At 43.9% G+C, this 142785-nt stretch overlaps 3 protein-coding genes and 1 long non-coding RNA gene across 12 annotated transcripts; 1 reads left to right on the top strand and 3 right to left on the bottom strand.

Annotated features, from left to right (window-relative positions):
- Positions 1 to 8098: 8098 nt before the first annotated feature.
- On the bottom strand, positions 8099 to 43301 carry PRDM15 (PR/SET domain 15). Of its 8 annotated transcripts, none has more exons than XM_059840091.1 (25): positions 43189 to 43301; positions 39326 to 39372; positions 36054 to 36147; positions 33719 to 33872; positions 32704 to 32956; positions 31458 to 31583; positions 29009 to 29107; positions 28008 to 28235; positions 27237 to 27372; positions 26019 to 26197; positions 25222 to 25316; positions 24369 to 24456; positions 23508 to 23675; positions 22305 to 22399; positions 20825 to 20956; positions 20264 to 20398; positions 17754 to 17917; positions 17227 to 17306; positions 16536 to 16655; positions 15718 to 15849; positions 15132 to 15215; positions 14768 to 14943; positions 13514 to 13594; positions 12967 to 13179; positions 8099 to 12107 (listed from the first exon to the last, which is right to left on the bottom strand). In XM_059840091.1, exons 2-25 carry the CDS (start codon positions 39360 to 39362, stop codon positions 11628 to 11630), a joined length of 3549 nt encoding a protein of 1182 aa, XP_059696074.1. In that variant the 5' UTR covers positions 39363 to 39372; positions 43189 to 43301; the 3' UTR covers positions 8099 to 11627. The 8 variants fall into 8 exon arrangements, with proteins under 8 accessions (XP_059696074.1, XP_059696076.1, XP_059696072.1 ...); XM_059840093.1 differs by having other exon boundaries at positions 26019 to 26143; XM_059840089.1 differs by having other exon boundaries at positions 26019 to 26200; positions 43189 to 43300.
- Positions 43302 to 46623: 3322 nt separating this feature from the next.
- C2CD2 (C2 calcium dependent domain containing 2) lies at positions 46624 to 86082 on the bottom strand. 2 transcript variants are annotated; one of them, XM_059840088.1, is made up of 14 exons: positions 85688 to 86082; positions 83648 to 83746; positions 74948 to 75067; positions 74548 to 74649; positions 71387 to 71509; positions 71000 to 71090; positions 67122 to 67230; positions 65044 to 65105; positions 63274 to 63413; positions 61220 to 61391; positions 60344 to 60457; positions 58015 to 58142; positions 56564 to 56876; positions 46624 to 51993 (listed from the first exon to the last, which is right to left on the bottom strand). In XM_059840088.1, exons 1-14 carry the CDS (start codon positions 85967 to 85969, stop codon positions 51767 to 51769), a joined length of 2082 nt encoding a protein of 693 aa, XP_059696071.1. In that variant the 5' UTR covers positions 85970 to 86082; the 3' UTR covers positions 46624 to 51766. The 2 variants fall into 2 exon arrangements, with proteins under 2 accessions (XP_059696071.1, XP_059696070.1); XM_059840087.1 differs by having other exon boundaries at positions 71000 to 71120; positions 85688 to 86081.
- A 6480-nt stretch (positions 86083 to 92562) lies between these two features.
- LOC132324094 (uncharacterized) lies at positions 92563 to 94137 on the top strand. The gene is made up of 2 exons (XR_009485516.1): positions 92563 to 92732; positions 93773 to 94137. It is a non-coding gene; the product is annotated as an uncharacterized LOC132324094 (long non-coding RNA).
- Positions 94138 to 96046: 1909 nt separating this feature from the next.
- ZBTB21 (zinc finger and BTB domain containing 21) lies at positions 96047 to 115642 on the bottom strand. The gene is made up of 2 exons (XM_059840086.1): positions 115469 to 115642; positions 96047 to 104225 (listed from the first exon to the last, which is right to left on the bottom strand). Exon 2 carries the CDS (start codon positions 104210 to 104212, stop codon positions 101036 to 101038), a length of 3177 nt encoding a protein of 1058 aa, XP_059696069.1. The 5' UTR covers positions 104213 to 104225; positions 115469 to 115642; the 3' UTR covers positions 96047 to 101035.
- Positions 115643 to 142785: the final 27143 nt, after the last annotated feature.

The following is a 142785-nucleotide window of genomic DNA, read 5'->3' as shown; positions in this document are numbered from 1 at the left end:
CAAACCAGCTATATTAAAAAGTCTGGTATATTATTGCTATCCTATCCACAGACTCTGCCTGTAATTTTCTGCAGAATGGGATTTTTTTTGTTTTGTTTTTGAGTACATTTAATACTATTTAAAAACTGTAGGATACAATAACCATCATGATAACACCAGTGTATTAAGGAAAACACCCTAGAAACAATAAAATTTTCCCTTTTTCTGGAAAGATTCCTACAAATCCTAATTTAAACTTAAAATTCTTATCCCTGAAAGGGAAGAAAGCTCTGCCATTAAAAACAATTTTTTAAAATCTGCACCTGCTAAGGCCCTGATCTTAGGAAAAAAAAAAACCTCAGCAGAAGTTCTCATGACATCACCTCTTCACTGTCTTTCCATATTAGTAATAGTTGTCAATACAAAGAAAAATCCAGAATAACCAGGAATGAAGGGAAAAAAAAAAAAACCAAAAATAACCCAACAGATACAAGGTCTTGTTGAAGTGCTTCATGCAGGAGGGGCTTAGCAAAGCTCAGGTGCAGGTAAACCGAAGTCAGAATTACCTCCTAGTCTTGGAATATTGTCCCCCAGGATCTGTGTGGAAGGTGAGGTAGGAATGATCTGCTGTTCCCAGCTGCAGGTGCTCCTTCCCCAGTGTGGTTGCAAAATTCCTCCATGCATCTCCCTACAAAGCTGCACTCTTCCCATTCACACATGGCAGCATCAATCCAGCATCCTCAAATTTGCTTCCTGGGGCCATTGCCTAAAAGTTTCAGTTATATCACATTTCTGTGAGTTTCTCTTGCAAAAATCATAGTCAAGATTGAAGTCTCCTCAATGACATTAACTTTTTCTTGGTTTGTTTTTTTTAAATCACTGGATACCTTATTTTAAGTATCTAAAGCCATATGTTGCAAACTTACACCTTGCCAGAAGCCACAGTTGTAACATTTTCATTACAACCACATGGTAAAAGTCCTGGGATCACCATCCCAAACATCTGCTCAGGGTGCACAACCACATCTGCTTCACCTTTCTTATAATTTAACTCCATGGCAGGGCTGTAGAACCTCTTTCCAGACAGAAAGCCAAAGCCACCATCACCAGGAGTGCAATTCCAGTCACTGACCCCAGAGTGGGATCCCACTGAACAGGGCTGGTTCCATTTTCCTGCTCTTCTCAGGGTGCAGCTGCTAAATTGATGAGAAAATTGATGGAAAGAAAAAAAAAAAAAGAAAAAAGGGATTTGCAGCAGAAAGAGCTGGTTCTTGGGAGGGAATGATATGAAGAGAAATGAGTTTTCTGCTCAACTGGATGCATGCTAGTGAAAGGAGGCCACAGGAATGTAAGCCAATGAGAAATAGTTCCACTGGTTTTTTGGTACTCTGAACAGATACAACAGCAGCCAACTTCATTAAAAAATTCTTCTGGCCCATTCTCCCTGGTTTTCCACCTCCCTCCTCTTCCCTGTGTTACCAAAGATCTGCCAGATCAGCTGCTCTGGGAGCCACTCCCTGCCTCGCTCTCTGCCAGCACTCTGGATGAGATTTTAGGTTCCAGGGAGCAGATCAGCTGAGGGATCTCAGGCAGACTTCGGCAGGAGGATGGCAACAGCAGCTGGGAGGAGCTGCTGCACTTTCTCATACAGATCTGGAAGACAAACTCTGCCCAGTAGCCCCAAGCATTGGTGTAAAAGCCTGACTGTGTCTTCCCTGATGCTCGCGCTGATCCCACCGATTAAAAACCGTGGGTGCTGACATCATTCCAGGCTGAAAATAGCCAGTGGGAAAGTGGGAAAACGTGCAGGAATCCCTGTGCCAGCTCCATGGTGTCAGACAGGCACCATCCACACGACTGGCTTTGTACTCTTTGTACTCCCAGCTGCTAAAATTACCCCTCTGGAAGTGTTCCCCTACCAGAAGGGGAAATACTGGAGAGCTTCCCAGAGAAATGATGGTCTGGTATTCCAACTGGGACTCTCCTCACCTTGTGACAGTTCAATCCAAACTTCTACAACCAACCTTTTCCCTGAAACAGGAACTCCTGGCATCCCTCAAGACAGAGGGAAAGGCAGGAAGAGCAGTGTTTATGCAGGACATTAAATAATCCGTGGTCAAGGAGCTTTATTAAAGTTATTTCAGCCACGGATTTAATACCACTGGAACAAAATATCTCAAGTTATAATTATTCTAATTGACCAACGCCAGTATCCACAATATCCCAAGGACCAGAGGCAAAAACCACCAGAGGGAAAACTGTGGCAGAGACTTTGAAATCCTCCTGTCCATAATGGCACAGCCTCCCCTTGTCTGTACATCCCACCTCAACCTCTCACATCCCAACCTCTCACATCCCCTTCTCATTTTTTATATTTTATTTGAACTTCCCACACTGCCCTTTCTTTGTCTCTACATCCCACCTGAGTGTCCACATCCCCTTTCCTTGTCTCCCATCCCACCTGAACCTACCACATCCCCTTCCTGGTCTCTACATCTCACCTGAACATCCACATCCCCTTTCCTGGTTTGTGTATTTTATTTGAACCTCCCACATTGCCCTTTCCTTGTCTCCCACATCCCACCTGAACACCCACAACTCTCCCCCCTTCCCTCTGCACCCCACCCACCCTCTAATCCTTCTGTTTGTACTTCTGTTAATTTAGGCTCACCCCCACTTTTTTCAATATCCTTCACCCCAAACAGAGGCACTTTCAAAGGCAATGGAGAGCTGGAAGGATCCTGGAAGGATCTGCAGCCAAGCACAGACCACACACATTGGTTTGCTGCTTCCAGACTGATAAGTGTCCTGTGCAACCAGAAATTGTGATTTCTTTCAAGCATTAATTGATAACAGCAAGTTCTTGCTCTACTTGAATTACTCCTTAAACCACTCTTCATTTTGATAAAATGCTTACAACTTAATTTCCAGACACCTTTCCAAGTAGGCAGACTCAGAAACAGTGGCTGTAGTGTGAGAAGACAAAGTAAATGAAGAAGGAAATGTGTGTTTTGTATAATTAGAATGACAGCTATCCCCTTTACTACCTGCAGATGCTCTCAGGGGTGAGTGCATGACTTCAGAACAACAGTAAAGCAGTAAACAGAGCACACTTTTCCTGGCTCTTTCTGCTGGGAACACCTCATATCTCTGTTCAACCCACTTCTTACTTAAATAACCACACGAGTATATCATGCCTGGAGGAAAACTTAGTGCATGTTGGGATTTGCATGTATTTCATGGGAAAAAAAGTAGTGAAAAAGGGAGGAGAGTGAATGAGAAATAGGTGCATTTGCCTTCAGGACAGAGTTTCCAATTTTTCTCTTTGGTTATGCAATATAAGATTTTTTTTTCTTTTTTTTTCCTTTTCTTTTTTTGGTCTTTAAAAATGGTGCTTTGTCACTGATTCCAGTCTCTTCAGCAAAACTCTGTTTGCATCAGCATGGACTTCACAGGAGGGCAATAAAGCAGCTACTTTTCACTTTTAAAGACACACACAGCCTCAAAAGGAACCCACTCCTGCCCCAACACCCCCAGCCTATGCACCCATATTTGCAGTTCAGCAATCCTGAATTTTACTCCCTAAGGAGGGCACAAGTGCCATCTCTGTGCTGGTCAAACAAAGGTATTTATTCCTTTGAAAGCTCTGATGAGGGTCAGGGTATTGATGTGGAGAGAAGGGAAAAGGAGTGTGAGCATGCAGTTTCTTTAATTTTTTTTATCTACCAGCCAGTGTCACAGACTGAGAGCATTCTTTTGTACCTCCCTTGGCAGAGCAAGGATCTGGGGTCAGTACTTCCCCACCCTTTCCTGTAATGAGCTGATTTGATTTTTCAGGGGGGATTTTTTAATTGTTATGCCCCCCTTTCCTCCAGTGTCACCCCCTTGAGAACTCTCCTGTGCCTGACTTGCATGCAGGCAGCACAGAGGTTTATTCTGTGCATGAGAAAGGACAATCAGCCTTGAGAAAACTCTGCTCACAGCCTCACTTCCACAGTTCCCAAAAGCCATGAAACGTGGGCCTTCTTCATCCTCTTATCACTGGGCATCTCCCTGCTTGCTTTCTGCATGTTGCTGCACATAACAACACACAGAGTGTGTGAGTCTAAAACTTTGGGTTTAATTTATGGCAAATTCACACACTGAGCATCAACAGATCTCCCTGTACAGGTAACAGAACACAGATCCTCTGCAATAATCACTGATTAGTGAGCAGCCCTGGTAACAGAACACAGATTCTGTGCATTAATCACTGACTAGTGAGCAGCCCTGGTAACAGAACACAGATCCTGTGCAATAATCACTGATTAGTGAGCAGCCCTGGTAACAGAACACAGATCCTGTGCAATAATCACTGATTAGTGAGCAGCCCTGGTAACAGAACACAGATTCTGTGCAATAATCACTAATTAGTGAGCAGCCCTGGTAACAGAACACAGATTCTGTGCAATAATCACTGATTAGTGAGCAGCCCTGGTAACAGAACACAGATTCTGTGCAATAATCACTAATTAGTGAGCAGCCCTGGTAACAGAACACAGATCCTGTGCAATAATCACTGATTAGTGAACAGCCCTGGTAACAGAACACAGATCCTGTGCAATAATCACTGATTAGTGAGCAGCCCTGGTAACAGAACACAGATCCTGTGCAATAATCACTGATTAGTGAGCAGCCCTGGAAACAGAACACAGATCCTGTGCAATAATCACTGATTAGTGAGCAGCCCTGGTAACAGAACACAGATCCTGTGCAATAATCACTGATTAGTGAACAGCCCTGCAGCCAGCCACAGCCTGCCATCAGTTCAGCACTGCAGGCTCAGCTTGTCTTCTCTCACATATTTTTTAGCTGTACTTCCAATGTGCCTTGTTGCCCCTCAGGCCCCTCTTCCCCCCCAGTTTTGAATCCCTTTCTTGATGCTGGGAATGTTGGGGCTGTTCAGCCTGGGGAGGAGAAGGTTGTATGGAGACCTCAGAGCAGCTTCCAGTGCCAGAAGGGACTGCAGGGAAACCAGAGGGACAATTCATCAGGAACTGGAGTGACAGGAGAAAGGGGAATGGGTACAAACGGAAAGAGAGTTTAGTTCAGCTATTAGGAAGGAATTCTTCCCCATGAGGGTGGGGAGAAGCTGTGGCTGCCCCTGGATCCCTGGAAGTGTCCAAGGCCAGGTTGGATGAAGCTTTCAACAACCTGGGATAGTGGAAGGTGTCCCTGTCCATGGCAGGGGGTGGGACTGGATGATTTTGAAGGACCCTTTCAGCCAAAACCATTCCATGATAACCAGGAACAGGACAAAAGGCCTCAGGCTGTGCCAGGGGAGGCTCAGGTTGGACATCAGGAAGAATTCCTGCCCAGAAAGGGTGGTCAGAATTGGAAGTGCCCAGGGAGGTTTGGGGTGCCCATCCCTGGAGGTGTCCAAGGAAGGCCTGGAGGTGGCACTCAGAGCTCTGGGCTGGGGACAAGGAGGGGATTGGGCCCAGCTTGAGCTTGATGATCTCAGAGGTCTTTCCCAGCCTAAAAGGATTCTGATTTTACATTCACTGAACATGAAAGACACGAGTCCTGGAGACTGAGAGGTTCCCCTGAGCTCTGTGCTGGGAGAGGCACTGAAATGAGCACGTGGCTTGAGAGGAAGGCAGGCAGAGCTGGCTGCTCTCATTAACAACACCCTGCACTGAGGGGAAGGCAGGCAGAGCTGGCTGCTGGCTGCTCTCATTAACAACACCCTGCACGTCAATCCCCACGCCACAGCTCTGCCAAACGAGCCAGAGCTTGTGCTGCCTCCTTCCCTCAGCCTCCATCACCCAGCACAGCACACCTAAGGCTCAGGTGGGCAGCAGAAGGGTGGGAATCTGCAGAAAATGAGCATCACTTGTTTCTCCTAATTTTAACTCCTCATTCTGCCATTACTACTTTTTTTTTTCTTTTTTCCTTTTTTTTTTTGCCTTAAAAACCTTCTCGAATTGAAACCTGCAAGTAAACAGAAAAACGCAGGAAAGCTCTCAAGTGACAGCAAAGATATTAGGACTTAAAAATTCAACTTTACATGAAATAAACCTCCAAACCCAGTAGTTTTTCTTGCTTTTCATATCAGCTGCTCTACTGATGTTGCACCCAATAATCAGCTTTTCAAAAGTGTCACAACGAAGCAGACACTGCACCTGGCCAACACAGGATAAACCTTGCCAACTTCCTGGATAAAGCAGGAATACAAGGGCTTTACACCCCAAGTGTTGCTGGAATTCTTATTCTGGGGGTGACACTGAAATCTCCAGGACACTTGCTGCTCAGATATTGGGGATTTAGCAAGCTTGGACTCTTTGGATGAGTGACCCAATGTTTCAGCCATTGTCAGCTGCCCAGGAGAGCTGGAAAGGGACTTTTTCTGAGGGTATGTGGTGACAGGACATGGGGGAATGGCTCTAAACTGAAATATAGTAGGGTTAGGTTTGGTATTAAGAATAAATTCTTCTTTTTGAGGCTGGTGAGGACCTGGCACAGGGTGCCCAGAGCAGCTGTGGCTGCCCCTGGATCCCTGGCAGTGCCCAAGACCAGGTTGGACAATGGGGCTCTGAGCCACCTGGGACAGTGGAAGGTGTCCCTGCCCATGCAGGGGTGGGACTGGATGATTTTTAAGGCCCTTTCCAAACAGAGCCATTCTGTGATTTAAGATTCTACTGCAGAATCCTGTCTGAACTGAGATGGCAGCAGTACAGATGCAATACAAAACAGCCCTGCAGCACCCAGGAGGGAAAATAAATCCAGAAAAAGCTTTCTCAAGGTATCCTAGGGCAAGAAACATCCTTTCCAACCATGGCTCCACTGATTTTTTAGCAGCTTCCTGCCATGAAGAGTGCAAAATCAACACTCAGGACTATCAAGTCAAGCTGACGAGAAACATGATAGAAATTTTTTTTTCCTTTACCCTGCTGCCACCATGACACATTGGGTTTGCTGTAGGGCAAAAGCCCCTATTTGGAAAGAATCCTTGGTAATCTCAGAGATTCAAGTCATTTGGCTGCATGTTTGTCTCCAGAAGTGCTTTTCAAGGAGAGCTTTGCTGTGCAAAGTGAGGATGAGCAGATCCTCCTCCAATATTCATCTCCTTTTACAAATGAGGACAATAATGAGAGGGCCAAGAATACCATGGTTAAAGAGTTACAAAAAGTTTCCAAGTGTAAACATTGGGTTTACAGATAAATTAACAATAAATGTCAGGCTAAAAGGAATCAGGAGTGACATTATTATGACTGTAAACAGCAGCAAGGAAATCTCATCACTGGCCAAGATTTCACAAAGGTATCTACCCCATGTATCTGCATGGGGTACCTAGAGTTTGGATATGACTGTCACTTGGATGTGTGGTATTTATTCCATTCCTGGTTTTCCAGATGAGAAATTGAGACATCTTTGTGTATGCAGAACAAATCACTGACAACCTGGCAGGGAATTCAGTTCTTGAAATAAATCCAGCTGTTACCTGGATGTTAATTTCAGGCAATCTCTGGAACAATAAAAGAGTACAGAAATGTGGCTGGTTAGCTTGGCAGGAGACTGGCTGGTGGTTTCTGCAAAAATACTCACTTTTCATAGTTTAAAAAAAATTTGTTTTCTAAAGCATAGTAACACTTGATACAGTCAATTCTCCTGAGAGAACTCAGCACAGAGATGAAAGATTCAATCTCTTTTGCTTTCTCTTATTACCAATAACAAGCTACAGAATAAATATTTTAGAATGCTACCCCGTGTTTCTCTAATTTGGGATGTACAAAGTTCCAGAGGATGAGAGTTAACCTTATTGCTTTTGGAGTAAATCTAAGAGATTTGAAGGAAAAAAAAAGTTTGATATCTTGATTAAGGAACAGTAAAGAATAACACTGGCAGAGAAAGGGTTCTGTACCTCGATGCTCCTTTACTTCAGAGCCCAGTGTGCCACAGACAGCATTCAATTAAATAATAGTCTTAGCAATAAACAATGACAATACACAGAACACCACACAACATCACTCCTTTGGCTCAAAGTAATTCCAGTTTGTGACTGAACAGCTGTTATGCAAAACAAGAAAGCCTTCACATCCTACAGCTGAAAAGGCAGGGAACAGATTGGCAGAGGAAATTTAGATTGCACATCCCTCGTGGAGTGGTTTTATTTCTTGTGCAGTTTGAAACAGCATCAGTACAACTTTGGTATTCACCTGGAAAAGGCTTAGTTGGGAGAGCAGTCACTGCTTGTCCAAGGGAAGCTCTGTCTGAAAAGGCAGCAATTTCCAACATCTCCAAACAAAACCATTTGAAACAAAAAGCAAACAGAATAATTTATTCTGGATTTTTTTTTCCCCATGGTGCAGCACACCCAAGATACAGTTGTTTTCTCATAGAGATGTTAATAACAGGAATAATAATAAAATCATGCTGGGAGATGATGAGGCACCACAGCAAGGGCTGTGGAGAAACTCACAATCCTGTCTCAAAGGAGTGCCCTGGGAAGATCATATTCAGAGAGCTTTCTACTGCCTGGCCTAACCAAAGCCTTTCCAGTGGTTATATTTTCCTCTCCTGAACATTATTTAAGGTAATTTTTACAGGAAAAACAATCAGCCACTGGAACAACCTTCCCAGACTTGTGTCACTGGAGGTTTAAAAGATGCAATTAGACAGGTTAATGATGATTTTATGATTCTATCACCTCACCTATGCTCCCTTTCCCCAGAAAAAGGCTGGACCAGATCAATCATCTTTTGAGGTGCCTTCCAGCCTGGGCTGTTCCATGATTTTGGGGATTCTGAGAGATTGAAGAGGGTCATTTCTACGTGAAAACCAGCATGCAAGCACTTCCTGTGGGATCATTCCTTCTAAAATCACCTGGAATCAACCACTGCCAGAAAGGCAAGATCCTATTGCCTGGATGAGGTGACTGAGGCCAGGTAGCATGGGAGGGATGCCAAACCCCATAAGAGTACAGAAAACCAGGGGATTATATTAGGATAGAGATTTTGGGAAGCCAGAGAGGTCCCTAAAGGTTGATTTCCTCTGAGTGCAACTCTTATCAAGCAGGAAATTATGTGTTAAAATGATGCAGGTTAATTCAATGCAGCACAAATGCCACTGTCAGTAGTATCAACATAGAGAAGATGGACTCTGCTAAGGTAAAAAACCTCTTCCTCCCCAATTAAAAGCCTAATCACCATTTACATGTATCTCAACAAAGCTCTGACTGTGTAAAAATTCTGTGTTTACCACAACAACTTGACCTCTCCATTTCACAGAATCTCAGAATTTGCTTTCCTTCCCTTTTTTCCCCTTTTTCACCTGACAAAAGATAATGTGCCTTTACCAATTAGGCAAACACAGGGGAGGAGAGAAGTTTCAGGTAGATAATATATTTAATAAATAAAACCTGGGTTCTTCTTGCCCATTGGTTTGGTGTGAAACAGAAGCATTTGTGGGCAGGACATCTGAGGAGAAACTGAACTATCTCATGCCAGTGGTGAAATAATCCAGGAACTGTACTCAGGATATTGGGAGGCTAAAAAACTACAGGATCTCACAGTATTTGTGTGTAAAGTGCCTAAAGAAGACAGAAGTGAGCAGGGAATTAAAAATTCTCTTTCCCACACTGCTAAAAGGTACCTTTCTTTCTGATATGCATCCTTGTCCCATCAAATACTGGTCCCTGCCATGCAGGTATTTTATAAACCTGCTGACATTTAATCAGAAGTAGTTCTGCTCCTCTGACACACAAATTCTCTCACCAGAAACCCCTTTGCTATCCCTGTCCTGCAGCTTTACACAAACCCTGGTATTCCAAGCCTCTGGACACAGCCATGGCACCAAGAAAAGCACTGGAGGTTAATTTTAATATCCAGACATTTATACTTTGGGAGAATTTGTTGTAGAGATTGTAAGGCAACCTTTAAGGGTCAAGTAGTCCATGTTAACAGAGACTTTCAAAGCTGAAGTCATTCCTACTCATATTTCTGCTGAAACATAGAATTTTTCATAAATACAATAAGCACAGACAGGATTTTTACAACCACCAATCCATCCTAACTGTCAGACACAGCAGCTGCTTTATCCTCAGGGGAAAAAAACCCTTCAGCACAGTTCTGTGGCTCTGTCTGCTGCCCCAAAGGACCTTGTTCTTCAGCCACAGCAGGGTTTGCCCTTCAGGATTTCAAGCAACAACATTTTATTTATATATATATATGCATATGCATATTATATATATATATATATTTAGTTTATTCCTTTTTGCTACCAGCTCCTTTTCCCTGTGGGAATTACACTATCTTCTTGACATGCAAAAGTCCAGACTGCACATCCATGGCTGGAGAATGAAATGAAGGGGTTCTGGCAGCACAGATGTGTTTGACCCAGCCCAGGATTTGCATCCCAGCAGTCATGCAAACCTTGCCCTTTATACACTGGGGCACACTGACTCCATGTGGCAGGACACAGAAAATGCTTCAGACATTCCTTTTTCTTTTTCTTGCACTTCACATAACCTTGTGTGTGGCTGTGAACTTTGGAAATGAAATTTGGGAACAGAAGGAACAGAATCCATACTTTTTTTTTTTTTTGGTGAGAAGCAGCAACATGGGGATGAAAGAATTCATGAATTGTGTTGGTAACAGTGTTTTTCACACAAATACTCACCAGGAACACACAGTAAAATACAAAGGCTATATATATATATATATGTGTGTGTATATATATATAAAAAGAATGCTTTCTCAAATGTTTATTACAGGATGAAATAAGTCTAATTGAAAAAAAATTCACATCCTGAACTTCATCAAAGGGGACTGATTGCTCTTCAGGCCTATTAGCTAAAAGCAAGATTGAAAGAGGAAGTTTTAAAAATTACATAAAACTGTATCACATTCTTCTTTCAGTTTGTAATTGGTTTGATTGAAACTTGACTAGAAGACCATAAAAGTTTGCTTCAGCATTAGACCAGCTCTCTGGCTCAAGTAGCACTATCACTGTCTGATGGGTACAGGGGTTTTCCCATGACTAAAATGGAAATAATTGGTAATATTTTCTTCCACACCACACTCATGCCCACCCCAAAACCCCAAATTCCACCTACTTTACCGATGATGTTAGATACAAGACCTAAAGAAGATAAGAAACAAAGACAATTCCTGTTTTGCCCCTTTGTGTTTTCACTTTCAGTCTCTACCAGCTGACCACAAGGACATTCCACCCACTCTGAACAAGGTCTTCAGGTGCCATTTCCAGACTTGGAAAGAAGTGACATGGTATGGTTGAAAGGGTTTTTGTACATCACAAGTGCTGCAAAATTTAGGATTTCCCTGCTTTGGTTAAGGTGTGTGATGATGCACCTGTCAAATCTCAATTTTAGTGCACAACTAAAAGGGGGTGCTAAATTTGTGGTGAGATTTTTTCCCCCCCTTTTCTGTTATTTTTTAAAACAGTGCAAGGTCTAGAGACAGCGTGAGAACCTCAGACTGGGGTGTTGCAGGGTGATCTGCCAATTTCAGCTGAAATTTCATCGCATAAACATTTTCCCATCTCTGTTTGGTATCCAGCAAACAATCCTAGTAGAAATTTTCCAAAGGTCTGTGTGTTTTTTCTGTGTCTCTGAGTACTGTCCACGCCAGCACTTCCCCAAGTATAAATTAGTAGCTGTACATCTGCTGCTGCTGCTGCTCTGTCTGAACGGGCTGCTGGCCCGGCTGCTGCGGCGTGGCCGGCGCCGGGGGCTGCAGCACATCAGTCTGAGGCACTGACCTCCAGCTCAGGGGGTGCTGTTCTGTCATCTGGTTCCCCAGGGGAGCAATGGAGTTCACCAGGGTGGTCAGGTTTATGAAATGGGCCACGGACTGGGGGTTGGGAGCCTCGGGCTGTGGTGGGAGCTGGATGTCGCTCTGGCGGTTGTGCAGCACGGCCGAGCCGCTGACGGTGTCGAAGGTGACCGTCAGGATGGAGCTGTCCAGCTGCAGCTGCCGCTCCGGGGGACACAGGTGGCCCACGGCCACGGGCTGCAGGTTGGTGAACTGGCTGCCAGCTGCTGTGGTGATGGGGGTGACAGTGATGTTGGTGAGTCCCACCGAGCTGGAGGGGGCTGTGACGTTCGGGTCGCTGAGGGTCACCACCACCTGAGGAGAAACACAAAGGTCACTGAGGGTCACCACCACCTGAGGAGAAACACAAAGGTCACTGAGGGTCACCACCACCTGAGGAGAAACACAAAGGTGACCTCAGCTGTCACTCTAGCGCCGAGGTCGGGGCAGGAACAGGCGAGAGGCAGGATGGTAGAAAAGGCAAGGAAGGCTTTATTCAAAAGAACAGCGCGGTTTTTATAGAGTGGTACGATAGATTCTATTCTATTGGCTAACTAACAGAAACATCTTTCTCACTCACTGTCCTTGAGAGGAACAGAAAAATAAAGTAGAGAAACAGCACCTGCAAATTGTTTATAGTCAACAGGTTTTCACATCTTTCTAGCTCTTTAAAACTTCTCACAAGCTGCTGTGAGAAACGTTTGCCGTTTCTCTCTCTCTGTCCCATGGCATCCACACTCAGCCTTGGAGATTCTGAGTGACCACCAAATACCAGGGAAGTGCTGGTGGGCTCACATGGTGCCAGCAAGAGAAGCCACACACAGATGGGAAAGTAGGAAACTTGGAATGTACCGATTTACAAGTCTAGAAGTAAGATAGTGATGGGAGAGAGGGATATGGAACATTCAGAACAAACAGACAAGTTAACTTTCATTATTTTAATCCCAGCTTCAGCCAGCTAGTGATATCTTGCAAGCAAATTGATGATAACACCAGAGGAAATAAAACAAACATGAGGAGCTTATTGGTCCAACTTCTTGGGTTTTTAAACCCATCTTTGTATTACCACAATTTATCCAATCAAATGTTCCAATCACTCTTTTGTGACATTTTAACCAAAAGAAGGGTTACCCCTCTAAGCAATGCCACCCATCACCCTCCTCCTGCAGCTCACCTGTTGGATGCTCTGTACAGCTGAATTAGTTTCATCTCCAACATTCCCTGTGAATTCACCTTCCTTCTCTGTGTATTCACTGAAGGCAGGGTCCTCAGGCACTTGAGCTTCCTCCTCCTCACCTGACTTTTGTTTTCTTTTCTGGCCACTTTTAGGAGCTTTTATGTGCTGCTTCCCTTCCGGTAAATCACCCTGTTCCAAGGCTAATTCCGGCTGGAGCAACACATTTCCAAACAAAACATCAAGTCCTTTTGATTAGTGAGGTTCCAAGTAAGAGACAATCACCTGAAGCTGGTTTACTGTCAGTTCTCAAGCAAAGAAACAAACTTTAGCAAAATCCTGACTCCAGGGATTGAGACCTCACCCTGTAATTACATTCTGCCTGTTATACAACCAAGCAGATCAGCAGCTTGTGGCTGCTTGGACATGTTCCACTGGGGCTGACTCTCTAAAAAAGCACATTCCTCACCCATCAGCCCACGCCCAGCTGTGTTCTGTACCCAAAAAGTGCTGTCCCACCTCACCCTGCAGCAGGCCTGGAACTCACCTGAACAATCCCAATTGAAGAGGCATCAATGGTGGTTGTCTCTGGCAGCGGCTCTAAATCATCAATCCTCACTGAAAGAATCTGAACACAAAGAGGTGTCAGCTGCAGAACTGCAGCCCTGCAAACCACAGTCAAACAGCACAGCATTTCCCTTATAAACCCCATCACCTAGCAAAAGTGATGGAATCTTGGAATCTAACACTTTACACACAATACTTAATACAGTAATCTCACACTTTACACATAGTACTTAATACACCTTTACATAGTACTTAACTGTGCTTTTTTAAAATAACCTTTTGGCATATCACCTTTTCCCTCTTTCTCCAATCCAGCAAAATTTAAACACAGTAAAAGAACATGTCCATTTTCATATTCTAGACAGAACATAACCCTCTGGGATGTGCTGAATTCTACAGAAAACAACATGTTTGGAAAAAATAAGTCTTATGTTAGCATTTCAATTTATAAACTTATCAACTGTGTCCTATTTCATTATTTTCAGATGAATCTACACATCTCAGCTCATCAAAGAATGGAGACAAATTGCCCTCCGGATTCCAGATATGTAGCTGCATTTTAAATCCCCAAATCAATAAACAGAGCATTTTGTTTACTTCCTTCACAGTCATCAGGATAAAACAGCAAGGCAATGCTAATGAAAAATTGGTAGTTAAAAAATTTTTTAAAAAGCCTCAAAGGGAACAGACAAGCCTTAATCAAACCTAAACAGGAAATGCTAAGGAGAAACACAATATTTAGAACACAGAAAAACCCTGCCGGGGTCAGACAAAACATCCCTCTAATCCACATTCTCTCCAGTCAGCATTCATCTTTAATACTGAGAATAATTTTGCATCATCAGCAGATGCTGCCATCACCTCTCTATTCACCAATTCTTTCAGATCACTTCTGAATACAGAGAACACAATGGGAAAAAAAGAATCCATTATACTCACTAATGGATGGAGACAAAACATGAAAAAACATATATTTAAGCCAGAGTAGAAAAAGAAAAGAGATTTAAATAATCAGAAGAACTTCATGTTTAGGGACTGAGAATCAGATAGTGAAATGGCTGATTCAGTTAAGTCCATGTTTCACAGATACTACTTAAAACTGGGCCCAAAAGTACAGGGAAAAAAAAAAAGAGAGGGAAAGAAAGTCATTCCTTTCAAGTCACTGAAGGCCATAAACATTCTTTAAAAAACAAAAGTTAAAAAATTCCACAGTCCACCACTCAAACTCACTCACCTCTGGGTGTTTACGCCTCATGTGTCGACTCATGGACGCCCTGGTAGAAACCTTTGTGCCACACAGCTGACAGCTCTGGGCTTCCACCTTGTCATGGGTGAGTTGGATGTGCTTCTGCAGCATGTAATCAGTCACATACTTCTTATCACACACTGAACACGTCCACTGTTTTCCTACTGGTGGCAGAGGGAAGGAAGGAAACCCAGTGGATGAGCATCAGATTGCCAACGCCTCAATGAGAGCAATAATTTATGTTTGGTAACAGGATGTGCAACTTTAGTTCCAAGACTGGTAACTCTAAATCAAAATTAGGGAGCAAAATGAAGGTATTTTTTTGCTGGATACTGCTTTTTAGAGGGTTTACCTGTATGAATCAACTTGTGAGTCTCCATTGTGTTTCTCTCGCTGAACGTCTTGCCACAGAGCTCACACATAAAATCTTTGATTCCTGCATGAAAAGCACATTTGGCACCTGTGAAAGCAGCCTAAAGGTATCTGGGACATTTCTTAGTTTTGTATTAGTAACATTAAAAAAATAAAAATCCCAGACAAAAAAAAAAAGGCAGAAGCCCAGCTTCACCAGCTACTTTTTGCTAAGCCATTCCACTATATCCATATATAGCAGAAAATAAATCCCAGAAAAAACTGATGTGGGAAGTAAAATTTTGTTTTGGGAAATCACAACCTGAACACTAACTTAAACCCCCACCACTGTAGAGAGCTACCCTAGACCAAGAGCCTTAAAAAAAACCAAAACTTGATACCAACTAATCTGCATGAATTTGTAGAACAAGCAGTCCTGGCTGAGGACAGGACAAAACCTCACTTTTCAAAGAGCAGAACATATTTTATTCGTTTTTGTCATACTGTCTGACTGCTCTAGGTAAGAGTCCTCCTGGGAAAGATTTAACTGATTCAGTGCAACTTCTGTCCATCTTTGGAGCCCTCACCTGTGTGTCTCTTATAATGCTTCAGCATGTTGACTTTCTGTGCAAATTTCCGGTGACATTCCTTGCACTCGTATTCCTTAATCCCTTTGTGCAGCTTCATGTGGTGACGAAGGGCATGTTTTGTCTTCATTCCTGTGAGGCAGAAGGCACAGGACACTTAGGCCATCACTCCCACCTTCAGGGAGAAATCAGGCTCATGTTGTTAACCAACAGCTCTATTTTACATTTGCTGCAAGTCCACAGTTCCATATTTTAATTGTTTATGTAGCAATTCACTTCATCATTATTATTTTAATTCCAGGAAAAAAGCTCTGGAAAACATCTGAGTAATCATTGATGGAAAAAGAGTAGGGACAAGCAAAGAAAAAACATCCTTAGAGGTGTCAAACTTACTACTGTCTTCCACTAAAACCAGCTCAGACTTGTTCAAGTTATAACACAAGAAATTTAAAAAGTCAAAGTGACTTTGACTCTTAAGGCTCTTCCAGAGAGTAATTACTCTATTTTTTAAGCCTGTAAACAGCCCAGAATGAAAAAAATCCACTTGCATTCCCTTTTGTGCTGCAAATCAGGCATTCCTCAACCCGACAGAAACAAGTGCTACTAAAATCAGTGTTGTGTTACAGCCCATGAAACCAAACTGTACAAAATTAGGGCAGCTGACGTAACAACTATGCTCCTGATTAATACATTTTCTACCTCTCAAAAATGCAGGATTTAGAGCACTGCCACTATTCTCAGCATGACAGTTGTTTTAATTCAGATATTCACCTGCTACTCAGTATCACAGTGAATGGAAAACAAGGCATCAGACATACCTTTGCCACACTCTGCACACAAGTATTCTCGGATATTATCATGGACTCGCATATGTTCTTTTAACATGTCTTTTCTAGCAAATGATTTGCCACATTGCTCACAAGCATGACTTTTTACACCTTGAAAATAAATTTAAAAGACAACATAAACAAAAAAAAAATGTTAATGAGTAATGTGCATCTCCTAAAAATTGATTAAAGTAGTGAATTAGAGGGCAACAGCCCACCTATGCTGACAAGGATATCTTTCATGGATATTGTAGCCCAAATTAGAAGACTTTGAAGAGAGAGAAAAGCTGTTTTTTTGTGTGAGACAAAGAAGATAAAGCCTGAGGTAGGAGAAGACTAAATAGCATGAAATAGTAATGAGCTGTTAAAAATGATTTTGCAATAGCAGGTTTCAGCCTGTGTAATGGCGAGAAGGTGGCATGGATAAGAATTTGGGAAAGAACAGAATACAGAATTAGGTGAATCCTGCAAACATATTAATTAGGAATTTGGATTGTGTGCCCAGATCAAATACCTTCATTAATATTACCTGCTTTGGAAAACAATAAATATTATATTTGTCCTGTTGTAATGTAGAGTGAAAATCCTCTAGCAAAAAAAAAAAAAAAAAGAAGAAAAGGCAGGCACTGACAACAGAAATTTCTCTTTGGCATAGATAATTATAAAGAAACAACATTTTTACCTGTATGTATAAGCTTATGTCTTTCCAGATTTCCTATACTGTTAAAAATCCTGCCACAGATTTCACATGGATGGATGTATCTGAAACCAAAGAGACCAAAACCTGTGATTCTTCTCTCAAGGCAGAGGTGATTCTCAGGCATCTCTGTCACTAAGTGTATTTCATTTGCTAATACTAATTACTCCAAAAATTCCTTGAAGCACAAGTTTTTCTAAATGAGCCTTAAAAAAGCCCCAAGTTGACTGCAAGCTTGGAGCAGTCTGGCATTGCTATACACTCGATTTTTTTTCAAAACCATTTATTAAAATCACTGATTTACACTTTGCAAAGCCCAAACCGGGGGGCTGCTGACTCATCAATCCGTGTGAAGCTAATCACCAGCGACACACATTTCAAGCTCATCATAAACATTTTAACCCCCCCATTTCACAGTTATTTTAGCACAGCCAAATCCCCTAAGAGCACCCCAGGAGGCAGAACCACCAGAACTCCAAGCAGGCAGCTCTTCTCAGTGGAACAAGCCTTACTTTTGCACGTTGGGGTCGGGCAGGTTCTCCCTGTGGATGACCATGTGCGCGTGGTACGTGGCCTTCAAGGCGAAGCGCCGGTTGCAGATGCTGCAGCCATAACCCTTCTCCTTGTGCACGTCCATGATGTGCTTCAGGTACTCCTTCCCTCTGCCAAAGGTCAGCTGGGGAATGAACCAATAGTGAATGGAAGGGGGAAAAAAGTCCTCGGGCATGGCAATGAGCAGGTAACATTGAGCAGACATAAATATCCTGTGTACCACTAAAATCCAGTGTGCCACTAGATGAAAAACCTGTGACAGCTGGGTTTAGGCCTCAAACTCTTTGGATATTACAAGCACACTGCTACAGGACATCAATTCACTCTTTTCTCTAGATGGAGATGGTGTCTCCACTTCTGCACAAGAAGAGGACCTTGAGTTGTTCGTGCACTGAGGAACAGCCAGGTTTAACCTCCACCAGCTCACCTTGAGTACTGCGAGCAGTTTTAGCCACCACAGTATAGGGATGATATTAAACTACTGGAGAAGGTCCAGAGAGCTACAGAGATGGTGAAGGGTCTGCAGGGGAAGCCTTGTGAGAGCCACTGAGGGCACTTGGTCTGTTCAGCCTGGAGGAGAGGAGACTGAGGGGAGACCTCACTGCAGTTAAAACTTCCTTGTGAGGGACAGAGCAGGGGCAGGCACTGATCTCTGCTCTGTGGTGACACTGACAGGACTTAGGGAAATGGCTTGAAGTTGTCTCAGGGCAGGTTTAGGTTGGGTATTAGGAATTCCTCCCCCAGAGGATGGCTGGGCACTGAGCAGGCTCCCCAGGTTCTGGTCACTGCAGTAAGACAGAGCTCAAAGAGCGTTTAGACAATGCTCTCAGGCACATGGTGGGATTCCAGGGGCTGCACAGAGCCAGGAGCTGGACTCAAGTGAGCCCTGAGGGTCCCTTCCAGCTCAGATTATTCTGTGATTCTGTAAGAGTGAGGATATCACAGATGGAGAAAATGCCTGCTGGGCTCTAGGGCCAAGGTGAGCTCCTGCCTGCACCAGCAGCTTTGGCAGCAGCTCCTAGAGGGCTGGAATTTCCAAGCACTGCAGGGCAGTGACTCTGGCTCAGCTCCTGGAGGTGCTGCAGCTACGACAGACAGTGCTGCACTACCGAGCTCCAGATGTGCACATCCAGATGTGCTCCAGCATGCCAGGGTGAAGTGCCATAATGACATGGTTTTTGCTCCAATTCTGGAACTAGTCAGGGCATTTCTAACAGCACTGCACAGCTTGGTGAAGATGTACTTTGACACCAAGGAAACCAGATTTTTTAAGAGCTCAGAAGAGAGATTTCTCTAGGAGTTACCTGTATTTGTTTTCCCTTTGGCTGTTCAGTGTCCCCATCTCCTCACATCAACTCCCATTTCCCACAGTGTGCCCTTACACAACTGTTTACTTCACAAACACCTGCAAAAGCACTGAAAAAAAACCCAACTTCCAAAAAGATCTTTCTGATTTGAATGGCCCAACTGCCCTCACTTGAAAGCACACAATTTTATATAGTTTATATACCCATGAAGTGTCAGGCAAGAAAATCAGCATAGTGAAAGCAAGAACATGATGAACTGCTGTGACACCTCAACTTCACATGTTTACTGACACAAAATTAAAATCAGTTTGCACTGAAAACCATCTCCCAGATAAGAAAACTGAAATATTATTATCTCCAGGTCTTTAAATGAGGATAAATTAAGAACTTTCACCACATTAAGTGTGGGCTGTGAAATAAGCTCTGATTTCCAGGGTCAATTCAGTGGCTGAACAACCAAAAATCCCCTGTCCCTGTGTCAGTTTAGCTGTTCTCACTGAGTGGTTTTGCACCCCACCTGCCCCAGCACAGTGTGCTCACCCAGGGAGGGCACAGAGTCCTTAAGGACCCATTATTTCTTTAGAAAATGGCAAAAGCCATTTCTAAACCAGGGAGAGGTTTTAAAAAATCCTCCTCTCTCAGCTGACAACTAAGTGAATTACATTCCAGCAGCACTTCCAACACCATCCTGTTTGCAATGGAGCAGGGCAAGAATAAGCAGTCACACTGAACACAAGCAGCAGTCTTACTCCTCCAAACTTGATATCCATTAAAGAACCTTCTGACCTCATAATAATTAATCAATCTGTGGACTCTATCAATCAGAAATGCTGTAAGCATTACAAATGCTGTTGCACATAATTAAAAGGTAGGTAGAGATGTGAATGCTCCTTTATTGATCCTTCCTCTAGTTCTTCCTCACAGGAAAAAGTGAATGTATCTATCTTTCCTTTTTTTAGTGTTTATCATCCCCCTTACTGGACACCACCTCAATTCTTATGGAATAGCCTCATTTCATAGATCTTCTGCAGAAGACAGCAGACCTGAGAACTGCCCTTCTCTTTGAGAGCCCTTAATGTTATTTAAAATTCTGAATTATTCATAAATTCCTCCACTCCCTCCCCCATCCCAAAACAAGTTAATTTGAAAGTATTTAAAGCTACCTGGCACCTTTTGCAGCTATACTTGTGAGGCTCTAAATCTGCACTTTCATCAGAGTTGTCATCGTTTTCCTCTGATGAGATTCCAATTTTACCAATGAACTCTTCCCTCTGGTGGTCATCCATTAGGGCTATGTCCTGTGTAAAGGGAAAGAATATTTTGTTTTAATACATTAAACTTCTTCAAAAAGTAAGGCCTAGTCACCTTTTGCTTCCATGTAGACTGCTTTGAATTAACTGCTGCAATATTATTTATTTAAAATATCCTCCAGCTTCATTCAATCCAGAGTTTCTCTGTCCAGGACCACGTAAGGAATAACTTATTCAAACAACTAATATTAATTTTTGTAGCAGTGAGATGAATTGGATTTTATTTCAATAAATTTTTCTGCATATAAAAGGACTTTTAATATAAAGACACTCAGCTGGTACAGTATTACATCAATAAAAGCATCTTTATGAGCACCACTGAGTGATACAATTCCCTTTTAATTTCATTTAACTCCTTACAATTCAGTATTGACCAAACAATTTGCCTTCTGTAATTGATTATTAACACAATACCTTAAAATGGACATGAATATGATCTCTCAGCACATCCACCCTGAAGAATTTACGTCCACAGATCTCACAGGTGTATTTCTTGTCTCCATGTGTTAGAAGGTGCTTGTTCATGTTGCTCCTACATGAAAATACCTAAAAGGAAAAAAGAAGGAAGAAAGGACTTTTGGATCATGTCTAGCAGGGCTACAGTTCTTTGAAACCTATCCAGTGGAGAGCACAGAACACATTTACTGGTTTTTTATTCCTTCTGGCCACAAACATGCAGGAGCTCCTGTTAGCAGTCTGCCTCAGAACTGCTGGCATGGCAAAATCCAGGGGCAGAGTTCCAAGGAACTGACTGAAACTAGCCATTTGTCATTTGAAACTAGCCCCCAATGGCGGGGCAGGGGGGTTTAGAGGGAGGGATGCCCCAAATTCCCAGGAAAAATGGCGAGTTTGGGGTGGTTTTTCCTCAATTCCTGTGAACACCAGGGGGTTTTCCCCTCAAATTACCAGGAAAAGCAGGTGGTTTGGGGTTTTTTTCCCCCCCTTGTTTCCTGGAAAAAACAAGGTTCTCCAATTCCCAGGAAAAAAAGGAGTGGACTTCCAAAAAAAGCTGCAGCAGAATTACACAGAGTAGAATTTGAAATATTTAGGCAGTGTCTTCTGAATCACAAATGTTCCATCTATCCCTAAAAAGATATAGCCACAAAATCTACCTTGCCTGGTATAAACATATCCAAAGCATCAAAATCAGAGGTCTACACATCAGCTGAAGAGTTTTTGAGTGCCTTCTGCACCATGAATCATTAAACATTTAGAAAATCACATGTTAAACCCACACTCCTTGTGACAACAGTGACTTATGATCATGAGTGTTGAACATTCAACTGCAACCATGCCATGACTACACCATGAATTTACTTTTATTTCCAATGGAAGAGGATTCCCAATGCACACAATCAACTCCAGCTGTTTATAACCAGCCAAAAAACTTAATTTTAAATAACACAAGCCATGAGATTGCACTGACACACACAGAGGCCATGTGACACTCTACATTGTGCTGAGTGTCCTGAGGAAAGTTCAGGCCAGAAATGCACTTCTGCTCTCATCTCTGTGCTGTCAGCTCCCACCATCCATGGCCACAGTGGGCTTGGATAAACAATGGAGCTACAGGTGTTTAAAGAGGAATATCCTGACTGGACTCCACACCCTCGATGGGCAGCTGTTCCAGAGCTCTGCCACCCTCAGTGTGAGGAATTTCTTCCCCATGCTGAGGTGGAACTTGTTGTATTTTATTTTATGGCCTCTCCTCCTCGTGCCATTGCTGAGCGCCACCAAAGAGAGTCTGGCACCATCCTCTGACACCCTTGGAGATGTATGGATGTATGTAAAAGTATGGATGGATCTCCTCAGTTTTCTCCTCTCTGGACTGAACTGCAGCAGCCCTGGAGCCACAATGCAGAGGCTCTCATGGCACACTGGCACAAGCTCCTACCTTCCCACACACGGGGCAGCCCGAGGGCTCCTTCTTGTAGCGAACCATGCTCTCCGTGCTGTGCTCAAAGTCTTCTCTCTTCACACGCCTCACCCCTTCACACAGCAGTCCCCATCAAAAAAACAAAACAAGAAATAAACCATGGCTTTCCACTGCAGCCTGCAGGCCTCCTCAGGAGGAGACTGGGAAGAAGAGTGAAACACTGGGAAGGGCCTCAATGCAGGGTGAATTGCTAACAAAAGGGTGATTTCTAAATTAAAATGTGTTTTAGGAATATAGAAGCAGTCTGCCAAAGTGATGTGTTATGGCTTATTGGTTATTAAAGCAACTGTAAAGTGACTGAAAACACTTTTGTCAAAAACATTTTTGTCAACACCAGGAAACAGGCAGATCTAGTAGGCTTTGGCACTTCAATCTGGTATCTGGCTCAGAAATTCACCCTCACTAAGCAAGAGAGGCGAGGAAATCTCTAAGGAGAGATGCAACACTCCAGCATCAGCTATAATGCTCAGAGAGGATTTCAGCCCTCTTTCTCTGCTACTTTCAGGAGGGCAGAGGGCTCCTGCTCTTCTGTTACAGCTGAAAATGAGACACTGCCAGTGTCTTACAGCCCCTTGTCCTCTGGTTCATGACACAAAATAAACAATCTGGCAGCTTTTTTTTAAAAAATCACTTTTGGCTTTATCATCTAAGGCACTGACCACATTCTAATACATGTTGAGCAGAGTACCAACTTTTTCCAGCCTTTGAGTACCTGCAATATCCTTAGATGCTTGAGATTTTGAACAGCAAACTCTCATAACCTCATTTTTGTATATTCTCAAGTATTTCAAAGAAAACATGCTGACACTGTATTTATCACCAAGTTAACTCTCTGCCTTCATATTTTCAAGTTACCACACAAAATTTAAAAAAGGAAGAATAGGATGCAAAGAAAGAAAAATACATAATATCAGCCAGTCTAAACTGCTGCATAATAAGCCATGCAGCTTCCACATGACTGCTAATTGCTCTGGAACCACTACTGTGTGATTTTTCATAAATGTCACATTTTGCTGAAACTTGAAACTCTAGATCAGGTAACTGATTAGAAAAAGACAGCCACCATTCAAGAAGATCTAATGCACACTATCATTTCCTTAACCTGCCCACCTCCACTGCTGTTTCAGGAGAAATAATTAGGTTGATCTGCAGTAAATTTACCTTCCAAGTGCCGTCTCTGATGGTCCAGCATGACATCCTTCCTGTAGAACATCTTATTGCAGATCTCACATGCAAACTTCTTATCCCCATGCTTTTTCTTGTGTTTTGAAAGGTTGCTGTTTGTAGAGAAGAATCTGAAACACATCTCACACTGGAATGTCTTGTCATCTGTAAGCAAGAGAAACCATGCAGCTCTTTAGAGCTGAAAACAGGTTTTGTGTGTTTGTGAGACAGGTGGCTTCTCTGCTGGATCTGGGTTTTAAACATGGGATCCATCACTAGGCTCTAAGGGCAATTACCTGTGTGATTCTGGACTGAACATTATTGTGGGGCCATAAAAGTAACCAGGATGGCATTTTCTGAGCATAAGATCACAGCAGAAATAATATGAGTAACCACAAGGGATGGCTATGGGAGAAAAGCACAGGTTGGAGTGATGCTAAGAAAAAACCATTTAGAGACTAGTGCAAGTATAAAGCTGGAGAAAGCTGAAGAAAATTGCAATCCCAAAAAACTACAAAAACCACTAATACTGGTCCTCTTTCCAGTTCCTCTGTTTCAGAGGAATAAGGTGGAATTTAGTTTTAGGGGAAAAAAGTTCAACAGAGATTATCTGTGAACAAAGGAAACACCAGTGAGGATATTACACAGGTGAGCAGGAGATACTAAAAAACCCCAATTCCTAAGTGGATGTGTTGCTCTACAGATTATTGGCTACACTTTTCTTATCAAAAAAACAGGTTGCTTCTTGTGATGATGACAAAAACCTAAATCCCTACTCCTTTTCTGTAGTTCCTCTGCTGAGATGGATTTGGGGACATCTTCCCAGAATGGAGCAGAGGAAGAGTTATCCATTCTCACCTGTCCTGCAGTTGTGGAATTCCAATGCACTCTCTATCCGAAAGGCCTTTTCACACGTGGTGCACTTGTATCTGTACTCACTGTCCACCTGAGAATCACAAACAGGAAAAGCCAAGTCACATCTGACAGAGAAATTCTAAACCTCAAATACTTCTTTTGTTTTCTGTTCTTTCCAATTTTTAATCCTTCAAGAGGGCATTTATCTACACAGCAGTGCAAAATTCTGATGCTGTATTATCCTGCCATGTTCCTACACCTGAGCTATAAAAAAACCCCAAAAACTATGCTCCTGTGTGGATGTGGAATATCTGGTCCAACACAGACACAGATTGTTTGAGAAGCAAGATGTGATCTGACTCATCTTCCAGAAGAGGTGGCAGCAATCTGAGAGTTAAGGACCCTGGTGCCAAGCAACAATGGAAATTGTCAGTAATAGGGTGCAACGACAGGTGTGTTTAATATTTCTATGGCAGCAGCATCAAAAGGCAGAGTTCACACATTAAATGAATGATAAGTGGGGAGAAATTAATCAGGATGAGCAAACAAGAATGGAACAACCCTATTTAGCAGTATAACTCAAATCAGATCTCACCTCTGTATCATGCAGGTCCAGTTAACTCCAGCTTATCTTGCTGGAATTGATGCCTGAAAGCAATTTTCTATAGGAAAAGGGTTTGCACATGCTCAAAAGCACTTTTCAAATCTGTCAATTATTCTAAGATGAGATGTTAACACTCCCTCTCAGTCCTTTCTCACTCACATGGGATACCTGCTCACATGAGCAGGGCATGCTCACACCTGGAATCTCACTGTGCCTTTCCACACAAACCCTGCAGGAGCCCCTTCCACTCACTTCATTCCTGCTGTGCTTGTATGAAACGTGCTGCTTCAAGCTCTCCTTCCTGCTGAACAGCTTTGCACATTCCTCACATTTAAACAGTTTGTCACCTGAGGGGATCAATCAAGATGAAAGGGAAGTAGTCAGTGATTGATAATAACCAACTCCAGGCAAGGCAGGGGAAACCAAAGCACATGCCACTGCAAATACACAGGCCAGTGATGAAAAATTTAGTATTTCAGGAGATCTAACTTGTGGATTTTAACCATTTCCAACAATTTTGATTTAGTTCCCCCACCCTTTTTCAGTGATGATTTTTCATAGAACCCTTAGAATAGGACACAGACTCCTGGAACTGCAAATCACAGGTGGAAAAACACCTGACATTTACACAGCTATGTTACCCACGTGCCTGTGAAGGTGAGGGTGATATTTATGTATCAATTTAAAGGCAATAAAAGCTTTGGAAAAAACATCACATCCTTGCCTTGATTGAAAAGATGTACCTAATTCAAATTTTAAATACTTTCAACTTCAATTCTGCACTATCTATTGCAATAGATAACTAAATAGATAGATAGATAGATATCTTCTGTATCTTAGAATAGATATCTTCTCATGCTTTGTTCTGAAAAATTAAGAGTTTCCTAGAGAGACTCAAAAGAAAGAAAAAAGCAAAACCAGCTCTTATAAATACATATCCCAAACCCTAAAATGAGCCCTGCTGTTTAACTGAAAGGTGGAACCAAGACATAAAATCAATGACAATCAAGACAGAAAATCAATCCCAGGCAAAGGAAAAGCCAACCCACCATGAGAACGGATGTGCCTGCTGAGGTTGCTGCTGTTCTGGAAGATCTTACTGCAGATGCTGCACTGATAGACCCTCTTGTGCTCCCCCAGCTGCTTTATCAGCTTCCGCCGAATCCCGTGTCTACTGGAGAGAATGAAACTTCTTTTGAGGGACATGGTGTTTTGGTGATGAGCAAACCTACTGGATTAGAGAGAAAGGCAGGGACTGAAAGCTAGCCCACAGGTTGCAACAGAGTTCCATCAGCTAGTAAAAACTAGAGGAGTGTTAAACTCAGCTCCTGGCAGGAGGGAAGGGGCCTGGATGGAGCTTCCCCAGCCCTTAGGTGCTCCCCTGGCCCCCCCCTGGAAGCTGCAGATGTCACTCATTCCAAATTTTCTTCACCAGAACCAACGAGGCAAAAAGCAACAGCAGAGATTCTCTTTGCAGGCCCCTCAGAGGAACAGAAAGGATCTGTTCTGCTCTGAAAATATCAGCACTAGCTCAGCTTAGGAAGCTTGGCAGCCCCCATGTCAAAGCTGTATTTGGGCAGAGGGCAGCAGGGTGCCAAGCAGCACTGTGCCATTTCCCAGCACAACCACCTGCTGAAATGACTTTTGATGGCTCTGTGTCTGCTAAGGACTTTAAATATACCATTACTAGCTAATTCATAAAAATTGAGTGCTCTATTATACAAAAAAAAAATAAATTAAAAAGGCTGATTTTACCAAGACAAACAGACATCAAATAATCTGAATTAATCACATGATACTTAAGAGTCTCTCTGAAGTTCTGTTATACTGAAGTTTTCCCCTCCTACTGCTCCAAATCTGGAGTATCACAGCAAAATCAACATGGTCATTCACGAGCTAAGATGACAAGCAAGACTGAATAATAATAAAAACTATTAACATATTCTGAAAGAAAAAATCTCTTTGCCTGTCTTATCACTAACATTCAATGGGAATAAATTTCACCTTGCAGCTGCAGGAGGCTTTTGGAAGCGCAGAATAAAAGCAGTAACATGATGAAAAAAAAATTTTCACTTATGTTACATTCCAAAATCCTACCAGTGTACAAGTGGCACTCAAAATCACCTCTTGAAGCAGCAGCAGCAGCATCACACAATTTTATGCAGATAAAAAAGAGCATCTGTGTGCCCAGAAGTTGAGCAGAACTGCTGCATGCTACATCATCTTAGATACAAGTAAGAGGAAATTGTGCATCCCAGAACACTTACTTTGTCACTGAGCTGATGCTGTTTGTGCTGCTGGGCATTGTTCCTAAAACCAGATCCATAATCCTCTCCTCTGGAGCTGGAGGCAGGGCCACCTCCTCTGGAGGGACCTTGGTGACAGCGTCAGCCACACGTTCCACTGCACACACACCAAAGAAATAAATACAGCAGTAATGTGGACAGCTGGAAGCAAAACCTCAAATGCAGGATTTGTAATAAGAGGTGGCACTGGACAAATCAATTGTCCACAAGGAAAGAATTCAAAGAATCACAGAACAATGTGGGTTGGAAGGGACTGTTAAAAATCTAATCCAAACCCCTTCCACGGGCAGGGACATCTCAGCTTTTTCTGACTTCTTACCTTTCCAAGCTTTTACTGAAGGGTCAGTTGACCAACCATGATGAAATTTCCTATTAGAACATCCCTTCAAGGAAGATAAAGCCCTTTCTAAACCAAACTTGAGGTAAACAGAGAAGGATTTGTCCTCTTGAGAGGAAGAATGCTTCCTCTCCTGTTCCTTCTTGCAGTTCTCATACCCTGTGTTTCTCTGGGGCTCTCTACAAACCACCACAGAAGAAGGCAGGTGACTGGCTGTAGGTGCTGCCTTCAAGGCCCTCAGAAATAACTAACAAACCTTGTAAATTGGCAGCTTTAGTGCTCTAAATAAAAACCTCCATCTTATCTCTGCTGCTTTTTAGGCCTTTCTGGCAAAGGCATCATCACAGATGCTAAGCAATATATCTGCTTATACATTTTCTAGATTTCTGTTTTACCTGCAGAATCTTTCTCTTCATCAATGACAAGAGGTGTTTCTACTTTTGCTGTTTTGGCTTTTCTTCCCCTCCTGGCCTTTCTCCTCGAGTCTGTGCTGGCACTGGCTGCATCACTTGCCACTGGTTGATCTGCTGGCACAGCCTCTGCTGCTTTCTCTGCTTTCTCAGCATCATTTTGGCTGCTTGGAGAGGCACCTTTGGCTTGTTCCAGGTGACTCAGCAAGTGCTCTAGGTGGATAGGGAAGAAGAGGAGAGGAAGGAGGAAATTATCCTTAAAATACTGAAATGGAACTAGCTGAAGCCCATCTATCAGGTCCATTTCACTTTGCAGTGACTTCAAATGATTTCAAAAGTAGTCACAGTATCTTCACAAATCAAAGCCCACAGCTCATTCAACAGTCACAAGAACTGAATTTTTAAGGAGATTTGTTGATATCACAGTAAAAAGTTTGTGTTTCTAATAATGGGTACATTTTTCCAAATGTCCAAGTTATTTACTGATCAAAGTCCCCTTTACAAAAAAGATTCATCAAATGGCCAAAGCTTCTAAATAATTTTAGGCTCTTCTGAAAAACTGCATAAAATAGCTGCAAATGAAATGCAGAAAAAAATATGTACTTCATTACCCTTACTAAATCTGTGCCATAAATAGCAGATGGACAACATCTCAAAGTATAACCTGGCATCACTGACCTTCACACTGCTCATGCAGCTCCCTATCCTTGATTTTCCTGACAGTCACGTCATCTCCTAGATCACAGTTTTATTTCTTCTAGATTCAACATTACAGCTGTTTGTCCAGAGACTGAACACTGCCATGGTCAAAACATCCAAAATATCCTTGTTCTACCTTCCCTACTACTGCTTTCCTTAAAGGAACACAAAATTTAAAACTTTTTATCTTACTGCACCATGGATAGTGCATGGCTTCACAGCCATGGGAGAGCAGAACTCTGCTGATGATTCTCAGTGCTCTCCCATGAATTTCTAGCACTTCCTACCTGTCAGCAGCTGGGGCTCTTGGAAAGCAGATGAACACACTTTACACGTCCACTGGTTGGGCTTTGCTTCTGCTGTTCCACTGCCTTCTGGAGTGTTCACTAAATCACAACAAGAAATACTGAAATACTCTGCAAATGGGGAGGTGGTAAACCCCTGTAGCTTTGTTTACCCTGCAGTAACTCCCTGAGTATCACAAGGTATAATTTAAGCAGTAAGAGGCCCCTGGGGGCAGCTGGGACCATTTCAGGATTCTCCAAACATGAAGAGTTGAACTATTGGAAGGTATAAATGATGCCAGGAGAGAGTATCAGTGTCCTTGTAAAATCCTGAGGGCTCCTTTATCACTTTCTAAAGAACTGTGTTCATAAAAGGCATGGCATAGAGCAATTTTTAGCACCTCTAAAACCAGTGTTACCAGTCTTCTTATGGATTAGCTGAGGGCAGAAGCAGGAGAAACCTCTGTGAAGGGCATTGCAGAGTAAGAACATTAGGATTAATGGAAGTAAGGGTGAGGACAATGAAAACCTGGGTTTCAGCAGTTTCATTAATTAGATGTGCTATGAAATCACCATACTAATACTTTAATTAACACATCAACTCAAGAAAGGTGAAGAAATTAGGGCACAAATGAAACTGGAACAAAAAAAAAATAAAACAGGAAGAGTAACTCTGTTCACAGTCCTTTGTATTTCAGTCCTTAGATGATATATTTAAATTTGTCAAGAGGATCTGATCAATCTGGACTGATTCAGAGATTTTTTTGGCACACAAAAAGCTGACTAAGACTCCTCCTGCAGAGGAGGAGGATGACACTGAAGTCAGGGTAAGTGAATGGCAGCACAGGGAATTCAAATTGTGCCTCAGTTTCTGCCACAGATTTCCTAGATGGTCATTACATGCCAGCTCATCTCTCTCTGCCTGAGGACCCCATCTGTAAAGGGACAGTAAAGCTCTTCCTTCTTTTCAGTGTTTGCTCTTGAACCAAAACAAAGGATTCTCTGAGGCAGAGGCTGTTGCCTGCTACAAGATACATTCAACACTCTGCACTACAGAGGTGTGATCTCATCCATGCTGCAATAAATAAATTAATAAAAAATCACTTGGCAATACAGCAACAAAAATTCTCTCTTCACAGGCTATATAAAGAACTTCTTGAGGGCTCTGTCCAGGAGGACAAAAGCAGCAAACCAAGATTCTGTGTAAGTTAATTGTGCTTGACTCTGCACTTCCCTTGCTCCTTAGCTGCTCCTTGTACTGGTTTGTCAGGAAGAGTCAGATCCTTCTTAAGTTCCCACTTCCTCAGGCTTTCAGGGCAGCTGCAGGGCAACCTGGCTGACTTGGAACCACAGATCTGACAGCTGGCAACTGCTTGAGGGATATGACTTGAGGCAAACAAAATCAAAAGAAGAAAATTTTACTTTGGAAGCACCAAATCAGTGGGAACACCTCACGGTTCCCAAAATATAAAAGGCAGCTTTTTGCTTCTGCTGAAGTTGGACTTTCCAGCAGTAGGGTGAAGGATGTAGGAGAGGCTGTTCCAATTCTTCATTTTACCTCTGGAAAAATCAATAATGCCAAACTGGAAGACAACTCCTCAGTCAACCTCACAGTTTAGCTGTGACAGAACCCAAGCTGACAAATGGATCCTCTGATCAGTTGCTCTGTACATGTCTGCAAGAACTCCCCTCCTTTCCTCCCAGCTACTTTTAATGAGCAAAGTTTAGGAAAACAACCCCTCAAAGAGCAGACCTAGAATGGTTTTCTTTTGATCTTGTGTACTCTGAGTGTAATTTTTGAAATTTGTGTTAAGTGGGTTCTTAATTACACTGTTCCACTTTGCAGAGACTGGGTGGGGGGAGCACTGCTTGGTAATGAATCCTTGGGACAGAGCTCCTATGACACAACCAGATATTTCCTCAGCCACATGTTCTTTGCCAAGAGGATATGTATTGCTTATAAGTTTATTGAAATTTTAGTTTCTGTAATTTAGAACAGTTTGAACTCTAATAGTGGCATATACTGTGGTATTGTTGTAATTTGGGGATGAGCAATGTTCTTGTCATTTCCAAATATTTGAAATGTTTTCTTCTAGAGCTTGGCCTGATCATTTGAATTACTACACTTTGCACAGGCAGAATGAAGATCTTCTTGGGGATTATCCCCATCCCAACACTAACCATCTCCAAAGTTAGGAGCATCTGTGGTTTTCATGAAAATAATCTGCCTAAAACTTTATTGGCCCCTCTGCCACTTTTTAACCTGTGTATGTATTTGAAGCACTGTGCTCATGAAAATGAAAAGAAAAAATCAGACTTTCAAATCCTCTCTAAATTAGTATTTGCCAGAAGTTATATGTCCATAATACACGTGTAGGAGTGTTACACCTAACAGCTCTGCACACCTGTATCTGTCCTCTATCTTCCTTAAGAGCACTATAATTTTGCATACCTGCTGGATCAGCTGCTAGCATGCTGGATTTCTTGGTTTTTTTATGGGGTAAGACAGCAGATGAAGGTTTTGAAGAGATGTTATTATTCCCCTCTTTATCAGACTCCGTTGCTACCAAGGATGTATCTGTGAAGAGGAAAAAGAGTTCATCTTCTTTACTGCCCAGACCCTTTGACTCTTGCTCTGTGCTGAGGGTAGTAACCACAGTCAGAAAGTTTTATTCTGTAACAGGCCTGCAAACAACATTCTCACAGAAAATTTTAACCAGGGCATTCTTATAGCTGAATCTCACCCACTGTGCCTTAAATAGTCTGGAGTGAACCGTGAAGTGCTGAACAGAGAGTGCAGGGCATATTTTAACAGTATTTTAAAATACCCATAATTCCCAAAAAATACATGAACAGGTTAAATTAAAGAGGGAAAATATAAAACCTCTCAGTTAATACCAGCTGGAAACATCTCAGAGCCCAGAAACATGTCATCTGCATTGATTTAGCTGTAGCCCTTGAGACTCTGCTTAGGATCAAGGGCAGCCATAAAGCTGGTGGCAATGGCTTCTTCCCAAATTTGTCACCCCAAATTATACCCAGCAGAGCAGTAATAACATCCAGGGAGTACTCCCAGCTTAAGAGCAGGAAGAAAACACCCTTGCAATGTCAAAGGATCTTGCCTTTCAGCTGTAGAAATGGAAAAATAGGAGAAAACACTGGAACTTGTGGCAGTTCTAATTCTGATACTGAAATACTTGCTGCCTTTCTTTCTAATGCACAGCCACGTGGATCTTACTCTAGTGGGTCCCATGTGAGGCTGCTTAAGAGAAATCTAGTTTTTAGAACTCTGTAACAGTTCTGTGCAAAACCAAACCATTTTCACTGCAACTGAAGAATGGCTTCTTTATCAAATACAGATTTCTCTGATAATTGAGCACCTTTGCTGTTCTATCCAGAAATTATTTGATACAAATGATTTGATACACCAAATCTTTAGTTAAGGACTATTTATCCAGTCTGTCCACTCTGAAGAGGCCGAACCATTAACTAGGCCACCTGTTTTAAAAAAAACCCTGGCTGTATCATGGTGAAGAATCTACACTTTCCTCTTGCAGGGCACCCACGTGTGCAGGCCGGCCTGACTCTGCAGGATAAGAACCTACTGGATAAACAGCACTGTCAACTCCAACAGCCAGGGACTATCAGTCCCTGCCAGCACTGGGCCCTTAGGAAGGAAGAAAGGCCCCCACACATACCATTGGCAACACTAGTGACCTGCTTCAGCACTGGCTTTTCCATTTTTTTGGCGTAAAAAGCTGCATACCACACTCGCAGCTCAGTTCCTGGGGGGATGTCCTGGCAGGTGGTGAAGTAAATGTCATTGTCATGCTGGAAGGCTGTGAGGTTTTGGTGCTCATACTCGGTGGCTGGGCGCACCATCATCATCCAGTTGCAATCATCTTCATTTGTGGTGTCAAAATACACCAGGGGCCCTTCCTTCTGGAACACCTGCCAAGCAAAATGTGCACAGAATAAAAACCCTGAGAAGTGATATAAAGTTAAGGGAAAAAAAAATTTTCTGCTTTTGCAGTGGTTTCTTTTCAATGGGTATCAGGGACGAAGGAAGCCTCAAGTCCTGCATCGGGCATCTTTTATTTATTATTCATCTTTTATTTTTTTTATTTATTATTCATCTTTTATTTATTCACACCTTGTCTGTCTCAGACACAGACAACCAGGAGCAAGATTGGAACAAAGTGAACAAAATCATCCCAAAAATTCTTGCTATAGCCACCAGTTTTCCAAAAAATTACTGCAGACATGAGTGGAAGGGTATCCAAATAGCCATCAGCCCAAGGCACTCTTCTAAATCTTTACTTCTGAGTTAGGTATTAGTGGAAACTAAGACTGAATTCCATTCTTAATGCAGCATTTCTCCTACCAAAACTTGTCAAGAGAGGAATAAAACAAATGCAAGACAGAAAAAACCCCACTTATTCTGCATGTTCCCTAAACCTAATGCATATGTGGCTCATTAGGCAAATTCAATCAAATTGAAGAGACTCATTAAAAGAACTGATCTTCTAATTTGGTTCTTCTGTTCCTTGCCCAGAGAATGTTTGTTTAGCTCATCTCTTACAGGGCACACCTAAAAGATGTTCCAAATAATCTCCCTTCATATCTTTGTTTTCATTGTGTTAGCCAGCATTAATTCCTCACAGGTAAAACTGAATCCTTGCTATTTACTGCTTTACAAATTCTGGGTCTTACCTTCAGGGGAAAAACTGATTCTTTCTCCAGCTTGAGAACTCTCTTGCATTCAAAGGGGCCAAACTGGGTACGTTTCACCAGCTGAGTCAGAGCAAACACTCCCTCAGTTCCATCCTCCAGCTGTCTTATCTCCAAATTAGAAGGCAGAGATGATCTAAAAATTTAAGAGAGAATTGAGAAAAAAAAAATTAAAAAAATCACAGAACTGATTAGGTTGGAAAAAACTTCCAAGATCAGCAAGTTCAACCTTTGGCTGAACACCACCTCGCCCAGTACCAGTGATGCACTGCAGGAACCCGTGGAAGAAAGACGTCAGCATTAAACACAAGTGTTTCAGCCTCTCTCTTTTCCCAAACAAGTTTCTGAGAAGAACTACATGTAGCAAATACTGTTACTATGTATAATACAGAGGGAACACCTTCCCAAAAATTCAGGTGACTGGCCCCACTGTATTGGTTTCAAAGACCAAATGCAATTCTGTTTCTTTATGTCTGTGCTAACAGATGAAAAGCTAAAAAGAATCAGACAGGCTACCCTGAGGTTGACACTGGCAGAGCTGCTTTACTGCCTAAATAAAGAGAAATACAAAAACACTGCAATCATAGTGATAAGCAAATGAATTGGAAAATACACTTTTAGTTTGAAACATACAAGAAGCAGTGTTGGAGACAGAGAAGTTCAGCAGATGTTTCTCAACCCTTCTTTTCTAACCAGAAAGCATCCATTTTATCTTTTCAGTAAGACAGAGGGAACAACAAACGTGGTTAAGCAAGCAGACTGTTTTTAAAAGATTCATATCCAGTTTGTGGTTAAACTTGCCCTCAAACTCAGACAACTCATTTTCAGTTACAGTTCCCCAGTTGTAAAGGCTACAATTAAATTTCTTCTTTCCTTTTCTTATCTTACATGATTTCAGCTGAAAACTCTTCAGGAAAATAAATACACTTATCTGTAAAAAAGTCAACTTAAAATTCTGCTTTCAAGTCTATGGTCCAGCAGCCCACACTTCCACTAGGGAAAACTTTGCATTTGCATGTCAAAAGGAGATTAAAAACCAGTGCGTGCACCATATTGCAAACATTCCCAGTTGGAACATCTGGACATGAAAGTGCAAGTTAAAAAATAGAAAAAAACGTAGGAAATAGTAGTTTGTCATGTGTGTAATACAGGCTAGAGACTTACTGAACTGCCCATTTTTTGTATATAGTAAAAGCACCTTCCTCACCAGCTTCTATTATTCCTAGGGGTATTTTTAAATTACCCTCAAGCACCTGGAGTGTCAGGGCTGTTAACCACTAACAGCTGCTGCAGGGGATCATCCAGGGCAGGTTTTCAGGCACAGGAAGGCAGTGCCTGGCAGGAAATTCCTCTTCTGGGAAGGCCAAGAAAAGCAGGGGCAGGCCCTGCACAGGTGCAGCCACTGTACTCGGTGGGACACCAAGAGCATCCTGCCCTGGCCAAGGGGTCGTGGCACCCAGGTGGCAGATCCAGCACATCAGTATTTGTTACAAAATGATGCTGGGAATCCACAGCACGGCCTACACAGCCAGGATGTGCCAGACTTGCTGCCCACGTGCCTGTTTGCTGCCTGTGACTTCCCAAGAAGAAATATGGAAGCCCTGCAAACATTATATAACACATAAAGCCATCTGAACACTTCCCTTTTTGGATCTGTACTACATTTCACAATAGTTGGTTCTTTTCCTTAGCCTTACATTCTGCATCTTAATAGGAATTTTGCTGACAGTGCCTGATTGTCTTTCTTTGTAAAAATCACTACTCAGTGCTGTTTTCTCCCAACTAGATTGAGTCTATTTGTTTCTTTTGGCAAACATGAGTGTTTCTGCTGCGCTGTCACAGATTTGCTGACAGAACTATTACCCCTAATCATTTGCAAAGACCCATAATAATGAGAACAACTTGTTTTGCTTCTAAGTGGAGGAATGAGAGAGTTCATACACATGAATGAGAAATCCTCACACACTTCTCTGAAATGAATCTGGTATATCTAAGGGGGATAAAACGGGCAGGTACTCAACTATGACAGAAGTCATCACCCCATCTGGCACCACCCTGATTTCTTGCCAGGAACCTCAGCAAAGAAACAGAGTCCTGATGAGCAGCAAATTATTTTTTTGGCTTCTATTCAGTGCAGCACTTAAGTGTGTGCATCAATTTTTCTATTTAATCAAGGCCATGTGCTTTGCATAGATTTCTGTCATCCTCTGGGACTTCAGTTTCCAGCTGTCAGTGTGACATCCACTGAACAGCAAATATGCTTTAAAGGACTAATATGAGCATTGAGTTAGTCAAGATTAACACAAACATTTCTTACCTTGCCCTGCTCAATACAAAGGAGTCTTTGACTGTCACCACTGGGCCCAGCTCAGGACACTCTGAATCATGGTACTGCCCACAGTCCTCACACCCTGCAAGGAACCAGACAGAAAAGGTTGGTGGAAAACACTTTTGTAAGACAGTTCCCTCCCTCTTTCAAAAGAAACCTAGCACCAGGTAAAATACATACATAGAGAGGCAGATGCTTATTTATATTGCTTAAAAGAACAAAAATAATTGAACACTGAGTGGATAGCTGGCACCTGTGTAAGTGAGATAAAACACACTGTGATCAGTACCATCAGAAGACATTAGTTTAAATTCTCCCACAAAGGAAAAGAAATGCCTTACACCCACAGTAAATATTCTGCTTAAAGATGGCATTATTCTTCAGATAAAGTGCTGCCACACATAGCAGCTAAAGAAAACCACATCACTGTCTTCCCCAGGAGCTGGGCTGTTCTGAACAGCTTGGGTAGTGTGGTGCTTCCAGTGACAGGAGGCACAAACCCAGAACCAGCAGCAGAAGTGGCACAGGGCTCAGCAGGGCACCAGCATGGCCAGCTCTGCCTGGCCACACACACTTCTCACCCACAGGGCAGGACAGAGACCTCCAAGGTACCTGCTGGTGCCCTTCCAGACAACTGCTGCACAACACACTCTGGCCATCTAATTCACTGTCAGCTCAGCTAAATTAACTTGCAGTTTAAGTGGCTGTAAATTACCCAGGACTGAGTGGTTCCTAAGAAACAATTTTCAGACGAGGATAATTTGAGGCTTTCTAAAATAAGCTAACTTAACAGGATTCCAAATGCTTATACACTGCTTCACTGTGAAAAAAATAGCTGTCAAACTGCCCTGCCTGGTCAGCTGCTGACACAGCTTCAGGAGAGATCATCACACAGGGGTTATATTGCTGTGGTGCCTTTTGCATCTCAGCTCCAAGCTTACAAGGGCAAGTCAGGAAAACCCCAGAAAATGTGTAATGTAAGGATCATTACACGTTTTTTTTGGGAAGACATGACAAAAGCCAAGTCATTCCAAGGTACATCCCCTCTGGCAAAGCTACTCTGTGCTCCCAACTGGAAGCTTCTACCCATCCCAGTGAACAAAAAGACTTCTAAAACAAGGGATTTCAGACTGCTTCATATTTCTTCTGGCAACTAAACCAGCTCAGTAGTGAAAAAATACATATATTTGACAAACAGCATTTCTGGCTGTTGCAGCCCCCGAGCCTGGTCACTGCCTCCTGTTAGTGCTGCCTTCTGGTGAGCCAAGGAATGAAACAACCAGCTCTTCACATGATTTTTCAGCAGAAGGAATTTCCCAGCCTGGCTTGCTGTACAGCACCACAGAGTTATTGTACCAGAGGAAAGGATCCATGGGCAAGTACTACTCCCAGAGCAGCAGCACCAAAGCTCAGCCTACAGCTGTCCTGCTCACTGTTCCACCCTTCCCCTGCTCCAGGTGTGCCTGTAGCCCAGGCTACTGAAATTATTACTAAAAAATATTACTGAAATAATATAACTGAAATAATCTGGGCTAAAAGCAGATTTCCCAAACCAGAGAGGGCAGAGAAATGACAGAGGAATATGTAAACCTCACTGTTGAAAAGAAATGGACTGTCATCCATAAAGGACTGTCATAACCAAGGGGACAGGAAGGAATAGCCTGAGTAACAGCTTCTCCAACAGGCTTTGCTGTCCAAAGAAAAAAGCACTTTGGCATTTTCCTCATCTCCTGACTGCATCAGGGCAGTCCTCACTTCTGCAAGGATAAGCCTCTGGAAGGTGCAGACAGCACTGGCCACAACTACAGGCAGGAATAAGCCACACATTCCTCTCACTCCTCTGCAGAGGAATGACCAAAGCCAGGGGAATATGACAATGACATTGTGTGGCACAGCTCAATATTCAAGGGATGCCCTACAGCAGCCAAAGCTGTTACACCCACCATATGTGACATTTTCCAAAGATTACAGCCACAGCAGAAACACAAAAACAAGCATGGGAATATCAAAAAAAACACTCCAGGGAGACTATATTCACACACTTAATAAAAAGAGAAATTCCCAAATTCTCTAGTCTATGAAATACATATTCAAGGATGTTTATCACTGGAAGTGCACAGTGCCATTTATAGCAACTCACTCTTTCAGAACATAAACAGTCCCCATATTCCATGGGAAAAGCTAATTGCAGAGAGCACAAGAAAAAGCCCAGTGACCACAGCCCCCACTGGAAGGGAGAAAATCATGTTGTGTGACACCTTCTAATTAGGAGTGGCATCACATCCCCATTCTTTTTGCTGTCCACCACAATTTTTTTTATGAAGGGGAAGATAAGGTAACCACTATTGGTATCTGCATCCTAGTAAAAATGCAAACAGTCAACACTAATTTTGAAGGAAGCTGGTGGAGGGAGAAAATTCAACTTTCTGATAGTTGCCATAAAGGCAGCTGTGGAACCATCAGAGGTAAAATATGTGAATCCTAAAACCAAGGATATGCTCCATTCTGCTCCACCCTGAGTAGATCCACAACATCTGGGCCCTCTGGGCCCTACATCCCTTAACTCTTTTCCACCATGACACCAAGTCCTGCATGCCCAGGCTGCTGACAAAGGAGAGGATTAATGTGGGACCCGAGCCTGCCAGCCCAGCTGCAGCAAGCATGGGACACTGCCCAGCCTGGGCACAGCCCTGCTGCAGCCTTTCCTCACCCACCAGCACCCCAGGAGCCCAGAATCCAGCCACAGAGCCCAGCCTGGCACTCAGGGGTACACAGAGGGCACAGCAAGAAGCACAGGCAGTGAATGCCATGAGTAAAACCTGCCAGGGCAGCTGGTGCATCTCAAACTGGGTTTGTTCTGAAGGAATTATGAGTCTGCCTGCCCTTGCTGTGGAGGTGCAGATCCCCAAGTCAGGCCAGAGGTCAGAGACATCCCCAGACACCCCTGGCTGCTAGAGCTGGTTGTATAAACAAAGGGCTTACACGAGTGTTAGACCTTCAATCTCACTCACTTCAGCCATGAAAAAGCTGTGCTGCTAACTCACATGCAGAGATTTCATTGTGTGTTTGCCAACAGCAGCAGAATGTCTATGCTTAAATTACACAACCTCCTCTCTATTCACCCATTAGCTGTTTGAGCCTCCTTTACAAAGAGCAATTTTTCTAAATAAAATCCTAAGTCTGGCTCAGTCTTTAATTTCAAGCATTCTGAGTAGACAAGTCACACACAGTGAGAATTAGATCCTTTTCCTAATACTTACAAATAAACATAATCTCCTCACTGCCATCTTCAGCCATTATTTTAAACCTGCCAAAATACAAAAGACAAAGTTAGTTCTGAATTGACTTTTACTTTCTGTATCATATAAACATTCCTTTGTGAAGTAATGATGTTGACTGACCCAGAGCCCACACAAACACACTAATGTCCCTGCTGCAGTATCAATGGAAAATTAGAGAAATTCAAGTTTTTAAAAAGCCCCAGAGACTGCTGTATCATTACATGTGTTGCAGACATCACTACCAAGGAAACCTCAATGTCTGTGGGGTCTCGGGCATTTCTCTTTGAGGAAATGCTGTCTTCTGCTGTTCCCCATCTCTGACAAACTTCCAGCCACTCCTGCATTCCCTGCTAAAAAGCTCCTGTGGAGCCTCAGAACACGCAGGGCCAGAGGATAATCCAGGTCAGCAACAACCGCTGCAGGAACAAGGCCCAGTGCAACATTTTATTGAACATTGCAACATTTTATTTAGTTTTAAAAAAATTATCACTGAAAGGCAGATTACTTATTTAATAAAAACAGTAATCTTAAAAACTGCAGATACAGTCACAGATCTCTTCCAGAGGCAAAGGTATATTGTGGTACTGAGCACCAGAAAACCCAGGGAAATAAAATCCTGTCTCTGTCATTGGCCTTCTATGAAATGGTAACTAACCAATTTGATTTTACAGTTAAATAAGGTTAATCTATATTCACTTCATTACTGTCAGTCTGTATTAAAAACTTGCATGAACACTATTGCCCCATAACAATTAAATTATGCTTGGGAAAAAGTCTGATTATGTATGGCTAAGACCACAACATGAGCACCTAGAAGAGAGTTTTTCCCTTTTCTACCCAAAAAAACGCTCTCCTCCTCAAATAAGCAATATTGCCAATGCACAGTGTTGTGACAGAGAGGCAAAGCAACACAAAGATCACGACCCAAGTCTGAGAGGGGTGAGGCTGCAAAACAGCAAGTGTATTGGCCAAGAGGAAGACAGGAGGGAGTAAGAGCCTGAATCTCTGAGAGGGAGAGGAAACATGACACACCAAACTCGCAGAGCCCTGTTTGAAAATAGATAAAGCATTTGCTACTCCAGCAACAAAAGCCAAGCCAGAAATGTGGGAGCACAGGCACTTTTAGGATCAGGACTCTTCAAGCACTGCCCTCCCCAACTCCAGCTGTCAGCAGCAGGATCCCTCCCTAACACTCACTGCTCCAAGGGGCAAACACTCCCCATCCGTGGCACAAGCTGGGCCTTTCTGGGCTGCAGCTTTTGGCGACCAAGCTCAAATAACAGAACACACATTTATACAAAAGCCCAATGCAGAGCAGGAAGAGCAACTCAGGAAATTTCCCCAAAAGCTCTTATCCTGAAAGCAAGGTGAACAATGGAACAGGTACTTAGGGGAGTCTAAGCACAACGCTGCAAAAACAAGCGGTGTAGGCTGATGTCAAAAATTCTTTGCTTTGCTTTTTAATCAACACTTTTTTTTCTGATGCTTTGCACTATTTCAAGAAGGGTATGCCCAGCTGTTTTTAGATAGTTTGTGTCCTGACAAAACTTTAATCCTAAATATGGCTGAATTAAGAAATAATGGCCTTGATCAATGGTTCAGAAGCACAGTGCAGCCACATCACCAAAGGCATTCACCCTCTGGGATGTCACTGTGTTGCATCCTTGGCAAACAGACTGGGGACAAGTGACATTACAGGAGCCTTCAGATGAGAATAGCAACAAAGGGGTGGAGAAATCATCAGTGTTGTTCAAGGTGATGGGGAGGAAGCGTGAAGGGCCCTCACAGGTGCCTCAGGCAGCCTCGGCGATCTGCATTAGCACAGCTCCCTCTCTGCAGCAAGGACTTCTGGTGTTCTGCACTCACAACACTCCTGATCCATCCTCACCCCTCGCTCCCAAACAAACACTGCTGCCTGCTTCACAATTCTGATTTACACCCTTCTCACCCATGTGCTTTACAACTCCTCCTCCCTGATCTCAGCTGTATTTCCCAGGGGTTTTTGAAACAAACGACACGATGCCACCCGCTCCAGCTGGTAAACAGAGTCACGATGTGCCACTCACATGGTGGCACTGAACACAGGCTGCAGGATTGTTTTTGCCCTCATCTGCTGTTGCTAAGGGCCACAGGGTCTTTTTTTTTTTTTTTCTTTTCAAACATTTGTAACAGAAAAATACTCCAGGAAGTCACTCATCCCACTGCTCCTAATTCTGTTCTTGTCTTGCAGGAATAATCAAAGCTTCTGGGAGTTCCAGGTATTTTTTACATAAAACAGAGAGTAATCATGAGCAGTCAATAATCAGGAGAAAAGCCACAAAGACAAAACTAGACCACGTACAAAGCCTAATTCTGATGGCAGTAAAAGAGCAGAAAATCACATTTTTTTGCTTTTATAATGAGATGAGTGATTATATGCCTGAGAGTAGAGCCACACAGCTATGCACAAAAATTCCAGCTGCAACACAAGCCTTTGAACTTAAGGGAACTTGAGGGAACCCAAATGAAGACACTGAAGAGCTGCAGCATCACAGGTACCTGCTTGCAGCCCAATATGTGCAAAGACACTGTCAGGGAACCATCTGAGTAAAAATTTAAGAATGGATGTAAAATCACACTTTCTCCTTATAAACTGCTGAAGAAAGAAATCAGGCTCAAGTGCTAAGTTGATCTTGCTAATGGATTTCTTTTTAAAAAGTAGGTCAGAAAAATTAATGGAATGCCTGAAAAATCTGTGTTTGAACTTAATGATCAACAAGGTAGAATTAAAATTCTCCTTTCTTCGGTCTGAGAATGGGCTTCTACGAGAGTGAATAACTTGAGAGCACAAGCAGATGGGTGCTGCACATATATATGTGGAAGGATGCACTTAAAAACGCAGTTTTCCTCATGATGTAGTAGAGCTTGTTCATGCTACTGCTCCAAGGAATTACAGAACATCTGGTAAACTACAGTGAGGCCTTGTATTACTTAAAAAAATTAGGGCCATTCTATCAATTATTGTTGAGGAGGGAGACGATTTCTAGGCCAGTCAGGGGGGCATGGAGTAACACAGCAGCCGGCAGAGTCTATGCCACCTGCCCTTCCCAGCACTTCCCGCGATCGTGGGAATAAACTACACGCAAAGTTTAATAGCCCTGAGCAGAAAACGAGCGTACTGCAGAAAATTTCACGAGTGCGAAGCCCCGCAGACCGCGGCTCTGCTCCTTTTGTCTCCTCGGGCTCCCACCGCACCCTCTCCCAGAGCACACGCCGGGGCAGGGCAGCATCCCCGCACCTCCCTCCTCCTCCTCCTCCCAGCCTCTTCCCTCTGGATCACGCCCTCGCACCTGGGAGCTCCCACCCTCCTCCATCCCCAACCCCCTGCGGCCAAGCCGAGGCGTTCCCCGCTGCCGGCCCCGCATCCCCGTGCCCGCGACGGCTCCGTGCCCTGCCCGGCCGAGCCCGCGGGGATCGCCCGGCGCTCGCTCCGCGCCCGCCCCTCAGGGACCGCGCCGCCGCCGCCCGGAGCCCGTCGGGGCCCGGGATCCGGGAGCGGCTCCGCCGGGTTTTGCCTCGGACCCGCCTCGCCCCCTTCGCTACCGCCCTCCCGGCCGCTGTAACAAAGAACAGGCGGCCTGGAGGAGGCGGCGGCGGCGGAGGAGGAGGAGGCGGTGGCGGGGCCGCAGCCACCGCCGCCGCCCCGGGAGCGCTCGGAGCGGCCGCCGCGCCCGCCCCGGCCCCGCCGCGCGTCCCGGGGAGCGGCGGGAGGAGCGGCGGCGGGGCGGGCGCGGGGGGTCCCGGGCACGGGTGGCGGGGAGGGCGCGGGGTGCGGCGGGAGGAGAGCGGGGAGCCGGCGTTACCTGCCCCGGGAATGGCCAGACCCGGATCGGATCCGCGCTCCGGGTTCCGATCCGCTCCGGAAACCACGCGCCAGCGGAAGCCGGCGCGGGCGGGCGCGGAGCAGGGCGGGAAGTGTAGTGCCGCGGGGCCGGCCCCGGCCCTGACCCCGGCCGCGTCCCCGGCCATGGCCCTGCCTCAGCGCCCGGGGTGCCGCCACCCGCGTCCCCTCCCGGGCGGGTCCCACCCCTGAGCCCCCGCAGGCCTTGGCGGCGGCTCCCCGGGCCGGGCTGGAGGTGGGGGGGCCGCGCTGAAGGTAGCGGAGCACCCGGGTGGCTCTCGCCGGGTTTCCCGTCTCCTCACGGGCAGTGCCGCGAGCGGGCTGGCAGAAGCAGAATCACAGGATCGGTTAGGTTGGAAAAGACCTCCAGGACCATCCAGTCCAAGCTATGACCCAACACCACCCTGTCCATCGGACCACGGCGCCGAGTGCCACATCCAGTGTTTCCTTAAACACATCCAGGCGTGGGGACTGCACCACATCCCTGAGCTGCCCCTTCCAGTGTTTTATCACATCAGTGAAGAAATTCTTCCTGATGTCCGACCTGACCCTGCCCTGGCGCAGCTTAGGCCATTTCCCTGTCCCTTGTTCCCTGGGAACAGAGCCCAGTGCCCCTCCTGCCAGGGAGCTGTAGGGAGCACTAACATCACCCCCGAGCCTCCTTTTCTGCAGCTTCTGCTCCAGACCCTTCCCCTTCTCCGTTGCCTTTCCCTGGACAAAAGCCACATCAGGTTCTCAGCAGGCTCAAGTCCTGGCCATGCACACGAGGGCCTTTGCCTCCTTTCCAAGCCTCACGAGGTTCAGCGTGCCAGGATGACATGACATAGTCTCGAGTTGCACGGGGGGAGGTTCAGGTTGGGAATTAGGAATTTATTCACATAAAGCATAATTAGACATTGGCGGGGGCTGCCCAGGGAGGTTTGGACTGCCCATGCCTGGAGTTGTCCAAGGAAGGGCTGGAGGTGGCACTCAGTGCTCTGGGCTGGGGACAAGGTGGGGATTGGTCAAAGGTTGTATTTGATCACCTTGGGGGTCTTTTCCAACCTGAATGGTTCTATGATTCCTAAATCTCCCATTCTGGATCTGTCAGCACCCAGCCCTGCTGTGTCTGCCAGCACAAATCATTTAGGGGGGGTTTAAACCTTCAGGTTATTCCACCACTCCAGGCAGCAGCCAGGGCAAGAAGCACACAGGCTTTTTGTATTCAAACAAGATGCCCCAATGTTTTGCTCTGCTGAGAAGTGTTGCTTGCAGTAGAGTCCCCTCAAAGCCTTATGCACTGCTCCCTCCCACCATGGTGTGAGTGCTCAGCCTTCACTGTAAGAACACCACTGGAGATCAAAAGGTGGCGTGTTTTCTCCTGGGAATGTGCTCTTCTCACATCTGGATACATTTTTAACAGCTGGAAATGGCAATTGTTACCCATCCCACAAACCCAAGTAACAGTTTCAAAAGAGATGTGTAAAGAGTGTTCTGAGAATGGGTCAGGCTGGAAGGGACCACAGTGGGTCACCAGGTCATATCTCCCTGCTCCAGCAGGGCCAGCCCACAGCACACAGCACACGGCACAGGATTGTGTCCAGATATTCTGAAATATCTCCAGCAAGGGAGACTCCACAGCCTCTCTGGACAGTCTGTTCAGGGCTTGGTCACTGCACAGGGAACTTCTGCCTCATGTACAGGCGTAGCTTCTGTGCAGTTTCTGCTCGTTCCTCTCATCCTGTGGCAGAGCCTGGATCCATCCCCTGGCCATCCCCCCTTTAGCTATTTATACACATGAAAGAGGTCCCTCTCAGGTGTCCCTTCTTTAGACTGAACAGCCCCAGCTCCCTCAGCCTTTCCTCATGGCAGAGATGCTCCAGTCCCTTATTTTGTCACCCTCTGCTGGTCCCTCTCCAGGAGCTCCTGGCCCTGCTGTGCTGAGGAGCCAGAGCTGGACACAGCAGCCAGAGGTGCCTCCAGGGCTGGGCATAGGGGCAGGATCAGCCCTGACCTGCTGGGAATGCTCTTCCTGATGTACCCAGAACCCCATGGCCATACTGACTGTCTTGTCACGTGCTTGGGGAAACTGAAACAATGCAGCATTTGAGTTTTCAAAATATTGTACTTGGCAAAACAGTGCTCATTTCAGGATGGGGAACCATTTCTTCTTTGAAAATGACTCACCAGAAGTTTTAAATTACTACAGGAGTAGTAAGGGGAGTGTTTTTAAGGATCTAACTGCATGTACAAATTATTTGCTTTTTCAAGGACTGAAGCTGACTGGTAGTTTTTGTATAGTCTCCTTTTACTTATTTCCCCTGTGTATTCAGTGCATACTCACATGGACTTCTGCCTGGTTTTCTCCAGCATCCAGCACACCAGAGGGGTTTATCCTACTTGCAGTGCATTCACTTTGTCACAATAAGTATAAATTAATTCAGTATAGTTTTCTGAACATTTACAATGCATGCGAGTCTGGATCCTGCAGCTCCAAAATTATTTTTTTCAGCATCAACCTCAGACTGTGAAATTGCATCTTATGCCAGGCTCACCTGAGTAGAGAGGTGAAAAACTGAAGATCCTTTATATTGATTGTTTAAGAATGATGAACTGGAGGGAAGAGTATGGTGCCACACTTGGAGCTACATCCATTCCTGCTGCCCTGAGAGGTCTTGTCACTTTTGCTAATGTACAGGAATGGCATCACACAAGGTAAAAAAACTCACCACAGATAAGAGCAGGGAGGAAAAGGATGAAGGTAATTTGTTAGTAGGAGATTATCAGGAAATTTGAGCTAAGCACTTCAATAATATGAAATAAACATGCAAGCAATAACTCCCAGTAAGGGAATGTAACATTTCCTTGTAAAAGAGGGTACAGCCCTCAGCTTTGGAAGGGAAATAGAAACATTATTGTGGCTATTTTCACATGAATGTCTTTTATTTGTTTTGTTGGGTTTTTTGTTGTGGTAGTTTTAATGTTGGGGTTGGTTTTTTTCCCCTCAGTCTGGCAGGGCTTTGTGGCAGCAGTGATTTATAACATAACCTTTTCAGTAAAGTCATCACAAGGGAACCTAATTCCCAGGTTGTGCTCATTCTAGGACTGGTGTCTACCCCATAGGTTCCAAACTCTCCCCCTTTGCCCCCTAATTTAGGATATTACAACATAACTGAGAGAAAAAAACCACTGAGTAACCAGACTGAGCTCCACAATTCCTTCTGCCATTAGATTCCCTACCCAATCTGTGTTTCAGGTGATTTCTCAAGCACCAAGGGGCTGCCTGATAAGCTGGGGTTATCAGGAAAGAACTCTGCTCCTGAACAAACAAATGGTCTGTGTTAGGCAACAGGTCAAACTAGTGAAGGAGGGTAGAAAAGCATCTGTTACACCTGGGTATGTAGGACAGCACACCACACAGAGACAATTGGCTTTTATTGTATGTACAGCAGGAGTTACTTCTTTAAAAAAATCCTCTTAGGTTTTTGTAGTGATATAATAAATCTGTACATCATAGATTTTATAATTGCACCAACTTGAGTTTATGTATGCACAGAAAGAAAAACACACCACAGAAGAAGTGACTATGACAGCTGATGCTAGAAAAAAAACGTTTTACCCCACTTGGAATAACACAGAGCATAATACATCATTGGGAAATACAGAGTTATAGTACTGGAAAGACCTCAGATCATCCTTCCCAGCTATTTTCACACCATGCCAGCACCTTGCATAGTAGCAGTTTGGATATCCTGAGTGAAGTGGTATTATTCACCCTTAACTTAAAGTAATCACCCTTGTTATATAATTAATCTGGAGTTGTTTGTCACCAAGGCTGAGGCTTAGCAATGTGCAGAAGCATATGCTGACTTTAAACACATGAATAAATCCACTTAGGTCCTGTTGAGGTCAGAGCATGAGGTCAGCTGTTCCCACTCACAACAGGAATGTCTTACCCTGGAGCTATGGCACAGTTAATTGTAGAAGCACTTCTCTCAAACCTCAGCTCTCCAAATCAAAGCCTGCAATAAACTCAACTGAAAAATCCAGGCAGCTTTCACCTTGCTCTGTGCAACACCCAGAGCTCCCAGACCTAAAATAGGTGTTGAAACAAGAGTAAGATTCTTATTTTGCTTCCCCATCCACATTTGGTAGCATTTTATGCTTTCAACTTTGTTTTTTCCTATGACATTTTGCACATCAACAACAGCAGAACTCTGCAAGAAATACACAGCAGAAAGTTTTCACTTGCAAAAACACCTAGAACCAGCAAGGACATGCAGCACTGGGAAATGCTGTAAAATTCCACTGATCCTCAAAACTGGTGGAATTGCCAGCCAGTTTCATCAAAAAAGCAGCACTATAAATCCAGTCCTCTCAAGAGCAAGACAGCACAAGGTCTGGCCTGGAGCCCCAACATGTCTCCCAAAGAAAGAGCAGTGAAAAAGAAAATCTGTCAGAAATCTTAAGAATAAAACCCAGTATTTATGCCTGCACAGTGTATGACCTGTCCATTAAGCTGAAGAAGTTTGGCAAAGGTATTTTGTTTTCAAAATGGAATTTTTCCACCCTGGCATTCCTTCTGCCTAGAATTCCCAAGTTTCATATATTGTTAGGAGTGAAATGACTCTAATTTCTTCCTGGGTCAAATGGGATATAAAAATACCAATGACCTAGGGATAAAGTCTTCCATTCCTCTTCAAAGTGACTTTGAAAGGGATCTCAATCACTTTAACAAAGTTACTTAGCTAATATTCCCATTGGAGATATCAGGTAGTTTTATTGCTTTCATCTACAAAGAGTAATTTAATTCTTGTACTCTTTACTTAGTCAAAATTCACACTAAAGCTAAGACAAGTCTTGGTGAGGACAGGGCTTGTCTCCATCCTGGCAAATTTAAACACCATAAAGCAAAACAAACACAAATAAAGAAGTTACAGGTATAGGCAGAAAAATTCCTTAGAAAGGAGAAGCAAGCCTTAATCTCTTAGTCCTCAGGAAAGAAATACCCATGCTTTCTTGGCTGTACAGAACATCCAGAAACACAAGTGTGAGAAAAGGGACAAAAGGAATGAATATTTCATAGGTTGTTTCCAATCTACAGTTCTGACATAATTAAATTGCAAGGCAGTAAACAACAAGTGTTCAATGTAATAATATCATGTCAAGATTTTATCTACTGTTCAAGTGGGTAGTTATTAAAATTCTTTGTAATTTTAATAACTAGACATTTGAACAATAGATCAAATTATAAAACACAGAAGGTTTTTGTTTTGTAAAACAAAAACTGCACAGGACACATCACAGTGCTATTTGTGCCAGTTGACAAATCCAGCCTTTCTGACCAAAACTGCAGTGTGGATCCTGCAGGTTGTGAGGATCCAGCTCAAACTGACCCAAGTACAGAAAAAATGTATATCCTCAGATCTCCTGATCTTAAATAACAACCTAAGGAGGGGATGGGATTCATTATTGTGGGTCCTTGGGGTTGTCACAACTCAATTATCCCCTAGTGTTTAGTGCCTTAGTTTGTTTTTACAGCAGGACATAAATTATTTGCAGAGGAGTAAGAAGAGGTGAGGAACACACCCACCAGATACAGAGATCCAACATCAAACCAAACAATGTTTATTTTCCTGAGGAGTGAAGGTAAATAAAAAACCAGACTGCCTTTTTACACCAAATGCCTTCCTCTCCTTATCTGGAGAATTCATTTTCTCTTAACACGTGTGAGCCCAAACCATCACACAGTTTGCAGTAAAGAATGTCCTTCATTCCCACCACTGAGACAAGCATTCAAGTGATCATCAAAACCTTAAGATGAACCACTTTTTTCAGGTGTATCCATTCTCTGGGGTAAATTACAAGCAAATCCTAGTGCTGTATCCTGCAAGTTACTCACTGTTATTTCACTCTGTTCTACAGTACATGCTAAAGCTTCTGTAAATTAAAATCCCAGCTCAGTAATTTAAGAAGACTTCAAGTAATGTTATGTGCTGCTTCTACATTCCCAATTCCACAGCTCTTTGTTTTTAGGGTATGGATGTGCTACCCATGAAGCTCAGTTTCATTCGAATTTCTTGAAGTTAGGGAACAGTTGTAGTTTTATCTTTCAGCAACAAAGACTGAGCATTTAACAATGGCAGGGACTTGACCCACTGCCTTCCCCATAACACAGAGAGTTCCTGGTAAAATCAAGAGAAAAAGTGCCTGTTGAGGGAACATGACATCAGGGGTTTTAATGCTCACACCATGAAACACTGTAGAACAAATGAAGAAATAAAATTTCTACTTTGTATTAAATTAGAAATAAACAAAACTGTTCAGGCACATTCAGGCTGGAAAAACCTGTATTACTGAACTGGGATTTCCAAGCACAATACAGCTCCAGAAGATCCATTTGTACCCAATTTTCAAAAAACAGAACATTAAAATGCCTTCAAGTGTTTTCATAACAAGCAGCATGCTTAAATATACAACTATTTGATAGTCTCGTCTACTGTACTACCACAGTGATCTTAGGAGGTTACACATAAACAGTATTTTTAAGCAGTTAAAATATTTTGACCATTCACTTCTAATATTTTCTTGGTAAAAAATAAACCAAACCCCCTCTGCTTTGATATTGATTTACCTTGAGTCCATCAGAAATTTGAAATGTGTTTCTATTCTTCAGTAACTTTGTATTTTTGATGAATGCTTTAAGCTGAAAGCTCAAATATCTGCCAAAGTGTTGGACAGCTTAAAGGGAGGAAAGGGGCCAGGGGAAAAATCACTGTTGGCAAAGCAGGCACAAGGTCTATCAACCATTCAGGTCAGTAATTTAGTTGGAATGATTGGATGTTTTTCTTGGCTAAAGAGAACAGGCTTGGTCCTTTGTCCTCAGCAGGAATGTAGATGATGGAAAAATACAGGTAAAGCATGAAAGATGGTACCTGTGAAATACTGACATTTTACTCTTCTTCATAGCCAAAATGAGAACTATGCCTTTGCACCCATCAGTTTTTTCATTTTAGATTAAAGGAGCCAGCTGCAATATTTAGCAAGGAAAAAAGGTTAAAAAAACTCATCTGACCAACCACTCAGCACATGACAACACTGGTAGATCTAGAAACTGAACTAAGGGAATTCATATTTTTTCAAAAGCTTCCTTCACAACTGTATATTTGAAGACCTCAGTAAGTGTTTGGCAAGTAAGACAAGCTTTCCAATGAAAAGCACTCTAGGGTTAACTATGCTCTACTCACCATTTACTGCTCCTAGCTTTGCATTTGATATGATGGTTTATGTACTTGTTTAACAAGCACTTGGGAGAAGGAATTAGAGCCCCATAGATGAGTTTTTGCATCAGCAGTACAGCTTCACACAGGGAAGAAAAGCTACATGTAAGATTTTACAAATACTTTGTTTGTGTGTAGCTTCAAGTAGATTTAAACAAAACCACCCAAGTTCTGTGTTTTAACTTTTTTTAATCAGAACATTAACAATATGCTAGTATTGATATTTGCATAATTGATTGATGTATGGCTAATGTCAAAGGCATCTCTCCACCTCCACAGGCTGAGCAGTGATTATAGCAGGCTACAGTTATTACAGTAGGGTGTCTGAGTCAGCATTTTCCTTCTGCTTCTGAACACTCACCCTTCCAAATTACAGCACAAACTGCATCTGGGCCTCTTTTTTTCCCCCCCTTTCAGACTAGAAAAATCAGGTGCTACTGTTGCAGTGAGGGAGCACAGTGGTGTCTTCTCTCTCTGTAGAGGTTCAGTCACATAAACTGGTGACTGTGAGGTTTCAGTTCAGAGCTCCCCGTTGATGTAAATCAGGTGATCATCTTTGGGTCCTCCCTACAGGATCAGTCAGGCTGGAAGTCACAGTGGGTCACTGATGCCACCTCCCTGCTCCCTGGTTGTGTCCAAACAGTTCTGAATATCCTCAGGGAGGAGACCCCAGAGCCCCTCTGGCCTCTGCTCAGGGCTGCCCAGGGCAGAAGTTGTGCCTCCTGGGCAGGGGAATTGCTGGGCTCAGCCCCTGCCCGTGGCTCTGGGGCCATGGCTGGGCCTGCAGCAGAGCCTGGGCCTGCTCTGACCTCTGCACACAGGGTCAGACACAGGGACAGACAGGGACAGATAGGGGGACACAAAGCCAGGCAGGGAGCTCCTGGCCCTGCTGTGCTGAGGAGCCAGAGCTGGACACAGCAGCCAGAGGTGCCCCCAGGGCTGGGCACAGGGGCATTACCTGCTGGAGATGCTCTTCCCAGTGCACCCCAGGACATCAGGTGCCTTCTTGGTCCCCACCTGCACCATTCCTCATCCTCCCTCCTCTTCCAGAAGAAACCACACACTCCTCCAAAAGCTGGACACATTCAACACTGCTTGTATTTGGAGGAGCGACTTCATCATCAGGGAGAAAAAGCATTTTGGAAAAATAAACCAAAAAGACCACTGCTAATAGTGAACATCCTTTTATGCAAGTCATCAGCCATATTTGTATTCTCTAGTACTGCTCTGTAAACAAGTGCTCAAGTGGTGAGCAGGAATCCCATCGGAGAGGGTTTGGGTTCATAGGTACGGCTCTCCTGAGGCCCCGTTCAGTTTGCTCTTGCTCTTGTTCCTGGAAAGGAGCTTCTTGCTCAGGATTCTGGAGAGTGTCCCCCCCTTCCTGCGGCTCTCCTCTGACAGGGGCTGCTGCAGGAACACCAGGTCGTTGTGGGACTGGCTCATCCCCGGGTCCTTCTGGTGGTGCTGCCGGCGGAAAAACAGCTTCGCGCTTTTCTTCAAAATCCCACCTGTGCAGGGAAAAAGGTGCAGGACACTTTAGACAGAACAGGCTGCTGTCCTCCTGAAACTCAGCTTCAAGCACAGCATGAGTGAGAAAAGCTGATCCTCTGATTTAAGGCTCCTTCCTTACACTTAGTTCCTAATGCTCCTCCGGAGGCCACGCTAGTGCTCATACACACATGCACAGCGACTGGTGTGGGCTGTACCCTGGGCTCTCATGTGGCACAGAGGCACATCCAATCTTTCCAACCAGCAGAGTAGAAAGGATTTTATAAAAAGAATGAAAGAGAGGAAATAAAGCTACTCTTTGTTGTTTCAGAGATCAAAGGAGGTGAAGATCAGTCTGCGAGGCACCACGTGAAGCAAATTTTAATTTGAGGTGCAGGACAACAGTACCTGGCAGTAAACATATGTGCAGTGGTTCTGTACAAGCCAGGCAGCAGGTGTTCTATACAAATTCAGCACCTCCACCCAGAGTAACACTCACAAAGCATTTGCTATTCTAAAACCCTGTTAGGAATAGCAACGCACTTCAAGCAGATTAAAAATAATATTACATCTGTTTCCAACAGGTTCAGAAGTCTGCCCAAATCCCTCCTGTGGTAAATTAAGTTGCTTTATTTTGTCGTGTTCCTTCCCTTGACCCCCTGTCAAACCCAGCATGCAGCCAAGGCAATTGCAGCTGTCATCTCACCAGGGACTCGTGCTGCCAACAGCAGCTATCACTACTCCTCTCTTTGCAAGCTTGGGCTGTTTTTGCAGCCATTCTGCCAAATTCCACCCTCCCTCTCCATGTGTGCCTGGCGTGCAGCTGGCAGGGACACTGCTCCAGGCTACCAGCAACACTCAGCCTGGCTGGGACATCAGCTCTGTGTTAAAATAGCATCAGTTTTGTATGGAATTGGGAGGGCTGCTGTCCCAGGTGGCAAAAGCCCATTTGAACAGAGGAGGACCCAGGTGACAGGTGCCAGCACAGGAGTTTCTGGCAGTCAGACTTGGAAGTGGGGACAGTCACCTCCCTGGCAGAGCTTTCACACCCCCTCCCTGCACCACTCTCAGGTTTCCTGATACTTTCTCAGCTCATGTTGTGGCATGATCCTGATTCTGCTTTTCCTCCCACTGCAAATGAACACAAAAAGCACCATACAGTGCAGTTCTTTCACAGGACACTGCCACAGCTGGAATTAAATGTTTGTCCCCCGAGGACCTGCCAAGGCCTCTGTGTCACTTTGCACACAGTGACAGCTGCAGAACAGGTACTTCACGGCAGCCAGATGCTGCTTTGTGCACACCAAAGCAGTCATAAACGTGTACTTGGGTTTATGACTGTGTGCTTTAAGGGCTCAGCACTCAGCACCTGGAGGATACTCAAACGTTTTTTTTCTGGCAGCTGCTGAGACTCTCCTCACAGAGCACAATGGGATGGGAAGCAGAAATCAGCTGAAAGCAGCCAGAACTCATGGATTTGAATCTTGACTGCTCTACCACCAGGCTCTGATTGATCTTTCTGGCAAGGCAGTACCACTTCAAGCTGTCAGCAGCAGCACAAAAGCAGCAGTGTTCCACCCCAGGTCTGTGACAGCTGCTGATGTGCAGAGGCTGGGGGATGCAGAGGCCTCACTGCTGTGCAGCTCCTGTTTGAGCAGGCAGCTGTTCTGCCCAGCAGCCCTGGCAGCAGCACTAGGACACAAGGGTTTATCCCTGAGCAGATTTTTAGTCCCATCCATTCTGGCATTCAGACTGATTTTCTACACCAGGAAATAGCACCCGACTAAGAATGGTCCAAAAATTGTGCCGGCGGCCTGGGACAATCCCTGCAGCTGAAAAACCATGGGCAGCACTTCCCTGAGAGCAGCACAGGCTCAGCACAAGCAGCAGCCCTGACACAAGAGCTCCCTGGAGTTCAGCCTCTGCTGCCTAGAAGCTTGCCACATGCCCAGCAGTGTGCAGTCAGTTTGGGGCATGCTGCCTGGCAGTGCCTCTGGCTGCTGTGCAGACATGCAGCCCCGGGAGGAGGCAGGGCAGGGCAGGGCAGGGCAGGGCAGGGCAGGGCAGGGCAGCAGCCTGGCAGTGCCCATGCTGGTTCATGTGCTGTTCATGTGCTGTTTGCATGCTTATTCCTCCAGTTCAACAGGATCCATGTGCCAGCCCTGCCCCCAGCCCCAGGAGATGAGCAGAGAGCACTGTATGAACTCACTGCACTGATGTAGGGTGTTCTGAAAAAGCTTGTAGGGGGTGGGATCACTTCTGAATCTCATTTGTGCTAATGGAGGAAGATTTCCTTCCACATCTACAAGGATACCAACAGAGATGGCTTTCCATTCCTTCCCAACTTCCAAAAGAGTTTTCATACAGGTGGTTTTGTAAAAAGCTGCTGATTTTGTAAATACCTGCTGAGATTGTGGTAGCTCTGTAAATTAAGCCAGAAAAGTTTAATCTAAAAATCTATAAGCAGCAGGTTTTGAAATAAGTTTTGTTTGTATGTATACCCAGTTATGGGGTCACACATGGTTTGCATGAGCAGATTTTGATTGATGTGGAACATCCTTCCAAGGTTTCCTTGCTGCCCTCTCTGTGTGACCCTCCTGGACAGCACAACCACCAAAAGGATGATTTGTCACAGCAGACTGGTCTGCTAAGGCACCTGAGCACAGGAAGGTAATTTTGGAAGGAGAAAAGGAATGGATAGGGGAAGAAGAAAATGGGTGTCAAACTAATTTTTGCTTCAGTTTTTACAATGAGGGTCTCATTGTAAAGCTACATTTTCTTAGGGATAAAAAAAAGAGACAAAACCAACTTACTGTGTAGGTAATTAATTCTGGCTGGCATAGCAGTCATCTTAAGTTTATAAAAGGGAATGGTTAAGAAAGAGGAAGTCAGAAAGGTAAAAAAACAAACAAACAAAAATATGCAAGAGTAAAAAAAAGGGCTAGCTTTAAGACATTAACACACACAAAAGGCTTTTCAAAGCAGAAGGGGTTTTGTTTGGGTTTTTTTGCCGTGTTTGGGTTTTTTTGTTGTTTCATTTGCGGTTTTATTTGTGGTGGGGTTTTTTGTTGTTTGTTTTTTTTAAGGGAAAGCATTTGACAAACAGAAGCCTTGAACTATTCACAGCTCACTGGAGGCAGGGGGGTTGAAATGTTTTCCCATCTTACTCCATAAAAGCTACTCAGCTGTGACAAAGCAGAGATTCAAGACTTCCACAAAGACATCTGTGTATAATGAAAGGGATTTGAGCCAGTTTTATTCAAGTATTTTTTCAAGATGATACAACTCTCTCAGAGATATTCTGCAGTTTTTAGCAGACTTATACTGAATTGTGTGAAAAGGATCTCTAGAAGCCTCATCTCTTTGCACAGGGAAACCCAACACTAGACAACAACTCACATACAAATTTCCACTTGCTTGCTTTAGAATAACATGTTGAAGAAGAGTCCAGAGGTTTTGCAGTTTCTCACACAGCTTCCTAAACTTTTCCAGGCTCCAAAATGAGCCAAATCCCTTGACAACTAACCCACTCCCCTCACCCCAAACACACCCAAGGCTTTCCAGTGCCTGGGCACGTGTGTGACAGGGATTGTTGCTGTTCCCTCCTGATCTCTCATGTGGAGCAGTCCAGCTGTGGGGAGGCCAGAGAGCTCCATGCTCCAAGGGAGGGTCCTGACAAAGAGCTCCAGTGTCTGCCCTTGGGTGAGGAGGGTGAAAATCCAGTAAAACAGGGAGGTTTTGTAGTGAGCCATTTCCCAGGATCTCTGGGCGAGGAAAGGATAGAAAATAATACAGCAGAGAGGGAAGGGTATGAGTGAAAAGCACAGTATTTTTTGCAACTTTAAGGTGCAACCTGTGTGCCTGTTTGGGGCACAGTCCACTGCACTGACCCTTTTGTAAGATTTCCTAATAGCCCCTGTGTTTACCACAAACCAGTGCTCAGAGGTTACTGGATTTACCAAGTAAACACAAAGAACCCTAAGACATTTTCAAACTGCAGCTATTCAGATTTGTAACTACCTAAGCAAAATGATCCGATACCTTATTTACTTCTTAAATTAACTTTAATTCCATTTTTTTTAGCAAGTGATGCATTAATGATATGAGTGAAAAGGGGGAATCTGTTCAGCAGGCAGTTTCTGCTTCAGCTGTGGTGCCTCCCTGAACACACACTTTAGTGAGGGCAGGGCAGCCTTGTGCTCAGAGAGGTGAAGGGGAAGAGGAATAGATTGGAAAGTGAGAGTGGATCCCTGCCATCTTCACCTTGGTAATGGGGCTGGCAATATAGGGCAAGTCCTGGGTCATAAGGACACAGTTTTTCTTGAGGAATTGATAATGTGACTAGTGATCTCTCCCAAATAACTGAGTTGGGTGTAATGAGCTGCCAGCTTCTAAGGGTGAGCTGTTTCCTCATGGAGGGGAGGGTAAGAAAGCCTGAGCTGGCTCAGAGAGCTGCAAGTAAAACAGCTTCAACCAGCACCACAATCACAAAGAGTCTGAAGGACAAAAATAATCAATAGGAAAGGATGAACTACTGCAGCCAATTACACAGAGAAAGCAGTCACTGAAGTGGAAGTGAGGATCATGTACCTTTAGATTTTTTCATGCTCCCAGTTTCTGAAACACTTAATGAGCTCCCAGATATTTCTTCAGAGGTCTGGTCTAAGAGTGTGCTGGTGTCCCACTGCTGGCTGCCATTCTCCAGACCCCAGGTCTTGTGGGTGCTTTGCCGTGGGTCGGTGCCAGGGACTCTTTCTGAAGCATCCAATGACTGCTTTTTGTCAGAGGTGATTTTTGCAACATTTTCCTCCACAGTGGGTGAATCTGCTTCCCTGCAAGAGCTGTCCATGGCTGCAGCATAGTCCTTCATCAGTGAAGCTTCACTGTCCTGAGATAAAGAGGTCTGCCCAGTGGAAATAAGAGACAACACTGACACGAGTCATCCTGCTGGAGAAAAACAAACCTCCCTGCAAGAGTTATTTTAACTCTTTACACTTGTACTTGTATTGCTCAGGACCATCAGCAAGCCACCTGAAGCTTCCTTAGCTCTACTAAAGGAGAGGAGCATTTAGCAAAGTTTAAATCATATTGCAAAGGTGAAATGAGTGAAAAAATCAATTAAGTAAATGCCCTCCACCTATCCCTGGCCTCACCACAAATAACAGGTCTCCCCCATATGTGCTGCTGTAATGAAGTGTCAGCATTTCTTTTGGTCCTTCTAAGAAAATTAACATCTTTTGGTCCTTCTAAGAAAATTAACATTTAATCTTGTCTCATTGTCTGCCCTCCCTCTGGAACAGAGATCAGAGAACCAGAGGTTTTTCAGAGGGTTTTAACAGCTTTGAAAAAAAGTGTAAAAATCTTCCACACTTTTTAAGCGCATCTTCCCTACATGAGTGAAACACAGAATAAAAAAATACAAAATTTGAGGCTGAGTATCTAAATTATTGTACTTTAAAAAAAGCCTCAAAACTATGCAGCTTAATATAACATGTGGCTCCAGATTGGTGCTGGATTGTTGAAAATCTCTGTGGTATAGTATTAATGTTTCAAAATTAAAAGTGCTATTTCTTTTATACATAAACAAACAAATAAATAAATAAATAAATATATATGTGTGTGTGTGTGTGTGTGTGTGTTTCCTTACATTCATAGGCTAGACTTGGCATTTAGAGTGAAAACATCCCTGGTGGTATGTCTGTTTCAGCTCTTACCTTTAATATGAAATTAGCTTTGTCTTCTAACAAAAAATTCTTGTTTTATATACATATTTTATATGTATCCTCTCTTCTCACCTAAATTGAGTTCCCCAAATCCCTAACTCCACCCCTATCCAAGGACACAGCATTTTAGTCAGGCTGTCCAATCTAACAATCAGCACCCAACACCCTGATTTGGCTGAACTTGAAACAGTCACAGAAACAACCTGGCACAGAAAACTGGATCCTGCAGGGACACAGAAGCCCTGTTAGCACTGCAGTTAGTGCAGAAAAGGCTTTCCAGAGCTAAGCATGAACTCTAAGTGCTGTTTTCTGCTCTACCTTGGACACCCCTGATATGATAATGGTGCTTTTCTTCCGAGGGGACTTCAGCTTCTGCTTGGCAGACTGGCTCAGCTGCCGAATGGCTGCCTCTGCCACGGGGTCGGTGCCGTTCAGTACCAGCAGCTCTGCAAAGAAAGGAGCATTTCAGAGGGGAAGGAAACAGGAAAAAACAGAGCAGAGACAGGCAGAGTTTGTCCTTGATTTAAAATTCACAGAAATGGCATAAACACCATAAACTTGCCAATTCACCACCCAGCGAGTAGGTGCTGTTCTTTCCCTCCTGTCACCCACTTTTGGAGAAAAGGTACCAAAATAGCACTTACAAACCCCTTCCAGGAGAACAAAGGAGCTTCTGGGACAAAGCCCCTCATTATTTCAATGCATTGCTGCCCTGTGGTGACAGTAGGGAGGACATCATGAATTATCCCAGTCATGAAGAACCAGAGTTCTAACATGGTACAAGGCTGGCACATGATGCTACTTCCTCAGGTAGCTTTTTTGTTATTCTGTTCCTTTTCCAGATCTCCCTGATCAGCATTTCCAGTTTTGCTATGGCACTGTGATAGGGTGGGGAAGGCAAAGTAGCTGCCTCCAAATCCTGTTAAGTGCACTCCCTTTTCCCCTCCAACCACTGCACAGGAATAGAAAATCTTCTGTATAAAATGCTCTTTACTGACAAACACCAGTTTATTTTTAGGCATGGCCCCTTCTGACATCTAGGACATGAATACACATTAATCAAATTCATCAAGCTCAGGAACAAACAAGCCTAAGGAAGTCAACAAGATAAAAATCCCCATGTTTAACTGCCTGAGGTGGACTTTTCTGGCAAGAGTTTTAACAACAACAAAAAGAATAGCAGAAGGAATAGCACCAGTGTTAACTAAATTGAGCAGTGCCTTTTGTTACTGTGACAGTAATGTAAGAAAAGATGAGGCCTAGGATTAAAAATATGTGTGCATGTCTGCACACTCATCTCAAACCTTGACTTTTCCATCTCCCCAGCCCCTGCATTAATTCTTATTATTGCCATCACTCAGAACTATGGCATAGACACAGCATCTTTTCCAGCATACTTGCTGCTATTTTGCCATGATGTTTGTAATAACTTTTACCTAAGTTACTGCCATACCAAAAGCTCCTTTGTATTTCTTTCTTTTGGCTTTTGTTTGAATGAGTAATTCTTCCTGCAATACTGTATAAACACCTCACAGAAATCCCCCTGCACTCCCAATAAAAACATTGTCCATAACAATATGGAAAAAGCTGTCTCCAGGTGAATTTTCCAGTTAGTGTTTTGTGTCTTTAAAATCACAAACACTTCAGAGAGTCAACTCAGAAGTCTTGCACTATCTTAACAATTCCCAAATTGATGTAGTATACCACACTGCTTCATTGTGTCAGAGTATTTCTTACCCTAGAGATGGGAAAAGATCCAAGTGCTGTTGCAGCTATTCATGGTTACTGCTTCTTGCCCTTCCCCACATTTGTTGGCCAACACATTTCTGTCTCTCAGAAAGCTCCTGACTGTGCCAGGAGCAGCCCAGATCATCTCCAGGTTGTCCATTCCCCACTCAGACCTGTACAAAGCCAGCTGAACTCCACGGCAGGTGCCACTGGCAGCTACCCTGGCTCACACCTGTCACTACTCCTGTCCACAGAGCCACTGAAAGGTTCAGTGGTGACCACACACAGGACTGAAAAATGTGCTCAAGATTCAGAGCTACATCTTGAAAAGGTAAATTCTCCAGAGAGGAAATCAGGTTTATATAGAATTCAAAGTGAATTTATAATTATTGTCAATGTCACCTGACACTCTGAAGGAATTTCAGCTGTATCCAGGTGACTTAGGAAGGTGGACAAATGGGCACAGCAAGCCCAAAAAAGCCCAGTGGCAGGGCTAGGAAGAGAATTGAGTCTAACATTAGTCCAGCCTCTGCCTTCTCTTCAGACACAGGGGACTCAGAGATGCATGTCACAGCATTTTAATTTAGTGCAGCATCCTCTGTGCCTTTATAAAAGGAGGCATCTTTCATTCCAAAGTAAGAGAAAAGCCTTACCTTTGGCTCTTCTGCAGCCTCCTCCCCTCTCCAAACCACAGCTCATTGCTAATTATTCAAAACTAGTAATTTAAATTGCCAATTAAAACCAGACTTTTACTGCAAGGCTGCCATAGCCCAAACCATAGTGGTTTGTAACAAAAACACCCCAGTGCTGCTGACAGGCAGCAGCCACATGGGCTGGCTGTCATTTTAACAGGATCACTTTAATGCCACGTGCAGAACAGAGAAATGCTCTCCTTAGCAGCCCCAAACATTTTTATTACCTGTATCTGAAGATGACAAAGTTTTGCTGACTGGAGCACCATGAGAATGGAGGGCTTCAACAATGAAATCCTTTTCAGTCACCTTTACTTTAACTGGAGTTTTCACAGGAGAATCTGAGGACCAAGTGTTTTGGTTATTTGAACTGGTCAGTAAATTTTTTATTGCATTAATAAGAATTTATTATACCAATTATGCCTGTTCAAATTGTGTTTGAGAAAATTATTTAACAGAAATTCTCAACACATGTTTTGTGTTAAACATGACCCTAAAAGGCCAGTGAAGTGTGAGAATTTTTTTAAACATTGTTAAATGTTTAAAACATGAAACAATGTTTTTAAATATTCTACTGTAACACATTAGACAGCACCCACTTAAATAAAAGATTTGCTTTAACAACTTAAAAGAACACAGATCTTTGTGATGCTTCACACCAAGACTGTTCACACATGTTTTACTTTTATAATTTTCCCAAGAAAAATGGGAAAATCTGCTCCTGGAGGACATGCTGAAAAGTATTTTGTCACCAGGTAACACCAAGCTTCATCAGAGATGATAATACAGATCAGGGTTAGAAGGCACAGGATGGTTTGTTATCAGCAAACCTCTGATATATTTGTCACATGAAAAACCATCCACCAAAATCCAGCCTTTCTACATTATCACACCATGGTAAAGATTTACAGAATTAAAAGAAACATTAACTGCTCCTCTTTTACATTTTTGTGAAAATTTAAATCCTGATTCTGGAGAATACAAACAACAACCCCACTCCAACACATCAGAGACCTCTGGAAATGGCACTTCCCTGCCATCCCAGCCCCCAGTGCTTCTCCTGGTGCCCATGGAGGAACACAGGTAGATCTGGAGGTGCTGACCTGTGCTCAGGGGGGAGGATCTCCCTTCCAGACGAGGTTTGGTTCTCACAGCAGTGACAGTGGTGACCACAGTCCCACAGGGCATCACAGTGCGGTCCTTCTCGATCTTGGTGGCCAGCACTGGAGAGGAGACCTGCCTTGCCTTCAGCTCACTGGGTTCTATAAAAGAGAACTAAGGAGACAAAAAAACACCACCTCAGAAGCAAGAAGGACTCTATTTCTGGTACTCCTTTTAGGTTTTGCTGAGCCAAACTCAAGAGTTAATTCTTTCATTAAGACACTGTTGGAATCTGAAATGCAGGGAACTCTCAGAACTTTGGGCCTGGAAGCCAAAGCTTAGAATTAAACACAGGATTTGATCTGAGACCTTGGAAAAGGCTTCCAAACTTAGGTGCTAGAAGTGAGAATGGGATTTACAGTTTAAAACAGAGACACGTTAAGTTGAGGAAAGTTTAGAGTTTAAGATATAGAAAAAATAAAAGTAGCTACAAAGGTAAAGAAGGAGTTTAGAATGCAGCACTGCATGTTTGTGTGTCATAACATGATAAGAAAGCTTACACTGCAGCATGGGCCCATAAGATGAAATATTTAAAGATTGGGTCAAAAACATAAATATCCTTGTTGGCAGTGTTTTATTGGTCAATAAATCCTTAAAAGGATATATTTTATTTTGTAACTTTTAATTTATTTTATTTTGTAACTAGGGGTCTTCTGATCTTCTGAACCATGCAGTAAAGATGTGAGCCAAACTCACCCTTCCTGTCTATGTAGAAAATAAGAAAAATAAAACTCATCATCTAAAACAACTCAGAGGTCCCATCTCTAAATCATTCAAACTTCCTTCCAAAATCCCATAAGACACAAACACCCTGCAATCAGAACAGGCCACTCTGACTCAGCCACAAGCCCAAGCATGAGATCACAGAATCACAGAATGATGAGGTTGGAAGAGACCTCTAAGGGCATCGAGTCCAACCTATGCCCCAACACCTCACCTAGACTGTAGCACCAAGTGCCATGTCCAGTCTTTTTTAACACATCCAGAGATGGTGATTCTGCCACCTCCCTGGGAAGAGCATTTCAGTACTTTATTATTCCTTCGGTGAAAATTGTTTTCCTGATATCCAACCTGTACCTTCCCTGACACAGCTGGAGGCTGTGTCCTCTGGTTCTGTCAGTGCTGCCCGGTGGGAGAGACCGACCCCACCTGTCTGCAACTTTCCTCAGGAAGGTGTAGAGAGCAAAAGGTCACCTCTGAGCCTCCTCTTCTCCAGGCTAAACAGCCCCAGCTCCTTCAAACGCTCCTCACAGGGTTTGTGTTCCAAGCCCCTCACCAGCCTTGTTGCCCTCCTCTGGATGCACCCAAGCATCTCAACATCCTTCCCAAACTGAGGGGCCAGACCTGGACACAGCACTCAGGATGGGGTCCCACCAGTGCCAGGTACAGGGGAAGGATGACCTCCCTGCTCCTGCTGGGCACACAATTCCTAATGCAGGCCAGGATGCCATTGGCCTTCCTGGCCACCAAGGCACACTGCTGGCTCACATTCATCTGGCTGTCAGCCAGCACCCCCAGGTCCCTTTGTGCCTGGGCACTGTCCAGCCCCACTGTCCCCAGTTTGTAACGTTGTAGGGGATTTTTGTGGCCAAAATGTAGAACTCAGCACTCAGACTTACTAAACTTCATGCTGTTGGACTCTGCCCATCCATCCAACTGATCTAAATCTCTCTGCAGAGCCCTCCTTCCTTCCAATAGAGCAACACAAGCTCCCAGCTTAGTGTCATCTGCAACTTCACTAATGAATGACTCCAGGCCCTCATCCATGTCATCTACAAAAATATTGAACAGAACTGGTCCCAGTACAGACCCCTGAGGGACACCACAGGTGACTGGCTGCCAGCTGGATCCACCACCATTCACCATCACCCTCTGGGCCTGGCCATCCAGCCAGTTCCTAACCCAGCAAAGAGTGCTCCTGTCCAAGCCATGGGTGAGCACTCCCAAGCAGCTCCTGAAGGAACAGATGCCCCCCAAGCCCCCAGCCCAGCAGTACCTCTGCAGTGAGGGAGCCCAGCCCGGGCCCTGGCTCTGAGCTCCTCTCTCCGGCTCCGCTGCTCAGGGCAAAGCTGTGCTGGCCACAGGGCTGCTTCCTGAACAGGTCCAGAGGGACAGTCACCTGCCCAGATAAAGGACCTGCAAGAACAGAATCAGCAAGGTCAGCCCAGAGCTAAGCTGCCAGGATGTGTAAGGGAGAGAATACAGGAAGGGAGGAGAAAAATTCAGGCAAAAAATTGCAGTAACTGGTCATACACCACAGGGCAGAGAAGTGGCATTTTACAGCTTTTTTGCCATTTTATGACTATTCCTCAGCCTGGCCTAATACTGTGCAACAGGAATGGAATGGAAGAATGGAACCATGAACTATTACTTATTTACTGTTCTTTCTGGCCATTATTTTTCCCTTTATATGCAGAATGTCGAGGGAAAAAAGAAAACAACTATTAAGTTCTTGGACAATCCCCATAACCAGTTTCTGCATCTTTCATTTCAGAGGACAATCTGGATTCCTGGTTAACTGGTGCATCACAACAATAGTGTTTAATTTGAACTTTAGTAAAACTTCAGCAATTCTCTTGTTCCTCCCCTGACTTTATCAGCTCCACTAGATCAGAACAAATTATTAGCAAAGGTACAGCATGATTTAAGAGGTTCAATCCTAGTTTTCTGTGCAAAGCAGAATGTTTTAAAACAGTAAATTCCTACACTTCACTGGCCTCTTGGGGTCAAGTAACCACAGAACATGTGCTGAGAATTTGTATTAAACAATTTTCTCAAACACAATTTAAACAGGCATTACAGGTGTAATAAACTCTTGCTATACCTGTATTATACAAGTAGGGATCTACACTATATTCACATAACTCAGCTCTCTGCTCATTAATATGATTCTACTTTGAGTCTTCTACTGAAGTTTTTTGGAGAAGAACAGCTCAGCAGGTATGGAGGGGCAGAGAGGGAGGAAGAGAATTGTCAGTGGAATCCACTGGGACCTTTTTCTTCAGGCAGCCAGGCTGAAAGTTAGGATGCAGAACATTCCTGGTGCTGTTTGAAAGGCTAAAGATGTTTAGGTACAGTCAAGACTACATTTTGTCCAAGAAAAACATAAGTTTGCTGACTCCACATACATATTCTTTTAAGAATAAAAAATAGAAATTTTTTAAAGCATCAGAAATTTTTTAAAGCTTTTGCCTTTACAACCCCTCCAATAATCACATATCATAAGCAAGGTATTGCACAACTTTGTATATCTAGATTATTCTAAATAATTCTGAAACAACAGAATCAAGTTGTAAAAATGTTTGACCCCCCCCCCCCCGTGTTTTATATTTAATCCAACATAATCAGAATTGGAGTATTTACACCTGATTGTGATTTTCATACCTGAATTGTTAGGCACTCTCTGAGACTTGAAAAGGAAGGATTTACAATTAACCCCTATTATTCCCCTTCAGCCACAGAAAGAACTCAAAGCTTTACTTGAAACCAAAAAGATTCACAGTGGATCTGTTAGATGCTTAGAAGATGGAAAAATACAGGACATCAGCACCTAGAAAACTCAGTATGTTGACAATCTAGAAAAAAACTCAAAGATTCTCTGTTAACCTTAACCCAGGCACCTGGTCAGTGTATTCTCCTTCCACCCATGATTTCTGATGGATCTCACAGTTTCTGTGGCCAACCAGAAATAAAAGGGGACTTCTGCCAACACTCAGCAAAGCTCACATGCTGATCATGCAAAGTAACTCAGTCTTAAAATACTTACTGTCCAACTTTCCATCTTCTACTATTTGCAGTTGCAATGCTTTTGATTTGGCACTTAGTTCACTGTGAAGGAAACAAAACCACATTAGGTCTTTGCAGCCCAAGCAGATTTTTCTTCCCATGTAGGTTTTCCCCTTTCCCCAACTTTTCTCAGCCCTCTCCAAGCCAAACACTGCACCTTGAAGGTGGTTAAGAGTGACTGAAGGGATCACAGTAAATAAACATGGCCTGGGTATCTCCCTCATTTTGCACGGGTTAAGTTTGTTGAATTTCAGAGGATTTTCTTCTACCCAGGAGCTGAAGATGGTTCCTAGTCTGACTGCTACACCACAACACTAAAAAGCTTTGTTTCTCCTGTCAGGATCAAATTTCTAAGTCAAGATGCTGGAACAGGCTCAATCAACAACCCTGTCAAAGCAGGAAAGTGTCCTGCAAAAACAGGACAGATGCAAGAAAACAAAAGTAGTTACAGCTTTAAATGAGAAGAGTCAGTATTACTTTTCCAAAACAAGACTCAAGGATGCTGCAAGCCAACAAGAGGAGTTTCTGTGTGACAAAACCCAGGTGAACTATTCTCAGGATTACACATGTGGTACTCCCTAAGATGGAGTAGACCACAGATACAAAACCCTTCCTCTGACTGACACAGTGAAGCAAACAGGATGCCTGCTGAAGAACCCTGCAGTAAAACTTTATTTTACACCCTTCTCAGAAGGCATTCTGCCAAAACCCCTCAGGGCATGCAAACATGTGACATTTTGCTATGTCCCTGTTTCAGGATGGTGTGATCCTGGCTGCAGACACTCCATCTCCGTTAGATGCTGTGGCACATCATCTATGCAGCAGATTTTAAGTTTTTCCCTGCCACTCCCACCTTTCCTGCACTGCAAAACTTGGAAAGGAGCACCTTGATGGTACTACTGCTGCTTTGCCAAGAAGCTAAATCACAGTCTGACATGGTGGTCAGTACTGTGGTGTTCAGAGTAGAGGATATTTTTGGCTCTGAAGAAAGAAAAGGGCAGAGGTATGTGTGTGGGAACTTGAAAGAAGTTCAAAAACCCCTGCCAAAATCCTAATCATTTATCTGTAAAAGCCCCCAAGCTTACCTCATGCACTTCTGAAAAACAGTGTGGAAACCCCAGCATTACTTCTGGTGTCAAGGCCAAATTCCTGTCAAGTTAATCACATCCTGCCTGCCCTCTCTCAGCCCTTTCAGTTGGAAAAGGGTATTATTCTTACAAACTTCCTGTCCCAAACTGCTGGGAACTTGTCTGCTCTGCAAGTCTGAGCACGGGTGCTGTTCCACCAACAGATGGCTGAAGTGAATCACAGAGCCACGGGGCTGAAGCACTTTGTGATACTTCAGAAAACAAAGTTCATCACTGAGTCCCTCCTTTCCTAAACTCCTGCATCTCAGAAGCCATTTCTGCTTTGCTGTTAGAAAGTGAAAATACAAATAGTTTTAGAACTGCTCACTTCTGACCTTATTTACAGCAGCTGTGTGAATCACAGAATACTGTGAAGACTGCCTGAAAGTCTCTTTTTTTTGTTCTACAGGAGAAAGAAAATCTAGTTAAGTTTTACACTCCCCTTTTAGTCATGGCCACCATTCTTTTAGATGCCCAATTGTTTTTACCCATTTGTTTTTCCCACTCAGAGGATGGAATGGAGAGACACTAGATTCCCTCAAATGCAGTTTTCACAGTAAAGTCACTTCAAAACCTTGCTAGCAAAATCTTGCTAGACCTTGTTAGCTTTTAGGCAGCTAAACCTTGCTACCTAAAAGAAGTGCTAACACTTCTTTTCTGGCACTGTAGGAAAGCATGAGGTGATTTATTATGCCTGTGACTGCAGCCATTTACTAGAATCATTTCTCTACCATGGAACACCTAGAGACCTGTACCTGATATCCATGCAGAGGGTAATTAGATATCTTGATGTCCCCACCAGCTCCAGATTTCTCTGAGGCCACAAAGTCCAAGATGGACCTATTTCAAAATGCCATTCTTCTCTCACACAGTTCCAGGAAAAAAAAAGGTGTTTTAGTGTAAAAGTATTCTCAGTAGGTACGTTACTTACAAGATAAACTCTTCCTTCCAAAAGGGATGTGCAGCATTTTTGGCTACAGAGCTGGAAAACTTCTGCATAGGGTCATTCAACTGAACTATACACACAAGGTTGGTGCTGCCTGTAAGGGCAAGAAAAATCAGTAGCCAGTTATTAATGCTCAGTCACCAAGAGATCACTTACTGCAAAGAAACCCCCTTTCCCTGCACACTGCACTTCTGAACAGACTTTTGCAGACATTTTCTCACCCTCCCACTGGATAAATGCCTTCCCTTGGCTTGTACACCAAGGATATTCATGGCAAAGGTCACTATTGCATCACTGTTGTCTTATGAACTACCCTACACACTGTGAAACATGACAGCCCAATTTAAATCCTGCCATGAAGCAACAAAATGCAGGCATAAAACGATCCAAAAAGATGGGGAGACAAAGAGTGAGCAGGTGATGTTGTGGGTGTGAGGCGGGGGGGGGGGGGGGGCGGGAGTAAAGTTGTTTACAAGTTGCTTTAAAAAAAATAGAACTTTTCTAAGTTCCCTCTGGCCACAGTCACGGTGGTTTATCTGGAAATGAAAATAAGCTTTTTCTGCCGGCAAGTGACTGATGACAGCAGCGCTAATTCACAGTGGTTTGTGCACCGTGGCTTTTAACAAGTTTTAAAGCACTGCTGCAGACTTATCTCTGCCTTGATCTCGGAATTTGATAGTGTTGCAAATTGGCATATTAAGAGTAGTTCTACTGCCGCTCCAAGGGGAAATAGTTTCCCTGATGTGTTCCTCTTAAAACAGTTTCTTTAATATGGCTCTGACAGCATCAGAAATAATTTAAACCCAGACTTCCAACACATCGAGGAAAGCAACAAAAAGCTCAGCACTGACTGTGCAAAAGCAAACAAAGGATGCTGTCCCCAGCTCTCCAGAAGAATCTGGGTTTGTATTTGCTATGAGCAGCTCTCAGTTGTTCTCTGGGGATGCTCTGGGGCCGTGGATCAGCCCTGTCTCAGGCACAGAGGCAGCCTGGGCCTGCCAAGATGATTAGAGGAGACAAAGCACTGAGCACACACAGCTTATTTGGGATCCAAGCTGACCCTAGAGTAAGCAGCTGAGCTGCTTTCACAGGGGCTGAGCCTGAGCTCATGGACCTGGGCTGGATCCCCCAGCCCAGTGTCTCTGAGCCTGGTCCTGCTGCCACGTTCCCAGCCCAGAGCAGGGACCCTGGAACTACACCTAAGCCACAAACCAACTGTACCCAACAGGGTATTGCAGCTTTTCTGCCCTGGACACCCTGCTGTAAACAATTAACTGCTTTTTCCTCACCAGCAGAAATCACTTTTGCCCTAAATGATTCCCTGTAGAGCACCTAGTACAAAATCTAGGTGCAAAACCAAAATCTTTGTTTACATACACAAACTAAGGAGATAAAAACAGGCACAGCCCATAAGCAGAGACCAGTTCTGCTACTGGGTATTCACCAGCTGAACTAAGATATCTACAGAAGAGCCAGAGCTCCTATAAACCCTGTCAGCATCCATCAATCATCCATGGTTTCATCAGCATGGACAAGCTGCCCCTCCCCAGTCCCCTGTGTACCTGTGCCTGAAATACTGCACACTCCAATGGAGCCTGGGTTCCAACAGACAATTCATTATTGTTAGGGAATATTAATTAAAAGTCAGCAAGTTATGTCCAGAAGCCAGCACCTTTCCAGCTGTGGAGGATTCCTACTGGATTTCCACTGTACCAGTTAAACCCCATTATGAAGCTTCATTTCTCATCCTCAGTTCCAAATATTTACACTCCAGGAGCTGCTGGGGAACCAGCAAAATTCCCTCTAGCTCCTGTTAGAATGGCAAATGGGGATTTTGCCTCCCACCAGCTGTGTTCCCAGAGCAGAGCACATGAATTGTCTCTTTTTCCTCTTGTTTTTGGGGAAGGTGCAGTGATTTTCAGAAGGTGAATCTTCCGTTCTATGCACTGTTTGCACACAAAGATATCTCATCTCATGACTTTTAAAGAGAGGCAAAATGACCCAATCTTTTGGAAAGTTTACTCTGCACTACAAAATTGTAGAGTAATAATAAATCATAGAATGGTTTGTGTTGGAAGGGACCTTAAAGATCATTTCATGCCAAAGCCCCTGCTGTGGGCTGGGACACTTTCCACTTGACTGGGCTGCAGTTGCCAGCACATTTTATTGATAAAGGACATTTCACAGCCAAGAGTTCCAGAAGTGCTTTAAAAATAATTTAATTTTTTTTTAAAAAAAGCTCTGCAGAGATTTTTAGGGGGATCACTTCCAACCAGGATGAGCAAAGCAGCATTACACAAGACTCTAGGGCAGAAACCTATTACCTCTAACTGAAAAAAAGGAGAAGAGCAAGTAGGATGTATTTACCTAAAACACTGCCTTGCCCAATTTAGCAGCCACAAGCTTCCATTAAAAATACTGTTATGGAATTGTTTAGTGGCCATAAACAACAGAGCCTCCAATCTGTATTTCTGCTGACAGAATCTGAGCTGTGCCTCAATCTGCACTTGGAGAAGTCTGAGCCTTGCAAGACAGGCCTGGTGCTGCTTTCCAAACCCAACACTAACTCCACTAGGCAGTGACCTCTTTTTTGGCTTCATTCTCCACTTGCAAGAGGCACCTTCTTCCTTTACCTGCAGAGGCACTTCATCAGGGGAAAACGTCCCTGACAACAAAAAAATACCTTTCAGGAGTTTCTAATACAGGAGGAGAGTTTGAGATATATCTGCAAATCACTCTAAAGTAAAGAAAAATAAGGTAACATTGAATCAAGCCAATGTCATTGCCAACAGCTAATGGAGAATTGGATTTGAGCCCCTCATCTTGGGTACAGCCAAAGTGAGAACTTTAAGAAATTAAAACTAAAAGCCAGAAAATAATCAGCCAGCTTTATACATGTGGTCATTTCAATCTGTTTTCAGCAGTGATGGATTTCTGTACAAGAAGAACAAGACGTTTAAATACTCCAATAAACTAAAATATACATTAAGTCAGCACTGGCACAGGTTGCCCAGAGAAGCTGTGGCTGCCCCATCCCTGGGAATGCCCAAGGCCAGGCTGTATGGGGCTTTGAGCAAGATGGGATAGTGGAAGGTGTCCCTACCCCTGGCAGGGGTGGAATGAGATGAGCTTTAAGATCCCTTCCAGCCCAAACCATTCTGTGATCCTATGAGGTTTACTTCTCAAAATACAGCAATTTCTTGAAACTTCTTTTGAGAGCAGGCTGTAACCCAGAACTTCCACATTACCTCAGCTGAAAGGACTGTGAGAAACAACTGCTCACTCTGAAAATTTAAAAAGGTTTATTAAACCTAAACAAAAATACAACAAAGGACTGCATAAGGAAAAAGCTGCAGTGCTGGGAACTGTCCCTCATGCACACCACATGTCCTGCTCATCTTCAAGCTGGAAGCTCAGTCTTTTATACCCCTGGGGGTTGCATCAGCCAGCCCTGGCCCCTCCCAAAGTCTGTCAGTCACCTCTGCTTTGCCATTTATCAGAGCAAACTGCTTTATTGTCACTGGATTGGAGGTCAGGTGTTGCCATGCCTCACCCCCTAAGCACCAAAGTTTTCCATTCCCACCTGCCCCAGGTAAGGGACACATGTACAGCCTTCTTCTACCTGTCCTAGACAGCCCAGGCTGTCTGATGGCAGCAATACAGGGGGGAAGGGAACTGTGGGGAGAACAGAGGGCATCTAAACTACAATAACATAACTGTACATCACTAAAGCTTTTCTTAATATTCACACAATAGTTATCTTTTAATTGTGAGAGCCAATCATCTCATTATCCACCTGTAACAGTAAGAAAACCCAACCCAGGCCAGCCTGAAGTGGAGCAGCAGCCCCTGGGCTGTGGTACCTGCAGCACGGAGATCGCTCGGCTCCACCGCGATGTTCCTCACCAGCAGCTTGAGCTCGTGAGCCCTCGGAGGCTTGGGAGGACTGGTGCCCTGAGGGAGAAGGCTCGTGGTCTGTACATTCTGCAAAAGGCAACCAGGACAAGGGCACTGTGCACATGCCAGCACCAAACCCTGGTGCCATGCTGGCACAGGGAAGCAGAGGTGAGCTGGGCTGGAACACCAAGGAGCCACACTGGAGGTGGGACCACAAAGCCTCCAGTGCCACAGGCTGTGCTGTTCTAAACATGTGTTCCAGTTCTTGTCACTGTACTCATTTGTGAGTCATGAATATGTAATAAAAGCATGAAAGACACTTCTCAAAAGATTTTGGAAGGAATGAGCCTTACCTGAACCTCCTTTGTATCTGCAGGCCTCACACTCAACTCTACAGATGGAGAAGCTGAGCTGAAGAGGTTCTTCAAGACATCTGTGAGTGTTTCAGATATTGCACATGTCCCTGCTGCCTGTCCCTATGAGGAAACAAACAACCAGGCTTCTCAAAACTCAGAAGTTGCTGAGACAAAAATTAATTTGGTATATAGCTGTACCACCAAAGCCACCTGACATTCGCTCTGTCAGAGAGAGACACATGGTTTCTGTTGCCAACAACAGAATTTACCAACAGATCATGCAAAGAATTACTTAAATTTCGCCATTGTGCATGCAAGGAAATCTAGAATTAAACACTGAAAAACTCATGCTGCTCTGAGAGTTAGGAAGGCACAGCTGTTAGCCACAAAACTAGAAGTTTCTTTAACAGTTTTTATCTTATGATGGTGTTTTAAAGATTCTGCACTGCTCTGTACTCCCCTGAGAGAGCAGATCAGGTCATCGGATAAGCAGATCTGCACCGTTCCACTGATTTAATGGGAGTTATGCCAGCTTGCAGCAGCTGAGAAGAAACTAATCCTGTGCTGCACTGAAAAAAAAAATATAATAGCAACTCCTGGAGGTCTTCAACCTTGCTGAAAAGTGCAGTGTATGGACAGAGTCGTGCTGCTCTGGGGCACTGAGTTGTAGTTTGTCCATAAAAAAATCTCACGGCCATCTGTGCTTAGCACCACAACCTCTGAGGGGTCAGAACACACCACAGATTTTGAGCACACACATGGACCTTCACATGATTAATTCTAAGGTGTATGAAGAGACTGAACTGCCCCTGCCCTCCCTGTGCTCCTGGAGAATGCCTGCTTTTCACAGCAGCTCCTCAGGAATTTTCATCTGCTCAGGTACCTACAGGGCACAGATTTTAAAATTAAGCTGTCCCAGAAAGGATAGTCTGAAACCCAACAGCTCTGAACTCTCACTGAGGTCTCTTTTCTAAAGGAAAGACTGAAGTAGGAGACAAAGATCTGACCTAAAACCAGAGGACCCATCCATCATTTTTTATCTGATACCACACTGAGAGACTTCACTGATGTGCATTTTGCACGACATGTCAAAGAGATTGGGAGCAACAGCCCTTTCCCAGCTACCCAGGTGTTACAGAAACATTCAGGGGGTTTCACAAAAAATCCCAGGAATGCTGTGAACAGAAGTCCTGTTGTACTGCCTTCTTACCTAACTGGCCTTTGATAACACGTTCAAAACATATAACAGCATTGGCCAGTCCCACAAAAATCTGCTGCATTTACACCATGTGCCTCAAATAACCATCAAGGAAACAGATAATACTCATTCACTTTATAAAGATCACAGTAAATTAGGCTTTTTAAAGCCTTAGTAACAGCAAATTCATTACTTAAGTTACTTAAATAAGCAGATAAATTATGGTTAGTCTTCATTGTTTTGGAGGTAATTTCCCTCCCCTGCTCTTACCTAAATTGTAAAATCCCAGTTACCTCACGTGCTTTGCCATCAGCCTAATGTGACAGCTGTTATTTAACACTAACAACAGCAACCTCAGTCACTGGACTTTTGCTCATAGGTATTTGCTGTTGTTTCCATAGTTATTTGGAAAGGAGATTGATTAAAGAGCCTCCTGTCAGCTCTGCCTCATTTTTAGCCATCCTTTTTTTGGAAAGTTACTCTCCACCAGAACTCCCTCGACAAGACAAGCCATAACAGCTTAACTGCCACCCCAAAATGATAAAGACAACAGGTTTCACTTTGGGTTTGACTCGGGCTAGGGGTGTACAGCACAGCCAGCCTGGGGCACATCAGCACATGATGTAAATTGTGTAAATCCAAACCCTACCAGTCAGCCAGGTTGCCCAACACAACTCAGGTTCACCCAGCCATTACCAAGAGAAATGGGTTATTACACCCAGCTTGTGTGATGTCAAAACCACTGTGCAGATAATCACAAGTAATTAGAGGTACACACAGTATTCCCTCTGAAAGAGGAAGAAAACAAGACACAAAAGCTGACATTGAACTTTAGGAGCTGGAGCTTTCAGGTGTAGCTTGCTCACAGGTTTTAGCCCTTTGTTTATTGCCTCTCCTCTTCCATAAGTGCTAATACAAACTTCAAAAGTGAAAATAAAGCCCTCTAATGAATAAAGAACTTAACAGGCTCATTCTAAACATGAAGGCAAAGCAGAACAGGTCTGACTCTGCAAAGCTGGACTTGGGCACCTAGCACAAAGCTGATTGTGAAGTCCAGTGACTGCACCAGAGTCATCTGTGTTTGTCAGGAAGGATTTAATAGTCAATGACTCTTCAAATGTGGATAATCAACATGCCACCCCAGCATATGAAGGTCATTTACATGCTACGTGTGCATGGTAAAACCTACATTAAAACACACTTCAAAAGGCTTCTCTGTCTTTAGCTATGAGTTTCACATTTTTATAGACAAAAGCTGTGGTAATAAATTATTATGATTGCAACTCTCTCAGTACAGGTCTTTAGAAGCGGCTCTACAATAAAATTACTTTTTAACAAGGCCTTCAGTCAGGAAAACAACTTCACAAAACACAAACAAGTCTTCCCTTACAGCTGTAGGAAAAGTAAGATCACCACATTTGTGCCAAAAATAAAAAACTGTGAAAGGTCAAAGGCAGAAGACAATCCCAGTCAAGATGAAACTCTTGCAGGGGATGGCCCAATGAATCAGTGCTCATTCACAAAGATCAGGTGCAATTCCAAAAGCATCAAAATATTTTTAATCATCCATCATTTCCTTAAATAACTGTATTTTTCACAGCCATTTCTGATCTATTGCTGCCAGACTTCAAAACTGATTTAAATTAGGGAAGGAGCAACATTTTAATTGCTTTGATGGAAATACCATCACAACTGGGGTTTTTTTATTATTTTAGAAGCGTTCTGACAGAAGATATTTAGGAACAGACATTTTTCACACCTTGAATTTGGATGAAAGATGTTTGCAAATTCATTTGTCTGTCAAATACAGACTTGTTTCAGTGATCTTGAGAGGTGTTGCTGGATTTCAGAGGTGTAGGGACTTGAAAGATGATCCACGGCAGATGCTTTACACCACATTTTCAACCAAGGGGATGGAGACTCATCTGCTCTACCGTTACAACAAATAAAACTGACTGACCTCCTGCGCTGCTGGCTGGATTTCAAAGTTGATTTCATCGGTGTTAATGAGGAACCACTCAACTTTGACATCTTCTCCTTTGTCTTTCACATAGAGCTGAAGCTGTGGACAGGAAAAGAGTTATTGTGGGTCAATCTCTGAGCTAAGGCTCAGCACAGGAAGAATGACATCAGTTTCTGAGTAGGTAACTTCAAAGTGACACTCTAAGGAGGCAAAAGTTGCCTGAGCTTTGAGAGTTCATGCCAGTTAAAAAAGGGAATTGTTCTAGATATCCAAGTAGTCTACCCAACATGTTATTTATCCCCAGTCTCCTGAAGAGGCAGCTTAATTTCTGTATTTACCACTTGCCCCAGAGGGGAAACAAAAGGAAGGGAAGAGAGAGCACCACTTAAGACTTTACCTGCAGGTGGACTGGGGACAGCTTCACAAAATACGACTGAGCTTCGGCAGCCGCGGGCGGAGGGGCTGAGACAGCAACGAGGAACTTCACAGAATCTCCCACAACATTGCAAGAAACCACCTGGAGAAAGGAAAAGGATAAGGGGAAATGAAGGGAAGAACAAATTAATCTTCAGAAGATCTGGTGAAGGCAAGAAAGAAAATAAGAAAGGAATTAAAACTAGCAGAATTATGCTAAGTTGCACAGGCGGGAAATTTCTAAGCAATTTCATTCATGTTCTCACCTCCTTCTAAAAGCACATAGTTCAAGTGTTCAAATCTGTACATGAAATCTAATACCTGTAAATTATGGCATTTCCCAAAATTTCTTTTGCATTATTACCTAATTCAGAAGTAACTCCTTGCCTGACAAGGACTTCTTTCCCTTTCACAGATCTACATATTAAAAGCTCCAAGAGGGCAAAGATGTTTGTTCTTCTTCCTCTTCTGCTCTGAGCAGCAGCTGATTTACCACACAATCTTTAGTTTTGTGAAACTACAGAAAATGTGAAATTTTGAAGTAAACCTGCTGCTACAGCAGAGGATTCTGTCTGAGTAATTCCACTTCTCAGTGGGTAAGGAGCAGGAGCCTTTAAGAATTTATTCAAACCTTTGACCAAACCAAGAAAGCCTGAAATGTGGTGACAAAGCTAAATGTCTGGGAAAAGTCTGAGTGCCACTTGACTGCAATACACTTTAGGAGCAGTAATTTAACTTGTTATCACACTGAGTTTGTAAACAGTGGACAGTTTTTGCTCCCTCCTCTCTGCAAACTGACTGAGCTGCTGGAGCTGCCATGCAAAATTCCTGGAGTGTGCAGAAATTCCTGGAGGGTTCCTGGCAGCACAGGAAAGCCCATGGGGTGGAAGTCAGAAATTATTCATCACACCACAGAGGCATGTTTGTTTTGCAAACAGATGTGCTGGTGGAGGAGAGCTGCTTGTCACTGTCCCTCTGTGGTTACAGTCCCCACAGCTCCACTGTGGGAAGGACAGCTGGGCTCTCCTCACCCTGACTCAGGCAGAGAGAACCAGGTCAATGCAATGCACAGACAAATAATTCCCTGCAAGGTTTGTCTGACAAAAACTCTGCATGCTGCTATTAAATTGTGTTTATGCACTTACTGCTCCAATTATGGGCACTGGAATTGAAGCTGAAAGCTTTGAGAGGAACCATGTAACTCCTGGAAGATCCTTATCAGTCTCTCCTTAAATACATTTCATCTCCCTGGGCTCTCTGGGGTACATTTGAAGGATGGCCAGGGCTTTATCAAGGGCCTGAGTACATCCATTAAGGTAGAGACTTAATTACAAAGGAGCAGGGGGTGGGGAAGTGGATATGACAAATAAAAATCCCAACCACACCCACAAGCAATAAGATTTGCCTTTTCAGGTTATATCTTTGCAAATTATAGTTTAGAAGTGGACAAATGAGTCTTCCTCACCTCTCCTCTTTCCCGAAGTCCAGATTCCTTCAGAAGTGATTTCTGACCTTAATCCCACACAAACAACACCAACACCCAGTATTATGGTAAAATAGAGAGGATTTTTAATAGCTAACAAGAACAAAGAGCCCAGCTACCTCCAGCTGCTTGTTTTACTTGTAGCTGAGATGAAACACAGAATCGCTCCTTTCATTCAAAGTAATGGATTGACACGGTGACTCTTTAAATACTTTGAAAAGGTTCTTCCCTCTTTCTTGAGGAAAGAGGAGGAAAAAGGACAGGTCTGATGCAAAGACTGCTGCCACTTCCATATCCTAAATGCAGTGTTTTATCATCCATACATGTTTTTTCCACCCATTTATAGGAAGTTCAATACATTCAGAACAAGTTGGACTTGCTGTACATGCAATGCAGAGCCATTCATCTGGAATTTCTGGATGTCCAAGAGCCAAGGTTGCCAGGTATGCGGTTGATTAATGTTTTTAAAAGAAATAAAAGTGTGGCCAGAGAGTTGGCAAATGAGTTCATGTGCCACTTATTTCTTAATCAAGTTTAATTCCAAGTTAAGGATGGAAACAGACACTGCAGGTGACAGAACTTTCATTTTTCTTTCTGCGTTTTGTCAAGAGATGCTAAATCTTTTTTTTTTTTAAATGTATTTTTACCTTTCATTTCAAAGCCCAGACCAGTGAAGTTTGGACTTTTAGTCTCCTTGATTAATTTATTTTCTGCCAATGACATCTACTAAGCCCTACTCCCCTTGTGCCCTCACTTTTACTAAAAAAAATTGTGGTACTCACATACAGCCACCTGTCAACTTTTAATCCAATCATCAAAAGGAGTGGTTCCATGTTTATAAATGGAATATAATATGTATTTATGTCAAGTGAATCCCTTTGTTCTGGGAGCAGGATGGATGATGGAGTCAGAATACTGAGAGAAGCAGAATTCTGGGCTAGAATTTGAAGAGAAAGCAGCTTTGTTTTCATCTCCGATGCTGCCACAAGTGGTGAAAAGGTGATTAAAGAGACGCAACTGCTGCTTCCCTTGCTGAGTGACATTCCTTTAGAAGTGTAGCAGATGATTTTGATAGACCCAAGCAGAAATATGTAGGCCACTTCCCCCATGGCAGGCACACAAAGAAAAACACTGAAGCTTCCCGTGCTCTGCTCCTTTTCCCCTGCCTTGTTCCAACCTGCTTCTTCAAATTCATTTTCTCTGCACAGATGAAAAGCTAGAGAAGGGAGGGCCAGGCAAAACAGCCCTTTCTGGTTGGCAGGGGGAGAGAGAGGAAGGATAGGTGTCCACAAGAAAACAGAAGAACCTGGACTGATAGGAAGAAAGTCCTCCTTCTATTTCATTTGTATTCCTTGTTCTCTCTCCCACTCCCCTTACCAGAGACATCCCCAGTTATCAACCCGTTGTGTTTTAGAGTCTAGAAAACCTGTCACTTTTGTAAAAAACTGTTCTTTAAAAACCAAGCCCTGCATAGCAGCTGGGATCAGCTGATTCTGAGCTCCCAGAGGGGTCACCCCCCAGCTCCCTCGTGTGATCCTCCCTCTGGGCAAGACACATCTCCTAAATTAGCAGAAACAGGTTGAGGTGAAGTAGCAGCACAAATAAACCAATATCAAGGTATTTTCTCCCTCCAGTGCCTCCCCTGGCACAAACACCCTTCTCTCCACGTGCTTTGGGCTTCTCCCATGGAAGGAGTTCCGAGCCCTTCCTCAGGTATCTTTGTGTCTCTGCTCCTCCTTAGTCCTCTGCCACCCCTCCTCATGCACAGCTGGTACTTAATCACCCACTGCCAGGGTTATTCCTGCTGTTTCCAGCCTCTCCTCTTCATCCCTGACCTGACATCCTCATCATGGGATGAGCTGCAGTGGCCAAAACTCCCATACCTGGCTGGGCTCAGGTCCCCACATGGAAAATGCTGGCACCCAGCTCCACTAGAGCTGCAGATGCTGTGACACAACCTGCTCACACATATCTAAAACTCTGAGTACAATTATCCTAAAAGCAATTCTCTTCCAGATAAGCAACTGCAGGAACAAAGGAGACTGAAAAAGCACTGCGGGTTGAGCAAGACTGTTTTTCTGAGACAGTCAAGTGTCCAAACTTGTGTACTCACAGCTATTAAAACCCTTCCCCTGCTATGCCCTTCCCCTCTATATCCAGATTTTTCCCTTGGCAGTTCCTCTGGACCAGGTTCAAAACCTGTTTTTCCCTTCCTGAAGTAGCAGCAGAAGCTGCTTCTTCTCAAGAAGCACCATGGTGCCCCTGCTCCTCACACATGGTGCCTTCTTGCCTTGAGGTTTCAGTTTTGGCAATGGCACCCCATTAATTTGTGCATTACATGCTCCCTTTTCTTTACTCTTCCCTCCCCAAGTGCAGCAGCAGGTTGGCTGTGACTTCAGGGGGAAGTTCTGACAGCCCTGATGGGGAACATTTCCCTCACCTTCCCCAGGCCCTGACCACATCACATGTGTTTGTAAAACCCCCAGCAGTACAGGCCTTGATTGCCTTTTTTGTTTGTTTTCTAGAAGGAAATTATTTTTACTGCACTTGGCATTTACTTCCAGAAAGAGCAGGTTACTTGAGGTTACTCAGTAGTATCTAAGTAATACAAATATTTAACATTTTCACAAGAGAATCAGAATTAACCATGAGGCAGCCACACAGTGAAAGTTGCCTTGATCTCACTGTAAGATTTAGGACCCTCACAGTTTCCCATCTGTCTCACAGGGCTCTACTATGACAAGGCTCTTCTTTTTGGCAGGGAAAACTTATCTTGTCAATGGCCACACAGACAGTTTGTGTGCTCAGCTGAAAACCTCATCACAAGAAAATTTTTCAAGTCAAAAATTTCTGCCTTTTGACAGTCATTAGCACTCAGCTGTTCAGAAGAATTACATGATCTTCCTGGTTACCAGAGCCAATTCCTTCATTTCTTGAGGGGGTTTTTCCAGCTTCTTCTTCACTCCTTTACCCAAACAACTGACCAAATGACGAGGGCAAATGAAGGGGAGATGACAAATGCAATGTCTAACCCAGGCACAGGCAGGTATGGATTTTTAGGAGCCAGTATCAAACTGAAACATTTGCCTGTAAATACAGTGAAAACCTCAGACCAGTTTTCCAAATGTTGGTAAACAGCACGGTGAAGGCAGGGTGAGGGATGGACTCAGTGCAGGAGAGAGAGTTTCCATGTCAGCAACAGAAACAAAGCAGAAGTTGATGGAACATGTGAATTTATCCACTCCTTTGAGACCAACACATTCAAATTCAAATAGGTGGAAAAAATAGGGAGTGAGGGAATGAAATAAACAAGCAGAGAGTACAAGGAGACAGGACAGGAAGGATTTTCAATCCACCTAATAATTTCAAATGAACATTAAACAGTGCAAAGACAGGAAGTAGTACTTATATTTCAGAAAGGGGAATATAAATCAATACCAGAACTAGAATTGCTAGTTTGGCCTAACTATCATGCAAGCCTTTCCAAACCATCTGAGACACAGCACAGCTGAAGACACAGAGACCAAGAGGAGACAGAAAACTCCAGGAGAGGTTTGCCAGTTTGTGCTGTGGTAGCTTGGACAGAAATTCACTTGCAGAGACAGTTTGAGGTGCTGAGGCTTCCCTGATCCCTGTGCCAAGCTGGCAGATGTGGCACAAGCCTGAAGGAGCTTCACACACACCTGCAGCAGCAGCTGGAAGACAGAGCCAAATCCAGGATTGTAGGAATGTGTTTTTTGTTGATGGAGTGAGAATTTTTTTTTTTTTTTTAAAGAAAAAAGCTTAGAAGTTTGGGTTTTGGTGGGGTTTTTTAGGTTTTGGGTTTTTTGGGGGGTTTTTTGTTTGTTTGTTTTTGTTCTTTTTCTACACAGGATCACCTCCAGTGAAGGAAACAAACCTCACAGTGATGTCCTCCCCTGACCAGGCACTCAGTTCTGAAGAAGGTTAGATCATAATGTTGTCCTGTTTACTTCTGTAGGCTCACCCCACTAACAATTAAGCTTTTACTCCATCACTCCCCCATTAAGGGATGTTTGAAAGGGAGAGGACAGTACAGTGAGCAGAGAGGTGAAAGCTGGAAACAGGTGACCAAAGATTCTTTCAGGCACCAAACCTATCATACAGTTGAAAGTCCAAAATACCTCAGGAGAACCCTGAAAGAAAATGTGATGCTCAAGAAAGCAAGCTGGGAAGCAGCAACACAAAGGAAGATTAGGTCATCACACAGGAAAGCTGAAAGACCTTGAAAAGCAGGAGAGGAATGCAATACAAAATACATAGAGGGTGTGTGTCTAAGAATTAACAACTCCAACACAAAGGACAGTTTATTATCAGGACAGCACCACAGGGAGAGAGACCTTGATGCAGGAAGGCACTCATAGCGTGAAGCAGCCACAGGAGAGGCAGATTGGAGCCCAAAACCCCTCAGGAAAGTACTTCCAGAGCCAAAAAGAAGCTGCCTCCTTACATTGTGAGACCTTACCTGTAGGGCTGTGTGGCCCTTCAGCCATCAAGTTCAAAAACATGGATTTCATTGGAGCTGCTGCTGAGAATGGGTGCATAGGAGAGACTCAGGAGACAGGACAGCATAGTAAAAGGAGATTTAAGGAGCAACTTATGCAGGCAAGCTAAACAAAAGCTGGAAGGAAATATAATCCCTTCATAATACATTTACTGACAGCAAGCACCACGAAAGAAGAGTAAACATATTTAGAAGAAAGGATTATATTAGTGCAAAAACTAAAAAAAGCAAAGGAAAAAATCTCCATGGGCTATAATTCCATCAAGGCTTGTAAAAAAACCCCAGTCATTAAAGCAGCAAAGATCTGGGATGGCTTTTGAAGCAAAATGGGGAGTTAAAAGACAACAGGAACTGTACATCACAGTCAGGATCATTCACTCCACCAAAATAATCAGAAATAAACACCAGGAATGGTCCCAGTTAGGAATGCAGCAGTGACATTAAAGGAATGGCACTCTGAAGGAATTTTGCCCCTTTCCATTTGAGTATGAAGCACAAAAATAAGGGAGACTTCTGTCATAGCCTGCTCCATCCAAACCCTCTGTGCCAAGTCCTCAGCAAGAGAATCCTCTTTTTCATTGCCTTTTTTGTTGCTGTTTCTGTTGTGAAGTTCAAGTCCTCTGGAAATAGACTGCACTAATGGAAAGGCTGGCAGAAATTGCTAAGACTAAGAATATTTTTAATGCTTACTTTATCAAAACAAAACAACCAATACCACACAATGAAAACAGGCCACTTCATTCTATATATTTAGGCCCTGACCCAAAATTGGGGTGAAGGCAACACATAAATAAGGCTTTATCAAGGGGCAGTGTGGTGTAACCTCCAGCCACAGAGCAGCTCTGTTCCTGTCACCACAGCTTGGGCCAAGCTGAGAAGCAGCAGCATTCCAGCCATGTCTGCAGCACTGCACTGTGCAGCACACACCAATTTCTGTCAGAACTTGGAGTCTGGGCAAGCTGCAGAGAGAGATTTCGCTTTCACATGCAAACATTGAGAGTTTGAGGAGGATGGGGGAAAAAAGAAAACATCAAAAAAAACCCCAAAAAACCAAACACCCTTGGTATTACCTCAGGAAATACAAGACAGAATTATCATATAAGAGAACTCCTGAGGTGTTTAGAGAAAAGTATGCATTTAAAGAAGAAGGAAAAGTAGCTACCAGACTGCCACCCTAAGGTTATTATACCCTGTAATTCAAATAAATATTCAGGTTGTACCTTAAGTGAAGGAGTAAGAATGATTCAGAGAACTTTTTCCAGCAGCTGTGCACAAGACTACTGAAATGGGTTTTGGCAGAGTTCAGAAGAACCCAGTGTATGAAAACAAACCTTTTTTATCCCAATAAATTTTGAAATGTGCTAAAAAATCAGTCTAAGCTGTTTTGAAAGCACATCAGATTTCTGTCTGCAGTGTAACACCTCGATTAAGATGTTGGAATGGCTCAACCCAGCCCTGCCTGTCCCTTCCAGCAACATTTTAGACACTGCACTGCAAGACAGCAGATTTTTGTGCTGTTATTTGCAGCAGCTCTCCCTGGGGTCCTGGATTCACACATGACACAGCACATCACTTTCAGACCTAGCAGTGCCCTCTCCTTAAAATTTCCCATCCTGGCATCTTCCAGTGGCACAGAGTAACACTTGTGCCAACCCTACAGCCCTACCAAGTCAAGTCTCTCCAGCCCCACTGCTGGGGAAGGGATTTTATTACCCATTTATTTCAGGGTACTGAAAAAAAATTTTTAAAAAAGGGAGAGAATAAGTACACAAACAGCTTTACATGTTAACAATCCCCAGCTGCCACCAGTCAGGGTGTGCCTCTAAGTTGTGTATCAGGCAGATAAGCATGCATAGTTTTCAAAGGAATCATAGTAGAGCTGCTTAGCATCTAAATCAGATGAGCAAAGCAAAATAACAAACCAAAACTAAAAGAAAAGCATTAGACTAATTTGATGCAGGTGCCTAATGTAACCAGTCACTAGGACAGAAATGTAGGAGCTATCATTGCTAATCAACATATATAGGGTTTTTTTCCCCTTTTAAAGCATTTTTACTGTTCCAAGAGCCACGTTATGCCTTATTTGAATTTCACAGGCACTGAACCACCTCCCAGTGTTTGCAGTGGGAGAGGAGGAAAGAAATCTCTTGCTCCTCACTGAATACAAGGACCAGCGGAGTGAAGACTTCACCCTCAGGACTCTGCACCTGTTCCACTGATCCTTATTCAGCTCCCACTTAGGAAGCAAACCTGTCATCAGCCACACAAACAGCAAGAGGCAGACAAAGATGTTTGCCAGTCCCAGGAGAGAAATTTCTTTCTTCTCAATGCAGTTCCCACTGCACACTTCAGCAATAGGATGGGGAACCAGCATCAGGACCGTGGAGGTGGAGGAGAGGGCTGCTCCATGAGCTCACTGAGGGTGTAGCTATAAACTTGGCATAACCCTGGTTATTGTGCTTTTGGTGGAAGCCCTGGAGCACATTCTGCTCACAACATGCAAAAGAAGTGAATCAATGCAGACAGTTTGCACAGGTTCTTTAGAGAGGCAGCCTCTTACCTGCCTCGACAAACACAGGTCAGCAGTACAGATCTATTGACAAATACATTTTCCACTCACACTAATAAAACATTTCCTGACCCAAAGTACACTGAAAGGCAACAAATCCAAAGTTTACCTTCTCACCAGCTGACTTTACAACACTGGTAACTTCTTTAACTGCTAGCTCAAGTGGTTCTGCTGGGTCATCTTCCTCAAACGTGAGCAACTGAGAATCCTAACAAGAAAAAAAAGAAGCATTGTTAGGTGACGAACCCATCACTTGAAAACAAGTGATAAAAATGCACAGCCAGTCAAGTTCCTGGAATTGCAAATGTATGTCAAAACTTCCATGTATTAATTGCGTGACACCTCACTACATAATACAGGGTAGAGCCTGAAAACATATACTTAGAACATAACTATGGGCCTAATCACAACTCATCTTTCCCTGTAGTAGAATATCAAGGTACACAGAGCTGAGCCAAGTCCATGAACAACAACAGGGTCCAGCAAAACTGCTGTTCTTCAGCAAAGATTTATCAGTGCTGCAGTTTGAAAAGGCGTGTTTGATTTGGCCCACTAACAGGGCTGCAGTAGGCTATGCCAAAACTAAGAAACCCCAAATATCATCTTGCAGAGGTGAGGAAAGAAGCCTTCCCCTGCCCAGCCCTCCTCATCAGTGGAGGCAGACAGTGATGACAGCCACTCAGTCTTCACACAGACAGCAAGGCAAGGAAGCCTTTGGGCACTGAGGTCATACTTTCAGAAGCATCAGCACTGCATTCTTCACCTGCTACCCACACGGAGCACTCAGCCCCGCTTCCCTCATCACCCCAGGTTGTTTTGCACGCAGGAATTTCATTAGCTTTGTGCTGCTGACATTGTTTTGGGAGGCTGACAGCGGGAGCAATGCCACGCTGCAGTGCCAGGCGCTGAACTCCCGGCTCCAGCTGCTCACCTGGGCAGGGAGGGTGTGCCTGTCCCTGTCCCTTCAAGGGGCTTTGCCCTCTGCTCGGGGACAGGAAGCTGTCACTTGCGTCTGGTTACTTTCGGTTCCCAGCACCTGAGCTAAAGCTGTCTGGACCCTTTTCTTCCACAAGTGCAGGGCAAACCAGCCTTCATTTCTTAGCACAGCCCACCCTTTTCTCAACCGCACTGCACGATTTGAAATGGCACACAAAATATTTTCTTTCTACTGCCCAACTTACAATGATACTTGGGAAGGGTTCATTTTTATTCCTTATCTTTCACACACACATGTTGCCCCACTCTTCCTTCTTCCCCAGCCTGCTCTGACATGTAAGAAGGAACCTCTTCAGTCTAGGACGCACGCAAATACAGAGAGCTGGGGACACGCTACTTCCTAGAGTTTATCCTCAGCATTTTGCACTGACACGACAAGGGTTCAGTCCTCAGGCCAAGGAAATCAGCTTGCCACAGCCTCACCTAACCTCCTCACCTCAGCGGGCATACCATCACACACCAACGCGCAGGATGCCACACTGCGCCTTTTCCAGGAAGGGCAGGTTGGCATGGGAATAAACACCGCGTTTTGTGCATCCTCCCCGACCCGGGGTACAGGCAACCTGACCAAACCCTGAGCATCCCATCCACCGTCCAGCGGGCTCGGAGGCCACCAGCCCCTGGAGTTACACCACACACAGCAGGGCCTGAGGCATGCCGGGGAAGACCAGCTCTGGGAATTATTTGCCGAAGGACGGGCCCCAGGCCCAGGCCAGGAAGTTTCCATTGTTTCCTCCTCCCCACGCCCGAACAATGTTATCGGCAGAGCGAACCCCTGCCAGGGGCTGCGGGGGTCGGGGCTTTCCTTCCTCCCCATCCTTCCCTGTTCCCACGCGTGCGCCCACTCCGCGCCTCCGGCCGGCTCCCTCCTGCAATCCCTGCCAAGGAGCCACCGAACGCACACGTGTAAAGATACAAACACACACACGGAGGGTCAGGAACACACCCGGTACATCCCTGCAGCAAGTCTCGGCGTCCCTACCGCCGCTCCTCGCAGCGGGAAGCGCCCGGAGCCGCGTCCCGGAGCGATGCCCCACGGCCGGGAGGCGCCGGCCCCGTCCCGGCGGGCGCGGGGGAGCCGCCGCCGGCCATCCCCCGTCCCTTCCCTTCCTCCGTCCCGCCGCCCATCCATCACCTGCATCCCGGCACTCACCGCCCGCTCCGCCGCCTCGGCTCGGAGCGCCGCCACCCAGGCCCGCCGCCACTGCCGCCTCCAGCTGCCCCGCGACAGCGCCCAGGCCAGCACCGAGCCGCCCTCCTCCAGCAGCTCGTCCCGCTGCTCCGGGGCAGCGGGGGCCGGCGGCGGGCGGCCCCTCCGCAGCGCCAGCAGCGCGTACTGCACCAGGTACACGGCCAGCGTGGCTAGTGCCGCCACGAAGAGGGCGACCAGTGCGCCCCAGCGCAGCTCGGCCAGCCCGCCCGGCAGCCACGCCATGGCTGACCATAATGGGGCCGCGACTCCGGACCCGTCCAAGGCGCGCCCGGCGGGGAGCGGCGGCCGCAGCCCCGCACAGCGCTCGCTCGACCCGCGGGCGCCGGCGCAGGGACCGGCGCTGCCCTGGGACGTGCCGCGCTGCCCCGCCCGCCCACGGCGCAGTCCCCGCCCCGGGGCGGTGGAGAGGGGCCCGGCCTCGGCCGCAGGCACGGCCCGGCGCCGGCTCTGGCTGCTGTCCAGCGGGGGCGGTTGCCAGGCGGCGAACGCGGCCCGCCGTGCCCTACAGCGCGGAGGTGGTGGGTGCCCGTTGGCCCAGGGACAGAAGGGGGGAGACGGGCTTGGGGTGGGCACCTGGTGCTCCCTTGGGTCAGAGGGGCTTGGGATGAGCCCCTGGGGATACGACAAGCTCGTGATGTGCTCCTGGTACCCCGGAGTAAAGGGGCCCAGGGTGAGTTCTCTGTGCCCCCGAAGGTAGAGGAGTTCATGGGGGGCCCCCGGAGTCCCCGAGATAAAAGGACTTGGGACGGGCGCCCGGAGGTAGAACGGCTTGGAGTGGGTGTCCGGTACCTCGGAGGGTGGGGGGGACCCGGAGGGGGGGACCCAGTTTCCCAGAGGTAGAGGGGTTCGGTGTGGGTATGGGGCAGGTGCCTGCTCTGTTTCTTTCAAACTGTCTCTCTTTACCTGCGGCAACTCCCAGCCAAAGACCCCTGCCTAATTTTTTTCCCAATCCACATGCTAAAACAACCCTTGATTAAGTTATGAAACCTGGTCATGCAATGTCATTGCAAGATCTTGCTCCACTTGGCTTTCAGCCCCTTCAGAGCTTTGCCTTAAAGGGTAGAAACATCTTTTCTCTGCTGGAAACTGGAATTCCAGACCATTGCAGTGTGTGCCATGGACCACAGAGGGGAATTCCCAAGGCCCTCAGGGTGCTGGTTCTGCCCTGCCTCTCGAGGGAGCTGTGCAGGTGCAGGTGACAAAGTCCCAAAGCCACATGGGCTCCCAGAGCAGATAGCAAATTTCAAGCACATTCCCAGCTCAAAGCAGAGGCAAGAAGAGGATAGTGAGGAGCTGACAGAATCCTGGAATGCTGGTGGCTGGAAGGGACCCTGAAGGGACCCTGAGCAGGTGTTACAAACCCATGAGGGAAAGAGGCCTCTGCCCAAATGCAGGTGCAAAAGAGACCATATGAGGACAACATACAGATTTTATTTAACATGGATTTTATGTGACAAGAAAGGGGAGGTAGAGCAGTAGAAATAATTAAGCTAGAGGTCTCAGAGAGACAGCAGAAGATAGCTAGTTGGAACTAGAGGACCTTAAGGTCCTTCCCTTCATTCTGTGGCTGTGTGGATGTTTATTTTAATTTGATAGTATTATTTACTTCTGCAACTGTTTCATCTTCTTCTTGTTATTACTATTATTTACTACTACTACTACTACTACTACTATTTATTTTTCTTATTCTTTTTCTTACTATTTTTGTTTTTCTTATTATTACTATTACTACTACTATTTCTTCTTATCTTCTTATTCTCATAATTCTCGTTCAACTTACTATTCTTATTCCTTTTCTTGTTCTTATTTACTACTAATAGTTCTGCATCATTTTCTTATTCTTACTTTTATTCTTATTAATTTGTTTTGTTTTGGGTTTTTTGATTTTTCTTTTGGTTTTATGTGAATGGGGAGGTTGTGGTCCTTTTTTCTTGCTAGTACCGTTTCTTAAATTCAACCTTCACTCTTTTGGAAGAATCATTTGTGTTGCAGTCCTGCAGCGATGTCCTTGGAGAAGCACCTCCTGTGTGTGCCTATTCCTCATGGGCATAATCCCAAAGGACCAGCATGTAATCCTTTCAGGATGAGAGAAAACAGCCTTCCATTCCACCCGGAGAGGTTCAGATTAAATATTAGAACAAGTTTTCCCTGACACAGTGGTCAGGTACTGGAAGAAGTTGCCCAGGGAGGTGGTGGAGTCGCTGTCTCTGGAAGTGTAGAAGAGTTGTCTAGATGTGGCACCTGGGGAATGGTTTTGGGGTGATGATGGCAGTGTGGGGTGTCGGTGGGACTGCACGACCATCAAGGTCTCTTCCCACCTTGATGATTCTCTGGCATTCACCTGAGCCACCCGGCACCAACAGTCCCCCATGGCTGCTGCTTTGGCGCCGGCCACACAGTAACTTTTGGCCTTGGGGAGATGCCCCGGGAGGAAGCAAAGCAGCCGGGGATTGCCGAGCCTGGAGGACACGCCCAGACAGAGGCAGCCCCGTGTGGCTCCCTCAGGAGGCCGGGCCGGCTCCGGGCCAGCCGGGCCGGCTCCGGGCCTGCCGCCCCTGCGGGGCCGGGCCTGGCGCTGGCAGCGGGCACTGACTGTCCGGCTGTGCCCTCAGGCAGGGCCAGCGGAGCAGCGCCCGCAGCGCCCGCCTGAAGCGGGACAGGCGTTTCTTGAGGGGAGCCGGCTGCTCCCTGAGGGGCTCCCGGCTGGGAAAAGCACAAAAAGCAGCTGAGCTGGGCAGGCACCGGGCTCTCTGTCCCTGCCTCTGGCACCTGCTTCTCGGGAGAAGCCGCCGTGCTCTGAGGAGGCCGTGGGCTGCCAGGTGGGGAGGCGAGGCCCAGAGCGGCACTTGGGGCACGGCTCAGCTGCCCCACGCTCAACCCAGGCCTCCGAGGGACAGGCACTGGGAGCCCATCTTCTGCAAAAACTCAGTCTTTGCTACCTGTCTTCTTCTTCTTCACCCAGCTCAAAGAAGCTCAGTTTGTACCACGTCCTTCTGCAGCAAGGGCTTGACCCCATTGCTGTGGATGCTCATGTGTTCCCAGTTGTCCTGAATGAGTTGTTTGTCACCATCATTGTCCCAGCTGGACTGCACACAGGGTCTACTACCATTGGCCAAAAGAGTCTTCCTCTTTGGAAAGCTCTTGGCCAACAGACGGTTCTGGGGAGCTTCCGACTGCTCCTTGGGACAGCCCTTGCTCCTTGCATTCTTCCCCATGGAAAATTCTTGGTAGCTAAGGGCTTCTCCCTGGGACAGTTCCTGCTCTCCTTATCCCAGTTGGAGAGCTCTCCACAGCTACTGACATCTCCTTGGGAGAGCTCTCGCTCAAGAGATTTTTCCCAGTCAGAGATCTCTTGGTAGCTCCTAACATCTCCCCATTGGGAAAGCTCATGATCCACATCAGATTCCTGCTCTTCCTCAGTCTCTGACACATCCATTGCCCCCACCAAGTGCTCACTGAGGGCTCCTGGTCTTCTGACCAGCTGGGCAAGGGGCTGGGGATGGGTGGTGTCCCTCAGGGCTCTGCCTTGGCCCCAGGGCTCTGGCATGGCTTCCCCAATGACACAGACAGTGATCCAGCTCACCCTCAGCATGTTTGCAGGGGACAGGAAGCTGAGCAGGGCAGGGGCACCATGAAAGGACGAGGCCGTGCACAGGGATCTGGACAAGCTTGACAAGTGGGACCACGAGAACCTCATGAGGTTCAACAAGGCCAAGGCCCAGGTGCTGCACCTGGCCCAGGGCAATCCCCAAGTCCTGGATTCATCAATGTTGGAAGAGACCTTCAAATGCCTCAGATTAGCACTGCTTCCCCAACCACTCCAGCACTGGAAAGTGTTGGATCTGAGATTACTCCAAGTCCCATGTTACAGAAATAAGCATCATAGCTTATAGTTATTCATAGTTATTTAATTTAATCATAGTTATTGAATAAATTTCATTTTTAAAGCTGTGAACACAACAGTTTACAAAAAAAAGGAGTATATTCAGTCACTGAAATTAAAATAAATACAAAACCAAACACATTGAAAAGAGATAAAATCAATACAAACTTTCCCCACTAATTATCTGCCTCTGTGCTCCAGAGTCTGCTTTCTACATGAAAGAAAGAGAAGGTCCATAAGAGGCCATTCATGCAGTCTAACATGAGGTTTGTATAAGGGCTTTGTCAGGAGAGTGTAACAGTGTAAAATATGCTTAGATTGTCAAAACTACACTTTGGCCAGCAGAGCTTTTTGCAGCATTCCAGAACTCTGTGTGATGCCACCTTTACCTGTGAGGTGGCTATAACCATTATATTGTAATATAACGTCTTCATTGAGGTTTTATAGCCTCAGCCTGTGGTGGAACCACTGCATACTCCTCACTGACAACTCTGCTGGCAGAAGCAGACCTGGAATTCTTCAATCCTGAAATGTGATCCCTCAGCATGTCCCCTCATGGAAGAGGGGACCACTTCCCCTTTCACATGCATCATTTCAGCCTTTCTCCCAGAGACAGGTAACAGCCCTGTCCTTCTTCCTGCTGGCTGTGGCAGGTTTGCTCAGGAGTTGTGGGGTCAGGAGAGGCACAAAGCCAGAACACTGGTCCCCCATGTTGTCCTGCCCTCATGTGGACTCTCCAGTCTGTTTTCTGTAGCCCCTTTCTAGGTGAGGCTCAGCACATGGGACACATCCCATCCATCTGAGTCACCACTTGTGAGTCTTTTGTGACAGCTGTCTGAGGAGGAGGGTGATGGGTGTGCAAAGACTTGGAGCAAGGGCCAGGTGGGATGGCCAGAAGCCTCTTTGGAAGGTGCTCAGCAGCCTGCTGTGGAAACCCAGGGCAGTGGGAATATTTCTCTGTCTGCTCTGGGGTGCCCTGACCCCCAGGGCAGCACTGACTTTGACCCTCATTCATGGAGAAAGTTTCCCAGACTTCAAGATAGACTGGAATCCACAAAAGTGTGAAATAGGTTATAGAGAGTAGTGTGGATGAGAAATTGAGGTTTTGGGATTTTTAGTATGTTGTGGATGGAAGCAAGATGGAGGGCACAGGGTGTGGTCCTGGGTTTCTTCTTCATGCTTCTTCTTCCTTCTTCTCCATGGGTTTGGGTGACATTTTGTAATTGGGCAGAAAAGTCCCCATTGCAGCTCTTTGGGATCAGTTATTGGGGTAAAAGGGAAAATAATCCAGGTGTCAGTTCTTCATTGGATAGTTTGGTCTTAAAAGCCCTTGGACCAAGAGATTGTTGGCCATTTTGTGCCTTGTAATGAAAAGCTGCCAAACTCATGGTTGTGAGACTGTTTTACTGATAAGAAATAATAAACAATTGAGTCCAAACACGAATTACTGTCTCAAGTGCCTTCAATCCTGACCCAGAGAAACCCACAACTGAAACCCCCACACCTGGCACCAGGGATGTGCCACCAAGCAAGCTTCCATAAGCTGGAGCTGGCATGGGGACGAGGACGCTGGGACACATCTGGTTCTTGATCTGGAATAACTCTCCAAACTCGTGTCTTCCAGAGAACATTGTCTTCTTAATGAAGGAGTCTTGCTCCATATAGAAAAAGCTCAGCAGTGATGACATCGTTAGACCTCCACCTAACCTACTTATTTTCAGTTCATTTGCAAAATCAGGAGACATCTGCTCTATCCAAACACCAATCTCTGTAGAAGAAAAAGCAATGTGTCCACCATGACCTCATAGCAGGAAAACTGCAATTCATTTACGGTCATTTTATTCTTCTTTGCCCAAATGCCTACATCTCTTAATTGCTTAAGAAGACACACTGCCAGGAGCTGAGTGTTTCATCACATCAGAAATTGGTTTTGTTATTAAAATACAGGTCTGGTCCTAAAAATGTCCTGAAAAAATGACTGTATGTTACAACTATGAATATAATTGTTGACAAATTGGCTAAGTTTCAGAGCAGATGGGTCACAATGTTTTATTTTGACCAATCATAATTTTGAATTATGTATTAAGATATAAAGTAAAGCTGCAGAGCCATGTTTCAATTCTATTTCAATTGACCCAAGTTGATTCACACTGGATACTTGTACTTGCTTTTGAAGCCCTTCATGCACCAATTATGCAGCTCCCAAGGGGTCATGGTTTAACTCAAAACCAGAACATAAGGGAAAAAACAACGTGTGAAAACAGACAAATAAAGGCACCATGGTGTTTGCATTAACCATAGCCCACCTGTGTGGGTGGCTATGTGGCTACCACCCACTAATTTTATTAGTGTCATAATTTATAAGTGTCATTATTATAACAATTTTGCTTTTCCCTGTAGGATCAGACTTTTCCCTTTCTTGAAATCTGGCTTCAAACTGAAAGACAGCAGGTTTAGATGAGATTTTAGGAATAAATTCTCCCCTGTGAGGGTGGGGAGGCCACAGGGTGCCCAGAGAAGCTGTGGCTGCCTCTGGATCCCTGGAATCGTTGGACATTTGGGCTTGGAGCACCCTGGGACAGTGAAAGGTGTCCCTGCCCATGGCTGGGGTGGCACTGGAAGGTTTTTAAGGTCCCTTCCAACCCAAACCATTCTGTGATTCCATATCTGGTACTTAATCTATTCCTGAGTGGTCACAATTTTGCAAAAGTGACAAAGGCTAACAACAGACATTTTGCTTGGAATATACCTGGCATTGCAATGGAAAAAAGAAAAAGAATTTTTGGGGCTCTTCAAAAATATTTTGATCAAGACTTCAGTGAAATACCCTGAGTTTTTAGAAACTAAAACACGTCAAGCTGCTTTTTTTCTTTTTCTTTTTCTTTTTTTTTTTTTTTCCCTTTTCCTTTTTTTTTCACTGCTGGATCCGGTTCTTTTCTCTCCACCAGAGAGCGCCAGGATTCCCAGAGGTGCTGATGCTGGGACTCGCCAGGAGTGTGCGCTTCTCCCGGGCAGTACAAACACCCGTGAGCCCCTCAGACAAATGCTTGAGGACACTCAGACCAGCTGGCTTTGGGAATGTGGGACATCAGAAAGGACTTGGTAAGTAGCAAAAGACTTCTTCACGTTTTAGACTGAGAACAGCAGTACAAAAAGGAATTTTGTAGGAAACCAACAGGCTTCCTATTTTTCAGATAATGCCTTCCACCAGAGGAACAGTGAAAATGCTTCAGTTCAGGTGGACAGATAAGAAAATCCAAGGACCTGTGCAAATGTGGAGAGTGGGCTTCACCTTCAGTGTGATGCTTTCTAGTGTGATGGTGCAGTCTTTTGTTTGTCTCCTCCTTCATGCCTGCACACAGCATTGGAGGCACAGAATAGATTATAGGACCATCTCCATGAAACAAAGATTCTATGTGATTCTCCCTCTCTTAAGCCTTGCAGTAAATACTTGGTAAAAAATACTCAATTTCAAATCTCATTTTAGTATCTGTGAATCTCCTCCAGACTTAGAATTTGGTATTTTTACAGTTTTTTTCCTCATACTTTTAAAAAATGCATTTACATGCCTTTACAGACCTCTGTCAAATTTCTCCTGAAACAAATAACCTGAATGTGAGCTAACAAGGCAAAGTTTTCTTCTTGTGGCATTTGGCTGCTCAGATGATTGATGAGTAAAGAAGCAGCAGCAGCAAATATTGCACAGCTGTATTTGTCACACCTGGGGAAGCCCTCAGGATGTGCAGTCTTCAAAGACTGTTCCAAGAGCACCAAAACTCCCCCTGCTGCAAGACTGTAGAGGAAACATTAAATATCTTTTGGGTAGGTTTTTTCCCATAAACTGTTTCATAGACTTTATAGGATAAATTAATGGATGACAAGAGTAATAAATGCAGTTTCTGTCAGCCAAAAAGGGTTAGAGGTGTCACACCTCAGGAACATTCATTAGGGAAGAAGAGAATAAGTGGGAACCAGAAAGAGCTATATTAATCACAAATGACACCTTCAAATAGAGGCTGGTTTTTTCTTCCTGTTCTTTTTGGCAGGGTCACAGTGTGCTCTCCTCTGTATCTTACACTCTGCTGCTGTTGTCAGACTTTCTCTGACCTCCTCTTCTGCCTCGTTGTCCTTTGTTCCTCCAGCCATCTGCCTGCAGAGCCTGCAAACCCCAGCATGGTCTCTTCCTTCCAGCAGAAGCATCCCTGGATGTCAGTAATCCCAGCAGGTTTTTAACACCAGTGGACTTCACTGGAGAGATGCACATGGCTGGGTGAGAACCTGACACCTCAACTATCAGCTCAAGCTGCTGACTACAACCAGGGCTGCATGACACTGAAGAGCTGAATCCATCCCAGATCCTGCACTGACAAGACAGTAATTAATTGTTAAGGGTTTATCAATTTAAAGCAAATTCTTTGTCAGCAGAAACTGACTTTCAATGTAGTCTTTCAACACATGGAAACTGAAAGGAAAATAAAAGTTGTGTGTGTTGCTTCCTTACAGCCAACACCTTGAAAATTTTTATTGCCAGAGTATTTCAGGACTGGAAGCAGAAATATTACCCCTGTTGGTCTAATATTAAGGATGTTCCTGTGTTTGTATACTGAATGATAGATGGAAATATCCTGTGAATGGAAAAGTAAACATTGCTGGATTTATTTGCACACCAACTGTCTCAGAAGGGACAGCTGGAATCAGAACAAAAATAACCAAAAAACAGGTGCAATGCTCATGGCATTATCAGTCACATTTAATAATTTTTATTTGTTTCTTGAGTTTTATGTCAAACACAGGCTTTTTGTTCTCTGGAGCATTTTCTGTGAACCATTCTAGCAGAGGTCAGTCTGTGCTGAAACAATGACAGAGAGGACTGTATGTCAATATTAACTGGATGCAGGAAGAGCTGGAGTTGTTCTGATCTGAAAGGAGAAGAGAACCATATCTTTGGGGATATAAGACTGTGAGTGGGTCAGAGAGCAGCTCTCCACCCTCTCTTTTCCTTTTCCACAGCTCCCCTAACCTGTGAGGGGCAGGGATACCCCACAGAGGAACAGACCACGAGCCCTTTGTCCCCATTCTCAAGGAGATGCCCGGATCTCCTGAGCTCAGAGTGCCCTTTTAACCCCTGATCCAACCATTTGGCAGAGCTGGTCCTGCAGGTCTGCCCTGTGCTCCACCTGAGCCATTGCCCTGCTCCCTCTGAGAGGTCAGTGCACACACACAGTGACAAGTGCTGGGGTAAAAAGTGCAGGTGAGTGCTCAGCACATCCTCTGTGCAAATCTTATCCTTCCCACTGGATTTGTGGGGTTCCACTGACATCATTCCTCGACACCCAGGCAGGGATTGCATGAAGCTTGTGGGACATTTATTCTTGAGATCTTGTCTCCTCTGTTAAATGTGGGTGAAACTGGTCAGTGTGGCACCGACATGTTTTATGAAAAATCCTTTCCTTAGGATTTTTCCTCCTGAGAAGCTGAGAGGCCTCAGGAACAAACTGTAAACAATTCTTATCTGCTGCTGTGGAATGCACCAGGTGGATCTGTGATTGGTCTCATCTGGTTGTTTCTAATTAATGGCCAATCACAGTTCACCTGCCCAGACTGTCTTGGTCAGAGACAAGCCTTTGTTATTGATTCTTTTTCTATTCTTAGCTTAGCCTTCTAATTAAATCCTTTCTTTTATTCTTTTAGTATAGTTTAATATATTATCTATCATAAAATAATAAATCAAGCTTTCTGATACACGGAGTCACCTTTCTCGTCTCTTCCCTCATCCTGGGACCCTTGTGGACAATACCACAGTCAGTGGGTCCAACCACACTGCACAAAGCAAAAATGGCAAAATAGAGCAAATGTGGAGTCCAAGAAGTTGAGAAGACTGGCCTAAGTGTTCTCAAAGATAGGTCACACCTAGTGTGAAGACAGGAACTGAGTAAACCCCATCCCCTAAAGATAAAAAGCTCATTCTCTGCTTTATGGGAACCCACACACTACATTCCCACACTGGGGGTTTTGAAGAGGGACATTTATGCAGCAAAACTGCTTTGGATGAGAGTGCTGCAAAACCAGAAACATTGCTGTGTCTTCTCAAACATCCGGCTCAGTCCAGTTTTAGATGGAGACACTTCCTCCCACAAATCACTGATTGCACATGAAGCAGGATTTGGGCTGTGCTCAAGTTTCTAAAAGATTGTCTGGAGCAGTTGGTTTCCCTGTATTTTCCAGTAAAAGGTTCAGCGAGGCACTTACTAAAACAAAAAAACCCCCATTATTTTAGTAATGTACAAGTAGCACTTACATCCAACAAACAGAACAAAAGATGTTCTCTTACAAGCTCACTTCCTACCCTGCAGACACAATGGTTTGTACAATAACACCACCCTCTGCCAAGAGATTCCAGTAGAAGACACAGTGACTCAAAAGAAACAAAGTGTAAGTTTATTGGACGTCAACATTTCTTAGTCAAGATCTAAGTAAAGAAAACACACAGTAGAAAAAGTTGTACAAAGCAGCAATGGATTTACATTACATTAAAGAAAAAGTTGCCTTAAGCTATTAAGTCTCAGTCCTAAAAAAAGTAAAAACCCATCCTGGTGTATTGAACAGATATAGAATGTATAATGTATACAGGATTATAAACCCAGAGTTGCTTGTCTTACTTCTATAATCCTTTAAAATGACAAGTGATTTTGTGTAACTAACTGGAAAACTCTCTAGAAAATATATTGGATAATTCCAATTTCTAGTAGGAAACTATTCCCCTGTACCCAAGCACTTAAAGTGATCCCATTTTCCTGCTTTTTAAAAAGGGACACTGTCAAGAATAAGCCTTAAAAGATGTACTTTATGTGTATTTTGCACTTAACACTGAAAACAGAGGGTTTGTTCTGGTTTTTCTGTATATATCTGAATTAAAGCTGCTGCTGCAATAGTGGGAAGCTTGTGTCTTTAAAAGATAATGTGTATCACTAAGTCTGGAAAAGGAAAAAAAAAGGATTGAGTCCTTTATTCTGGAATAGTGAGAGGAAAAGCAATATGAAAAATCAGCTCAACCCACCAAATTCAGCTACATTTTTCAGACATCCTTGCAACAACTGAGGCTGCCCATAATAGAATTTTCAAGCAGCTCAAGTGTAATGACTCAATTTGGTTTTAAATTCTTCAATATTATTTATTACTATAAAGTAGTTCTAATATAGGTATGTTCATTTTCTGTATCCAGCCTTTCTCTTGATAGTGTCCCTTTTCGTAGAGCAGTTACAGTACAGTTTTTTCACAAGTCATTTTAAATAAACAAGAATCAATAACATTAAAAATACTATCAGGCTGTGTTCAGCAACAACAGAAAAAAATATTTTAACACTGATTCAATAACAGCAACACTAAAAAAACCCCCAACCAAAACAAACATATAAAAAAAAAACAAAAAAAAAACAAAAACCAACCCCCTAAGCTTGTTTTGATTTTTACCTAAATCTTCTGGTAGGAAAATGTAAACAATTTTATTGAACAGTATAGGCACATGCCAGATTACAGGCTCATGCCAGATATTTGCAGCCCCACTGTCAGAGCCAAGAAATTAGGCATAGTCTGTCCTTATCCCATGGGAGGAACTCGTTTCAACACTGGAAGCTTGGAACAGCAACAGAGAACAGGCAGAGCTTTGGAGCAAACCCACGTGTCCCCCTTGGGGAAAATTAACAACATCAGGCAAAAAAACCTCCTGGATGTTCCTGCCTTGCCTCTTAGAGCTGCTTGGGGTCACAGATAATGCAACATCTCATTTTTGAAACAGCCCAGACAAACTCTGGGCTCACCCTCTTCACCAGGTTGTCTCCTCCATCACCTGCCACAGGGTGCTTCACTCTCCCTGACCAATAACCCAAAAGTAGAGACAGTTCTGTCACTGGTTCCTGTGTTTTGCTGCCATTGCTCACTTTCAAGGTTGGTCATGGTCCCAATTCAGCAAAGAACTTGCACAGAACAATTTAAGAAAAAAAAAAAAAAAAAAAAAGACTGATCTTAATGGACTTAAGATAGGCTTAGAGGCTTTGCCAACACAGTGCCTGAAAGGAAAAAAAAAGTCCCAAACCAAAATACATTTCATGGCTCAACACTGCTCCCCTGAAATGCAACACTAGTTTCCACTCCCACTGAAGCAGGATAGTTCTCTGAGATTTATCTGATAGGTTATAAAAATAGCAAAAAAAGGACAGAATTATAGATTCTAATCTATATATTAAAACATCTGCACGTTCCTGTCACAAATTTTAGAAAAAAAAAGCAAAACACTTTTTTATATTTAACAAGACCTCTAACTTTTTGTCACTTCAATACACAGCTATAAAATTAAACAAAATATGATGAAAACAGGCTTTTGCATCAATAAATTTGCCTTTTATTTTGGCTGTGGCCAAACTAGACACTCTTCAAAAGACCTTTATTTATAAACAAGCAACTAACATTTTTTTCCCATAATTTAAATTTTAAGACATATATTAAAGTTATATAAGTGGAAGCATATTTATTCCGTATCCTCCAAAATAAACACTTCTATCAAGGGCTTTTTAAGATACTGTATAAAAGCTAATAGAAAACCAGAACTGCTATATAAACATCTCATATTTAAATTTTAGAGATCCTGAATTCCTTTACTAAACAACAGGAACCAAATGTAAAAAAAAAAAAAATTAAAAATCACACAGAACACACTCAAAGTGGAAAACAAAACTTTAAAAACCCCCTCAAAACCAAAGCAACTGAAGAAAAACTTAGGAGGCTACTTAGACCAAAAATATTTTATGGATTCTTTGTAATACCTAGTATACTACGAAAAAGGTTAGGGTTTCTTCAAAGATGTTGCACAGGGTTTTGATTTAAAGTGTGTAGAATTTATCATCATAGCACAGAGCCGAATCCCAGCTGGAAGTGAGATGGCTGTGACCCAGCTGAGCTGGTTGCCACCTTCCTTCAGAAAGCACACTGAATTTTAAAAGGCTATAGCTCAACTTTCAGGCTGTTGTGCAGAGGAATCACTGAGGAAAACTTAGGAACCATTCTACAAAAACACGTTCATATTTTATACACACAGATTTTTTTAAAACATATATAAAGGGTACTTAGCAAGGCTTTATGTTTTTCTGATTTTTAAAACCAGGTTTAAGTGCAATAACCATTTTATTCTGAAATTGTTTCTGGTAAGAAAGAAATTTATAGTTTTATTAGGTGGAATAAAAAAGTCAGTAACTCGAAATGTCACTATTAAGCAAGTACCTTGTTTTAACTGCAACACCACTGAAAGAGTTTAACTGATACTCAAGCAAATTAGCCTAATCATACTCACCACAGTTTGCCTGAAAGAGGACAAAAAAGAACAACATGTTACTTTCAGAGGTGTCTAGTAGCAATTTTAGATCATAAGAAAACGAAGCAGAAGAGGCTTGAAACTAACATTGCCATTTTTTTGGTAGCTGAAAAAAATCAGGGGTCCATCCTGAGCTGATTCTTTCAAACTTCACTTACAGGAAAAATAGTTAAATATCTGTTGGGAAAAAAAAGATGGTGGCACACTTGGCTTTCACTGAGAAAAATCTGGTGTGTGCCTAAGGGTGCCCATCCTCAGATTCTTAGGAGTTACACTTGTGCTTCATTTTGCTGAATCCCAGCATCAGCTTGCAATTTCAGCTTTTGAACTTGGGATACTGAAAAAACAGTTACACACATGGTTACACAGGGAATTCAAGCCTCACTCCGGCTCCCCCTGAAACTGGTGACCAAACTCCTGCTGGTTTCGGTGGACACAGACTGGGCTCTGACAGGGTGGAATTACATCCCCCTTCTCCCAGCCCTGCAGGGGGAACATTGGTCAGGATCATAAACACAGTTTGCATCATTTATGTTCACTCTAACCCACCACCCCTCCACTAAGTTAAAATTCTAGCAAAATAATATCTCACTGTTGGTTCACCTCCTACTTCTGGGTAAATATTTCCTTGACTTACAGAAAAAAATTGGACCCTTACTATAGCTCCTGGTAAATATGTGTGATCCTACTTACACTAAATGCTCCAGTTGCCATTTGAGGTAAAATAATGGAAGCACACAGAATATCTGCAGCCCATTATTACCACAATTTTCAACAAATTGGAAAATTGCAACACAGTCACATACGAGTAAAGCGGCAGAAAGAACTACTCTATATGCACTGTATCCATAAAATGCAGTGATTGTAGTGTGATTTTCTCCTCTGCTTTGAGCTGGATATGTACGCTTAATACAAATTTCAAATACATACTTCTTCATTTATACAGGTGTCTATATAAATATTTACATTTTTAGGTTTTCTTAAAACATATCTTTGTACTTCATGGCTGAGCTTATTACTTGTGTTTAGAAACACAACTCGTCTTCTCTCCCTTAACAAGCTCTCTCTTGATGATTTAATAGTTATACATTCCTTTGTAGTTAAAATTACAAACAGTTGTACAAATAGTGGAAACAAAACTATGAAACTTGTCTGACATCCATTCAACCTCAGTTCATGTTATAAACAGTACCATTTGCATTATGATGGCTGTTACACAATGACTTCAGCTACCCAAGTATCCATAGGAAATTAGTCTTTGGGACATTATATAAAGCAAAGTACCCCCTCTCTCAATTTTCCTTAGAAAGTTATAATTAAATGGCTGAAAGCAGGCTTGCTGCTACTTCTTATATAAAATCTTAATAATATTGCTGACTTTAGATTCTATTTTAATTTGCACAAGTTCCATACAACAACAAAACAATTCTATGTTCCCTTAAAATAGCAAACATTCGTATCCAATAACATCAAGATTACTCAAACTTGAGGTTTATTTGTTATTGCTAAAGGTTTCTGAGACCTAAGTCAATACAGCAAGACACTCCATCCACTTCCTCCCAAACTGCCAGTGCATGGCAACCACTTACACGGAGCTTGTGTGTGTTGGTTTCTTTTTGAAAAACAAATGATGACGTTGGTTACAGTATTTTACTACTATAAGCTCACAGTTAGAATCCGAATTGTTGTTTCTCTTTCATTTAATATGTAACTTTATATATAATACACACGCACACACCAACATCACGGGATGAAGATCCATGCACACAATCCAGATGCAATTGTATTTCAGTGTCAAATGAAATAAAATAAAATTTATTCTCTTACTATACCCAGACCACAGTATTTTAAATTACTCTGCTTTCTACCTACTAACCAAGTTATAGTTTTCCCTAATCTTCAAATCCAAGCAGCATCACAAATTCCAGATTTTCCATCATCATCATCATTTTGATCCTCTTAAATTTGTAGTCCATGTAGCAGGCCTCTGAGATCCTGAACACAGCCCCCCCAAACCAGCTCTGCAAGGGTTCTGTTAAAGCTAATTGTGTGTCTGTTCGTGGCTCCAGAGGCTGAAAGCCGTCTTGAAAGTCCTGTGGCAGAGTTTGCACATGTACTGTCTCTTGAAGGTGATTGCCGAGAGCGGCGGGGCGTGGTAGAAGAGCGTGTCCGACTCCTGCGGCACGAACAGCTTCTCAGTAGTACCGGAGCTTTCCGGCAAGCCCGTGGGGCTGTCGGGCTCCAAAGGCTGGATTTTGGGGAGTGGAGGTGGTGGGGGTAAGGGTGGGGGTGATGGGGAATTAGCTGGTGGACATATCTCAGGCTCCTTATTTGTGGACTCCTCTGCAGCCTGGGACATGTGAGACTGGAAGTGGCTCCAGAGGCGGAAATTCGTTCGGAAGGCCTTGTTGCACACGTGGCAAATAAAGGGCTTCACGGAGCACAGGAGCTCCTGGTGGCGCTCCAGCTGCTTGCGTAAGGTGAAAATCTTCCCACACTTTTCACAGGGCCACAAACTGGGATCTTTCTTGGAGACTACGTCCTTAGGTTCTCTGCTCGTTTCGGTGACCTCATCCTCTATGTCATCTGCAGGCTCCTCTTTGATCTGGATTTTAAACTGCTTGGAAACACTTAAGTCTTCAGGCAGGCATGAAGAGTCTTCAGAATCAAAATTGATTTGTTCTGACGAATCACTGAACACGCCGTCCTCCTTTGCAGCAACAAAATTGTTCATTTTATTGGATTCCGACTGCGGAGGCAGCCGTGACGAACTGGTGACTTCTCCATTGTGATCCATGAGGGGCAAAGAGAAGTTCTCTGATGGAGCCATTGTGTTCTGATTGTGAACTTCAACCTGATGACGCCAGATGCTGAAAGATGATTTGAAGGTGCGCATGCACTCAAGGCAAGTCAGCTTCTTGTACTCACACTTGCTTTCATGCTCGTGCTTCAGCTCTGGAGAAGAAAACCTAAGGCTGCAGTAAGGACAGACAGTGGCGTTCCTACAGAGTCGCTCATGGTTTCCCTGTTCAATAAGTGAGGAAAGCTTGGCATTGCAGAGACGGCATTGATAAACCTCCTTGTTTTCCACGGGGTTTTCAATATGAATGTGATCTTTCTGCTTAGGAGCCTTATTCCCTCCAATGGGTTTCTCCCCAGGGTGCATTTTTATGTGCTGTTTGAACTGGGAGAGGAAACGATAAGCTTTCCCACAGTAGGTACAAATATAGGCTCCTTTGGTTCTTGACCTTAAATTCCTTTTGATGACTTGTTGTGCTTGGGAAGCTGACTGGCCCTGAAAGCTCTGCTTGCCACGTCTTAGTTTCACAATCAGAGCTTTTTTGATTTCTCTCTCCCTCACTATATCGATCAGTTTTCTTTGGAATTTTTCATCCAAGAGGGCATGTGAACTGGAAGCTGGTGAGGGATTCTTCACGATTCCATGTTGTGTCTGGCAGTGTGTCCACACTTTGAAATTGGTGTGGAATCTCTTGTGGCAGATGTCACAAGCATAGGGCTTCTCTGGATTGTGATACATGTTAACATGGCGATGAAGACCTGCTGTTGATCTGAAAATTTTAAGGCAGTGTTTACATTTAAATTTTTTATTTGGTCTTGCTTCTTCCATCTCACTGTATTCATCTTTACTGACATCAGAATCAGGGAAATCGGCATCAAGGTGCGTGGGGCTTGAGCCTTCCTCAAAGTTCTCTTCTGAGCCAGGAGAACCCTGCTCATCCGCCTTCAGCTTCTTGAACGGTAGCCTCCTATCATCCTGGAACCTCCTTTTGGCTGGAAGTCTGCATGGTTCCTTACGGTCATCCTCAGTTTTAAAAGCAAAGTCTTTGTTTGCCGATGCTGCAGCATCACCCACCGTGACTCGTATGATTTCAGCAGGATCTGAGAGGGGACTGCTGGGCTCAGTTTTGATCCGCACCTCCGAGAGAGGGGAGGCCACCTCCCGATCCATTGACTGAGAGGCACTGAAAGACCTAAGGCGATGTGGGTGTATTACCTGTGGCTTCTCATCCAAGGCCGACTTCTCCGATGATTCTTTCAAGGATGACTTTTGGGATGCAACATTAAATGTCTTCTGGGAATCGTTAGTTCCCGGTGAGGAGCACGAGGATACCTGCGCAGGTTTTAGGTCAACAGAAGGTGAGTAAATAGGAACTTGGCTGTCCATAGACAGTGACCTTCGAAGGAGACTTTTTACAAGGGGCCCACTTCTGTCAATACTTTGGTTTTCTGGGCCAGACCCACTAGATGGGATTACCAGCCCTAACTTGGAATAGTAGAGCAAATTCCTGTCTTCCCCTTGACCAGTTCCTTTTCCTGCCTCTCGCAGCAGAAACGTGGATTCCGCTGCCCCACGCAGAGACAAGACTGGTGGACGTGGTCTTTTCAATGACATCTCTGCAACTTTTCCTCTCAGAAGCTGAGCGCTGCTTCCTGGCTCGCCGCTTGCCATTTCTTTCTCTGCCAAAGACATCTGAGGCAGCACCATGTTCCTTTTCACCAAAGCACCTCTGTTCTGATCCTCCACAGTTCCAGAAGTTTCATGAACCTTTGTATAGCTCACAGGGCCTTCTTTCAGCCACCTCCTTTCAGTCAGTGATAAGTTGTGAAGGGTTTCAGTTGGTTTTGTTACCTGTGGTCTGCTGCCAGCTTTGACAGCCACAGAGGGTGAAGGTTTAGGAGTATGGCTTAAGTCGTGTTGTGTTTGATTCACGCTTTTCGCTTGTGCTTCAATTCTGTTCTGACAGACAATGACACTTCTCTTCTGAGAACTACTTTCATCTTCATCTTGGTAGAGTATTTTTTTCATAGGACAAGAAGGAAAAGGAGCTTGAGGACTCTTGGAAACAATGTTTGTAAGAAAAGATATTCCAAGGCTGTAGCCCAGTTCTTGCACAGCTGCGAGGCTGCCTTTCTCAATGAACAAGGATGAAGAATAAATGTAGTTCAACACATTATCAAAAGCATCTGGCTCACAAAAGTCGAGCTGAAACACTGACTGAGACTCATTCTCCTTATTTGTGAACAGAGTCTGGAAATATTCACTGCTGGCAGCCAGAACATTCTTATGAGCTCGGAATTTCTGGTCTCCTACGATCAACACAACGTCACACAGCTGTCCCTTGAGACGCTCCTCGTTCAGGGTGCTCAGGAGGGAAATGGCATGTGCTGGATTTATGTAATGCAAGAGCCCCTCCATGATTCTGATGGCCCTGAAAAAGAACAACAACAACAAAGCTGTTGGTTGCCTTATATGAATTGTTACAGACAAACACATCTCCTGTACTTTGTAAACTGGCAAAACCACCATCAAACAGCAATTAAAGAAACAGCTTGTGTGGAGGAAAGGTTTGGGAATGAAACACAACTGGTAGCCCCCCAAAAAGCATAGTCATGGGAAGAACCAGCTTATCTGCCCACTTTCAAATATCCTTTTAATTGCTAATCTTACACCGAGAATATTGCACCTAACTAACTGGGGGATGGATGGATGGATGGATGGATGGATGGATGGATGGATGGATGGATGGATGGGCGGGCTGTGTTCTCTTCCTGTAATACACCTCTCCACAGGGAGGAACAGTTCAATCATTTCACTCTTGATCATCTCTTTCTCTGCTTCAGCTTTATAAAGATCTATCTTGACAACCGGTTTGATAAACTCTGGACTCTTGGATCAGGTATATAAGGCTTAGTTATAGCAACTCACCTTTCTGAGGCTAAGCAACCCTGACAGTCTCCTGCTGACTAGACAAATTTAGGGGGTTTTGTTGTCACTTTTAATAGGACGATGGAAAGGGCGTTAATACTGGGAAGGGAGAAGAAAACAGCAACATTGTCTGTCATTTAAATTCATCGTGTTTACTCATGCTTAATAAGTGCTGTTAATATCTACTTCTAACTGTATGTATCACTTAAAACTGCACTGGATTCTCGGAAATGGGATTCTGGAAAACCAGGATCTGGTTTCTGGGAAATGTCCGTTTTCACTGAAGTATCCCTGCATTGCTTTGTTCAGGATGAAAAGCAATCAGAGAACTGGAATCCCTGTTTCATTCATTAGCATTAGAGCACTTTATGCCTACAACCCATATATCTGAGGAACAGTTACCCTTGGTTGCATCCAAGAGTACAGTAAGGACAAATTAAGCTGAATTAAGCCGCAGTGCAGAAATCTCCATGATCCATGTGCTTCAAAACACAGTCCATTCCATACTTGATATGTCTTGATAACTCAAGCTCCTGATGAGAGCTTAACAAAAGAAGATAACCAGGTTTTAAGTTAAACAAAGAAATTCAATGGCAGAAGTTGCAATTTATATTTCTGTGCACAAGAACACACATAGAGAAATCAACAATATTAAATTCTCTTATTTTTTTCATGGACACTCTCTACACTACCTTCATGGTGGTTGTAAAACAAGTCAATGATGTGTCTGTTAAAAGCAATTATCTTACTTTTACAGCAGATTTGAGAAACTACTTTTTAGTTTCATTTGTACATGATATATGCAACTACAACAAAAAGGTTTCACTGTTTATCAGCTTACAAGCAAAACTGCAAAGTTTATCAAAATAAAAAAACAGTACTGAGAAGCTACAACCCCATGGTTAAGAAATGAGGATGGTAAATCTTAAAACTAGTGGGTATAAATAAGTGATCAAAGTCTAAATTGGTATTATTGGGAAATGACTTAAAGGATGCTGCATGCAGTGTCTCAGGGCACTGATCATATCAAGGACTGAGCTACCACTTCTACACCTAAAAATACCAAATGAGTTCATAGTGACATGGCAACAGCAAAACCAGAATGCTGTATCCTCACCAGATCAGTCTTTACTGAGTATTTCAGTGCCTTGTAGTGTCATTTCATAAACACTAATTTATCCTTAATTCACCTTAGATAGCTATAATGCATAATTACCCCACACCTCCATCTATAAAAAGCAGTGCAGTCAATCTCAATTTGAGAAAGCAATCTGGTTTGCTTTGCTTTCTATGTTTTACTTAAGAACACTGGGAGGATGGAGGTGGGGGTGTGAGGATGGTGGTTCATTACCCTCCTCCTTTGTGGATGTCACTGCAATTTAAAGTGGCAGAGTGTGGCTGGCCCTAATCCAGTTTCATGGTCTGAGCACCCATTAACACTTACAGAGTTGTAAGTGCTCCAGGATGGCATCTTTCCCTTCACCTGGAAGGAAGCGAGTTTGCAAACTTAAGTTATTCCTCTGGTATGCAAGTTGCAGAAGGTAAATGGAGGTAGCAATTCAACAGAGCTTAGGAACTTTAACTATGGTGTAGAGACACCCAATAGAAGCTGCTGCATAACCCACACTTCAAGGACACAGTGGAAATAGAGTGTATTAGTCAAATGTTTTGAAATATTTTAAGATCTTTCATTTTAATCTGCTTTGCCCTTGTGTTTTTCAAACTGGCAGAGTAAACACCATGTAATTACTATGTGTCCCTCTGCCCACGTAACCCAGCAGCGCAGTGTAGCCTGCAGAGAGTGGTGTAAAATCTGCAGGACTAAAGCAGAATCCAGCAGTCACCCATCCTTCTGGCCACAGTTTCCTTCTTCTTTCCTACAACAACTTCAATTCATCACATTAAACACCGCAGACATAAACACCCCTCCAGTCACTCACGGTGCAATTTAACTCTGTCACTTTAACAGTAACCAAGGCTGCAACGTACACAAATGGCAAAGGACCAAATCAATCCTCCAAAGGCAGCTTTAATCCTGGTATTTCCTAATTCAAGGGCTTGACTTTTAGCATAATAGCCTTTAGACACAACAGGCAGAAATTAAACAAACAACAGCAAAAAACCCACCAGAACTGTTCCACAGAGCCATTTTAAGACATTACGCAGATCATGTGAAAGCCTGAAATATTTAGAAGTAGGAAAAAAAATCAACCCCAAGAATACCTGAGTCAGAGTACAATGTGTTAAAATTTCACTACATGAATAGTTTTCAATAACAAAGTTGATCCAAGTCATTCCTGCTCTCTTGTGTTCATCTTACCTGCACACTGCAGGTCACTCCTCCTTCAGCTGTGCCAGTACAAATATCTGCAGGCCCGTATGACGTAGCAGAACAGACAATAAATAAACACCCATTCTTTCTTTTCAAATGCTGGTTGATTTTTATAGTGAATCACATCAGGAACTACTGCATTGGCATAACTGAAGAGGCAGCAATAGGAACAGCCACAGGAGACAAGAACTGGTTCCCCAAAGCCAGGGCTTGGCTGCCTGCGCTTAGGCCCACACAAAAGCTTGCATAGACACACAACTCTGGCAGCCTCCTGTAACACCAGATTTGGTTCCAGGTGTTTGAGTACTCCTACTTCTCAGCTGTAGATTGTTTTGTGATTAGCTACGTAAGATCTTTCCTCCAGATAATCTGCTTTTATTCTCTCTAACCCTTTTTTTCCAGCCACCTTCACTACTCACTGGAAACAAAGCTTTCTTCTTTTCTTCCATGATGTTCAGGTGACATCATGGAAACAGCAGGAGCACATCAGGAAATCTCCCACAGTCTGGCGGCAGGTGCCTTATGCCACAGCAGCTGCTGGTCCTCAGGAGGAACAGTGACTAAGTTTAGACTCCAGACCAAGGAAGGGCCAGTGCAGCAGGAACCCTCCAGAGGCCACAAAGAGATTTTAGTGTCAGCCTTCACTGGAAGGGACCACAGTGGGTCAGCTGGTCCAACATCCCTGCTCCAGCAGGGCCATCCCAGAGCACACAGCACAGGATTGTGTCCAGATGGTCCTGGAGTATCTCTAGAGAGGGAGACTTCACACCCTCTCTGGACAATCTGTCCCAGTTCTCCGTCACTGCACAGGGAAGAAGTTCTTCCTCATGCTCAGGTGGAACTTCCTGGACATCAGTTCTGCCCATTCCCTCTTGTCCTGTTTCTGGGCACCACGGAGCAGAGTCTGTCCACCCTCTTGCTCTGCCCCCTTTAGATATTTATACACATTAATGAGGTCCCCTCTCAGTCATCCCTTCTCCAAGTTGAACAGGCCCAGCTCCCATACCTTTCCTTGTAAGAGATATGTCCCAGTCCTCTAATTCCCTCCTTCAACAGCCCTCCACTGATCTTAGAAAACCAGATTTCAAAAGCCTCAGTACCATATTTGGTATAACACTGTTTTTATTTTATATTTTGAATAAGGACAGAAAAAGAGGCCTCCACTATTTCAAAATAACTTTTGTAAAATAAATCTCAGGAAAGTTCTTTACAAGAGAAGGGTGAAAAAGCTTAATCTTAGACCCAATCGTTTCTTGATCTTCAACAGCAACCTCCCTTTGAAGTGGTAGCTCCCCTTCCTTTCCTCTGTTCCTTACTCTCACTTCTCCTCCTAGCCCTGTCCTACTCTCCCCTTCCTTTCACCAACTCTACTTATTTGATCTCCCAGTGAGTTAATTCAAGTCCTTAAAATTAAGCAGGGAACAAAAAGAAATAAAACAATTCCAGAATTTTAGATCTGTTTGCTATTTTCTAGGATGGGCAGCTTAATCAGCTCACTGAGAGCATCAGGGTTCCAGCAAGAGGAGCCATGCACCTGCCCAGTCTTTGTCAGAAAGTTGTTCCATCAGCTTCCTCCACCTGAAATTTCACCTTTAGAAACAACAGAGCCACCAACTTTACAGCTGAAACATCCCAGGCAGAATCAGGCAGATATTGAGGTGTGGTTTCAGTGTAACAGCTGCACCGTCAAATACATGAGCAACTAAGAGATGTTGATGTTGCCTTCACGCTTCCAGGATAAGGAAATCACTGTCAGCTGAAGCTCCATTAGCAGCACGCTGGGGAGGCAGTGGGAAAGATGATGTTCTGAAACCCTCTCTGAGATGCATAATGCAGCAAGGAGGTGCCAGGGCTGCGAGGAAGTGCAGGTGGAAGAAGAAAATATGAGGATGGAGGAGGAAACACACAGAAGAGACTGAACAGGTTTAAACAGGGAAAACACACAAGAAGCATGGCAGGGACAAACCCACTAAAGAAAGCAAAGAAATGTGGATTATAAGACTCAGCCAAAAATTACAAGTGACTGTCTGGGGCATCCCCTGGAAAATGCAGGAATATTGCATTCATTTGAGTGCTTTGCTGAGGATCTGATGGCTCTGACAATTCTGGTGCTGTTTCAGACACCAGAAGAGTAGAAAGGTCCCCTACTTGTCTGTCACAAGTCCAGATGAAAAAGGAACCTACACTGCTTAAGCTTCTACTCAAGGACCCTATGCTAGATTTTATGATTTGAATTTCACAGCAGTTTATAAAATGTCTTTTCTCCCATCAACAGCCTTTGCAACACAGATACTCTTCCACAGCACGTACAGATTTACACATCTCCCTATATACCCCCAAAACCTGTAGGTAAAAGCTGCAAATCCACACAGGAATATTGTCTGCATTTCTAGAATATTTTTCTACCTAAATACTGAAATAAATAATCACTTGCTGCATGTTTGGAGGTTCTGTCTTCCTGGATTTAATGAAATAAGATCTCACTGCTATGGCTGTTTTCCACTGCAGACAGCACTGTGAACTCTCCACGAAAACAAACGTTTCTCATTTCCAATAGGTCAGCAGCACAGAGAGACTCACTGGTATGAAGACAGGCATAAAATCTGATTAATAACATGCTTGCCAGTGTGTGAAATTGATGGACTAATTTCTGCCTATTTATCCTCCACACATAAAAAAGCAGAAATTTAGGGAGAGAAAAATAAGAAACTTTATAATTATAGATTTACAGAATAGTTTGGGAAGGGACCTTAAGGATCATCCAGTTCTAACCCCCCTGCCATGGGCAGAGACACCTCCCTGCAGACCAGGTTGCTCAGAGTCCCATCCAACCTGGCCTTGAACACTTCCAGAGATGGGGTAATCTGTGCCAGTGCTTCACCACCCTCACAGTAAACAATTTTTTCCTAATATCTAATCTAAACCTACTTTCAGTTTGAATATTCTGTAGTCTATTTTGCCCTACGCTCTAAACAGATAATTAGCAGCTAACCTGAAACACACATGAAACTGACTCAGAAATTAGAGGCTACTTTTCACATTCAGATCATACCCTCAGTTTCACGTTCTGACACTTAAAATAGCTCCCCCTGACATGCAGCAAACTACAGAATGCCAGCGTACAAAGCTCCTCTTGTCATTCCCATTCTTGTTTACAACCCAGCAGCAGCTCAGGGTGCAATTTCATCCTACTCTCAGAGCAGTCTGAGGAGGGATCGCTCCGGCAAGGAGCAGCCCGTGTCTCTTCCTCCCCCTCTTCCACAGGGAGGAAGGGCTCCCTGTGTCAGAGCAGAGAGCAGATCCAGTGACAGGATGGAAGGGACAGGGCAGGGAAATGCTGCCTGGGAGCTCTCAAAGTTCTTCCTGAAACATTTAGTGAAGATTAAATCACATCAAACACAATTTGATACTTGTCCTGGCCTCCATGACTGGACTAAAAGATGTGTAACTCAGCCTCCAAATTGCTGTACAATAAATCAAAATATTAAAAAGTTTAAAAACACCTTTCCCTAGGAGTTCTTCACCTTGCACTCCCTTGAAATGTTTGTTTTGTAATGCAAAATACAAAGCAACGTTTGCTTTGTAATGTTGCAAATAAACTCTCCGGTGGGACAATCTGAAAGGCTTGATGGCCGTCAAATTTAAACACCTACAGAAATCTCATCTCCAGAAATACTTCTTGTCATTTTTTGGTAAGAGACGCATGAAATTTGAAGAATTGCAGACCACATGTGTACACTTGTACTATTTCTACACATTGATTTTATTGTTTTATTGGCAATGCTGAGATATACTTATCAAATGGAGTAATATTCAGTCATCTGCTTTACTAGATGAGACAAATTAACTGGCCTAACTCACATTAAAAAATTGTCAACATACAGCTTTTAATTTTGCTCGTGTAGTAAAAATAACAAACCCTAACTGTGGTCCTATTTCTACTGCTATAATGTGCTATTTACAGGCACAATGTATTTTGGATGGGAAGAGAAGCCACACATCCCTGCAAGGTACTTTTCCATCAACAGAATAGTGTTTACACTAAGGTTTCTTTAAGAAAATGAGACATGAGGGGGAAAAGTCATACATTTAATCTGAAAAATGCAGAATATAAAAGCTGAGCCTAAAACTTTCCAGGTGAGAAAGTTATGATTCAGGGAATGCAGGTATCCTCCTACCACTGAAGGGATCCAAAGAAAATGTCATTCAGCCATCACTGATTCTGGACAAGAGACTGGGAAGATGACACAGGAAAGACAACAGCAATTTTAGCTGAGTTTTACCTTAAGAGATTTACAAGCTCATGAATAGCATGAGGAAGATTTTCAGTTTACTCCAGTCCAAAAGCAACTGAAGATAGGCTATGTCTTACATAGTTAAAAACAAATTAATTTAAAAATTCAGCTCCATGAACAAGAGCACTGTATCTTCTTTACTCCTCAGAAATATTTATGAGAATGGAGATGGTCATATTTTTAGTGGAATTCCAGGAAATTTGGCCTTTAACCTCAACAGCTGAAGGACTGTACTCAGAGTTATGTCTTGGTACAGAATAAACAAATTCCTTTTGGTTATGACTGAGTGTGGCAGAGATTAGAAATCACTGTAACTCTGCTGCTTTTCCTTCCATGGCTCTAATTTACATTAAAAGGGGCTTTTTGAGGCATATTTGCCGTCCCAAGTACTCTGTTTTTTACAAGTGCTCTGAAGATACTCACAAATGTGTCCAGAGCAGACTGTGAGGGGGTGGAGGGGACACTCACTGTGCCCTGTGTCAGAACAGTCCCTGCAGTAACCACAATTTGTCAGAGGTTGATGACAATGAACTGCAACCTAAATGTTACTCACACTGTTCAGTACTGAGGTAGGATAAACCTTGGATAAGGAGATTAATGCTGCCAGACAAAAAAGGGAAAAATATTTTTTCCTTTCCCAAAGAATGCAATTTAGTTTTATGCAAATTACTATCCAAGATAAAGTTTTGTGGCATTTAAAATACTTATTTGCTCAAAGGATTTTTCATGTCTTTTCATCAAACTTTAGGGAGAGAATTTGCACAAGAAGGATGTGGTATTTCACTGCATCTCAGAGGGAAAACCCCTCAACAATCAAGACCAGGGGATTTTAAAACTTAGATTTGTGATGGACAGTAAGACTGATGAACTGATGGGGATGGAAGGAACTTAGGAAGATTGAAGACCTGCCCAACACTTCCTTTCTTTGTTCACAAAATATGCCTAAACTGTTCCAAAACAGCAAAAAGCAGTCAGTAAGACAACAAATTTCTTTTTATTTCACTGCTGACTGAAAGAAAATATAAGAGAACTGATGTCTTCAATATTATCAGTAGGGGAAAAAATGGAAACACTACAGTACAAAGACTAATATTAAACTACAACAATTATTTGGAAAGGACCCCCCCGCACAGAACACCTATTTTAAAGCAGGGCATATTGCAGTCTTTCCATGACTTTGCTGCTTCTGAAGACTTTTGCTGCTCTCTGAGGATCTCAGATCATTACATGAGACAGATTTCAAAATGAAGGCGCTCAGTTGCTCAAAAGTTTAATGGGAGCTGAAATTGTTGCAACTGCAGCATGTGACGCAGAGCACAGCCCCTCCCAGTGCAGAACAAACCTTGTGCTGATTACAGCTCAACTTCCTCTCCCCTCCGAGTCCACACTTGGTCACACACTGAAGTTATCACCATTTTGCAGATAAAGCAAATTTCAAAACCCTGAAAGCTCCAGCAGGTTGGTTTTTAACAGGAACTGCTTCACATCCTGAAGCTCAAAACAGCTTCAGTATAGTAAGAAAGCTCAAGGCTTTCTGTCAAGTTGTCCTTTTAAATCCAAAGGTTGATCTACCCCTAACTAATACTGAGGAAAGTGTGATCAGCCAGATGATCAGAGCACTTAATTCTCGGTGTGCAAATATTCTCCAGCATCACACACAAAAACCCTCCCATGAGCTCAGAAAACCTAATTCTCAGTAATATCCAGCTTCTACTAATCCAGGGAGTTCTCAGTGTGAGGTGGATGTGGCAGAGTATTACCCTGGCACTTGGAACCTACACATGGGAACAGGAGGCACAAAAGTTCATATTTACCACTGAATGAACAGCACAAAAAGGACTTTGGGAACTTCCTAAAAGCTGCTGCCTGCTTTATATTCAATAAGAATGCTAAGGTGTTCTAAAGGATAAGGTACCATGAAAATTGAAGCAGAATCAGGGGAGCCCACAAGTGGTGAAATCCCCAAGGAATCCTGGCCTGGCTCTGCAGCTGAAAACTCTGGAGGTTCTAATTTGTGACATCTCCCTGCAAGCCCCTGCTGAGAACATGTAAATGACAGCTCTTGAAATGGTCATGATCCAGTCAGGATGGGTGGACTTCCCACAGATAAACAAAATATCCTTAAGGAATTACGACTCTGCAGCATATGGGTGAAACACACATCTGAGAGAATAGGATGTCGGATCCCCTCCACCCAAGAGATGGCCATTTAATTTGGGGTTTTTTGCTAACAAGGTTTATAAAAACAGTTGCTTAAATTTGCTCCAAACTTCCCCTCAAGAGGATCAGCATAACGCTGGTGGAAAATTTTAGTCAGAGCACTTTGTCAGTTTGAGCAAAGTCAGAACAGAACACTAAATCTACACATAAAACAGTACTAGATTTACCTGCAGTGTGCATTTACTACTCCTGATTTAATATCAAAAGACTTCCTGTACAAAAATACATTTTAAAAAAATCTAGTTTCACATTAATTTATCTAAGGATAAAATATTAATTTTAATTTAACTACAAGATATTCAGTGTATTCACAAAAAGCTCTGTGATTGTGTAATTCATCACAATCTCTTCTTGTATGTACAGCCTACCTACCTCTTACTTCCACTGGGAGTCCAACTACAAAAAAAAAGGAAGAGCTACTAAAGCAATTGCTATTTAATTATTAAGATGAGCTTACTCAGTACACGCACATTCCACAATTATTTCCTGTCGAATAGTAACTCCTTGAAGTTTTTCTACTGTTTATTTATACTAGTCTCATCCAATCTGAACATAACATCAGTTTGGATTTTACAGAAGATTATAGCAAAGTTCTTTCTGACAGCTGTGAGCAGGTAAAACACCTTCCACAACTTTCTGTGCACGGGTACAGCCCACCACTGAGGATCTCCCCACCTGGCTGTGAAATGTGCTTCATCCTTCTGATGAATAATCCAGCCCAAGAGTGCTCGGACCAGCAAATCCACACTTTGTTTACAGAACCACAGAATGGGTCAGGCTGGAAGGGACCACAGTGGGTCATCTTCTACCACTTCCCTGCTCCAGCAGGGTCATCCCAGAGCACACGGCACAGGGTTGTGTCCAGATGGTTCTGGAGTATCCCCAGCGAGGGAGACTCCACCGCCTCTCTGGACAATCTGTCCAGTGCTCGGTCACCGCACAGCAAAGCTCTTATGCTGAGGTGGAATGTCTGCGCATCAGGTCCCAGCCACTGCCGGACACCACCAAGCAGAGCCCGGTCCATCCTCGGACACCTCCCCTTTCTCGACTGACAGACATTGACGAGGTTTGGTACCTGTCTGCACTTACACGCGGGGACCTCGCTGGGGGGAGATGAAACGCGCTCTCCCTTCCAGGCACACCGGGGAGGAGCCGTGTCACCGAGTCACGGCCCTCCCGGCGCCTTTCTCTTGTTCTAGAGCTCGGACAGCAGCGGGGGCAAGAGCCCGGAGCCGCCGGCGCAGGGGGAAGCGCCGGACCGCCGGTCCCTCACACCCCTCGGGCGGCCGGTCCTTCTCAGCACTGGTGCCTGGTATCCCTCACACCACCGGTCCCCAGCGACCCTCACACCACCGGTCCCTCACGCCCTGGGGCGGCCGGACCCTCGCGGCCCTCACGCCCCGCTGCAGCGGGTAACGGGCTCCTGAGGCACCGCAGCCCGGGGAAGCCAGAGGACGGCGCGCCTTTTCCCGCTCCCCCCGCTCCGCTCCCGACCCGCCTCTCCCCGCCTTCCTTCTATCCATCCTTCCTTCCATCGCTGCCGGCCGCGCTCATGCGCCCTGAGCGCTTCCCCCGCGCCTCCCCCTCGGGGCTCGGGCCCAGGCGGGGCGGGCGATGTGGCGGCGGCCGCGGGCACCTCCCGCCCGCTCCGGGCGCCTGCGCCGCGCCCCGCCAAGGACGGGGGGAAGAGTTTCGTAACCGGCGCATGCGCGCGGGAGCCGCATCCCCGTTCGGTGGAGGGGGGGGAAGGAGGAAAGAGGAAAGAAAAAAAAAAAAAAAAAAAGGGAAAAAAAAAAAACCACCTCAGAGTTACGTCAGGAAAAGACGGATTTGTGCGCGGGGAGACCCGCGCGGCGCGGGCAGCCCCCGGGACGGGCGCGACACGCGGGCGCTACTCACCCTGTCCGCCGCCCCCCCCTGCTCGCCCCCCTCGGCGCCTCCGCTCAGGGCTCAGCCCGCGCTGCCGCCGCCGCCGCCGTGATTCCATCCATCTTGAATTTGACGTCATCCCACAACCGAGGGATGAGGTCATCGCGGGGAGCGCTCGTCACGTGCGCGGCGCCGCGATTGGCCGGGCCGGGGGGGAGCGGGGGGCGAGGGGGCGGCGCGGCGGGGGGGGCACTGCGGGGGGAACGGGGAAACGGAGCGGGGACGGCAGCGGGGATCCCCCGACCGCCCGCCAGACCGACCGACAGCCCGGCCGGCCGCCTTCCAGCGCGGGCAGCACCGCCCGCAGCGCCCCGGCCGCCGCCCTCAGCCCGCCCCGCCGCAGGGAAACTGAGGCAGCCGCCGCGCGGGTGGGGGTGGCCCGGCACGGGGGGGACACACACGGAGGGACGGGTGCGTGTGGCGGGGGACAGAGGGGTTCGGGAGGTGCCGCTGTGGTAACCCGCACCCCCCACCCTCCCCGGGCCTGTGTGCTGTGGGTGTGAGGGGGAACCCGCGTGCCGCGTTAGTGCGCGATTCACTGGAATTTGTACTTGTTTCGTCGTGAGGTTTTATTGTGATTAATATTGTTATTATTATTGGGGGTTTTTAGGTGTAGGGGTAAGGCCCTGTGTGGTCTGTGAAGAAGCACCGTGCCTAGTGCTTCCCACTGTGTCCCTCACAAGCCACCCCCAACCCCTCACATTTCTGTCCTCCTCAGAAGCCACTACTGTCCCCATCAAAAGTCACCGACTCCCCCAAGCCACCCAATATCCCATTCACCACCCACTGAACCCCTCCCAAGTCACCCAGTGTCCCTCAAAAGCCACCCCTGTCCCCCTCACAAGCCACCCCCCCAACCACTCAAAAGCCACCACCATCCCAATCACAAGCCACCCACTGTCCCTCAAAGGCCACCACCGTCCCCCTCCCAAGCCAGCCCACCATCCTCTGCTGCCACCAGGGACACAGACGCCCAGATCCCGGTGGGTTTTGGCTCAGCCCCTTTGTAACTGCTGATTAGAAAAAAATTACAATGGCCATTATCATTGCTTTAGGCTGGCTTCTCATCGTGATTATCCGCTTTGAATTAAATACCTGAATAGGGCTTTATGTGTCAAAATGCAAGTATTAAAATAGAAATTAAGAATTACAAGATTCCTCTTGTTTTTGTCGAAGGCTAATCTGGCGTGTTATCTTTTCATTAAGGACAGCTCTGGAGATTAGCATCTAATCCCATACATGTTTTCAGTGTGCTTTCAGATATCCCACCTAAGTCACAAATACTCTGAAGCAGCTGTAGAATCCCTGGAATGTTTTTAGGGATGCGTTTAAGCCTTTTTTTGCCAAGGTTTTGTTGCAAATGGGCTAAAACCCACGTAAGGGAAGGAGATGTGCCTTACTGGGTCTGGCTCCTTTTTCCCCTCTCCAGATCTTGGGGGTTTGTATTGTCATTGCTGGCTCTTTCCGTAGATTTGGAAACTGGGGAAGCTGCTTGTGAAAGGAGTGGGGTTTTCTCACTCAGGAACTCATGCCCTGATGTGAGTGTAGCTTTGTGAGCCAGCACGAAACTCCAGCAAGCTCTTTGGAAGAATTCCCTGCTCTGGTTTGTAGTGCAGACAACTGCTCTGGCATGGGGGCTGCTGTGGTGATGGGAACAAACAACTGGGAAAGCACTTGCATCTGTTCCCATAAACCAGTTTGTGCAGTGAGGCTGGCTGTGCTGCCAGGGGAGGATTTGGGGAGCTAACCTGAGCTTTCTTCTTCTTTTCTTTTTTTTTTTTCCTCATGTGTACTAAGTTACTTCTCAGCCAAGCCGAAACTAGTTGGTCTTGCATAATTTCTTAACTGTGCTTCTTCAAAAGGGCCTGTGGCAGAGATGGAGGATCTCTGTCCCAGAATTACCCTGCTGAAAGGTGGTCTTACACTTGTGTGTGTGTGTTGCTGGACAGGTGTTTATTACCAGTATTTTTAATTTGTCAGGTTCTCTAGTGAAAATGCAGCCAGTAGAGCAGAGCCCATGCAGTGGCTTGTATAATTCTGTTGGAGAGAGTCCAGAAGAGGCCACAAAATTGATAAGAGGACTGGGGCACCTCCCCTACAGAGACAGGCTGGGAAAGTTGGGGTGTTCATCCTGGAGAAGGTTGTGTGCAGACCTCAAAACACATTTCAGAATCTGAAGAGTCCTGCAAGGAAGCTGGAGAGGAGCTCTTCATCAGGGACTGGAGTGACAGGGCAGGGGGGAATGGGTACAAACTGGAAAAGGGGAAATTCAGGTTAGATACTAAGAAATTTTTCACTTTGAGCATGGTGAGGCTCTTCCACAGGGTGCCCAGAGCAGCTGGGGCTGCCCCTGGGTCCCTGGAAGTGTCCAAGGCCAGGTTGGGCATTGGGGCTTGGAGCAACCTGGGACAGTGGAAGGTGTCCCTGCCCATGTCAGTGGGATGGGACAAGGTGATCTTCCAACCCTTGATGTTCTATGATTCTATAATTTTGTCATTCTTACAAATACATGATTTGAGAAAATTTTTAATGCAATCCTCCAAGATGGTGTGATTCAAAAAGACATAATCTGGTTGTAATTCATGATTGAGTCTGATTGACTTGATGTTATTAAAGTTTATGGCTGCCTTATATTCCTGTAAATCAGATTTTTCTTGATCCTAATGAAATCTAGGGAAGGAATTAATTCTGTAAAATTACAGGGGGGTTAAGTTGTCTCTAAGTAGGTTAATTTTGTCAAATGTACCATTCCCAATTATTTGAATGTATTCTGGTTCTTCAAGATTAGCTTGTTTATGAATGTATTTTCCAACATTTCTAATTTTAGATGCTTTGATGGGGGGCTTAATTTGATATATTTTTCATCTTTATGTATGGTTGCAGCTGTTATTACCAGGTGCATGTTTGTTAAGTATTAGGTTTGTTCTCCATTTGGAGTATCCAATAACTGCTCAGATTAACTTTGGATCATACTTGCCAACAAGCTTTATCACTGGAATTTTGTTAAAAACTGAGCCCCTGCAAAATGTGGAATGTAAAGAAACTGTAAAGAAAATGAAGGATGATTATACATGGACATTATGAGCAAATTAACATGTAAAAGCTAAAACCCTTGCATTGGTTGAAAGTATGAGAATTACTGGTTTTCATAGTGTAAATGTTGCAATAAATTGCCAAGTTGTGTACTTTGAATAGTTCAGTGTTTTTGACACTAGCATTTTCAATATAAAAATAGTTGAAATGAAGTCATATCCTGGAGATAATTGTCTTTTTTTTTAGATCTGCAGTTTCGGCTCTTTTACATGTAGAGATCCCAGAATTTCCTTTAATGAAGATTTGGACCTTGTGTGATTAATTTAAATCTAATGACATTAGGTTCTTTTCCTGCAGAGAGCCTAGAAGTAGCTCAGATACCCTGAAGCACTCCTCTATTAGCAGCTGGGAAAGAGTTTTGCAGAGGGGAGTTTGGTTTTGAGGAAGGAGAAAGGATAAGGACAGAAGAAGCAGCTTCATTTCCATGGAGGAACCTTGACTAGATGGAGGTGCTAACATTTTTCATCTTTCAACTTTTCTTTGAGTCTTCTGTCCATGTGGAGAGATCTGTTCTGTACTTTGGTGGCTTTGGGAGTGTGTCCAGCTGGAGCACCCTTTCCCTCTTGGCAGTGGGGCTTTTCCAGCTCCAACTCCTCCTGTAACCACTGTAAAAGTGGAAATGCAGAACCCCAGGCACGGGGTTTTGTCTCTTGTTTCTCACCAAATCCTCTGGAACTGATTATTGCCAAGGACATATTGCAGAGGGAGATAGCTAATCTCTGAAAAACTGCCTTCTGTCTCTCTGCCCCTGAAAATCTTACCAGTGGTGCAAATGCTGTGGCTCTTGCCCCATTCCTTCAGACACCAGCTTCTCTTTCAGAACTTCTGGAATGTGGAGCACAGTTACTTGGGATCACAGAACACATGTGAATGAACCCATTCCTTTGAGTGAAGATGCTCCTGGGAACTCCAGAGGTCCCTCTTTATTGATTCCAAATATTCTGCCAAAACTTAATGACTTGCCAAAATGCAAACACAGAATTTTCCACGAGTTTCTCACTGCTGACAGCTGTGCACTGTAAAGGGTGCCTGGACTTTTATTTATTTCTTCTCATGTGTTCAGATGACACTTCTTATAACAAATACTAGCAGGTAAAGTAAGGAATCTTACTTTTTCTAGTTAAAACCTGTCACTTATCTTGTCATGAAAGTAGAGACACTTCCCAGTATTCAGAGGGAAAACCAGACAGTGAGATACACAATGTGAACATTAAAAAAAATTGCTATTTCCACTACTGGTGTGATACAAGGCACACAGACAAGACTCTTCCTGAAGATATAAATTTCTTACCAGGAAAATAACTATAATACAGAATAATGTAAAACTGCCTTCATTCCCGGTATTGCTTCTGAGTGCCAGCTCTAGAGCTTTCTTAGCTGTCAGCCTCATTCTTCTGCAAATAGCACAATCTAGTTAATATTTTCCACTTGGAGCCCACATGCAGCAGCTCGGACAGGTTCAGATAAATGGTGCCAGACAGTGACAAGCTGGGTGGCAATCTTAACCTGGAAAGCTGTTAAATAGCAAGAAACACATTCCTGTTTAAAAAGGTGATTGTTCCACAGGTTGGGCAATGATTCAGAGACAAATAAGCCACAGGTATTGGTTTGTGCTTTTTTTAAGTGGGCAGACAGTCATGGGTTGCTATGATTAAAGCATAAAAAAGTCTTCATTTGCAGCTAGGAAGGGGTTGCAAATTCGTGGGTATTTCTAAAAAACACATTGATGAAAAGCTGCAGGAGCAACTGAAATAGAAAATCTGTCACAGCGCAGCAGATACGGTGCAATTTTGTGTTAGCAGCTCTCCCAGCTCTGTGTTACTTCAGCTGGAGTTTGGTGTCTGAGCCTTCTAAAATTAAAATCCTGAGTATTCTGATTACAGTGGAAGTGTGTAAGAATATTAAAAAGTAGCTTTGGTTTCCTAGTTACAAGTGTGTTCATCCCAGCTCATTGTGTATGTAAAGAAATTCAGGAAAAACCAAGTGGAGAGATGGATGATATGGCAAGCATTCTCTCTCATTCCGTCCAGACAATAAGTTCAAGCAAAGAAAAGCAAGAAAAAAAAATTTCTGGTGCTTATTATTAAAAAAAAAAAAAAAAAATAGGAGGACTTATGTTTTGATTCATGTTTAACAAAGTTAATTTCCAGGAAGAACAAACGGAATGATAGCGCAAAATTTTGTTTTAGTACAGTAATTCTGGTAATGTCCTGCTTTCCTGTAAATGTGGCTTTAGGGATCGAGTTTCTTGGCAGAAAGCAGCGTGGCTGTAGCCTCAGTTCTTGAGAAGGTTCATGTAAGCGAATCAGAGAGAGCACCAAAGAGCTATTAGGGCTATGGTACACTGGAAAAGTGAGCTTGTTGCTTTCATTCCTCAGTATCAGTCAGTTTGGCCTCAAATGACAACATTCTGGGGTCAGAGATTCCGCAGAGATGGACAGCAATTCCCAGAATTTCAGCCAGTCCATTTGTGTTTGTGCCTTGCTGAGATGTTGGAAAAGCGTGGTGTATGTTGAGTAGATGATTTTTCTTTTCAGCAATTGTATCCAAGGTTAGAGGTGATGTGTGGTAAGTTCTTGTCAATCAAAAAGTGCACAAGTTAGGAAGGAAAGGTATTGGCTTGCTGAAAAAATATGTTTTCATTTCTTTGTTTCATCAGATTGTGCCAGGGCGCTGTTGCGTCACTAATTTAATTTAATTTCTGATGTTAACATGCTGGTTCTTAGATGACAAAATGTGTATTTCAAGGAGAATTTGCAATTTATAACAACTTCAGACTTAATATTGTGCCTTTCTGTGCACTATAAAGACATGCCCATGGTGTGAGATGAGGAAATAACACTTGCTCTCAGGTCATGAGTGGAAGTTCTGCCCTGTGACAGCTGAGGGACAGCTTTGCATTTCTATGGCCTGGGCACTCTGACTGATGTCATCTCCACATGGATTTATTCATTACTGAGGGGAAGGCTCAAGTGGCAGAGCAAAAATAGCCAAGATACAGAATTATTGATGTCTTTATGTTCAGGCTGCTAACTGAATTTATTGTCAATTCTGGACTGTAAAATTACATTCTATGCATGACGAATTCAGCCCCCAGAACAGAATGGGGATTTCTTTAGGAAGTGTTGCTTTACAGTTCTGAAGGACAGAAGCAGTGCACTGGAAGAGGCCTTTTCGCCTGACCTGCTTTTCTGTCAATTTAACACTCTTTTCCCCAGTTCCCCGTGGCAGTTCATTACACAGGAGCCAGTGATGTATGGGCAAGAGAGAAGCTGATTGCCTCTCCAGAACCAGCATCCTGCTGGGGACCAAACTGGCTGTAACATGTTAAATTCCAGGAATTTGGGAGCTACATGTGCTTACACAGCTCTGTGTGTGCATAGCATTTTGAATGCTGAATGTGAAGAGACAAAATTTGTCCATGCCATTACACAGTTGGAATCCCTTCTCTCAATTATACAAATGACATCTCTCCAATGTCTTTCTCATAGTTATGTTCACAGAGGTCATAGCTCTGGGTCATGTGTGACCACTACAACAAGAATATGTCCTGGAGAGCCATAGCACAAGGGTTTCTGTTTGAAAACAGCCCTGATGGTAAAATCCCACATGAGCTGCACTGGTGGTTTTTTTTGTCAGACCTTTGGTGACTTCTTACAGCATCTTCCTTGGTGTTGTCATGGTCCTTCTTGAGGGGAAAAAACCCACAAACTTTAAAAATAAAAGGTTTTAATGGGCAGAACTATCCAGATCCACCGAGAGCTCATCAAGTAATTGCACAAAGGATAAAGATATGCAGAGAAATCTGGCTTTAAGCTTTTTAATTTTTGTATTTTGTGATGTTTGTGTGTCTGAAGCTTTATTGTCAGTACTGCACATTTCACTAGCTGTGAGGGCTGATAATTCAGGACTAGGAAAAACTTATGTTGACATTTGTACCTTAAGTAGAAATGGCCTTCAAGGTTATGCAGGTATATTTTGGGGCTGGGCTAAAATATTATGGACTTTTCTGGCCAATTAATGCCTAATTAAAGCACAGAAAATACTGAGAGTCTCAAAGTGGCACGGAAGGAATCAGCTGTGGCACATATGTGGCTGTTCTTTCTCCTCTTGAGGTCTCCTCCTCTTTCCAGAGTAGCACAAAGTATCAGTAAAGTTGCCTTTAAATACAAAAGGGAAGTTCCCTGTTGGAGAGGACAGGTGAAAATGCAAATTTCCCTTTGCATGTGGACGAGGAAGTGGGAAAAGGCAGAGGATGTCATGCTGCAAGGATGGCATAGAGGGGAATTGCAGCTGGAACCTGACACATTCACAGGAGGGTTTAGCATTTTCCAGGCTAATCTAGAGTAGCTGAGGAATCTGACCCCTGCAGTCTTGACAATGGACAGTTACTGAAGGGACATATTTTTTCCCAGGAATCTGCAGAAATATGTGATGTACATCAGAAATTCTCTCCTCTTCCCTCTGACAGGCTCAGCTGCCTGGATATGGGGTTTTCCCCCCTTAAGCAGGAGGTTTTTTTCATTTAAATTAGGACTGTAAAAGTTCTGTGAATATGAAAAGTCTCTTCATTGGAAACTTTCCCCCCATTTCTTCCCAACTGCTGCAGACCTGAGAGCAGCTCTGGTCTCATTTTATCTATTATGACTACACTGGAGGAGAGAAAGTGAGAGTGGGACCTGGTAATTCATGGTGTATTTGACATCCTGTTTTAAAAATGATGATTAACAGATTTTTGATTAATTTTATGTCTTTAACTGGCAGTGTCACTCTTGGAGATGGGCTGGCATGTGTGATACTTTGGGTGTTGCCTGCCTTTTGTGTCTGAGACCTGCAGAAAGGCAGACCTGTCCATGTTGGCTTGTAAGAGAGAAATTCTCCACTGTACTGCATAGAGCTGCAGTAACCAACACTGTCTTGGAGTTTCTATTGGCCAAATATTTTTCAGAGAATATGTCTGGAATTATTTTGCTGTAAAAGCTAAAATGACACACTTTGTTCCCTCGTATGTTTCATCATTCCCTCTATTTTAGGTCAGATGATTCATCTCTGCATTACTGGTTCTGCATTTCCATTGCCTTAATTGGGATTTCAGAGTCATTGCAGTCTGTATAGAATTGTCAATGCTATTTCTAACAACATACAGATTTCTTCCTTCCCTTCATTCCTCCCTTCCATGGCAGGGGATGTTGGAATTAGATGACCTTTAAGATCCCTTCCAACCCAAACCATTCTGTGAATCTTCTCTTCCTCCCTCCTCTCTCTTCTCTGCTTTCCCTGGTGCCCCCTCTCACCTTCCTCAGTCCCAGGTGGTTTCTCTCCTCCTGCCTTTGCTGCAGCCCAGCTTTTCAGGGAATGAGCTGGGTTTCACTCACTCTCCTGCTGAAAGCTGACTCCTTTTCTTTAGCCACAAGTGACTCTTCATCTGTTTTAAGGTACAGCCAGATATGTACAAAAATCCTTGCAGGTAAAGGGTGTCAGGAGATTCCCTGGACCAGCACATTTACTGATTATTTCAGACACTCCAGCAGCAGTTGTTCTCATTTTCAGCACACTAGGGTTGTCATGGTTGCTTTTCTTCCCACCTTTTCCCACCCAGATGCCTGCAGACACCAAGAACAGCCCCCACCCAGCACAAGACAGCACTTGCTTCTGTGTGCAGTGATTAAGAGCTGGGCTTAACCTAATTGCACCTCCATATGTCAGTAGGGTGCAGCTGCTGGGTGTGCAGAGACCATGGCAAGTGCTGGAGTTAACCACAGCTTATCAGATCATCACTGGCCACCTAAACTGAAAAATCTGGCTGGAAGCATGCTTGTAGCCAGTGGTGAATAAAATAAAATACTAAGAAGAGTGTTTTATATTTAAAAGAGCCATCCACGAGGCTAATTGTTATTAGATTTGTGTTCAAAGGCACTGTATGCATTCACAGTTGAAAGGAAGCATTTGAAAAGGAAGAAATTAATCATTGCTACTCACAGAGAAACTTTCTGTTTGGGATTTTAAAATCCTGAAGCTAAAGAGGACGATTAATTACAATCGTGTAATACATCTCTGCATGTAAATAATTCTCATTAACCCTGCACTAAATTTATAGCTTCTATTAGAGCTGTGCCTTTTCTGCTTGCTTGACAGACTTGAACCTTTCAAAGTCATCTCCTCTCCAATTAAAACTTAGGAAAGAATGAGCATTTGCTCTCGAAATATTTTAAGCAAAAAAAAAACCAAAAAAGGTAATTAATATTAAAGTTTCCAGGACTGGGAGCTATAAATTCAAGAAAAAGGAATAGGAGGATTATTTTAACCATGAGGATTATTAAGCACTGGAAAAAATTGCTGAGGGATGTGGTGGCTTCCCTGTCACCACCACTGGGTTCCTGTGCTTCTGCATGTGCCCAGCGTGTTCCCCAGATGTGGTGGTGTGTCCAGAGCCTGTGGGAAAATTTCAGCAGGGAATTTTCCCCCCCAGGGTGTCCTTGGAGCTGCAAATGGGGCAGCCCTCCTGGTAATATTTCCAGGTAATGTTGAGTGGGCACAGCCAGGCTCCTAATTCCTGCTAAGCTGCCTGCTGATTGTTGCCACTCGGTAGCTACAGAGTTTGGTGAACTAAGGGGATTGGAGTGTTTTAAACTGCTGAAATTTCTGGACATCTGTTTAGCTTCAAGACTGGGCTCACTGGAATGAAACCTGGGTGAAACTGAGTTGTGTCACTAACGGATGACCTAAAAATAATAAATTCAGGGCATTCTCTCAAGATAGAGCAATAATTTTCTGTTGCCTGGCAATGTCTTTGGCACTGCAGACAGAGCTGGGAGTTTATTTTATGATGCTGTGCAGAAAAATTTGTTTACAGTTTTCCATCGTGATTTCCCCAAGAGGAAGAACCCATGGCTCATACAGAGAGAGCAAACATTAATGACACCTTCTTTTCATCTTGGCAAATTTATGACCAAGTTTCCATTCCTCCTTCTGTATTTCCAGAAATATTTATGCAGAGACTTGTGTTGTCTCAATTCATCCCACTTATTTTCAGTGGGAATTAGTTTGAAACTACTCTGAACAGCTTATTATAGCACAATTTAAATTTTAGTTGATTTTTATGTACTCCTTTTTTTTTAATAATTCTGTCTTCACATGGCAAGCAAAAATATTTTCCCCTTTTTTCATGGAGGAATAAGGAATTTTCTAATGTATTTCTAGATGACATTTTATTAACCATACATTATATTTGGTATGGTTTAAAGGGAATGTTATTCACCATGATGTCCTGTGCCTGATAGAAGAATCTGAAGACCTAAGTTTCATAATATCCTCCAGGCAGGTAAGCTGCTGTATCCCCCCCAAACAACAGTATTTATTATGACTTGTAGGACTGGGATATTTTTGTGACTGAATTAAGCCCCAGTAAAAAAAAAAAACACAAAAAACCAACAACAACAACAAAAGAAACCAAAACAAAAACAAAACCAAACCAAAACAAAACAAAAAACCAAAAAAAACCCCAAAAATACCCCAAAAAATGGAATGTTTTGGTTTTTTTTTTTCCTGGAGTATACTGCTCAGAGGAGGACAGAAACCTCCATTGTTTCTTCGGCTGGAATAATTTTTTCATATGACCTGGGATAGACCCAGCCTGCATTTTTGGGGGAATACATTAACACTGAAAAGAGGCTTGTATGAACTGACTCCTCAAAGAAGGTCATGAAATAAATCACCCAGAGCTGTTCTAATGACAGTCACCTATTACACATTTAGAAAGCAAATGCCTGCTAAAATCAACAGTTTAAAATACTCTGAATTTCTTGTCTCCACTGGTATTTTAACATTTGGTCAATCCCTGTGATAACTGTAGCCCCCAAATCTCCTTTTATGGTCAATTCCATCAGAGAGGATCCAGCTGATGAAGGGAGAGCTGATCAAAATTAGGCTTGGCTGGTGATGAACTCAACAGAGCCAGTGAGATTTTGTCCTTGTTTTCCTTTTGTTTACATGGTAACTGTCTCTTTCCTCTTCCCATACAGATGAATGTCATGCAGCACAGCAGAGATGTGCTGCCCTTTGCTTGCCAGCAGAAATTTCTAATAATTGAATCACTTCAATGCTGAAATTTAGAGGCAAGACTTCTCAAAGGAAAAAAATATTAATATACAACTAGTTGAACTTTGTGGCATGTCAAGACCACCCTGTCACTCCTACATCTTAAAAGTAATTAATTCATTTCTTTTTGTGGGAAAGATGATGAAATTATCGAAGTAATCAAAATTCACTGTTCAAGTCACAGATTTTTTTGCAGCATCTTGATGGTTTTAAGCATAACCTCAGCAGCTTCTTTTCATGATACAGGAGGAAATAATTCAGACACCAAACTGATCCTAACTCAGTCTGTTAAATACTTTTTGAAGAGGACAGATTTTGAACTGCTTCTTCAACACGGAAAAACAGAATAAGTTTCATTTGTTTTCATAGCAGCTAATTGCATAATGTGATTTAGCTTGAATACAGAGGGCTGGAAAGAATAAACAACTTAATAAGGTGCTATGGGACTTGCCTTTATGATGCACATGTAAAGACTTGTTAAGGATAGAGGCTTAAAGTAAACTGATAGATAAAAGCTTTTACAGGGTGTTTACAGCATCCAGCTCCAGCACTCAACGTGCAGGGAGCATTTCCCTCCTCATGTATTGCACACAGTTGCAGCCCACTGTTGCTATTTCTTATCTTTTTTTTCATCCTTATCACATTTGCTTTCAGTAAAAAAATGTGATGCCTAAAGAATGTAATAATTGTGGTTGAAAAGTGGGGTTTGCAAGATCAAGTTTCAACAGGTTGATACAGTTCCATCATATTAAATTTAAATATTAACAGTATTGAATCAAACACAATTCCTCTTGCAAGGGTTGTATCTTTGCATAGATGTGTTTATCCACCTATATATGGGGTTTTTTTGTGCCTGTATATATTTGTTTAAATATACAAAGCACCTATGTTTGTATATATATATATATATATATATATATATATATATATATATACATTTAGACATGCACGTATATAAAAATAAATGTGTATAATGGCAAAGACACGTAAAGGAACAAACCTAAGCAAAACATGAATCTGCATTTAATATTCAGAGTGATAGAAATGTAAAAAGGTGGGAGACAGAAGAAGGACTAAAAGTAAATGAGATGAAAAAGATCTTTCTGTTTAGATAATCATTAGTGCTGCTGGTAGGAATGCAGAAGAGATTTTCCAAGTGGACCCTGAGTTATGTGCATAACCCTTGCCCTTTTGGGAAAACAGGCCTCTCCATTTTATTTTTAGACAAGTCTAGATAGAAAACCAGCCCATTTTGTTAGGGACAAGGTAGTTGCATAATGTAGGCACATGATTCTTCAAAATGTGGATGTTTGCTTCTAAAAAATGAAGCTGGGCTTCCCATTTTTGTTGTTGTTGCTGCAGAAGGGAACACAAGTATTAGTGGAATTTGACTTTGCCTACTCTTGATCATGTCTACCTTGGAGTGTATTTCAGCAGCATCTGACAAGCAAAAATGTTCTGACTAATCCTTCTTTCTTCTGCCTCAAGGAGCAGAGAATTACACAGATTTTTTCAGGTGTACATCATCCTTTGTTGTGCATTGAACTCCAGGTAATTTGCTGAGTTTTTGGCTGTTCCTGGCACTTGCTGCGGCTCTTCAGAGTGCAAAACTGCCTCAGCCATGCTGGTTTTGACATAGAAATGTTGCTTTAGTTGTGGATCATATGAGAAATCCTTTCTTATTGGACCCTTGTTATCCACAAAATATCCTTGTTACCATGAGGATACTTTTCACAGAGTGAGGCTTCCACTTGCTGGTGAGGAAACATCTTCTCCACATCCTGAGGAAGCATCAAATAGCAGCACTGACATCAGGGTGATTTTCTCAGACTGATGATTAAGGTTTTACCCATCTGCTGCTGTTTATAAGCCCTCAGGGCTCATCCTGTGAACTTTTCCAGTGCCTAAAATTGTCTTAAGTATTTTTGTCCCTTTTGCTTCTGGAAGGACAAGGCCTATCAAAACCAGATATTTTGCAAGCTGGACTGATGTTGCCCCTCATTGTTTTTCCTTTTGGTTTGAAACAGGGGCATTTAGGCAAAGTGTTCATTTATTCTCATCATCAGCCAAGCTTTTGCATTCTTATTTAAGCAATAAATTGCAGCAAAGGCAAGGAAGTTTTGTAGCCTGTCTTAAAGCCTTTTGTGACTTTGCCAGTGGGTCCCAGGCCATCCACCCCATCAGATCTCTGAGAAGAACAGTGAACCAAACAAAAGTGTGGTGGATGCAAACTTATTTCATTTGCCTCCCACTTTTCAAGGCATGCACATCTCTTACCTCTCATTAAGCTGATTTCACTGATTCAGGTAATTAGTGCTGCCTTTTGGAGGAGGCTGACACACCCTTGGCTCCCACCTTTCCACAAGAATTTGAGGCTTTAGATCAGTTTGTGAGCTCTGTGTCTCACATTGAACAATATTGAATAGCTTTTAGAATATAATAGAAACTAATTGTAAAGATGGAGAGTGATGAAATATGTGTGCTGATTTATAGTTGGCATTTTAGTGATAAATGAATGCTAATCACATCAACAGTCATGCTCTCATCATCTTTCAGTGGCAGCATTAGCATTATTGTATCCATAAACTGAAATTCCTGTCATTTTCAGCAGCAAATAACAAAGAAAATCCTCCCTGCCCCAGAGCTCTTGCAGTCCAAATATCATGAAGGACAGGGCTGTGTGTCTCCTTAACCAAAGCCAGATGTTTGATTTCAAGGAGGGAATTAAAATCTATTTTCACTAGGGATTTTTTCTCATGCAGAAGGTCAGCATGGGAGAAAGCATGCAGGAAGTTCCCCTACTGGCATTTGTGCTAATTAAGGATGCAGAACAGATTCAGTAAATAACCCACTGCTTTCTCAAGCCAATAAACATTTTGAAAATCATCTTGTGAGCTTTAAATATCCCCTCTCAATATCTGACAAAATAAGTTTTGTTGTGGGATTTTTCTTTTTCTTGTAGTTAAATAGAATGAGATAATTTTAGTTGGGGTTTTTGTGGAAGGAAAAATTATTTTCCTTCTGTTTTACGGTGCATGACCACATATTTCTCTTCACCTGGGAATGCCAAAACCTGGTGTGAAGTCTCTTGGTGTTCCAAACATGGAACATCCTTACCAGGCATTTCTCTTTTTTCCTGATTAGCTTTGCAAAAAAGGTGATAGATGGTTTCTTTTATGGGTTACCAAACCAGTGATGCAATATTTAATCTTTATTCCAAAGCATTTACATTTCTGCTTCTCCTTTCAGCACTCTGGTACCATAAAGAAACTGCCAAAGTTTGTGTCAGCACTTCATGCCGTTAGGAGGTGGGAATGATTTTCTTTTCCTGAGTACCTGGAAAATCCAAGAGTGCTGCCTAACTGAGGCAGGGGCTGAACTTTGGGGAGGATGTGGAAAGAGCAGGAGATTTCTTGGCATCAGAAGTGGAAATATCAGTGCTGAGAAACTCCTGGGAGACAGAGGCTCTTCCCTGGAGTGGTGTGAAACTCCTGCTCCGAGCATGGAGCTGCACAGCCCTGGAGGTGCCCCCCCATGAGACACCTGTGGGCTACTGTTGGAACCCTGGATGCTGAGAATTTTAAAATTTCTGTGCTAAAAGAGCAATTGCAGTGTTCCACAAGGGAACACTGCAATTGACCTGAGGCTGTGAAACAGGCTTCCAAAATTGTAGTTGGTTGGAAGCGTGTAATATCACCAGGTGGAAAACTTAGAGTTTGGGGTTTCAGAATATAGAAATGGATATGAAGCAGGATGGAGGTTTTAGGGTGGAGGCAGGTTGTTCTTCTTTACCTTCTTCTTCCTTCTTCTCTATGAGTTTGGGTGATGTTTTGTAACTGGATAGAAAAGTCTGCATTGAGGGCTTTGAGGGATCAGTTATTGGGTTAAAAGGGAAAATAATCCAGGTGTCATTTCTTAATTGGATAGTTTAGTCTTAAAAGACCTTGTAACAAGAGATAGTTAACCATTTTGTGCCTCACTAATGAAAGGCTGCAGAACTCATGGTTGTGAGACTGTTTTACTGATAAGAAATAATAAACACCTGAGTCCAAACATGGACTAATGTCTCAAGTGCCTTCAATCCAGACCCAGAGAAACCATAGGCTACTCTTGGACTTGCACTCTTCCAGTGCTCAGCTCCCAGGTGCTGATGGAACAAACCCTGCTGGGGAGCTCTGTGCAAGCTGGAGCTCTGCCCTCCTCTGTTCCAGCAGCAGCTTCAGCTCAGCAGATGCTTCAGAGCAGCTCGGTGGGCGAAGCCATGGCAAGAGCCCACGTGCCAGGGTGCAGAGCCAGAGCAGCAGCAGGAGCCATCCCCAGCCTGGATGAGCCCAGCACTGCCTTCTGGCAAGGCTGCATTTCTGTTCAGACTTGGCTTGTTCCTGACAGACACCTGGTGCAGGGGTTCTTACAAGGAGTTTGCAGCCTTTATCTGGGGGAAGGGTGTGAGCAAGGCCATGGAAAACCCAGAGATGCTTTGATTTTAATTGCATGGATGATTTAGTATCAACCTAAAAATAAAAGAAATAAAGCAACAGTTACACTTGACAGCCAGCCAGGATTTTCTTTTAAAAAAAGAGGAGAAAAAGGAGAAGCATTTCTTCACTGTGAGATCTGTGAAACCACCAGATAATATTCTTTTCTGTTTGTTTAGAATTCCCTCAGACACACAAATTTGGGTTCATAACTGATCTGGCCATTGCATTTTGGCAGAAATATTAAAACATGTGTTCTTATCCTTGCAGCCCAAGTTTCCCTGTACCTCAAACTTTCATTTCGTATTAGTTTTAATAATTTGTCGTTTCAGTCATCTGGTGCTTTTCTGCCCACATTAAAAGCTCCCCACTTCCTTTGTGCTGAGCAATCCAGTATTTGTTCTGGGTTAGTCACAATTACAGGTATGAACAGGGAGGAAAAAAGAAACAATACACCTCCCCCAAACAACCTACTTTGTTCCTCCTTCTAAACAAATCTATTTAAATGTTAGTGTCTTCTAACCTGGTTAAAATGTACTGTTTTTTTGCAAACCTGACTGAATTCCTTACTCAGTATTCACACAGTAGGAGCAGGATGCTATCCCACACCTTGTCTGTACCTTAGGATCCCTAAATCCAGTGTTTCTGCTTTGAAGGGCTCCTCCTTCATGGCCTCCTCCTCCTTCATGCTCTGCTTTTAGTTGAGCTGGCTCAGGAGCACACACAACAATGTGCCTTTAGGTCCTTCAAAATGAGAAGCTTCCTATAAACATTTTAATTTAATGCATCAAGAGAGGCTCTGGCAGAAATTGTGAAACAGGTTCTGGGGTTTGGACTACAGATTCACCTCTGAAACAACTTAGGAAAATCTCTCATCACAGAGGTGTGCTTGAGTCTGTGTCTATGTGTCTGTAACTCTTAGTTAGCAGTGAGGGTTAAACCTTATGTTGACCAACAGCAAAAAGCAAATTGTGGGCTTTGGTTGGTTTATTCTGTGCTTCAGAGCTGCTGAACAGAGGCAGGTTTTACATCTGTGTGCTGGAGACTGATTCACAAGTGGAATTTCCAGTTGCGTGCACAGTCCTCTGTCCTTCCCATCTGTATCTCAGCTCTGTCAGAAAGGATTTGGAGGGATAAAAAAGGTGAAGTCACCCTTTTCCCAAGAGGAGCAGCAGGTGCCTTCAGTCAAGAACAGGTTCCAGGCAGCAGCAAGGGCACAAGCCAGTGAAGCAGGGCCAGATCTTTGGGCTGGTCCCTGGTGTGTGCTGTTTGTGAGCCCTGTGGCATCCATGGAGAGGTGGGATTGGTGTCAGAGCCCATTCCCAGACCTTTGCTGCAGGGATCTGATCAAGAGGGATTGGTGTCAGAGCCCAATCCCAGACCTGCAGGGATCTGATCAAGTGGGATTGGTGTCAGAGCCCATTCCCAGACCTGCAGGGATCTGATGGCAAGTGGGGATTGGTGTCAGAGCCCATTCCCAGATTTGCTGCAGGGATCTGATCAAGTGGGATTGGTGTCAGAGCCCAATCCCAGACCTGCAGGGATCTGATCAAGTGGGATTGGTGTCAGAGCCCATTCCCAAACCTGCAGGGATCTGATCAAGTGGGATTGGTGTCAGAGCCCATTCCCAGACCTGCAGGGATCTGATCAAGTGGGATTGGTGTCAGAGCCCATTCCCAGACCTGCAGGGATCTGATGGCAAGTGGGGATTGGTGTCAGGGCCCATTCCCAGATTTGCTGCAGGGATCTGATGGCTCAGCCAGCCAGGCAGAGCCAGGACAGGCTCAGTCCCATCAGCAGCTGCTGAGACAGGCCAGAGCCCCACCTGGATGGGACCTCCAGGTGGATTGGTCCTTGTAACCCCTGGGGGATACTGAGCAGGACAGTCTCCGACTCTCCTCCCAGTAAAGCTCCATAGCAGAGGGCAGTTCCCCTTCCCAGGCTGCTTTCCCTCAAAACCACCTGGGCTTAGAGCTAAAAAACAAGAAGCAGGCTATGTAATGTCTGAGATGGGATTTACTCCCCTGCAGCACTGCCAAGTCACAGATGAGGGGTGACCAAGTCTCATCTGGTGCCCAGCTCATGTTGGGGATGGGATCCTGCCCTGGAAGTGCTGGAGGGAACAAGAGCTTCCCTGTGCTGGGATTGCACAACCTCCTCTGTCAGAGGAGCAGGGCCAGGCAGAGCTTCAGCCTGACCTCTGCCTGACTCATGTTTTTTCCTCCTGTTACCAATAAGAACTTTTTCCTCGTGAGTCACTTTGAAACAGTTTGTGTGTGTTCAGGGAAAAAAAAAACCCAACAAAACTCAAAGATTTTCCTGAGGAACAGTTTGTTGGTGAGACAGAACAAATCACTGGGTGCTGTCAGGGACTGTTCTGCCTGCACAGTTCAGTTAATGAGCTCCAAGGGCTGTCAGGGATTTTTTTATACTGTCATTTGTGTATGTCCCTTCATTTTAATGCTTTCTTCTCTGAAATGCAACAGTGAAAAACACAAGTGTTACTCTTCCACTCTTTGGATGCCTGAAGCTCAGGGAAACAATGACCCCTTCAAAAACTTGCCAGTTTAGCTGTGTCCATCCTAACACAGACATAAAATATGCTGGCAAAACTGTACTTGTTCTCTTCCACTTTCTTCTCAGGTCACAGAAACAGAAGCACATTTATAGTGTTGTAGCTGTGACTCTTAAAAGGTTTAAAATATTGGGATTTCTGCCCCCTCCCATCTCCATGGCTTCCTTGCCGTGGCAGATTTGACCTGTGTGACTCACAGCCCAAGAGCTCTGTGGCAGTGGCAGGGAATTCAAGTCCCTGAGATCACAGACAAGTGTTTTAACTCGGAGAGCTGAGTAGTTCCTGAGAAATTCTTTTCTCTGTAGGAAGTAGACATTAAGGTGTTCATTGTATGTATTCATTTTCAGAAGCAGGAATAAATTTGTATCCTGATGGCAGGAATGATTTGGTTTTTGTATTTGGCTGCAAAAAGGTTATTTCTGGCTGAGTCAGCCTGTTTCTCTCTTCTGAAACCCACTGGCCTTGCTGATTGATTTAAGCCAGTTTTGACAGATCAGCTGCAGGCTCAAAGATAATTAAGTTTCTGTGGTTTTGGTGAAGTTTAGGAATGTAAAAGAAGGAAGAAACCTTAGCACTTCCCCACTAAGGGAAAGACTGGCTTGAGCTCAACCCTTGCTAAACATCTGAAATGCCACAGCAGGAGCAGTTTTAAGACTGCCCTGATGGTAAGACAAAATTCACCGGGCACCAGAAAAGGCAGTCAAGGTGCAGAAATCAGATGGAAATCAGGTCTCATCTGAACTTGTCACCTTCATTGGCAGCATGGTTTTGCCTTTGCCTTCCTGTCCTGGATTTGTTCATTTCCACAGTGAGATCTTCAGGTCTGGTGGATGGACACCATCTATTCCCACAGTCTGCTCTGGCCACAGCCTGGGCTTTCTCAGACTGACAGGCTGAAACTGTGTGAGCCTGGTGAGGTCTCTGAGTATTTGCTGACAGCTGATTTTGAGAGGTTTTTGAGTGGCCAGAAGGTGAAGGAGGGGGTTCTGCCCCTCTTCTCTGCCCTCATTAGACCCCACCTGGAATTCTGCATCCAGCTCTGGGGTTCAGCACTGAAGAAGAATGTGAAGCTTTCAGGGTGTACCCAGAGGAGCCCACAGAGATGATCAGAAGGCTGGAACACCTCTGCTGTGAAGACAGCCTGAGAGAGCTGGGGTTGCTCATCCTGGAGGAAAGAAGGCTTTGGGGAGAAGTTAGAGCACTTCTCAGTGACAAAAGGGGGCTTATAAAAAGGAGGGAGATATTTTTTTTTTATATGGCCAAATAGTGAAGGGAAAAAGGGGCAATGTTTTTAGCCTGAAGGAGGGCAGGTTTAAATGAGATTTATGGAAGAAATTCTTTACTGTGAGGTCCTGGCACAGGTTGTCTAGAGAAATTGTGGATGCCTCATTCCCTGGGACTGTTCAAGGCTGGATGAGACTTGGAGCAACCTGGGATAGTGGAAAGTGTCCCTGCCCAAGGCAGGGGTTTGGAACAGGATGAGCTTTAAGGTTCCTTCCAGCCCAAGCCATTCTGTGATTCCATGATTCTACCTTAAATGATTTAATAGTTCTCAAGCTTTAGATCCTATTCATCTACAGGAAGATGAATAGGACCAGCCAGGTGCTGGCTTCTGAAGCACAGAGCAGTTTTTGTCATATTCCCAGTGATATATTCCTCAAATATAAATTCCCAATGAGCCCAAAGTCCTGTTGCCCTCGTGCATGTCAGTCTGTCCTGAAATGTCATGACCATTTTTTGCATCTGAAATAATGATTGCTTTAGAGACAAAATAATACCAAGCAAGAAAGAAATGTTCCAGCAATGACCTTTCTGTGTCAAACCTCTTGCCTAGAGAAGATCAGGATCTTCTAAGTGACTAATTAAATCAGAAGTGAATCTGTCTAAAGCAATAAATGCTGAAAAAGTATGATGAGAAAGCCTGCTGTCAGCTACAATATTTCAATTACTGATAGTACAGTCTAGGAGAGTCAAATCCCATCTCTAAAAATCTGCTTCTTGATCCTGTAACATTATCCACAAATGGATTTCAATGTGGCTTTTAGCCCTTCCTTGTTTTAATGGCAAACTTTAGATCAGTTTAGACAATAGAAATGTAACTGCAGAAAGTATAAACAGGGAGAACTGATCAGCTCCAGATGACTGTGCCAGGAGCACTGGGATGAGCTCCTTCCAGGCTGGAGTCCAGCTCACTTCCAGCACCACACAGCCAGGTCTTTTATTCTCAACATCTCCTTTTCCTTCTCTGTTCCTGTCCTTCCCCACCACCAAAGAGAGAGTGGGCAAATCTTCTCCTGGAGTCCTGAGACAGAATCCCAGAATCATTTAGGCTGGAAAAGACCTCCAAGATCATCAAGTCCAACTTTGATCCATCCCCTCCTTGTCCCCAGCCCAGAGCACTGAGTGCCACATCCAGGCATTCCTTGGACACTCCAGGGATGGGGACTCCAAACCTCCTGGGCAGCCCCTGCCAATGTTGACAACTCTTTCAGTGAAGAAATTCCTCCTGATGTCCAACCTGAAATTCCCCTGGAGCAGCCTGAGGCCATTTCTTCTTGTTCTGCCACTTGTTCCCTGGGAAACAGACAGCACTTAAAAGGGATAAGGGAGAAAAGACCAAAAATTTATTAGTGAAATACCATGATGGTAACTAAAAATGGAGTAATGTGCAGCCATCCATGCATGTACAGATGTTCAGTTATCCAAAATACTGATGAATTTGTGGTTTCCCTGCAGGAGACTCTGTTGGCTTGTGCTGAGCAAGTGCAGCTGATCACGAAGAACATGTGCTGCTGCAGGGGATGCAGGACACAGTCTTAAACTTGCTGCAATTAATACAAGACAAGAATGTGGCTGGAAGATGTGAAAAGGGCTGGACAGGACACAGTTTGCATCCTTAATTGCCTGAGTGGTCTTTTCTAGTGCCTGAATTGCTAAAAAGTAAATTGCTGTGAGCCTATCTGGTGGTAACTGAAGAAATAATGCTGATATAAATCAGAACCTCAAAGAATTTGCAAATTGAAAGGTAAATCCTGAAATACTCATGATTTCTGTAGCCATTTCTTGTTTGGATTAACCATTCACTGACTTTTCTCAAATTTTTATTTGAAAAGGGGGTTCTGCACATTCTATATTTAAGGAACCATTAACTCACTACTGCAATGGAAGTCCAACTCAGATGCAATCCAATTCACATGTCAGTCTGGCATTACCTATATTTGAAATTGGACAAGACATACACTTCTTTATAGGAGGGACCAAGTAATTTCTAAGGGCTAAAGATCTGGTTTTTGTCAGTGCTAGCCAAAAAATTTCAACCAAGGTATTTTTCCTGAAAATTTAGATAGTTCAAAAAAAAATACAGATCATTAAGAGAAATATTTCTATCTGAACATTGAATCTCACTGATTTAAGTCCTCTTTCTTATGATTATTTATTTATTAGTGGGGTTTTAAAGTCAGATGTCATCCCCTGCCCAGCCTACAGCCAAAGGCTTCTTGTTGCCTTCCTGGCAGGAGATGTAAGTGGTGCAACTGTGGATACAGCCTGGCAAGACATCCTGGTGCTAAGGTGCACATTATCCTTAGAGCAGAAATGTTTCCACATCAATTCTTTTTTTCTCTTTCCAATTTTTTATTGAAGCACTCTGCAATACTGATTTTCTTCTTCTTCTTTTTTTTTTTTTTTTTCCTCCCTGGGAAAGCTTTAATTTCCCATTGTTTTTCTTCCTTTTCACTTTCTTTTCCCTGTGATGAGCTTGATATTTGATTTTCCAAGCCAGAAGAACAGCTCACAAGTGCCTCAGTGCTACTCAAGGCCCCATCTCTGCTACCTGAACATACACAAATGAGAGGGTCTGTGGTTCCCTTTCACCTACATGAAATTATCTCCAACACTGTGAAACGTATTTAAGTGCTTCTCTGAACATATTGCCTCAGCTCCAAGAGCTGTACCTGTGAATTTCCACCCTTTAGTGTCAGCTCCTCATAAAATATCATCCTGTGTTCACTCCTTGTCTCTGCCTGAGCCAAGTGACATTGCACTGAAGTTATTGTCATGTGCTGTAAAGCTGGAGGCACATCTATCTTGGGAATGTGCCAAGATAGATGTGCCTCCAGCTTTACAGCACATGACAATAACTTGATTATTTAGACAATGGGAAAAAAAAAGAGGATTTTTGGTTTTTCAGACCTGATTCATGCCCTGCTTAACAAGGTTCTTGATTGCCTGGTATTGCTCTGTCTTAGGGGATGCTGGAATTGCAGTGAAATGAGGAGCACAGTGACAGCAACAGGACAAACAGCTTAAACTCAGGAATAAACATTCACAGAGAGATTTGGTTTTACTCTTGGTTTGCTTTCGAGGTACAGAATTAAAAACCATCAGAGCAGTACCACCTGATGTGTGGACAGGAACTGAGTTCAAGATGTTTATACCTGGCATTTGAGGTGTGTAAGTCTGGCTCCCAGATGTTGAGTGTTTAAGGGGTGAGAGGGAAGAAGTGCTCTGAGGAATAAACAGGGACTAAACCAGCAGTTTTAAAATGCCTTTTTTCTCAAAGTCAGGCTGGGGGAGCCAAGTAGAACAGGCAGAAGAGGCAAATTCCCTGGAGAGAACACAAAGGAGAGAGAACCAGCAAAATTCCCAGTGGAGCATCTTTGTTTCAGTTGCCAGCATTTATCACCTCCCTGCAAAAGGAAAAAACCAGAGCACCTTTTCCCCTAGTCCAAAAGCCTTCCAGTGAGGACAGCCAAGCTCTGCCACCTTGGAAACAAAGGGATAAGAAAGGTTTATCCAGGATGGGCCCTGCAATGGCCAGGATCACCCTTAATTCTGTTCTCATCCTCTGGGCAGCCACACAGCAGGGAAGGGGAGATGAAATTACAGGTGAGTGATGCAAACCTGGCCACAGGACAGCTTAGTTTGGATTGTGGATAGATATTTCTTTGAAATAAACCAGCCAAGGTGGCCACTCTCCAGAGAACTGGCAATGTCCCAGTGACCATTTAAGAATCCTCTGTTGATAATTGAACAGAGAAAACTTAACCAAGCAAAAACATAACTTGTCCCCAACCTTTCATCCCCAGGCAAAAATCCTGGTCATTTCCTTTGTGCCAGAAATGAACAAGGAGAATTTCTGCTTTGTCTTCAATGTTGTGCAAATTTTTATGAAACTTGTCTTTAAAATAAGCATTAACAGGAAATGTGCCTGGCAAATTCCTAGGGTTGGATAAGATGAAGCTGCAGAAGACATGCTTAAATTTCATCTGTGGTATGGGCTGTAACTCTGAAAAACCCCAACCCAACTGTAACTGCTAAATGAACCCCTAATTTATTCTTAATTTCTGTTTTGATTCATTTAAATGAGAAAACATGATTTTTGACTGCTTTTCATTGCTTTTCTTTACTTGTGTGGTTTTGTGAGTCTCAGTTAAATATAAACCATATTTCTTAGAACCTTGCAGACTTTTCTGTTATTCTGTCAAAGCCTCAGCTGAAAAGAGGTTTACAGACATTAGAGCCAATAGAATTCCCATCTCAGTGCCATTTAAAATACGTCGTGTTAACTTTGAAATTTGGAATTTGTAGAAAAATCGAGTCCATGATCCTTTTTTCATTCATATTTTGGAGAGTCTGCATTTCAAAACTGAGCTTGAATCTGCCCTCCATGAACCTGCTCCAACAGTTTCTTTTTAAGGTTATGTCAAGACAAGAAAGGGGATTGTCTTTCAGTCTGACTGCTCTCCAGGAAGAAAAGATTTTGCAGATCCCAGCTCACAGTGGCTCCTGTGACACCTGAGGGGTGAAGTTTCCAGAATTGCAGCTCTGTCTGTGGCATAAATGCTATGAAGCTTTTTTTTTTTTTTATTGCTGTTTTTTTGGTCATGCTCTCAGTTCTGATCTGGGTTTAACCTTGAGTTCCAAGGAGCCTGTTCCTGTGCAGCCTTTGCTTTACTCTCAGTGTTTGTTCCTATTAATGAAGGGTTTGCTTTAATTGTTTCCAGTCTTGCTTAACATAAAACCAAAATTGATATTGTCCCTGATGGTGCTGAAAGCTGGTGGTTTCTGAGACAAAATTCTAAAATCCAGACATGATAGGTGTAAGATATCCTTGCTAATGGCAGGTGACTGCCTTCTGCTGTGCCATTGACTTCAGCTTTGAGTCACTGAAAACAGCAGCCAGTGCATTTTAATTCCATTTGACTGTGCCATAATCCCACAGATGGGAGTAATGAGAACAGAAAGCCAATTTGCTAAAGAGCCCAAATTGATCCAAGCCACATTGCTCAGCAGCAAACTGCTGTCAGCAAAATAATTGAACTCTGTGAGTGTCAAAGCTTGTTTTGAATGGTCTGGAAGTGATGGATGGGGCAGAGGCTGGTGGTGCTGTACCTTTCCCTGACACCTTCAGCCCAACTCCTTGCACTGAGGGCATCTTTTTGTACCACCAGAGCCTCATCTCTGAGCTTCCCTTGAGGCTTTGGCAGCCTCATTCTATACCTAGTGTGTGTATATATATATATGTACCTAGTATCAATGTTTAAGTATGAAATATGACTTCATATCTGCTCTGACAGCTGTAGCTTCCAATTATAAACTGTGTCTAATTCTACACCATCTTATTCTCAGTTTCATACCTGCATTTATGTTGCACATGGCTGTAGAGACTAAGCCAGCTCAGCTGACACTGGAATTTTTAGCTTTCCAATGCTGCAGCCTCAGCTCTGCACGGACAGCACGAATCCTCAGTGCTCTCCTTACTCACTTTTTCCTTCCAGTCCCTGCTTTGCTCTTGCCAGGCTTTACTGAGCTCTGGAGAAAAGGAGGGATCATGGGGATGAGGAACAAGGCTGAGCTCTTGCTTCTCACCTGCCCTACTCCCCTCAAACCTGATTATATACTATAACAGTCTGATTCCTTAATGTAGGAATTTCTCTTTCTCATTTTCATAAAACAATATGAATGGATGTCTTATTCCTGCCTCCTTCCCTGGTCACAACAGATGTTTGTGCACTTTCTCCAGGGAAAGGCTATAACCAAAATTATTTAGGTATTAACTCTGTTCCACTCTGGTCATTTAGCCTTTCAGGTTGCAAACAAATTTAAAAAAAAAACTCCAAATACTAATTAAAAAGTTGGAGCAAGACTTTTTTCCCCCCACACCTACATGCCTAGAAGCATTTGCAGAGAAAGGTATTCTTGGAGCAGTGTTAACACATGGCAAGGGAATGCTTTCCAAAATGCAATGACAGCTGCCTGCTTCTTGTCAGGCACTTGTGCCTCATGTGAGGTGCTAATGGATCAAACACATTGAATAAAAAGCAGCCCTTGAGCTCTGATTCCTGCTCCAGAACCCATGTTTGCTTTCCTTTCCCATTGTCCCAGAGAGTTATCCTAAAGTTGGCCAGAGGGAGAGGTCACCTTGCTTTCCCTGGCTCACTTCTCCTTCCATTTCCTCCTGCACAGCCATGCCCTGGTCAGAACTCCATCCCAGCCTTTGGGCTCCTCACCTGGCTCAGGCAGGCTCTGGGCTTGAGCCAGGCTTTGAGCCAGGCTGGAGGTCTCCTGTCCCTCCTGACCACCTTGTCCCACTCCCTGCTTAGGCACAAAGAGCAGCCTGGTGCCTCTCAGGGGTGTGGAGACCTCAGCTGCATCCCCAGAGCCCCAGGGAGCAGACACAGAGGTGTCCTGCTGGAGGCTGGCCGGGAGGAAGAAGCAGGGAGTGTGGGGTTTCCACTCTCAGTGTTTTCCTGCTGACCTGCTCCAAGCAGCAGCACGGAGCCCCTGGAGCCTGCTGGCAGCTCTCTGGCTCTCACAGGCACTCCCTGGAGCACAACCCAGCATCAGCTCTGCCTTTGGCTGCAGGAGGAAGGCACGGATGAGTGAGGCAGAGCAGGGCTGGGCTCCCAGAGGCCATTTCTAGACACCAAGTCTATTCCATGTTTTCTTCTGGACTGTCCCTTCACTGCAAATGGATCCTCCTCTCCAAAGCTGTTTTCCTAGTCCTGCTCAAATTGCACAAATGTCTTTTGTTTAGCTGTGATAAAAGCACAGGATTCCTAAAAGCCTGGCAATTTTTTTTCCTTCTTGAATTATTTTTAACACGTTTCATGTTTTCAGGCAGGAGATAAGTTCTACAAATATGATAAACTGTAAATGTTTTAATTGTATGCCTGTTGTGTATATTGTGTTAGCTTCAGTCTGTCTGTTGGCTGACCCTGGTGCCCTCAGAGCTCTCAGAAAAAAAGAAAACAGTCCTGCTATATTTGAATCTCTGCAGCTAATTCATATTTATCTTATTAAAGTTTCTTCTGCTTTGGCTAGAGGATGATACAGGCATTTTAATTCCATCTGATCTGTTTCCCAAGTGGGACACAGGGTGACTCAGCCCCTCTGGCTTCTACAACATCTCATTAGGATGTCTGTGACATGACTGTAGGTTGCCTGCTGCTAATTCTTAAACTCCATCTGCTTTTGTTGCTGTTGTTGAGGTTTCTCTCTGTTGTTTGGTGTTGGGGTTTTTCCCCTATCCCTGCTGAAGTATTTCAGTTTTAAGCAAAGCACCTTGTGGCAGTACCAGCTGTGGATTTCTCTGGGTCTGGATTGAAGGCACTTGAGACAGTAATTCGTGTTTGCACTCAGGTGTTTATTATTTCTTATCAGTAAAACAGTCTCACTGCTGTGAGTTCTGCAGCTTTTCAATAGGAGGCACAAAATGGCCAACAATCTCTTGTTCCAAGGTCTTTCAAGACTGAACTATCCAATGAAGAACTGACACCTGGATTATTTTCCCTTTTACCCCAATAACTGATCCCAAAGAGCTGCCATGGGGACTTTTCTGCCCAATTACAAAATGCCACCCAAACCCATGGAGAAGGAGGAAGAAGAAGCATGAAGAAGAAACCCAGGATGACACCCTGTGCCCTCCATCTTGCTTCCATCCACAACACACTAAAAACCCCAAAACCTCAATTTCTCACCCAGTGACACACCTACACTGCTCTCTATAATCTATTTCACACTTCTGTGGATTCCAGTCTTTGTCT

The sequence above is a fragment of the Haemorhous mexicanus genome, chromosome 2 (assembly GCF_027477595.1).
Source record: "Haemorhous mexicanus isolate bHaeMex1 chromosome 2, bHaeMex1.pri, whole genome shotgun sequence".
Taxonomy (NCBI): domain Eukaryota; kingdom Metazoa; phylum Chordata; class Aves; order Passeriformes; family Fringillidae; genus Haemorhous; species Haemorhous mexicanus.
Note: the sequence above shows the minus strand (reverse complement) of the source record. Positions and strands in the feature narration are given on the sequence as shown.

Coding starts and splice junctions, on each gene's coding strand:
- PRDM15 (XM_059840089.1), bottom strand. CDS start 39,362: ATGGCTGAAGATGGCAGTGAGGAGATTATGTTTATTT. Junction 26,201..27,236: donor AGCATCAGCTCAGTGACAAA/GTAAGTGTTCTG, acceptor TCTCTAATCCAG/TAGGTTTGCTCATCACCAAA. Junction 23,676..24,368: donor ATTCCACAACTGCAGGACAG/GTGAGAATGGAT, acceptor TCTTGCTTACAG/ATGACAAGACATTCCAGTGT.
- C2CD2 (XM_059840087.1), bottom strand. CDS start 85,969: ATGGCGTGGCTGCCGGGCGGGCTGGCCGAGCTGCGCTGGGGCGCACTG. Junction 67,231..70,999: donor GAGCGATCTCCGTGCTGCAG/GTACCACAGCCC, acceptor TTGCCCTTACAG/GCAGCACCAACCTTGTGTGT. Junction 60,458..61,219: donor ATCCTCCCCCCTGAGCACAG/GTCAGCACCTCC, acceptor CTTGGTCCTCAG/ATTCTCCTGTGAAAACTCCA.
- ZBTB21 (XM_059840086.1), bottom strand. CDS start 104,212: ATGGAGGGGCTCTTGCATTACATAAATCCAGCACATGCCATTTCCCTC.